This window comes from Nothobranchius furzeri, chromosome 5, assembly GCF_043380555.1.
Source record: "Nothobranchius furzeri strain GRZ-AD chromosome 5, NfurGRZ-RIMD1, whole genome shotgun sequence".
Taxonomy (NCBI): domain Eukaryota; kingdom Metazoa; phylum Chordata; class Actinopteri; order Cyprinodontiformes; family Nothobranchiidae; genus Nothobranchius; species Nothobranchius furzeri.
Genome location: NC_091745.1, coordinates 15,686,155 through 15,830,333, shown reverse-complemented (window position 1 = coordinate 15,830,333; position 144,179 = coordinate 15,686,155). Strand labels below are relative to the sequence as shown.

The 144,179-nt window shown below is 43.9% G+C and overlaps 1 protein-coding gene across 2 annotated transcripts; it reads right to left on the bottom strand.

Moving 5' to 3' along the window:
• Positions 1–59,037: 59,037 nt before the first annotated feature.
• Positions 59,038–123,813, bottom strand: LOC107395456 (SH3 and cysteine-rich domain-containing protein 2). 2 transcript variants are annotated; one of them, XM_054738081.2, is made up of 11 exons: positions 123,246–123,813; positions 92,977–93,325; positions 82,168–82,262; positions 76,213–76,297; positions 72,085–72,200; positions 69,619–69,688; positions 69,357–69,466; positions 69,189–69,277; positions 64,871–64,922; positions 63,519–63,656; positions 59,038–60,737 (listed from the first exon to the last, which is right to left on the bottom strand). In XM_054738081.2, exons 1-11 carry the CDS (start codon positions 123,330–123,332, stop codon positions 60,639–60,641), a joined length of 1,290 nt encoding a protein of 429 aa, XP_054594056.1. In that variant the 5' UTR covers positions 123,333–123,813; the 3' UTR covers positions 59,038–60,638. The 2 variants fall into 2 exon arrangements, with proteins under 2 accessions (XP_054594056.1, XP_054594057.1); XM_054738082.2 differs by lacking the exons at positions 69,619–69,688; positions 72,085–72,200.
• Between the last annotated feature and the right edge of the window lie 20,366 nt (positions 123,814–144,179).

Here is a 144,179-nt window from a genome sequence, read left to right as displayed (position 1 = left end):
TATTTCAGAAAATTGGCCACGCCCACCGGATGTTCACGTCAGATTTTTTGGGGGGCCAGACTAGGATCACTCACAAGAAGTTTCGTGACGACATCTTTAGAAATAAAGAAATGGGAGGCAAACGTAAGGCCACGGCGGTACGCCTTACTTCGCCGCGCCGCCACAGCCCCGCCCTCTGCCGAAAACTCCCATAAAGTGACGCCAAGCAACCCCCACTTGCCTTGAATTACCAGCTCCAAATTTGTGGTGATTAAGTGAAATGGGGCAATTTGGGATCTTTCACAGTAAAACTTGACCTTTTTGGTCCTGAGGGGGCGGGGCTTGTGTGATGTCATCAACCGACCATTCAATTTACTTTGTGGGTCGATGACAAATGACCACAGAAAGTTTGGTAACTCTATTCCATTCAATTATGAAGTTATAGCAATTTAAATTTTTTTGGCGAGTTGTCAAACTTTGAGGCCTGGCTCCGCCCCTTCAACATATACGAAAACTCAGAATCCTTATCTCATTTTGTTCGCCCATCCCTTCTGAGCAATTTTACACAATTTTTGAGACGATCGTGCGAAAAATGATCGAGCAATCCAATCAGAGACGGACCCTAAAAACGGCAAAAACGGCAAAAAATTGCCATTTCAACCCAAAATGGCCGACTTCCTGTTTGATATTGACCATGGTTGCAAGAGACTTTTCTGTGCGGACTGTTGAGTACTACAAGTGTACCAAATTTCATAACTGTACGATAAACTAAGCTTTATGGAGAGGGTTTTTTTTCACATTGTAGGGGGCGCTGTTCAGCCATTTTCTTTGCGATTTTTTTGGGACCTTTAAAATATCAAATTTTTCACCAGGCCTGACAAGTGTGCAAAATATTGTGAGTTTTGGGGTATGTTAAGGTCCCCAAAAAGCTGTTCAAAGGGGGCACGGAATAACAAAAAATAATAATAATCAGAGCAAAAACAAGAGGCCTTCGCAGCGCTTTCGCTGCTCGGGCCTAATTAAAGCTGCAAGCAGCGTCGTTCGGCCCTCGCAGTGAAGCTGCTCGTCCTCCGTCCGTACCCCCTCCGCTCCATCCCCGACGCTCTCCAAACCCAGCTCCGCGCCCCTTCCTGGCCGGCAGCCCGGGACACCAGGGCACGTCCGCAGAACAGAAACGTCCACCAGAACAGAATTCGCCATGGCATCAAAGCCCCTCCCTTTCTGAAAAGCTATCAGATCTGAATGGTCATTACAGCATCATGAAGACAGTGCATGACCTTAGTGTCATGTTGACTAAATTAGAGGGGACAAATATGGGCAGTTCACCATAAAACAATAGACTTCCTGTAGTCAGGGGGCGGGGCTTAGGTGATGTCAGCTGTCCACATTGTCACTGTCTTCAGATGTGGTCAGTGATCACACAGACAAAAGTATGAAATTGATCTGATCATGCACATGGGAGTTGTTAAGTCAAATAAGGTAATGGCGACTGGTCAAAGTTTGAGGCTTAGCCACGCCCACACCTTTATACTTATTTAAAATCCGACGGTTGAATTTTTTCATCTATGTCTTAAGAGTATATAGCAGATGTTTGAAGGTGATCGGTGGAAAGGGCGAGGAGATATCATTCTCCTAATAACGTGTGCGAAAACCACTAAATTGAGTACTTGGACCAAAATGGCCGACCTCCTGTGCGACATTGCGCTTGGCTCCAAGAGACTTTTTTGTAGGTCCTGATACACTACATTAGTGTGCCAAATTTTGTGAACCTCAGTCAAAGCATGGCTTGGGGCTGACTGTTTTAATGGTCCTAGGGGGCGCTGTTTCAGAAAATAGGCCACGCCCACAAACTTCAGCTGTCCAATTCTATTAGGGGTCAGAGTAGGATCACTCATCAGAACTTGTGTGGCGATGTCACAATGACTGAAGAAATGAGAGACAAACGTATTTCCATGTCGTGATGGCGAATTTTGCCATGCTCCCAAAGCCCCGCCTTTATTCGAAACCTGCCAGTACTATAGACCAAGTGACCTCAACTTGTCTGCTGCTATTTGCCACTGTTTGGTGGTGATTGGTTAAAAGGAGTCCAATAGGGAGCTGTGAAAATAAGAGTGGCGTGGCGACAGGTCAAAGTTTGAGGCTTAGCCACGCCCACACCTTTATACTTATTTAAAATCCGACGGTTGAATTTTTTCATCTATGTCTTAAGAGTATATAGCAGAAGTATGAAGGCGATTGGTGAAAAGGGCGACGGAGCATCACTCTCCAAACAACGTGTGCGAAAACCACTAAATCGCGCACTTGGACCAAAATGGCCGACTTCCTGTGCGACATTGCACTTGGCTCCAAGAGACTTTTTTGTAGGTCCTGAGACACCACATTAGTGTATCAAATTTCGTAATCCTCAGTCAAAGCATGGCTTGGGGCTGTCAGTTTTAATGGTCCTAGAGGGCGCTATTTCAGAAAATAGACCACGCCCACCAGAATTTCACATCAGATCTTTTGGGGGGCCAGACTAGGATCACTCACAAGAAGTTTCGTGGCGATATCTCTAGAAATGACGAAATGGGAGGCAAACGTAAGTCCACGTCGGTACGCCTGACTTCGCCGCGCTGCCACAGCCCCGCCTTCTGCAGAAAACTCACATAAAGTGACGCCAAGCAACCCCAACTTATCTTCAGTTACCTGCTACAAATTTGGGGTGATTATTGGAAAGGGCGAATTTTGGAAAATTTCCCAGTAAAACTTGACCTTTTAAGTCCTGAGGGGGCGGGGCTTATGTGAAATCATCAATCGACCATTCATTTGTCTTCGGAGGGCGATGACAATTGTCCACAGAACATTTCTTTAACTGTAATTCTTTCATTTATGAAATTATAGCAATTTGAATTTTTTTGGCGAGTGCTCGAACTTTGAGGCCTGGCCCCGCCCCTTCAGTATTTACAAAAAGTCAATTTTATTGTCTCATTTGAATCGTCCATCGCTTCTGTTCGATCTCGCACAATTTTTGAGACGATGGTGCGAAAAATGACCAAACTGTTCAACCAAATATAGACCCTAGAAATGGCCAAAACGGGGTCAAAATGGCCACTTTACTCCAAAATGGCCGACTTCCTGTTTGATATTGACCATGGTTGCAAGAGACTTTTCTGTGCGGACTGTTGAGTACTACAAGTATACCAAATTTCATAACTGTATGATAAACTAAGCTTTATGGAGAGGGGTATTTTTCACTTTCTAGGGGGCGCTGTTCAGTCACTTTTTGACGAACTTTCACATCGCCAGTGAAATACGTAAATTTCACGCACTTTCTATATTGGGCCAGAATTTGGTGACTTTTTGGATATGCTAAGACCCCCTAAAGGCCATTCAAAGACGCGGAAGAAAAAAGAATAATAATTAAAGCTGCAAGCAGCGTCGTTCGGCCCTCGCAGCTCCGCGCCGCTCCGGCCTGGCCGGCAGCCCGGGGCACCAGGGCACGTCCGCGGAACAGAAACGTCGACCACCCTGACACCAGAAACCGCAAATGGCCTCCTAGTCCGCACCGCACCCTGACTCAGCATCCCCTTTGAGCTCACCATTAAATTGAATTGTAAGGTCATGGCGTCATGCCAGAATTCGCCATGGCATGAAAGCCCCTCCCTATCTGGAAAGCTATCAGATCTGAATGGTCATCACAACATCATGAAGACAGGGCATGTCCTTAGTATCATGTTGACTAAATTAGAGGGGACAAATATGGGCATTTCCCCATAAAACAATAGACTTCCTATTATCAGGGGGCGGGGCTTAGGTGATGTCAGCTGTCCACAATGACGTTGCCTTGAGATGTGGTCAGTGATCACACAGACAAAGTTTGATATAGTTCTGATTGTGCACATGGGAGTTATTAAGTCAAGTAATGTAATGGCGAAAGGTCAAAGTTTGAGGCTTAGCCACGCCCACACCTTTATACTTATTTAAAATCCGACGGTTGAATTTTTTCCACTATATCTTAAGATTATCTAGCAGAAGTTACAAGGCGATTGCTGAAAAGGGCGATGGAGCATCACTCTCCAAACAACGTGTGCGAAAACCACTAAATCGAGTACTTGGACCAAAATGGCCGACTTCCTGTGCGACTTTGCACTTGGCTCCAAGAGACTTTTTTGTAGGTCCTGAGACACCACATTGGTGTACCAAATTTCGTAATCCTCAGTCAAAGCATGGCTTGGGGCTGACAGTTTTAATGGACCTAGGGGGCGCTAATTCAAAAAATAGGCCACGCCCACAAACTTAAGCTGACCATTTCTATTGGGGGTCAGACTAGGATCACCCACAACAAATTTCGAGGTGATATCACGATAAAAGAAGAAATGAGAGGCAAACGTATTTCCATGGCGTGATGGCGAATTTCGCCATGCTCCCAAAGCCCCGCCTTTTTTCAAAACCTTCCAGTACTGGAGACCAAGTGACCTCAACTTGTCTGCTGCTATTTACCAGAGATTCCTGGTGATTGGGTAAAAGGCGTCCAATAGGGAGCTGTGAAAAAAAGAGTGGTGTGGTGAAAGGTCAAAGTTTGAGGCTTAGCCACGCCCACACCTTTTTACTTATTTAAAATCCGACGGTTGAATTTTTTCCTCTATGTCTTAAGAGCATATAGGAGAAGTTTGAAGGCGATTGGTGAAAAGGGCGACGGAGCATCACTCTCCAAACAACGTGTGTGAAAACCACTAAATCGCGCACTTGGACCAAAATGGCCGACTTCCTGTGCGACTTTGCACTTGGCTTCAAGAGACTTTTTTGTAGGTCCTGAGAGACCACATTAGTGTACCAAATTTCGTAATCCTCAGTCAAAGCATGGCTTGGGGCTGACAGTTTTAATGGTCCTAGGGGGCGCTATTTCAGAAAATAGGCCACGCCCACCGGATGTTCACATCAGATCTTTTGGGGGGGCGGACTAGGATCACTCACAATAAGTTTCGTGGCGATATCTTTAGAAATGACGAAATGGGAGGCAAACGTAAGGCCTCGGCGGTACGCCTGACTTCGCCGCGCCGCCACAGCCCCGCCCTCTGCCGAAAACTCCCATAAAGTGACGCAAAGCAACCCCCACTTGTCTTGAGTTACCAGCTATAAATTTGTGGTGATTGAGTGAAATGGGGCCATTTGGGACCTTTCAAAGTAAAACTTGACCTTTTTGGTCCTGAGGGGGCGGGGCTTCTGTGATGTCATCATCCGACCATTCAATTTACTTTGTGGGTGGATGACAAATGACCACACAAAGTTTGGTAACTCTATTCCATAAAGATATGAAGTTATAGCAATTTAAATTTTTTTGGCGAGTAGTCAAACTTCGAGGCCTGGCCCCGCCCCTTCAGTATTTACGAAAAGTCAATTTTATTGTCTCATTTTGTTGGCCCATCTCTTCTGAGCAATTTTACACCAGTTTTGAGACGATCGTGCGAAAATTGATTGAGCAATCCAATCAGAGATGTACCCTAAAAACGGCCAAAACGCCAAAAAATCGCCATTTAAACCCAAAATGGCCGACTTCCTGTTTGATATTGACCATGCTTGCAAGAGACTTTTCTGTGCGGACTGCTGAGTACTACAAGTGTACCAAATTTCATAACTGTACGATAAACTAAGCTTTATGGAGAGGGGTTTTTTTCACTTTGTAGGGGGCGCTGTTCAGCCATTTTCTGTGCGATTTTTTTGGGACCTTTAAAATATCAAATTTTTCACCAGGCCTGACAAGTATGCAAAATATTGTGAGTTTTGGGGTATGTTAAGGTCCCCAAAAAGCCGTTCAAAGCGGACACGGAATAATAAAAAATAATAAACAGAGCAAAAACAAGAGGCCTTCGCAGCGCTTTCGCTGCTCGGGCCTAATAATTAAAGCTGCAAGCAGCGTCGTTCGGCCCTCGCAGCTCCGCGCCGCTCCGGTCTGGACGGCAGCCCGGGGCACCAGTGCACGTCTGACAGAACAGAAACGTCAACCACCCCGACACCAGAAACCGCGAATGGCCTCCTAGTCTGCACCTCACCCTGACTCAGCATCCCCTCTGAGCTCACCATTAAATTGAATATTAAGATTACGGCGTTACGCCAGAATTCGCCATGGCATCAAAGCCCCTCCCTTTCTGGAAAGCTATCAGATCTGAATGGTCATTACAGCATCATGAAGACAGTGCATGACCTTAGGGTCATGTTGACTAAATTAGAGGGGACAAATATGGGCATTTCAGCATAAAAAATAAATTGCTGTAGTCAGGGGGCGGGGCTTAGGTGATGTCAGCTGTCCACATTGTCATTGTTTACAGATATGGTCAATGATCACACAGACAAAGTTCGAAAAAGATCTGATCATGCACATGGGAGTTATTAAGTCAAGTAAAGTAATGGCGAAAGGTCAACGTTTGAGGCTTAGCCACGCCCACACCTTTCAACTTTTGAAAAATCCGACGGTTGAATTTTTTCCCCTATGTCTTAAGAGTGTATTGCAGAAGTTTGAAGGTGATTGGTGAAAAGGGCGACGGAGCATCACTCTCCAAACAATGTGTGCGAAAACCACTAAATCACGTACTTGCACCAAAATGGCCGACTTCCTGTGCGACTTTACGCTTGGCTCCAAGAGACTTTTTTGTAGGTCCTGAGACCCCACATTAGTGTACCAAATTTCGTAATCCTCAGTCAAAGCATGGCTTGGGGCTGAAAGTTTTAATGGCTCTAGGGGGCGCTATTTAAGAATATAGGCCACGCCCACAAACTTCAGCTGTCTATTTCTCTTGGAGCTCAGACTAGGATCACTCACCAGAAGTTTCGTAGCAATATCACGATAACTGAAGAAATGAGACAAACGTATTTCCATGGCGTGATGGCGATTTTCGCCATGGTCCCAAAGCCCCGCCTTTTTTCAAAACCTGTCAGTACTGGAGACCAAGTAACCTCAACTTGTCTACTGCTGTTTGCCACAGAATCCTGGTGATTGGGTAAAAGGAGTCCAGTAGGGAGCTGTGAAAAAAAGAGTAGCGTGGCGACAGGTCAAAGTTTGAGGCTTAGCCACGCCCACACCTTTCAACTTTTGAAAAATCCGACGGTTAAATTTTTTCCCCTATGTCTTAAGGGTATATAGCAGAAGTTTGAAGGAGATTGGTGAAAAGGGCGACGGAGCATCACTCTCCAAACAACGTGTGCGAAAACCACTAAATCGCGTACTTGATCCAAAATGGCCGACTTCCTGTGCGACTTTGAACTTGACTCCAAGAGACTTTTTTGTAGGTCCTGAGACACCACATTAGTGTACCAAATTTCGTAATCCTCAGTCAAAGCATGGCTTGGGGCTAATAGTTTAAATGGTCCTAGGGGGCGCTATTTCAAAACATAGGCCACGCCCACAAAATTCAGCTGTCTATTTCTCTTGGAGCTCAGACTAGGATCACTCACCAGAAGTTTCGTAGCAATATCACGATAACTGAAGAAATGAGAGACAAACGTATTTCCATGGCGTGATGGCGATTTTCGCCATGGTCCCAAAGCCCCGCCTTTTTTCAAAACCTGCCAGTACTGGAGACCAAGTAACCTCAACTTGTCTACTGCTGTTTGCCACAGAATCCTGGTGATTGGGTAAAAGGAGTCCAGTAGGGAGCTGTGAAAAAAAGAGTAGCGTGGCGACAGGTCAAAGTTTGAGGCTTAGCCACGCCCACACCTTTCAACTTTTGAAAAATCCGACGGTTGAATTTTTTCCCCTATGTCTTAAGGGTATATAGCAGAAGTTTGAAGGAGATTGGTGAAAAGGGCGACGGAGCATCACTCTCCAAACAACGTGTGCGAAAACCACTAAATCGCGTACTTGATCCAAAATGGCCGACTTCCTGTGCGACTTTGAACTTGACTCCAAGAGACTTTTTTGTAGGTCCTGAGACACCACATTAGTGTACCAAATTTCGTAATCCTCAGTCAAAGCATGGCTTGGGGCTAATAGTTTTAATGGTCCTAGGGGGCGCTATTTCAGAAAATAGGCCACGCCCACCAGATGTTCACATCAGATCTTTTGGGGGGCCGGACTAGGATCACTCACAAGAAGTTTCGTGACGATATCTTTGGAAATGACGAAATGGGAGGCAAACGTAAGGCCAAGGCGGTACGCCTGAATTCGCCGCGCCACCACAGCCCCGCCCTCTGCCGAAAACTTCCATAAAGTGACGCCAAGCAACCCCCACTTGTCTTGAGTTACCAGCTACAAATTTGTGGTGATTAAGTGAAATGGGGCAATTTGGGACCTTTCACAGTAAAACTTGATCTTTTTGGTCCTGAGGGGGCGGGGCTTGTGTGATGTCATCATCCGACCTTTCAATTTACTTTGTGGGTGGATGACGAATGACCACAGAAAGTTTGGTAACTCTATTCCATTCAGTTATGAAGTTATAGCAATTTAAATATTTTTGGCGAGTAGTCAAACTTCGAGGCCTGGCTCCGCCCCTTCAACATATACGAAAACTCAGAATCCTTATCTCATTTTGTTCGCCCATCCCTTCTGAGCAATTTTACACAATTTTTGAGACGATCGTGCGAAAAATGATCGAGCAATCCAATCAGAAACGGACCCTAAAAACGGCAAAAACGGCAAAAAATCGCCATTTCAACCCAAAATGGCCGACTTCCTGTTTGATATTGACCATGGTTGCAAGAGACTTTTCTGTGCGGACTGTTGAGTACTACAAGTGTACCAAATTTCATAACTGTACGATAAACTAAGCTTTATGGAGAGGGGTTTTTTTCACTTTGTAGGGGGCGCTGTTCAGCCATTTTCTTTGCGATTTTTTTGGGACCTTTAAAATATCAAATTTTTCACCAGGCCTGACAAGTGTGCAAAATATTGTGAGTTTTGGGGTATGTTAAGGTCCCCAAAAAGCTGTTCAAAGGGGGCACGGAATAACAAAAAATAATAATAATCAGAGCAAAAACAAGAGGCCTTCGCAGCGCTTTCGCTGCTCGGGCCTAATAATAATTAAAGCTGCAAGCAGCGTCGTTCGGCCCTCGCAGCTCCGCACCGCTCCGGCCTGCCCGGCAGCCCGGGACACCAGGGCACGTCCGCGGAACAGAAACGTCGACCACCCCGACACCAGAAACCGCTAACGGTCACCACGTCCGCACCTCACCCTGACTCAGCATCCCCTCTGAGCCCACCATTGTCTCACCACTAAGGCATACCATCTATCTTTACCTCACTGGTGGTGTGATGACAGTGACCCAATTTTATGCTATTCTGACCACGTTTGTTAAAGTTATCGAAGGTTAAAGTTCACTAGGGGGCGCTGTGAGCAACTACAGAAAAGTCCCATTGAGGTCAGCTTTGGTTGACATAGATGGTTTTCTGTTTTCTTGCCATAAATCAGACGTTGTGTGTGTTATCTAAAGCCAGTGAGCTGAAAGGGGCGGAGCTACAGGGGTTTGAACCAACAACCACATCAATGTGTTTGGTGCAGTCACGTGATATCACAAGCCAAGTATAATGCCATTCTGACTTTGTCTTTAGAAGTTAATAAAGTTTGAACCCATCTAGGGGAGGCTGTGACCATTTACAACTAAATGCCATAGAGGTCATCTTTGATCATCAATGATGGTTTTCTGTTAATTTGGCATCAATCAAACGTTGCATGGGTCATCTAGAGACAAAAAGCTGTAAGTGGGCGGTGTTAAAGTGAATTGAACAAGTGAGCACATGCAATGTGTTGATTGCAGTTGTGTGATGACTCTCACCAAGTTTGATATAGGTTGGAGCTTTTTTGCAGAAGTTACAAAGGTTTTTTGAATCTAGGGGGCACTGTCCAAAATTTAGGAAATATTCCATGAAGAAGTTTGTAGGTTGATAACAGTCATTTGTGTGCAGTTTGGTGTGAATTGCATCATGTGAATTGCATCATGCATGTGTTATTCAGGGCCTAATATCTGTCAGGGGCGGAGCTAAAGTGATATGAACCAATTACTACAGGATTGTGTTGGGTGCCTTTGTGTGATGACACATAGGAAGTTTGGTGCAGTTAGGACCTCGTCTGTAGGAGTTATTACTGTTTTAAAGGTATGTAGGGGGCGCTGTGGTGATATCATACAACATTCACCAACCGTTTTTGCTTCGTTGGCTAAAGGGCATGATTGTTCATTGCCATGTTCAGTCTCGGACAGATCGGAGGCTGTTTGTGGAAGTTGCAGTCAAACGTACGGTCACGGCGTCACGCTAGAATTCGCCATGGCATCAAAGCCCCTCCCTATCTGAAAAGCTATCAGATCTGAATGGTCATTACAGCATCATGAAGACAGTGCATGACCTTAGTGTCATGTTGACTAAATTGGAGGTGACAAATATGGGCATTTCAGCATAAAACAATAGACTTCCTGTATTCAGGGGGCGGGGCTTAGGTGATGTCAGCTTTCCACATTGTCATTGTCTTGAGATGTGGTCAGTGATCACACAGACAAAGTTTGATATAGATCTGATCATGCACATGGGAGTTATTAAGTCAAGTAATGTAATGGCGAAAGGTCAAACTTTGAGGCTTAGCCACGCCCACACCTTTATACTTATTTAAAATCCGACGGTTGAATTTTTTCCTCTATGTCTTAAGAGTATATAGCAGAAGTTTGAAGGCGATTGGTGAAAAGGGCGACGGAGCATCACTCTCCAAACAACGTGTGCGAAAACCACTAAATCGAGTACTCGGACCAAAATGGCCGACTTCCTGTGCGACTTTGCACTTGGCTCCAAGAGACTTTTTTGTAGATCCTGAGACACCACATTAGTGTACCAAATTTCGTAATCCTCATTCAAAGCATGGCTTGGGGCTGAAAGTTTTAGTGGTCCTAGGGGGCGCTATTTAAAAAAATAGGCCACGCCCACAAAAGTCAGCTGTGTATTTCTATCGGGGGTCCGACTACGATCATTCACAACAAATTTCGAGGTGATATAACGATAAATGGAGAAATGAGAGACAAACGTATTTCCATGGCGTGATGGCGAATTTCACCATGCTACCAAAGCCCCGTCTTCTTTCAAAACCTGCCAGTACTGGAGACCAAGTGACCTCAACTAGTCTGCTGCTATTTGCCAGAGATTCCTGGTGATTGAGTGAAAGGAGTCCCATAGGGAGCTGTGAAAAAAAGAGTGGCGTGGCGAAAGGTCAAAGTTTGAGGCTTAGCCACGCCCACACCTTTATACTTATTTAAAATCCGACGGTTGAATTTTTTCCTCTATGTCTTAAGAGTATATAGCAGAAGCTCGAAGGCGATTGGTGAAAAGGGCGACGGAGCATCACTCTCCAAACAACGTGTGTGAAAACCACTAAATCGCGCACTTGGACCAAAATGGCCGACTTCCTGTGCGACTTTGCACTTGGCTCCAAGAGACTTTTTTGTAGGTCCTGAGACACCACATTAGTGTACCAAATTTCGTAATCCTCAGTCAAAGCATGGCTTGGGGCTGACAGTTTTAATGGTCCTAGGGGGCGCTAATACAGAAAATAGGCCACGCCCACAAACTTAAGCTGACCTTTTCTATTGGGGGTCAGACTAGGATCACTCACAACAATGGTCGAGGTGATATCACGATAAATGAAGAAATGAGAGGCAAACGTATTTCCATGGCGTGATGGCGAATTTCGCCATGCTCCCAAAGCCCCGCCTTTTTGCAAAACCTTCCAGTACTGGAGACCAAGTGACCTCAACTTGCCTGCTGCTATTTACCAGAGATTCCTGGTGATTGGGTAAAAGGAGTCCAATAAGGAGCTGTGAAAAAAAGAGTGGCGTGGCGAAAGGTCAAAGTTTGAGGCTTAGCCACGCCCACACCTTTATACTTATTTAAAATCCGACGGTTGAATTTTTTCCTCTATGTCTTAAGACTATATAGCAGAAGTTTGAAAGTGATTGGTGAAAAGGGCGACGGAGTATCACTCTCCAAACAACGTGTGTGAAAACCACTAAATCGCGCACTTGGACCAAAATGGCCGACTTCCTGTGCGACTTTGCACTTGGCTTCAAGAGACTTTTTTGTAGGTCCTGAGACACCACATTAGTGTACCAAATTTCGTAATCCTCAGTCAAAGCATGGCTTGGGGCTGACAGTTTTAATGGTCCTAGGGGGCGCTATTTCAGAAAATAGGCCACGCCCACCAGATGTTCACATCAGATCTTTTGGGGGGCCGGACTAGGATCACTCACAAGAAGTTTCGTGACGATATCTTTGGAAATGACGAAATGGGAGGCAAACGTAAGGCCAAGGCGGTACGCCTGAATTCGCCGCGCCGCCACAGCCCCGCCCTCTGCCGAAAACTCCCATAAAGTGACGCCAAGCAACCCCCACTTGTCTTGAGTTACCAGCTACAAATTTGTGGTGATTAAGTGAAATGGGGCAATTTGGGACCTTTCACAGTAAAACTTGATCTTTTTGGTCCTGAGGGGGCGGGGCTTGTGTGATGTCATCATCCGACCTTTCAATTTACTTTGTGGGTGGATGACGAATGACCACAGAAAGTTTGGTAACTCTATTCCATTCAGTTATGAAGTTATAGCAATTTAAATATTTTTGGCGAGTAGTCAAACTTCGAGGCCTGGCTCCGCCCCTTCAACATATACGAAAACTCAGAATCCTTATCTCATTTTGTTCGCCCATCCCTTCTGAGCAATTTTACACAATTTTTGAGACGATCGTGCGAAAAATGATCGAGCAATCCAATCAGAAACGGACCCTAAAAACGGCAAAAACGGCAAAAAATCGCCATTTCAACCCAAAATGGCCGACTTCCTGTTTGATATTGACCATGGTTGCAAGAGACTTTTCTGTGCGGACTGTTGAGTACTACAAGTGTACCAAATTTCATAACTGTACGATAAACTAAGCTTTATGGAGAGGGTTTTTTTTCACTTTGTAGGGGGCGCTGTTCAGCCATTTTCTTTGCGATTTTTTTGGGACCTTTAAAATATCAAATTTTTCACCAGGCCTGACAAGTGTGCAAAATATTGTGAGTTTTGGGGTATGTTAAGGTCCCCAAAAAGCTGTTCAAAGGGGGCACGGAATAACAAAAAATAATAATAATCAGAGCAAAAACAAGAGGCCTTCGCAGCGCTTTCGCTGCTCGGGCCTAATAATAAGAAGAAACGGAGCAGATACAATAGGCCTTCGCAGCTTCACTGCTCGGGCCTAATTAAAGCTGCAAGCAGCGTCGTTCGGCCCTCGCAGCTCCGCGCCGCTCCGGCCTGGCCGGCAGCCCGGGGCACCAGGCTACGTCTGCGAAACAGAAACGTCAACCACCCCGACACCAGAAACTGTTAACGGTCACCTCATCCGCACCTCACCCTGACACAGCATCCCCTTTGAGCCCACCATTATATTACACGTCTCACCACTAGGGCATACTCTATCTTTACCACACTGGTGGTGTGATGACAGAGACAAACTTTAATGCTTTTCTGACCAGGTTTTTTAAGTTATTGTAGGTTAAATTTATCTAGAGGGTGTTGTGACCAACCACAGAAAAATCCCGTTGAGGTCAGCTTTGGTTGACAAAGATGGTTTTCTGTTATTTTGACATCAATCAGACACTGTGTGTTCTTTCTAGAACCAGTGAGCTGAAAGGGGCAGAGCTACAGGGATTAAAACCAACAACCACATCAATGTGTTTGGTGCAGTCACGTGATATCACAAGCCAAGTATATTGCCATTCTGACTTTGTCTTTAGAAGTTAATAAAGTTTGAACCTATCTTGGGGTGCTGTGACCATTTACAACTAAATCCCATAGAGGTATCTTTGCTCATCAAAGATGGTTTGGCATCAATCAATTGTTGCATGTGTCATCTAGAGACAAAAGGCTGTAAGTGGGCAGAGTTAAAGTGATTTGAACAAGTGAGCACATACATGTGTTGATTGCAGTTGTGTGATGACTCCCATCAAGTTTAATATAGTTTGGAGCTTTTTTACAGAAGTAACAAAGGTTTTATCGTATCTAGGGGGTGCTGTTCCAAATTTAGGAAATATTCCATGAAGAAGTTTGTAGGTTGATAACAGTCATTTGTGTGCCGTTTGGTGTGAATTGCATCATGCATGTGTTATTAAGGGCCTAATATCTGTCAAGGGGCGGAGCTAAAGCTATATCCACCAATTACCACATGATTGTGTTGGGTTCCTTTGTGTGATGACATATGGCAAGTTTGATGCAATTACGACCTCTTCTGTAGGAGTTGTTACAGTTTTAAAGGTATGTAGGGGGCGCTGTGGTGATATTACACAACATTCTCCAACTGTTTGTGCCTCGTTGGCTAAAGGGCATGATTGTTCATTGCCATGTTCAGTCTCGGGCAGATCGGAGGCTGTTTGTGGAAGTTACAGTCAAACGTAAGGTCATGGCGTCACGCCAGAATTCGCCATGGCATCAAAGTCCCTCCCTATCTAGAAAGCTATCAGATCTGAATGGTCATTACAACATCATGAAGACAGTGCATGACCTTAGTGTCATGTTGACTAAATTAAAGGGGACAAATATGGGCATTTCACCATAAACCAATAGACTTCCAATAGTCAGGGGGCGGGGCTTAGGTGATGTCAGCTGTCCACATTATCATTGTCTTCAGATGTGGTCAGTGATCACACAGACAACGTTTGATATACGATCTGATCATGCACATGGGAGTTAAGTCAGGTAATGTAATGGCGAAAGGTCAAAGTTTGAGGCTTAGCCACGCCCACACCTTGATACTTATTTAAAATCCGACGGTTGAATTTTTTCCCCTTTGTCTTAAGAGTACATAGCAGATGTTTGAAGGTGATCGGTGAAAAGGGCGACGGGGCATCAAGGTCCAAACAACATGTGCGAAAACCAACTAAATCAAGTACTTGGACCAAAATGGCCGACCTCCTGAACGACTTTGCACTTGGCTCCAAGAGACTTTTTTGTAGGTCCTGAGACACTACATTAGTGTACCAAATTTCGTGATCCTCAGTTAAAGCTTGGCTTGGGGCTGACAGTTTTAATGGTCCCAGGGGGCGCTATTTCAGAAAATAGGCCACGCCCACAAACTTCAACTGTCCAGTTCTATTGGGGGTCAGACTCGGATCACTCACCAGACATTTTGTGGCGATGTCACGATAATTGAAGAAATGAGAGGCAAACGTATAGCCATGGCGTGATGGCGAATTTCGCCATGCTCCCAAAGCCCCGCCTTTTCTCAAAACCTTCCAGTACTGGAGACCAAGTGACCTCAACTTGTCTGCTGCTATTTACCAGAGATTCCTGGTGATTGGGTAAAATGGGTCCAATAGGGAGCTGTGAAAAAAAGAGTGGCGTGGCGAAAGGTCAAAATTTGAGGCTTAGCCACGCCCACACCTTTATACTTATTTAAAATCCGACGGTTGAATTTTTTCCTCTATGTCTTAAGAGTATATAGCAGACGTCTGAAGGCGATTGGTGAAAAGGGCGACGGAGCATCACTCTCCAAACAACGTGTGTGAAAACCACTAAATCGAGTACTTGGACCAAAATGGCCGACTTCCTGTGCGACTTTGCACTTGGCTCCAAGAGACTTTTTTGTAGGTCCTGAGACACCACATTAGTGTACCAAATTTCGTAATCCTCAGTCAAAGCATGGCTTGGGTCTGACAGTTTTAATGGTCCTAGGGGGCGCTAATACAGAAAATAGGCCACGCCCACAAACTTAAGCTGACCTTTTCTATTGGGGGTCAGACTAGGATCACTCACAACAATGGTCGAGGTGATATCACGATAAATGAAGAAATGAGAGGCAAACGTATTTCCATGGCGTGATGGCGAATTTCGCCATGCTCCCAAAGCCCCGCCTTTTTTCAAAACCTTCCAGTACTGGAGACCAAGTGACCTCAACTTGCCTGCTGCTATTTACCAGAGATTCCTGGTGATTGGGTAAAAGGAGTCCAATAAGGAGCTGTGAAAAAAAGAGTGGCGTGGCGAAAGGTCAAAGTTTGAGGCTTAGCCACGCCCACACCTTTATACTTATTTAAAATCCGACGGTTGAATTTTTTCCTCTATGTCTTAAGACTATATAGCAGAAGTTTGAAAGTGATTGGTGAAAAGGGCGACGGAGTATCACTCTCCAAACAACGTGTGTGAAAACCACTAAATCGCGCACTTGGACCAAAATGGCCGACTTCCTGTGCGACTTTGCACTTGGCTCCAAGAGACTTTTTTGTAGGTCCTGAGACACCACATTAGTGTACCAAATTTCGTAATCCTCAGTCAAAGCATGGCTTGGGGCTGACAGTTTTAATGGTCCTAGGGGGCGCTATTTCAGAAAATAGGCCACGCCCACCAGATGTTCACATCAGATCTTTTGGGGGGCCGGACTAGGATCACTCACAAGAAGTTTCGTGACGATATCTTTGGAAATGACGAAATGGGAGGCAAACGTAAGGCCACGGCGGTACGCCTGAATTCGCCGCGCCGCCACAGCCCCGCCCTCTGCCGAAAACTCCCATAAAGTGACGCCAAGCAACCCCCACTTGTCTTGAGTTACCAGCTACAAATTTGTGGTGATTAAGTGAAATGGGGCAATTTGGGACCTTTCACAGTAAAACTTGATCTTTTTGGTCCTGAGGGGGCGGGGCTTGTGTGATGTCATCATCCGACCATTCAATTTACTTTGTGGGTGGATGACGAATGACCACAGAAAGTTTGGTAACTCTATTCCATTCAGTTATGAAGTTATAGCAATTTAAATATTTTTGGCGAGCAGTCAAACTTCGAGGCCTGGCCCCGCCCCTTCAACATATACGAAAACTCAGAATTCTCATCTCATTTTGTTCGCCCATCCCTTCTTAGCAATTTTACACAATTTTTGAGACGATCGTGCGAAAAATGATCGAGCAATCCAATCAGGAACGGACCCTAAAAACGGCAAAAACTGCAAAAAATCGCCATTTCAACCCAAAATGGCCGACTTCCTGTTTGATATTGACCATGGTTGCAAGAGACTTTTCTGTGCGGACTGTTGAGTACTACAAGTGTACCAAATTTCATAACTGTACGATAAACTAAGCTTTAAGGAGAGGGGTTTTTTTCACTTTCTAGGGGGCGCTGTTCAGCCGTTTTCTTTGCGATTTTTTTGGGACCTTTAAAATATCAAATTTTTCACCAGGCCTGACAAGTGTGCAAAATATTGTGAGTTTTGGGGTATGTTAAGGTCCCCAAAAAGCCGTTCAAAGCGGACACGGAATAATAAAAAATAATAAACAGAGCAAAAACAAGAGGCCTTCGCAGCGCTTTCGCTGCTCGGGCCTAATAATAATCAGAGCAAAAACAAGAGGCCTTCGCAGCGCTTTCGCTGCTCGGGCCTAATAAGCCTGCATATTTTGCCATAGAAAATATTTTAATTGGTTACAAAGATGTGTTTTCCATATCAAATGTGCTAAAGCTTTACAGATGATTATTTTAATTGTGTGCAGGTGAGTCTAGGGAAACTGGAAAAAGTGTGAAAGGGAGTGCTGAGTCATTTCATTTTAAAGGTTTGAAAATCTCAGAACAGCTGTTTGAACAGAATGTAGATTGTTATATTGTTAGAGAATGTGTTGTAAAGAACAATGTTGGAGATGTGCACTGATGTTCAAATAAACCTACATTGTAAAGCAACTCTTTCTTGCTTTACAAGAAAGAGTTGCTCTTTCTTGTAAAGCAACTCAACTCTTTCAACTCTTTCTTGCTTTACAATTACAAGGCTTTACCGAGTAGTGTGCTTTTGTAGACTATACATATAAAGTTCTAACATGATTTTAATAATAATTCGTTAAGTGGGCCGGTCTGGGGTCTGAAACTCCAGGGCTGAAAATGTGTCCCACTCCGGCCCTGAATATAATGATGTGTGGAGACTCACCTCAAGAGGTCTTTGTTACTGAAAATGTAACACATGATGACATTCCTCTGCAAGCAATTGAGTGTGATACTGCTCATTTTGGTCACAGTGTTCAACACCAGAATGACTCAGACTGGTCAGTTTAACACTGTGCCATTACAGCCAAATAGCATCCTGAGTGACCATTGCTATCAAGTCACAGAGTCTCCCAAATTGCTTAAAAGGAGAGTTCTGTCAGCAAATGAAAAGGTACGTGTAGTTCAGAAAAAGGTTAGATTGCAATCCCAGAAGACAAGGCGATTGAAGGCAAGAATTTCATCTTTGATAAGTGTCACCAAAATTCTTCAGAAGAAACTTCTGTAACCCGGGTTAAAAAAGATGCATAAATAGTAAAAGATAAGTAAAGTCTAAGAAAATAAATATCAAAGAGTAAAATTCATTTGTTCAATTTTCTTGTATATTAAAAAGATCAAAGTTCATGTCAAATGGGTAAAAACATGTTTGCATTGTTTAAAATAAGTTATCTTTCTTTTATTGTGAATTGCTTGTGAGAACTGTAATTTCCTACGGTGATATGGTCTGTGAAGGTAACACAGCGTGGAGAAGAAGAAAAAAAGAGGGAAGAGAAAGAGAGAGCGCGAGGAGAGATGGTGGTGGTGCGTGAGTTACACGGAGTATCCTGAGCAGTTAGCTTGTTTTTATGTACTAGTAATAAGTGTGTTTTGACTTTTTGAAAAGATAAGTCACGGTGTCGGTAAGCTAGTGACATAACATGTGAAGTTTCAGCGTGAGTCTGCTGGACTGTGTGTTTGTTTACTGCGGCCGTGCACGCATTGAGTTACCCCCAAATTCCACTACCTCCGCTCCGCTCCGCTCCGGTCCGCCCCCGCCTTCCGCAGCCGCTCGCTTCCGAACTCAATTTTTACTGGTACCCGCTCTACAACGGCTCCGCTCCGGTGCGGAGACCTGAGGGGGGCAAACAAGCATGCGCGGGATTTTCGAGATCTTGCGATACAGTCCGAGCAATAAACGCGGAAGTTAGATCCAAACACCGGTTGTGTGGGAGAAGCATCGGAAATGAGCTGTTTAATCTGCCCATCATTGTGTTGAGAGATCAGCAGTGTTTGGATCAACAAAGTGTGACTACTTTGATAGTGGCAACTGTATTTATGGCTTATTTTTGTGCATTTAAACTTCAGCCGCCATTGATAGTTGTTAAAAGTTGTTAAACCTGTGCATATGAAACAAAAAACGCCTTTTGTTTAGCGATTTATTGTGAAAAACGGAAGATGTGCTTGCTCCTTTTCCTGTTGGGCCGTTGTGATTTCTGTCCATTTACTGCGGAGGTGCTCCGGCGTCCGGCAAAAATAGGATCGATTCTATTTTTGCCGGACGCCGGAACAGAGGGCGCCGCACGGCGCCGCACTGCCGGAGCACGGCCGCAGTAGTGGAATTGCTCTGATTGACTAGAACGGGACCGATTTTGCTCCGGCGTTCGTGTCGGAGCGGAGCGCAGCGGAGCGGAGGTAGTGGAATTTGGGGGTTAAAGTGAGGCTAACACAGTCATTCGCTAATAAGGACTACTGTAGACTGCCGTTTCGCTAAAGTTGTGGAACTTAAACAAGCTGCAGAGAATCGTTACCGAACTGGATAGCGACAGACAGACCCCAGATAGTCACTCTGAGTGCCCGCGTCACTCTGAGTACCTCTGGCAACGTGGGAAGCTAAAAGCAAGTAGCTTGTGGAGCACGTGGAGATCACGGACCTTCCTCATCTTTGGCTACTGCGTTCAGAGCGGAGTGCTTTTGAAGGAGCTGAAGACAACCTGTTGCCTGGATTAATATGGTGGGAATTGCACGTTTCACAAGGTACTGAGTTTATTTATTTATTTTTGCTCGTTGAGTGAAGAACTTCCGGTTTGGAGATCGTTTTGGATTTATACTGGAGCAATACAGGCCTGCAACGTAGGGTTTATCTCTGCTGGCTTTAAGTTTAGTTTGGGACTATAATTGTTTTATCACTGGTGGTTTATACTGTGTCGGTGGGGATTCTGTGTACACTGGGTTAATTGCTGTGGGTGTTTTGCTTTGCCTGAATACTGAAACCTGCCATTTTATTATTTTATTGTTTTCATTGTTTGGTAAATTAAAGGAGGGTTACATTGCTCTACTTTACATGGTGTATGATATGATTTACTGCACTGTAGACACTAGTGTTCATTTTCGCGTGTAGAGCCACTGTTAAGGAATAAGCTTCATTGATCCCAGAAACAAAAGAGAAGTTAATTTAAGAATATCGTACGAGAGTACACTAAAAAAAGAACCCAAAGCCCATTTATTTAATGGTATTGAGTAAATGAGGGCTACACTTCTAATATCAACTGAATGTGTCTCTCTTCTTGATGGTTTGGATGGTGTTCCAAAAGAGTTGTTTCAGAAAATAAATCAGAAGAAAATATCATCTTTTTCTGAAAACTTGAAGCAATTTGCAACTACACTGCATTTTTACCCTCCTAAGGCGTATGACTATGCTAGAGAACTCAACTGTCCACCTTTGGCTAAATGGCAACATTTTTCCAGTCTGGCTAAAGGTCTGTTTAGTGTGTCTCATAATCATGACAGTTATGTCATATTGAACAACAGTTATATTTGATTCTAATTTTAATGATTCTGTTTCAGGTGGAATTGCTGTGTGATTCCTGTGTCCTGTGGCCCATGACCTGTGTCAGCCCGGTTCTGGATGTGGCCTTGCTGAGTTCTTTGTAGCAAGGTGCTCGGCTGTCTGGGAGGTGGTCTGAGTTGGTTCTGTGCTCTGTGGTGGCTGCTGGTTTCCTGGTGCTTGGGGCGGTTCCAGAGTGCACCTGATCCTTGGAGGTCTCACACCACATCCCAGCACACACACACGAACACATGCTTGTTGATGCTTGTTGATCATGGTTTACATGTTTATAGTTTTTCATCCCACGTTTTCTTGATGATTCTTAGAAATGTTTCTTTACAGGTGCAGCAGCTGGTTGCTGTTTTTTATGTTGGTTTCTTAGTTGTTTTTATTTTCCTCTCGTATTTACTTGTTTGTCCTCTATCAACCCTCTTTATTCCAGAGTGGTTCAGCATTTACATGCTAATGTGGCGATACATAACCCAAACCAATATTACAATAACATAAACTCATACACTAAACGCTCCTCTTGATAGAGAAAATCTGTTCAGCACATTCTGACAGACAGACCACCATTCGTCTGTCATGTTGCTGTACAGGACATTTTTAGAGTTTTTCTTTTTAAAGATAAATGGTATTACATTTAAAGAGCAATACTTTCACATTATAATTTTCCCAAACTTTCTGTATACCTGTATTTTGTTGTTTTTCTATAAAGAATGAGAAATTATTTAAGTTTATGGGTTTTTTTGCACACAAATAAATATCTGTAAAAAATATCTACAAATATCTACAAAACTAATATTTACATAACAAGTATGATTGGGTTTTGCAATATGGCAGCCTCTAAGGTCTATTTTAGTAAGATTTTTAAACCAAGTAAAGTTAGTAAAGAACACATTTCAATTGGCTGCTAAGAAACTGTTGGACTTAAAATGGGCCTGTTGTAGAAACAACTTGGCAACAACGACTCTTCCCTCTTTTTTTGTCTTAATCAAAGAAATTCCAGTGATTGAGAAAAAAAATATTTTTTTACATCACATTTTATAAAATAACTGGACACAAAGTGTCGGGACATTAAACAAAAAAAGGTGTATAATAAAAGGGGCCCAGAGAGCTGCAGAGTGAATGGAACATTGGGTTGTGAAGAAAGAACAGAGCTGTCAACAGTGTTATGCTATAGATAGATTACATCAGCAACACATTAGCCATAACAGTCAGGGATATGTTTATGCTGTTTGCCTGAAAATAAATCTGTCCTAAAGGCAAAATTCAAAAGCAGCGAGACTCCCTCCTGGAAGTCTTTCACTCCTTTTGGAGCTGGCCATTAAGACAATCGGTAATATTAGTTAAAAATATATCATTTCCCCTATTTGTGAAACAAGCTTTGTCTGACAAAAATGTCCCTGGACTGTCATGTCTGATGTGAGAATGCATAACAACGGCACCATTTAAGCTAGAAATAAGTGTAGCCATAACACTGTTAACAAACCTCCTGGCCTTCTCAATTTTAGCAGGTTTTAAACCTGCCCTCCATCTACTCCTTTGGGTGATGGATGACATGATGATCATCATGTGAGGGTGTAGAAGGTGAAGCCGGTGCAGGTCTTCCTTCATCATGTTGACCAGCTTCACACTGCTGACCACCCCCATGTCATTGCCGCCACAGTGGATGAGAAGGACAACAGGAGCTGCTCTTCCTCGCAGGGAGTGGAAAAAGAAGGGGAGAAGGCCTTTCCACCTCAGTCCGCCCCAACCGAACCAGGAGACACGGACGTCAGGGAGGCCAAGGATGTCTCCGAGGGTCTCTGCAGCTCTCTGGGCACCACGCCTCATGTAGCTGTCTCCAATGATCCAAATGGCTATGGAGAAAAAAATAACAGGTTTGTCATAATTGTTTAAAGTACAAAACCATACATGAAGTGGTCAAGACAGGTACTTGGAACTTACACTTGCTGCTTTGTGTAGCTGATGTTGGAGACACACAGGCTGCCATGGTGACCTTTTAACAGATCTAAGAAAAAAATGTAATAAAAGAATGAAACTTAAAAACTCCCAGACGTCATTTCATGATTGCTAATCAGCTATGGCTGATTTATTGTTTGGATCACAGTGAGTTACACTAATTCTAATATATTTTTATTTCTATTACACATACATACTTTTTAACTGTTATTTTCACATGACTGTTATCGGGCTGTCTTGTTCTGGTTCTCATGATAATTCCGTTTCTTCCAGTAAGTTATCTTGTGCTTACTTCATCTGTATAATGTCTCTTTACTTTTGGTGAATTGTTCTGAGTCCAGAATAAAGGCTAGTTGCAAGATACAAACAAGGATTAAGTTTTAGAAATACATGAAATGTATTTAGCCTGCTAATTTATCTCAAATACTAATAACTACCGTATTTTCCGGACTATACGTTGCACTTTTTTTCATAGTCTGGCCGGTCCTGCGACTTATACTCCGGAGCGACTTATATACCAAATTATGTAGGCTATACCTCGCTGCTGCAGCACGGCTCTGGACCAGGAATGAGCTCCCCTGCCCCGCTGGGAATAAAACACACAGCCATCACCTGCTGGAGCCTTTGGCACACCGTTACGCACCTGAGCCGGCCCAGGAGTGAGCTCCCTTGACCCGCAGGGCGCAGGGAACAACAAACACACAGCCATCACCTGCTGGAGCCTTTGGCACACCTTTACGCACCTGAGCCGGCCCAGAAGTGAGCTCCCTTGACCCGCAGGGCGCAGGGAACAACAAACACACAGCCATCACCTGCTGGAGACTGTGGTGCGCAGCTGCGGGCTGGATCCGACCCAAGTTTCAGCTCACCTGCCCCGCAGGGATTAAAAACACACAGCCATCACCTGCCGGAGTCTGTTGCGCGCTGTTGCGCACCTGATCCGGCCCAGGTTTCAGCTCCTCCACCCCGCCATCACCTGCTGCAGCCTGTGGCGCGCTACTGCGGGCCGGCTCTGACCCAGGAATGAGCTCCCCTGTCCTGCTGGGAGGGTTTCAAACACAGCCATCCTCTACTGGAGACCGTGGCGCGCTGCTGGCCCGCATTGTTTATTCTGATATTGTTACTGGTACTTGTCTTGCAATGTGAAACGCTTGGTCCCAGATTTTGTAAGAAAAATTATAAAATTTCCCCCAAAATGTGACTTATATATGTTGTTTTCTTCTTCATTATACATTTTATGGCTGGAGCGACTTATTGTCTGGAATATATATATATATATATATATATATATATATATATATCGATGGTTCCAGCTCATAGAGCAGCACTCTGCCCTCAGTAACAACACCTCTGGCTGCCAAGTGCTGGAGAGAAACAAGAGAGTGAAGTAAGGCTCAGTGGGGAGGCTGAAGCTCATGTTTCTTTAATGAAGCATATCATCCAGTGTGTGTGTGTGTGTGTGTGTGTGTGTGTGTGTGTGTGTGTGTGTGTGTGTGTGTGTGTGTCTACAGGGTCACAGTTGGCTTTAATTAGAGGGAGATTGTGGTGAACAAATGTGGGGCAATCACTGATTCAGAGGAGCACCCATGCCTCTAATCAGCATTGATCAGGTGCAGAGCAGAAGACTGAGTCAGTAGCTGGTTTGAAGCATCACTCATCATTACAGACCGAATGCTGAATCAAAGTCAGATCGACGCCCCCGATATTACTTTATACTGAGGGACAGTAGCTACCCACCTCCCCCTTTCTGTGTCAGTCACTTCCAATCATCATATGTGTAATGACTCCTGACTTTTGTCTGGTCTCATCTATCCATCCACCCGTCTGTTCAGTCCCAACTAACAGATTCTTCATGGTTTTCTTCTTTAAATTAATAAATGTAAGTGCACTGTGGTTAAATCTTTGTTGAACTGTACTTTAAGCTAACATTTTCCATCAGGCTTTTAAAAAATGGATTCTGTGATTATTCAGAAATTCTGACTAATTAATATTTTTCTTCTTTCAGTTTTGATATGGAGGAACTTTCTTTCTCTTCCTTTTAGTTAATGCCAGCTGAGCTGAGTTCCATGTTGTTTTGTTATGCTTTTGTTTCGTTACTCATCAGTGTGACTGGTAGTCACCGGCTGTCATGTTTTTGGGTCATTAGTCAGGCTTTTGGGGCTTAGGTTAGTGATCTGAGTCAGACCTGACCTGGTGTGGGGGTCATCCATCCATCCATCCATCCATCCATCCATCCATCCATCCATCCATGTTCCAGTTCAGGGTAGTGGGTTATGAGGTTCCCAAAATATTTGTCAATGTCTTTGTCTAGCTCAGTGGTTCCCAAACTTATTTAGCCGCGCACCCCCTTCTATGTCCCGACCATGTTGACGCACCCCCCAGCCCCACATCAGGGCATGGCTATATATATATATCCTGTATATATATATATATATATATATATATATATATATATATATATATATATATATATATATATATATATATATATATATATATATATATATATGTATAATCAGACGTCACGCTAAACCAGGGGTCAGCAACCTGTTCCCATCAAAGAGCCATTATTACCCATTTCCCACAGTAAAGAAAACACCGCAGCAGCCGCGGCGTTGTGGGCAGGGCCTACCCTCAGACAGCAGAGCGCTGCTCACAACAGGTGACAGCAGCCGGTACCAGTCGCTCGTGTACGTCAAAGTTATCTTTCATAAGACGATAATCAATAAAACGATTGATATAAAGTGGATCCAGAAGCTGTAGCCCGTCTCTGCCTACAATATTTTGATATTTTTCACCCTGTTGGTGGTTTTACTGAGCAGGTGCCACTTTTGTCATACGTTTCTTTTTAAAACATGTTTAGACTGTTCAGAATACAAATCCAGGCTCTGTCACGTTTGATTGTTGTAATTAAACTTTGTGGGTGGGGAAGGTCAGAAAAGCATCCGATTAATTTGTTTTTCCCTCATTTACAGTGACGGAGATAACGGCGCAGTGCACCTGGCTCTGGTGTTGATCAAGTTAAATTATATCTCTTTGTAACAATTTTGACAAGAAAACAAAACAGTTAAAAGCAGGGCTTGTGTTGACCGGACAGTTCCCGTATTTCACCGTTTATTTTGACAGAGAAAGAATAGAAAGAATGACCTGACACATGCAGACGAACTGACACTTTATTCGTTTCGCAAATCGCAGATGTAGCTAAATCACTCAAGAAAAGATTTCCTTCTGAACATCTGAGCTGGACACCGCTGAGCGCAGCTCGCTGTCAGCGCGTACATAAGGTGCACAGCGAGCTGAAGAAGTGGAGAGGGGCTTGGAGCACGTCGCAGAACCAGAGCGCATGCGGGAAGATTCCTCCGACTGAAGCGAGAGTTTTCCAAACCCGGTCTCTCAGAGAGACTTGTCACTTAGAAAATGTTCCCTGATGATGAAACTTTGGGTGAATAGTGCTTGTTCCTGTCTCTAATGTGGCATCTGAGGAAAGTCCCAGAATCTCACATTGTCTTCAGCTCAGACAGCGCAGATATGATTATGCACAAGCGTGACGCGTCAACCCGGTCACACAGTAGACCGGGTTGGAACTGTTCAGGTTTACGCAGACAATCTTTACATTTAGAATTAGCTTACAGATGTAAATTTAATGCAGTAAAATATAAAGCATTTTATTTAAATATCCATTCATTATTTTACAAGCACACAGAGCCGCATCAGATGGATGGAAGAGCCGCATGCAGCTCCAGAGCCGCGGATTGCCGACCCCTGAGCTAGGGCATGTGCGGAGGACACACACACGCGCGCGCGCGCACACACACACACACACACACACACACATACACACACACACACACACACACACACACACACACACACACACAAGCAAAATATACTTGTTTTCAATTACGTTTATTGGGCCCACTTACATTTTCTTAGGCCCACCCACAAATGAGTTTCTGGCTACGCTAATGGTGACTTTTGACAGACTTCTCTGAGCTCCGCAGCCATTACAGTTTTCACCTCGCGCACCCCCTAGCGGCAGCTCGCACACCCCCAGGGGTGCGCGCACCACACTTTTGGGAATCCCTGAGTTAAACAAATGTCTAGCTCATTCGTTCACTGCATAACTGAGTTAACGTTTGGGGAAATCTTTTTAAATGGCACCAGTGTGACTGTGTTCACTAATAGCTTTTTACTTCTACATTGTGCATAGAAATGAGTAACATCATGTCATAAAATTTTATGTACCGTAATTCCTCTAATATTGGCCTGTATTCAATTTACGGCCGGGTGTCATATTTTGGCCGGTGTCGGAGTCGGCGGAGGTGAATAATGGCCGGTATTTTATTGTGGCCAGGTGGAATGTGGTAACAAGCAAGTACCACGAGGGGGGGGGGTTGTGTAATCCGTCTCACTTTTGATTTGCCAGTGACAGACCGCGATTTGGCAGGTGCGGAGACGAAGAGGAGGCGAAAATTTGATATCAAGTTCAAAGAGAACGTGCTGATTATGCTGCAGAACACTCTGGGGAGCAGTAGCAGGGGTTGTATCTTATCGCTTATCCGGGTCCGGGTCGCGGGGGCAGCATCCCAACTAGGGAGCTCCAGGCCGTCCTCTCCCCGGCCTTGTCCACCAGCTCCTCCGGCAGGACCCCAAGGCGTTCCCGGACCAGATTGGAGATGTAAACTCTCCAACGTGTCCTGGGTCGACCCGGGGGCCTTCTGCCGGCAGGACATGCCCGAAACACCTCCCCGGGGAGGCGTCCAGGAGGCATCCTGACCAGATGCCCAAACCACCTCAACTGGCTCCTTTCGATCCGGAGGAGCAGCGGTTCTACTCCGAGTCCCTCCCGAATGTCCGAGCTCCTCACCCTATCTCTAAGGCTGAGCCCGGCCACCCTACGGAGGAAACTCATTTCGGCCGCTTGTATCCGCGATCTCGTTCTTTCGGTCATTACCCAAAGCTCATGACCATAGGTGAGGATTGGGATGTAGATCGACCGATAAATCGAGAGCCTGGCTTTCTGGCTCAGCTCCCTCTTCCCTCCAGCGAATCTACCGACCCCCCCCCCCTGCGCGCTTCAGGTGTATGATGTCATCAACGACTAGTCGAAGTCGACTCGATTTTCATTACTTGACTGTCGACTTTAAAATAAATTAAGTCATGCAACCCCTACTAGTGACTAGTTCATACAACCCCTGCTACTGCTCCCCAGAGTGTTCTGCAGCATAAGCAGCACGTTCTCTTTGAACTTGATATCAAATTTTCGCCTCCTCTTCGTCTCCGCACAGTTAAAGTTACCCTCGCGGTCTATCACTGGCAAATCAAAAGTGAGACGGATGACACAACCGCCCCCCGTACTTGCTTGTTACCACATTCCACCCGGCCACAATAAAAAAACGGCCATTATTCACCTCCGCCGACTCTGACACCGGCCAAAATATGATACCCGGCAGTTAATTAAATACAGGCTAATATTAGAGGATTTACGGTAGTATGACTTTAAAGCCTATGTCGGTGTAGACACCAAACACCATTATGTGTCGGCACAAGGGCCGACTCCGTATAAGCGGATGAAAATGGATGGATGGATGGATGGATGGATGGACGGATGGATGGATGGATGGATGGATGGATGGATGTGTAACGTGATGAAGGAGTTGTTTCCACCAAGGTTATTTAACTTCTAAACTGTTTACTTTCCAGCAAGAGAAGAAAGAAGATAAAAAATACTCTTTTCTTTTATTAAATCAAAGAACTCTATTTTTAATAAAGCTAATCAAAACAACTGTTAGTCAATAATACAATATGACTGATCTGTGAAATCAACCATGTTCTCAATGAACCCAAAAAAACTCATTAATATCAAAGCTGAATGTTTTTGGAAGTAGTTTTTAGTTTTAGCTATTTTAGGGGGATATCTGTGCAGGTGACTATTACTGTGCATAATTTTTAGGCAACTTAACAAAAAACAAATATATACCCATTTCAATTATTTATTTTTACCAGTGAAACCAATATAACATCTCCACATTCCCAAATAAACATTTCTGACATTCAAAAACAATACAAAAACAAATCAGCCACCAATATAGCCACCTTTCTATGCAAGGACACTCAACAGCCTGCCATCCATGGATTCTGTCAGTGTTTTGATCTGTTCACCATCAACATTGTGTGCAGCAGCAACCACAGCCTCCCAGACACTGTTCAGAGAGGTGTACTGTTTTCCCTCCTTGTAAATCTCACATTTGATGATGGACCACAGGTTCTCAATGGGGTTCAGATCAGGTGAACAAGGAGGCCATGTCATTAGTTTTTCTTCTTTTATACCCTTTCGTGCCAGCCACGCTGTGGAGTACTTGGACGCGTGTGATGGAGCATTGTCCTGCATGAACATCATGTTTTTCTTGAAGGATGCAGACTTCTTCCTGTACCACTGCTTGAAGAAGGTGTCTTCCATAGGACTGGGAGTTGAGCTTGACTCCATCCTAAACCCGAAAGGCCCCACAAGCTCATCTTTAATGATACCAGCCCAAACCAGTACTCCACCTCCACCTTGCTGGCGTCTGAGTGGGACTGGAGCTCTCTGCCCTTTACCATTCCAGCCACGGGTCCATCCATCTGGCCCATCAAGACTCACTCTCATTTCATCAGTCCATAAAACCTTAGAAAAACCAGTCGAGATATTTCTTGGCCCAGTCTTGACGTTTCAGCTTGTGTGTCTTGTTCAGTGGTGGTCGTCTTTCAGCCTTTCTTACCTTGGCCATGTCTCTGAGTATTGCACACTGTGTGCTTTTGGGCACTCCAGTGATGTTGCAGCTCTGAAATATGGCCAAACTGGTGGCAAGTGGCATCTTGGCAGCTGCACGCTTGACTTAACTCAGTTCATGGGCAGTTATTTTGTGCCTTGGTTTGTCCACACGCTTCTTGCGACCCTGTTGACTATTTTGAATGAAACGCTTGATTGTTCGATGATCACGCTTCAGAAGCTTTGTGATTTTAAGACTGCTGCATCCCTCTGCAAGATATCTCACTATTTTTGACTTTTCTGAGCCTGTCAAGTCCTTCTTTTGACCCATTTTGCCAAAGGAAAGGAAGTTGCCTAATAATTATGCACACCTGATATAGGGTGTTGATGTCATTAGACCACACCCCTTCTCATTACAGAGATGCACATCACCTAATAAACTTAATTGGTAGTAGGCTTTCGAGCCTATACAGTTGGAGTAAGACAACATGCATGAAGAGGATGATGTGGACAAAATACTCATTTGCCTAATTATTCTGCACTCCCTGTAATGGTCTAAGTTGAGAGACTGAAAATGACCGAATAGTTTTCAGACGAGGCCGAGGCTCAGACTGAGGCCTTTCCCTGGAGCTAGCTCTGTGGTCATGTGGGTCTGATGCTCATTAATTATACAGAATTTTAGGCTTTTAATACACTTAAACAGAAGAGTGAGAAAAAAAATTCACCCCCTCAGAGTTGTCATGAGTGTAAACTAGATCATTTAATCAAAAACATGTTTTGGAACCAGGCTGTAAACATGTTTATTTCTGCTGTGAAACTGGTATTTTTAACATGGGAGTCAATGAGGATTTGCTCCCTTCTCACACCAGCCCCTAGTGGATGAGGGTGGAATTGTAATTTATATCATTTCCAGGTTTGCTTCAATTTTTTACCCGCATTGTGGGGGCTTGGTTTGACCGCATCCCTCGGGGGCCCTGTGGGGGTTAGGTCCCTGTATGACCGGTGTCAGAGCTTGTTCCGCATTGCCAGCAGTAAGTCGGGCTCGTACCCAGTGAGAGTTGGACTCCGCCAAGGCTGCCCTTTGTCACCGATTCTGTTCATAACCTTCATGGACAGGATTTCTAGGTGCAGCCAAGGTGTGGAGGGCATCCGTTTTGGTGGCCTGAGGATCAGGTCTCTGCTTTTAGCAGATGATGTGGTCCTGTAGGCTTCATCAGAACGTGAACTTCAGCTTTCGCTGGAGCGGTTCGCAGCCGAGTGTGAAGCAGCTGGGACGAGAATCAGCTCCTCTAAATCTGAGACCATGGTCCTGATTCGGAAAAGGGTAGAATGCCTTCTCCGGGTCAGGGATGAGGTCCTGCCCCAAGTGGAGGAGTTTAAGTATCTTGGGATCGTGTTCACGAGTGAGGGAAAACTGGAGCGTGAGGTCGATAGGTGGATTGGTGCTGCATCTGCAGTGATGCGGGTGTTGTACCGATCTGTGGTGGTGAAGAGAGAGCTGAGTCAGAAGGCGAAGCTCTTGATTTACCGGTCGATCTACGTTCCTGCCCTCACCTATGGTCATGAGTTTTGGGTAGTGACCGAAAGAACGAGATCGCGGATACAAGCGGTCGAAATTATTTTTCTCTGCAGAGTGGCTGGGCTCTCCCTTAGAGATAGGGTGAGAAGCTCGGTCATCCGGGAGGGGCTCGGAGTAGACCTGCTGCTCCTCCACATCAAGAGGAGCCAGTAGAGGTGGCTCGGGCATCTGGTCAGGATGCCTCCTGGACGCCTCCCTGGTGAGGTTTTCCGGGCACGTCCAACCGGGAGGAGACCTAAAGGTAGACCCAGGACACGGTGGAGGGACTATCTCTCACCTGGCCAGGGAACACCTTGGGATTCCCCCGGAGGAGCTGGCCCAAGTGGCTGGGGAGAGGGAAGTCTGGGCCTCTCGCCTTAGGCTACTGCCCCCCGCAACCCGACTCCAGATAAGCGGATGAAATGGATGGATGGATGTTTATTTACTCAGTCTAATATTTCTTCATTTAAATAAATTTGATTAATCTAAGTTTTTAATTATTTTGTTTTCTGCAGCAAAACTACTGCCCAATTTTTAACCAGCCCCTTTCACTTTAGCTTAGCATAAAACACAGTAAGTGAATGGATCCATAGCAATGTGAGTAAAAACGTCCTCAAAATCATTCAGTAGTGATCCCAATTCTGCTTGGTGACCTAAATAGTCAAACTGACTGCAACTGAAAAATATTATTTATGACAAAGCACAGCTGTAAGCCTCTGCTGAAAGTTGCAAGCCAGCCTTGAAGACACCTGCTTCTGGAACTTTTATTTTTTTACATGTGGATTTAGTTTTGCCTGTTTGTTGTTGAGTACGAGAGGAGTTTGGTAAGCCCATGGAGGAAGATCTTCATACAGCTTTGAGAAGATTCTAGTCCACCATCCGGCATTTCAGGTGAAAGCCCTGTAGTAAAGACGCTGTGCTGCTGACCTCGACTTGGATCAGCGGAGTACTTCGATGATTTATGTAATCCAACCGACACAAAAAAATGGTTTTAAACTAATTTGTTTTCCAAATTTGCCATTTCAGCTTTAAAGCCCCACCGTGTGAAAATCTTAAATTCCTTAGCGCCAGGCTGTTCAGAGTAGGTATTGCATCTCTAGTAGCCCACATGCATCAAAAAGGCAATGTGAAAACACCACACACCAGCTTTCAAACTTCTTCAAGTTTTATTTACACTTTCTGCTGATTCCTGCAGTCAGCATCTCAGGCATTAGGGATTAGAAAAGTTCTCTTTCCGTGTCCTGTGAATATACGTAGAACGGATCTGATCAGTCATTTGCAGCTGCTGCCGTCTTGCTCCAGTGCTGCCGCTTCTGCCGTGTCTGTCGTGTTTGCCACGTCACTCGTTCCTGTCCCCCGCGGCTGTGCACGCACCACCTCAGTTATAAACTACTTTCAGGTTTTAATCCAGCGATCTCATGTAGTTAAAGCAGGGCAAGCAACGCAACGGGGAGCAGCAAAATGTCCCTAAGCCTGTGAGGCTGGAGAAAATCGGCACCATTCTTACAATGTTTAGAGGGAGAAGGTCCTCTGGGACCATCGCCGGAACTGGATGTGGAGCATCCTCTGGGACCACCACCGGACGTGGGTGCGTGGTATTGGAGGGTTCTGGGGAAGGTGTCCATCCCTCACAGCAGGTCAGACCGTCTGCGATGACATCCTTAAGTGTGGACCCATAAACACTCCGGACATCAAGGTAATAATTACCAAGGGCTGGAACCGTTATCAATTCCGGATGGGTGGAAAAGAGGGTATTTAACTTTTCAGCCGTCCGCAGTCTTAAGTGGGGGCAGGATGGTATGGTAAAGATTTCTCATATAGCGTCCTCGACCGTCTTTATCATCATCTGAACATACTCCTCAGTTAGGGGCGGCCTAGAAGCAAAACATGAGGTGTCGTCTGGGGAACCCGCCGACACCAGCACGGGAGAAGGATCGACCTTCTTAGCAGCTCCAGAAGACCTCCAGGACCGCCGCTGACGTCACCTGACAGGAGGGGGTTGAGACTGGAGCGGCGTGATGACAGGAGGCACTTGAGGCTGGAGCGGCGTAGCTGCTAAACCTTGGATCTGGGAAGGCAGTGAATTCGCAGAAGGTTTCCGGGGCTGCCACGGTCGCGTTGTCCGGGACCCGCTGCGCAAGACGGTCGCTGCAGGCCTGGACGGAGGGGTGGAACCTCTGCGCGGCTGTGGCCTGATTGCCAGACGTGTTCCCCAGAACGGTGACTCCTGTTCCTTTTCTAGCTCCATAAACTCAAGGAGCGTGAGATACTCCATGACAGGTCAGAATGAATGTTAGCTGAACTCCTAAGCAAGTACTGTGTCGGCGTCGGGTCTATGTTGTGGCCAGATTATTCTGTCACGACCAGAACTTGGAAGACCCGTGATGACACCAAACACAGTAAAAAGTTCAATAAAAAGTCTTTATCAGATGTGACGTTACCGCAGAGGGCGAGGCAGGAGACAGAGTCGGAGAGGAGGCGATGGTCAAAACCAGATGGGGACGAGCAGGTACAGGGAATAGGCTGGAGACGTAGAAGACAGGTGAGGGTCGTGGTGGCGGGCAGAGTTCAAGGCAGGGGTCAGGCGTGAAAATGAGATCCGGAGGCTGTGATCAGGCAAGGTGAAAGGCTGGAAGATTTACTGGCAAAGAGCGTTCAATAATCTGGCACTGGTTGGAGAGCAGGCTGGGAGTTAAATAGCAGAGGGAGCAGGTGTGTGGGATGAGCCGATGACAGGGACAGGTGAGATGAATGAAGTGGCTGAAGGCTTGATGAGGTGGCGCAGAGGCAGAGGAGGGTGAAAGACTGGGAGTCATGACAAGATTGGAGTTTTACTCTCCCTGGAAGAGCTGGCACAAGTGGCTGGAGAGAATGAAGTCTGGACCTCTCTGCTTAGGCTGCTGTCTCAGCGCCCCGACACCGGATGAGTGGACCAAAAAACAAACGTTTTTTGTTTCTATTTGTGAATTTTTTAAGGGTTTTTATACATTTTTTTTACCCTTTAAGTGTTTTTTTCTGTTTACTTTTTGTTTTCTATGTAAAAAAACGCAGCCGATTGTGGAGTCACTGACTTGTTACAGAGACTTTACAGCGATCTTCATACTAAGCAAGCATAGCGTAGTCTGGCCTGCCAGACTCCTCCTCTGTTTAATTCTGCACAGAGGAAGGGTCTGGAAACTCTCCTATTCAAATAACCCCACTCCCTGAGAATTCTAACCGAGCCAATCAGCGCTGAGCAGCGTGCGTCACACACCACAACGCTGAGTTAGTCTTAAACATGGCGACTGAAGCGGAGTTCGCTGCAGCTCTTTTCTCTGTTTTAAATGACTGGAACATGTCGTTAAAACCACAACAAGTAGAAGCGCTAAAAGCCTTTCTTCTAAAAATACAACACATTCTCACACCCTGAGCCATTTTGGACTATAGCTAAAAAACTAACGTCGCAGACGTCACACACGGCGACGCTCAGTTTCTCACAAACAACGAAGACAGCGGCGGAGTTCGCTGCGGCTGTTTTCTCTGTTCTAAATGACTCGAATGTCTTTAAAACCACAACAAGCAGAAGCGCTAAAGGCCTTCCTTCTAAAAATACAACACATTCTCACACCCTAAGCGTCGAAAATTGACGCGGCGTGACCAAGCGTTTGTTTCTGGCGCGTTGGCAGCCCCTGTCCCTATGACACCTTAACCCAGTATGTCAGTGTAAAATTTCCGTTAAGACGAGCAGGGGCCCCCAACATGTCGGAAACAAACACTTGGTCACACCGCGTCATTTTTCGACGCCTCGGGTGTGAGAATGTGTTGAAAAATACGATGTTTGCGTCGCTGCCAGATGCCTTTTTTTTTTTTTACTACAGCTGATAAACTACAGCGTTGCGCGGTACAGTCGGCATTTCTGTCCTTTTTCTGATTGGTTATTTTTGAGCAGGCTAGTCCCGCCTCTCGTGTGCCTCTCTGCCTTTAAGTAACCAGACAGACGATGCTCAGCACTGATTGGCTCAGTAAAAACTCTCACGGGGTGGGGTTGTTAGAATAGGAGAGTTTCCAGACCCTTTCTCTGTGCAGAATTAAACAGAGGAGGAGTCTGGCAGACCAGGCTAAGCATAGAGACAGCGAAGAGGAAAACTCCCCTTTAACCTGGCTCACCATGAGCAGCCGTCTGCCACAGAAGACAGATTAGACATACAAAAAATAAACTAATGAACTACTAGAAGTCATTTCTAAATCAAAAAACTAAAAACATTGCTAGCACACACCCAGAGACATCACTAATTAACCTAACGTGTGTGTGGGGGGAACCGGAGCGCCCGGAGTAAACCCACGCATACGTGAAGGAGAGCAAGCTAGCTTCACGCAGAAAGGTTGCTGCTGGACTTGAACCAGAAACCTTGCTGCGAGACTACGTGCCAACAATTAGCCGTCATGTAGCCCCGTTTTTTGTCTACTTAATTTTTGTCTGGGTGTGTGTGTGTTTGACCTAAACATGCGGGGGAACCTGAGCACCAGGAGAGAACTAACCCATACATAAAGGAGATTTCTAATTTAAGACTAGAAGGGACCTGCTACCTGGCACAATAAATTATTTTTTGTACATTTTGAGTAACATTTGTGGGGGTGTACGCTGCCGATCGAGCCACATTAATAATTCATTAACTAACTACATAAATAAAAAACACGTGGGGTGATCACCCCAAAATCCTGATTTGCCACACGTCCCACGGCTGAGCCAGTCGTTGTCATGTAACATTTGTGGGGTTGCATGCTGCTGGTCGAGCTGCATTAATAACTCAGTATTTAACTAAATAAATAAATCATGAAATTGACTGAGCCGGTCGTTTTGATGTAACGTTTGTGCCTGTAGTCAGGTCCCTTAAATATGCTAAAGCTAATATGTCCCATGTCTTATTTATGACTTGTTTTTGTGTTTTCGTAAACACGCTGGAGTCATAAACTTCTTAAAACGCCTCCACTTAGAAATTTTCTCCAGGCGTGTGACAGTTTGTGGAGCATCTTCTAGGTAGCTGAGGTCGTCATCGAGTGAAGTGTCATCTGTGTGGAGACACCTGATGGCTTCTGGCGTTTCTGCGCAGATTTCAGCAGGAGAACAAACTTCTGTTTCCGTCTGACAGCTGGAGTCGGGATTTTCTGAATCTTGTTCCAGTCCCAACATCAGATCGGTCCCCACAGACGTCTCAGGACAGGGTTGAAACTCACAGCTTAGATGATGAAGTTGCTGGTTGAGGATTTCTAAATCTGTTTCATGTTTCTCCTTAGCCTGTATCTGATCCAGCTGAAGGTTAACAATTATGGATTGGAGGTTTGTCTCTGTTTCCTGCATTGTTCTCAGCTTGGAGACGAGCTCTTCGTTTAGTCTGGCTGTCTCCTTACTTTGGACCAGCTCGGACTCTAAACTCTGTCTAATCTCCGTCTCTTTCCCAAGCTGCTCTTCTAGTTTTTGCAGATCTCGAATAAAAGTCATTTCTGAACTGACTTTCTCAGAGTTGCTTTTTTCCATCAAACCTCTGAGTTCAGAGTTCCTGTCTGTCAAATCCTGGATCTCCTGCTTCAGATCTGAATTCTCGGTGATCAGAACTCTGGTTTTGTCTAGTTCTGCTTCACAGTCATGTCTCAGCTGCTGTTCCTTGTCAAATTTAGATGTTAGTTCCTCGCAGAGAAGGGTTTTTCTCTCCAGCTGATGTGTGACACCTGCCAACTTCTCTTTGTGGACGGTGGCTTGGTTCTGCTGCTCTTGTAATTTGTTTAGCAGAGTTTCACACAAAGCGTCCTTCTCTTGAAGCTGGATTTGTAAATCTTTTATAGCTTTTTGACAGGTTTCAGTTTGAAGCTGGTAATGATCCCCTCCTTGTTTCAGCAGATCAATTTCCATCTTTAATTTGTTGGCTGACTCTTCGTTCTGCCTTCTCTCCTGTTCTAACAGGAGTCTGTTCTCTGATTCCTGGCTAAAACGCTTTTGCAGATCTGCAAACAAGACGTCTTTTTCTTCAAGCTGTTCCTTCAAAGTCTGGATAGATTCTTCCTGGGTTTCTGTTGTACTTTGGTAGAAATCCAGACCTTGTTCTAGGTGATTAATTTCTGTTTTGAAGGACTTGCGTTCATTTTCCGCTGCTTTTCTTCTTTCCTTCTCAGCACTGAACAATTCATCCATGATTGACAACTGAGACTCCAAATCTTTTATCTTCATCTTGAGAAAAGCTATGTTTTTTTGTTGATTACAGCCAGAATTTTTCTGCTGGACTTTCCCAGATGGAGTCATTCGCTGTTGATGAAACATTATTTCAGACTTTTGTTGGTTGTCTGTCAGTCTCAGAATAAATTCTTGCGTTGCACAAAGAGATTCTTGCGTGTCGGAGAGAAGATCGAGAATGATGCGTGTCTCACCAGTGGCTCGTCACTAATGAGTTGAGCTGTGTCTGTGGAACCTAAGAGGATGTGATGATGCAGTGATGTCATAAAGTAGTCATGTGATCGGGTAGTAGTAGTGACTTCCCTTTCCTCTCCCTTTACCTTTTTTTCTCCTTTTTTTCCTTTTTTTCCTTTTATCTTTGTTCTTTTTGTGCGGTGTGCTGTTACTTCTCTAAGCATTTTGATTTACCATGGCAACATTATTAACAACAAACATCTCAAATGTTTTCATGCTGATTGCATGAAAGTCTCAAATTGCATAATTAATAAATTAATTTGTATAAAAATAATTAATTTTCATGAAGTATGTTCAAAAGGCAGCGTGCAACCCCACACACGTTACATCAAAACGACCGGCTCGGCTGTGGGAAGTGTGGTATATCACGATTTTTGAGTCATCACCCAAATGTCACCTGAACGCCATGGTTTTATGTGTAACCACCCTATTGTCACACCAAATTTGGGTCATCAGCACAATACAACGATTTGGGGGTCATCACTTTCATGGTTACTATCTTTTGCCAGCAGTTTTTAATTATTTCAAAAATTTTCTAGATTATTTATTTCTCCTTAAAGCTAACAATTTAGACACATCGTTAGAGGTATCCATGTTTTTCTATTTTATTTATTAAAATGAATTCTTTTATTTAGTTTGGTAATTTTTAATAGATTGTTTTTATATGTTTATTTCCGTGCCTCCATTGTTGAGGCGGCCGGCCGGAGCTGTGGTCGCAGGATCATCGGTGCCTGTCGCTGTGGCAACCCCCGAACCCACTGGTGGACACCGGCGGTTAGGGATGCTGTCAAGCTGAAGAAAGAGTCCTATCAGGTCTTTTGGCCTATGGGACTCCAGAGGCAGCTGACGAGTACCAGCAGTCCAAGCGGAACGTGGCTCGGGTGGTCGCTGAGGCAAAAACCCTGGCATGGGAGGAGTTCGGAGAGACCATGGCGCAAGACTTCCGTACGGCTTCGAGGAGATTCTCATCCACCATCCGGCACCTCAGGGGGGGAAAGCAGTGCGCTACCAACACTATCTATAGTGGGGACGGTGTGCTGCTGATCTCTACTCAGGACATTGTGGATCAGTGTGCACAATACTTCTAAGACCTCCTCAATCCCACCGACACGTCTTCCAGTGAGGAAGCAGAGTCTGGGGACTTTGGGTTGGCCTCTCAAATCTCTGGTGCTGAGGTCACTGAGGTGGTTAAAAAGCTCCTCTGTGGCAAGGCTCCAAGGGCGGATGAGATCCGCCCGGAGTTCCTTAAGGCTCTGGATGTTGTGGGGCTGTGTTGGCTGACGCGGCTCTGCAATATCGCGTGGACATCGGGGGCAGTCCCACTGGACTGGCAGACCGGGGTGGTGGTTCCCTTATTTAAAAAGGGGGACCGCAGGGTGTGTTCCAACTACAGAGGGATCACACTCCTGAGCCTTCCTGGTAAGGTCTATTCAGGGGTTCTGGAGAGGTGGGTCCGTCAGATTGTTGAAACTCAGATTCAGGAGGAGCAATGCGGTTTTCATCCTGGCCGTGGATTACTATACCAGCTTTAAACCCTTAGGGGGATCCTGGAGGGTGCGTGGGAATTTGCCAAACCAGTCTACATGTGTTTTGTGGATTTGGAGAAGGCGTTTGACCGCGTCCCTCTGGGGGCCCTGTGGGGGGTACTCTGGGAGTATGGGGTACCAGGCCCTCTGATACAGGCTGTTAGGTCCCTGTATGACCGGTGTCAGAGCTTGGTCCGCATTGCCGGCAGTAAGTCGGGCTCATACCCAGTGAGAGTTGGACTCCGCCAAGGCTGCCCCTTGCCACAGATTCTGTTCATAACCTTCATGGACAGGATTTCTAGGTGCAGCCAAGGTGTGGAGGGCATCTGTTTTAGTGGCCTGAGGATCAGGTCTATGCTTTTTGCAGATGATTTGGTCCTGTTGGCATCATCAGAACATGATTTTTAGCTTTCGCTGGAGTGGTTCACAGCCGAGTGTGAAGCAGCTGGGATGAAAATCAGCTCCTCTAAATCTGAGACCATGGTCTTTATTCGGAAAAGGGTAGAATGCCTTCTCAGGGTCAAGGATGAGGTCCTGCCCCAAGTGGAGTAGTTTAAGTATCTCAGGGTCTTGTTCACGAGTGAGGGAAAACTGGAGCGTGAGATCGATAGGTGGATTGGTGCTGCATCTGCAGTGATGCGGGCGTTGTACCGGTCTGTGGTGGTGAAGAGAGAGCTGAGTCAGAAGTCGAAGATCTCGATTTACCGGTCGATCTACGTTCCTACCCTCACCTATGGTCATGAGCTAGGGGTAGTGACCGAAAGAACAAGATCGCGGATACAAGCGGCCGAAATGAGTTTTCTCCGAAGAGTGGCTGGACTCTCCCTTAGAGATAGGGTGAGAAGCTCGGTCATCCTGGAGGGGCTCGGAGTAGACCCGCTGCTCCTCCACATTGAGAGGAGCCAGTTGAGGTGGCTCGGGCATCTGGTCAGGATGCCTCCTGGACGCCTCCCTGGTGAGGTTTTCCACGCATGTCCAACCAGGAGGAGACCTAAAGGTAGACCCACTGGGTCTACCTTTACGCCCAAATTTTCAAATATCCGTCAAAAATGACAGAGACCGCAAGCTTGTGATTGGTCAGGACGCAGCTTCCTGTATATTCGTCACCAGCACTGTTGTAGCTCCGTTAGATATTTAGCAGCAGACCCAGAACAGATTGAAGAACACATCGCGGAAAAAGTCTGAAAATGTGAACATTTATTCACCCGTGAGTGAAGGAGTACAAAATACGAAGTAAACCTGGACGGAAATGACGGAAAATATGGGTTCAGAGGTGGCAACCTCATGAAGAGGTGGATGAAGGACACATTTGTACGTGTTATAAAGTCTCTGAAATATATAAACACATTAGTAGATACACTATCGAGGACCGGATACACTAGCGTTATGGTGGCAGGATACCACAGAACAGCGCTACGCCCTCTGTTGTCCGGGCGGGGAATTGCTTTGCAATGCTTCGCTACTTGAACCTGTCCGACACTCTGTGCACGTCTCTTCGTTGCAGAGCTCAGAAAGAAGTATAAATCAGGCTTAAGTTGTCACCTCATAACTGGAGGGTTGTAGACTCGAACCCTGTCTGTTGGAGTTGTGTCCTTGGGCAAGACACTTAAGCCGCCTTCCTGGTGGTAGTCGGAGGGGCCAGAGGTACTTGTGCCCGGCAGCCTCACCTCTGTCAGTGTGCTCCAGGGAAGCTGTGGCTATATTGTAGCTCACCACCACCAGAGTGTGAATGTGTGTGTGCTTGGGTGAATGAATATGTGTTGTAAAGCACCTTGGGGGGTTGTAGAACCCTAGAAGACTCAATATCAATTCAGGCCATTTACCATTTCTTTACTTTTTTGTACTGTCTGAAAACTCAAAAACTCCACAGAAGGACTTTGAGTGAAACTCCGACATACCTATTTTGTGTTTTATGTTGGAATGCCAATAGATTCCTGTTTTATAGAATGCAATACAGCAAAAAAACTTATTTGAAGTACACATCACATATGTTTTGCTCTTGCAACCCTATCTGCAACAACTTGATGCATGTGTTTCATCCACCATCTCCAAGATATCGAGTTGAGTCAAATACAGGCCCGGGCCTGTATTAGAGGATTTACGGTAATTTGTTTTATTATATTAAGTTATGGTCTTTTAAAGTATTATCACTCATTTAGTATTTGTTTTAGCCTAATGGCATCAGATAAGCTAACGAAACATCCAGACAACAAGTATGAGGTAACATGAAACAGCATAGTCAGACAACATCAGGCAACAACACAGCCGGACAACAGGCTAACAGCAGAACAAGACAACTTCACGTAACAGCATCCATACAAAAGATAAAGACTACATCACGTGTCGACTGGTTATAACAAGAGAATAACAGCAGGACAACAAATTTTAAAGACAAAATGACAACAACATATTTTTGGCACGTTCGGAAGCCCCATTTCAATCCTGACATGACCATCTGTACTATAGATCTTTGTTAAGATTTTGGTATTACACCCCCTGTACGGTGTCCATTTTAGGACATCTTTAGGTTTAAGGAAATCTTCTGAGTCATTTCTCAATTCCCAAATACACAAGTACATCAAATGAGAATGAGGAAGAAACGCAGTTGATCCGAGGCACTCTGAGGATTACTTTTATTAAGCAAGAAACAGCAAGAAAGAGCCGGCTCTTGCCCTGCATCGCCATGCCGCCACACCGTGGCGGCAGTATTACACTGATTTGCTAGTATGATGTGTCTTCTAGAAAGGGCTCATGACTAAAACTAAGATGATCGCCAAAAACAATCTGTTACATCATGTCAACAAGTGCTGCTTAAGAAATTTACCAGAAATAAAAAGAAGTTTATTTGTCATCAAAACAGTTGTTTAGGCCCAAACAGGTTTTATTTTAATGGTGGGTTAACTACTTAGCATTTTCCAGTATTATGAACTGCCTGAAAAAACAAATAACAAATACAAACAGCAAGTTTAACAGGTTATACTTAATTATCTACAATAACAGACAATTTTGCTTTTATTTATTTCTACTTTGATATTTGTATTCCTGATATAAAAGCATTAAAGTTAAGAGCTTTCTCATCTGCTGTTCGATGTATAATGGTTTGTGGCACAATGCATTATGGGAAAGCTTGCTGTCCCAAGTCTGCAGAGTGAAGCATTGATGTGTCCTTGATACAATGATTGGAGCAAGTACACATCCGGTAGCGTACTTGCTATGGTACGCACTCAGGCATGATACTTGTGTCAGTGCGTACACAAGTTCAGACAAGTATGCATTCTAAAAATGTCAAGCGTCAGGTTTTAGAAAAGGAGCTGTCTGACAAAATAACACCAGTTTTAAATTAAAATGTAATTAGATTTAAAAATGTACTAAGGGGGAAGGTTTCTTGGAAATTATTTCAAATGCATTACATTTGGACCAACTGGAAAACAGCAATCAAACAAACAAAGCCACCAGCAAATGTTTCATAAGACCCCCCCCCCCCTGTCATATTTTTACTTTCATACTTTAGATGCACTTTAACCTAAATTCTGGTTTCTGGAATAATTGGATATGAAGTTTCAGACTTAAAGAAAAATGATTTAGTTTAATTAAGAAGGAGCTTATTGTCATGTTGAAGATAATTGTTTATTTCAGGGATATTTGGTTTAGAGCCGTAGATAGGTGTATCATCAGCATAGAGACTGAGGAGTTTGTGAGATTGTTACCAGTAATTGCTCAAATAGATGCATTCTCAACTGTAAGTGCTGTTGGCTCCAGTGAAAGCAAAATTGGCCAACACATCAAGGAAGGTGCCGATGTTTCTCTCACAAACCTAGAGTAAAAATGACCAGTGGTCTAATCTTCCTCTGATGGCTCTCTGATGCTTTGATTCAAAGCTTTCCGTAATTCCTTGTTTATTCTCACATGGAGCTGAAAAGTAAAAGGCACAATTTTTTTTGTTGTGAAGCAAAGATGAAAACACATTCAGAGGTTTTGCTAAAGCCATCATGGATTTGGTTCCTTGTGAGATTTGTTGGTTTTCGGCAGTTTTTGGCACAAACACACACACATATCACAACCCAGCCTCAAGCTTTATGCGAGAATTATTTCATCAGTAATAGATAACCTTAAGTAGGTAAATTATAAAAAGATAAAAAATATATAAAAATAAGATAAGAAAGCAAAAAGGCCTAAAGATAAATTAGAAGAGATAAGATGGTTAGGGTAAATGTGTGTCCTGGGGCCGACCGGGAGGTGTAGGATAGAGCTGAGGAAAATAATAAAATAAAAAAATCCCTTTTCCCCATTTTTTATTACAATATTTTCAAACATTTTTTAATTTTCAATTTTTGTTCTTGTGAAGCGCCTTTATCTTTCTATTTTTATCTTGAGAGGTGCTTTATATATTAAAAAAAAAAGAGTCTTCTTCTGTAAAACATCCAACAAGTCCGTGTCATGATGTGAGGGTGGAGATGGCGGACCAAGTGTGGTGGAGGGTTCAGGAGGCAGGAAAGCAGGCACGGATGAAAAAATAAAAATGGTTTAACGGTGGAACGGGAGAGACGGGACAAAATACGCATGAACAAACAACAATGATCCGACGAAGACAGCAACAAGGAGGGAGGTATGAATACACAGGGAAATCAGGAACACATGGGCATGTTAATGAGGGACAGGTGAGAACAATAAGGTTAATCAAGACAGGAGAAACACAGTCAGGGAGGCCGGGGCGGATCATAACAGTCCGTTATAATATAATACGATGTAATCAATAGAAAATCTAAGCTAAGGTGAAACCTCCACTGAGGTCGTGGTTGTTAGCCATCTGCCTGACCCTAAATCTGCAGGAACAAAACCTTTTATCTAAGTGTCTCATATTCCTGCTTCCAGGTTTTTTTCCTCATCTGATCAAAGGGTTGATTTTAGAAGCTCATAAACACCCGATTGGGACAGGAGCTGCAGTTTGGTCACATAGAAATGTATTGTGCTCTTAAATGAAAAATGTGAACCTTAAATAGATTATGCTTTGCAAAACGTATAACTTTACATTCATAAATATAAAAAAACAGATTCACTGTTTTCTAAAATCTTGTTTATTAAATAAATCAACATCTTTTTTTACACTGAAATCTTGGTAAATTACTATGAAAAACATTTAGAACTGTTAATAGTCTTACTGAGGTATTTTGAGCATGTTCCTGTCTGACTGAAACTACTTGGGGAATTCTGATGTCACTGTTTGCTCGGAGCTTTGTGGATGAAAGATGACAGAAAGGGAACACAATGTTCCGTTCATCAGCTGCTGCTCTGTCTCCTCTCCATTGATGTTCCCCACGCCGTTCACCTGAACCCAGGGCTCTGAGGCTGTTAGTCCTGACGCTTGCTGGGAGGCACCTTCAAAGGTCAGAGGATGGCGTAATAACAGCAGGGAACATTCTGAATAATGATACTGGACAGTTATTATACAGGAGCACAAACAAGGCCTGCGGGATCCGCGTTGATTCAGCTGAAATGATTCCAGGCCGAATTTCAGAAATGAGCACATTAGCACCGGGCTGGAGTGATTTCCCTGTTTACTACCTTAGAAAGGAGACTTCACGGCCAAAATGATCCTGGGTGTCCAAGTAAAACCTGCCTTTATTAACAGGCTAATTCACTGTCAGAAGCCTCCTCACATCCTCAGATTTTCACCATAATTCATTCATGGGAGGCATGAGGGGCCAGAGCCCTCTAAAATAACTTTAATCAGAAGAAATGTCCGACAAAGACGCTGTAGCAGAGAGAAAGAGAAGGCAGAGACTGATGGAAGAGGTAAGAGAGTGGTCACTGAAAGATGCTGGCCACTGCTCTGTGGCTGTAAAACGGGAGGAAGCATGGAGGGAAGGAGCGCTACAGAGGCAGATCATGCCCGTAAAGGATTAAATGAGATGGTTGGAGGAGGAAAAGAAAGATGGGACCGCTCAACACTCTCCCACACTGGCAAAGTTTCATCAGCTCAAGAGGACTTGCTGTGCTCTGAGTCACAGCAGATGGGTAGTTCTGTCAAGAGTTGATGGAGGTGTGCAGCGGCCATGCTCAGTGATAAAAATCCACTTTATCCAGATGCTATTGATTGTTTCACATGCTGGTGTGAAGAAAAGGCACCTGAAAATCAAACAGACGAGCCAAAATAATCTCATTGTTGATCTACTGAAGGGAGAAAAGCTGAGCGAGTCCAGATGCTGGTGATTCCTCACGGGACCAGAACCCGCCCCAAAATACGATGGAATTGTTATGTTTTTGTTAATAATAATAATAATAATAATAATAATTATTATTCTAACAGTGGGCTGCAAATGGCGGCCCGCGGGCCACGTCCGGCCCGCGAGCCCTCTCTTTGTGGCCCCCAAACCCCGCGCGCACCCCCTACCCCCACCCCTGACGGCCGACCGGGAGGTGTAGGATAGAGCTGAGGAAAATAATCAAATAATCAATGCATGAGATGCGGGCATAAAAGATTTTGCATCATAGAAGAGAACCATAATCAGTTATAGTGGAATGTGGTTGTGTTATTTTAACGGCGGCACCAGCGCAGCATCCACATCTGTCAGAGCGGTGTTCTCCACATTTACCGGGTAGGAAACTTTGATCTGCCTTTATGTGGTACTGCAGGGCTGAGCGCTGGAGTTATAACCTGAGACAGAACCCGAATCGAATCAGCCCGACCGGTTCTGTTGGATTTGGGTCGTAAATTATGTTAATTGAGCGCATTGTCGCGCGGTGCGCTCCGCTCGCTCGATCAGCGACTGAGACAGAGAGAGAGAGGGAGATTGTCTGCTTACACAAGAGAGAGGATCGGAGGACGCTCCTCCAAACACGCCTTATTATTTTCATAATTTCATTATTGTTTCTCCTGGAAGCACTCAGTCAGACCGAGTGCTGTGATGTCGGGAGATCCGGTCTTGGGGAGGGGGCGGGGAGAGTGACGGCGGCTGCAGCGTGATCGTCTTTTATTTAGGGACATGGAAAAGATAAAGGAGAGAGAAATAGAAGATAGAAGTTCTTGTTCCACTTTATTCTTTTGTTTCATGACGATAAACTGATGTTATATTCAGCTTAAAGAGAAACTGGGAGGAAGCTTTGGTTCATTTTAAGTTACAGGAGGTCTTGTCTCCTATCTGCTCCTCCAGAGACAGCATGGACATGAGGGTTACATGGTGAGGGTCACACAGGACAGGTTAGTGCAGTCACACAGCCGAGCTGGAGGGGGACAGGTGTTGTCCTGCTTTATATTACAAGCTTGTTTGTTATGTGCAATACAGTCAGCAATCCAAACAGCAGCAAAACATACTTAAATGCAAGTAAGTACTAAGACAAACTAGTACAGTGTACTGAAAGTTTTGCTTGCAGTTTACTAAAGCTTAAACAAATTTCCAAGTACTTTGTACTAGTAGTTTGACTTAGAGAAAAAAGTTCATTTTACTTGAAAGTATTAGTAGCTCCATCACATAATTACCTAGTCTCGTGTACTTATTATTTTAAGTGCAATCGGTTTGCATGCTTTTTTCAAGTAAGCTAAACTAATCAGATTTAACAGTGCAGATTTATGTAATAGATTACTGTTGCTGAGGGCTTATTGTTTACAGTTACCCATCAATCATAAATAGAAAATAGTCTTGTGCTCCTGGAAAAATAGTCTTGTGCTTTATAAAAATAAGCTTCAACAAACTAGAACTGCTTATTTTTCAGCATTAATTGAGGAGAATAAGCATAATCCTAAATTTCTTTTCACTACAGTTGCTAAATTTACACAGAATCATAGCTCTGAACCATCTATTCCCTTAGCCCTCAGCAGCAATGACTTCATGGGATTTTTTACAAGTAAAATTAATTCTATTAGAAACAAAATCTTTAGCATCCTCCCTAATGTGATTTCTTCTTCCTCAGTAAGTGAGGCAGCTTCAGAGGTGACTGTAGAACCTCATCTGTGCTTGAACCGTTTTGATCCAGTTGAGCTTTCAGAGTTATCAAAAATATTAGCTTCATCTAAATGTCATGTTCCTGGGCAGAGGTGAGTCACACCTTCTCCTCTCACCAGACTCTGAGCTAATTCTCCACAGGTGAGGAGCAGGGGGAGCAGCAGCTGCAGGAGATTTCCCCAATCAGGGACGCGGGTTCAAAAGGAGGATGGAGACACATCACTTTGCCGGATGATTGCACCAGTTTAGGTAGCACCAGCCACTCGACTCTGAACTTTGATCTTGTTAATTTGTGTTTTGACTCGCCTTCGACTAGTGGATTTATGACCTTGGATTGTATTTTGGATTTGGAATTGGATTATCCCTTACGCCTGTTTTTGTCTCGCTCAGGATCATCTCATCATCTACTCACCCTCGCTGTCTTCGTTTTCTGGAACATACTCATCACGTCCCATCCTCCTCCGCCGTTCCTGTTTGGCTTTCCCTCTGCTACCTCACCCCTCCTGGATCTCTCATCCTCTGCCCAGCGTCCTCCCCGGCTTCCCCTCCTCTACTGATTAACCTGAGCACCTCAGAGACTCGAGCCGTGTTGCTCATCCCACAGGACTTCCCTGTGCGGTTTCAGTTCCCGTTTTTATAATAAAGACATTTTACTTTACTGCTTTGGACTATGTGTGCTGATTCTGCATGTCTTGGGTTATACACTTACCTCGAGCCATGACAGAATCATCCGGCCACACATCTAATCCAGCGGAGTCAGCACTCGCGGATCTGGCTACCCGGATGTCCCAACAAGAGCAGACACTTCCCGTCCTCATGGAGCAGCTGAATATCACCAACCAACGTTATCAACGTTTGGAGACCGTCCTGCAGCAGCTTCAGGAGCAGCTCTCCTCTACAGCCTCGGGTTCCGTCCCCGCTCCAGTGACAGCCGCCGCTCCGGCGTTCGGAACAGAACCACACGCACACGCCTCGGGAGGTGTGGTTTCACCTGGACCGGAGGCGCTCGGCTCTCCGGAAATCACCCATTTCCGTTCGGCTCCTCCTCGGCAATGTCCGACCTTCTCCGGTGAATTCGAGGATTGCTTTGGGTTTCTGCTACAGTGCCGCCTAGCGTTTGAAGACTCCCCGAGGTCTTTTCCTACTGACTCAATGAAGATCTCGTTTATTGTTGGACTACTTAGAGGCAAGGCGCTTCGGTGGGCGGAGGCTAAGAGCAGAAATCCTAATTTCCTGTCTGGTTCTTACCCAGACTTTCTGGAGGATTTTAAACTGACTTTTTGCAGTTCAGAGACCACCACTGACATCAGAAAAAGACTGTTGCACCTCTCGCAGGGAAGAAGGTCAGTGGCTGACATGTCTCTGGAGTTTAGGACCTTGGCTGTAATGACATCATGGGGAGACGATGCCCTTAAAGCAGCATTCATCGAAGCGCTGAATGATCGGGTAAGGAACCAGCTGGCTCTGTGCCCCGAGCCATCAACCCTGGACGGACTGATCTCATTATGCATCTCTATCGACAAGAGACACAGGGAGCTTCAGAAGACACCATTCAGGGATCTGTCACCACCTGTAGCACATCGTCCATCCCATAGGTCTCCTCCTCTGGACTCACCCGAGGAGCCCATGCAGGTGGGACGTACCCACCTTACTCCAGAGGAGCGCCAACATCGTTACAGTAAAGGGTTGTGCCTTTACTGTGGAAAACCAGGACACATGGTGCACACTTGCCCTGCGGCGTCAAAAGGGCGTGCCCACCAGTAGTTCCGGGAGTTCTGGTGGGCAGTCATTCAGGTAAAGAGACCTCCCGTTTTCTTATTGACTGTGCTTTGACTGTTAACAGTCGTCGCCACCGGACGACTGCTCTAGTAGACTCAGGATGTGAACAGTCTTTGGTGGACCCTCAACTGGTGCGGGATTGGGGACTGTCTACTGTTCCACTGCCGGAACCTTTAACAGTGTCCTCCCTGGATGGGAGGCCCCTGGCCACAATCACCCACCGGACCCAACCACTCCAGCTCCAGGTCTCAGGTAACCACACGGAGATGATCTCATTATTTGTGTTTCCCTCCCCGCAGAACCAAGTAGTTCTAGGCCATTCCTGGCTTAGGGTACACAACCCGTGTTTGGACTGGAGATCAAGCCGTGTGGAGACCTGGAGTCCGGAGTGTCATCTTACCTGCCTGACCTCTGCTTCCTCTGGATCCAAGGACTCTAAAAGGACTCTTGTGGAGCCGCCCGATCTCACCCAGGTACCAAGTGAGTACCATGACTTGCAGCAAGTGTTCAGTAGAGATCAAGCAGCCACGTTGCCACCTCACTGTCCATTTGACATTGGAATAGACCTGTTGCCAGGAGCTCCGCTCCCAACCAGCCGCCTCTACAGTCTGTCCAAACCTGAACAGGACAGTATGAGGAAATACATTACAGAGGCCCTGGCCAATGGCATAATCAGGCCATACACCTCGCCTCTGGGAGCTGGGTTTTTCTTCGTGGCCAAGAAGGACGGGTCGCGTCGCCCTTGTATTGATTACAGGGGTTTAAATCAAATAACGGTGAAGGACAAGTACCCGCTCCCTCTACTCTCATCAACCTTTGAACCTGTGCAAGATGCCACTGTTTTTACGCGGTTGGATCTCCGCAATGCATATCACCTGGTCAGAGTCCGCCAAGGTGACGAATGGAAGACAGCTTTTAAGACACCCCTGGGGCACTTTGAATATTTGGTGATGCCCTTTGGCCTCACTAATGCTCCAGCTGTGTTTCAGAGACTCGTGAACTCAGTGTTGGGGGACTACATTAATGACTTTGTATCTGTATATCTTGATGATATTTAGATTTTTTCTAGGTCCATTGATCAACACCAGAAACATGTTCGGATGGTACTCCAACGGCTGTTGGAGAACAGACTATTTGTAAAAGCCGAGAAATGTGAATTTCATGTTTCAGTAGTTAAGTTTCTTGGTTTTGTTTTAGAAAGTGGACGGCTGAGGGCGGACCCAGACAAGGTCCAAGCAGTGACTGAGTGGCCTACCCCTGCCACCAGGAAACAACTGCAGCGGTTTCTTGGCTTTGCAAACTTTTACAGACGGTTTATCCGCAATTACAGCCAGACCGCAGCCCCTCTGACAGCTCTAACCTCTGTTGTTAAGCCCTTTTCCTGGTCTCCAGAAGCCGAAGCTGCATTTAGGACTCTGAAGAGGAGGTTCACCGAGGCCCCAGTCCTCTCCAGACCAGACCCCAAGCAGCAGTTCACTGTGGAGGTGGACGCCTCTGACACCGGGGTTGGCGCAGTCCTCTCTCAGGTATCCCCAGAAGACCACAAACTTCATCTGTGTGCCTTCTTCTCACGGCGCTTGACACCCACCGAGAGCAGGTATGACGTGGGGGACAGGGAGTTACTGGCAGTAAAACTGGCTTTGGAGGAGTGGAGACATTGGCTGGAGGGGGCTGAACTACCATTTATCATTTGGACTGATCATAAAAACCTGATCTATCTCAAGGAGGCAAAGAGACTGAACCCTCGACAGTATAGGTGGTCTTTGTTCTTCTCCCGCTTTAACTTTGTTTTGTCCTATAGACCAGGATCAAAGAACACAAAGCCTGACGCTCTGTCTCGCCAGCACTCCTCTGAAGATGAGACGGCTCCTAGCACCATCTTGCCTGCCTCCTGCATCGTTGCTGGAGTAACATGGCCCATAAGAGACCAGGTCCTGGAGGGCCTTAAGGTGGATCCTGGCCCAGGTAACGGACCCTCCAACAGACTGTTTGTTCCCCAGGCACTACGAGGAAAGGTTATTCACTGGGCTCACACTGGGAGGTTCTCAATCCACCCTGGAGTAGGACGTACTGTGGCTCTGATCAGGCGATCTTTCTGGTGGCCCTCCCTCTACAGAGACGTGAAGGAGTATGTGTCGGCCTGCCACGTCTGTGCCCAACAAAAAGGTACCAATCAGTCTCCAGCAGGCCTACTCTGTTCCCTACCAGTGCCGTCCCGTCCTTGGTCCCATATTGCCTTGGACTTTGTTTGTGGGTTGCCACCTTCGCATGGTTTTAGTGTCATTTTAACTGTTGTGGACAGGTTCTCCAAAGCCTGTCATCTGGTGCCGTTAAAGGCTCTCCCTACATCTGCCGTCACGGCCCAGCTTTTAATTAAACATGTCTTTCGTCTGCATGGGATCCCAACAGAGATCCTCTCTGACCGAGGCCCCCAGTTCGTGTCTCGTGTCTGGAGGGAGTTTGCCACCGCCTTGGGAGCCCAGGTGGCTCTGACCTCGGGGTTTCATCCGCAGACCAACGGACAATGCGAGTGGATGAACCAAGAGTTGGGTGCCATGCTTCGCTGCGTCTGCGCCACCAACCCATCCACCTGGAGTGAGCATTTGGCTTGGGTCGAATATGCCCATAATAGCCATGTCTCCTCCGCCACAGGTCAGTCTCCCTTCGAGTCCTCCCTCGGACATCAGCCCTCTCTGTTCCCCCTTCATACAGATGCCACCATCACCACTCCTCAGTTCCTTCGTCGGGCCCGCCGCTCTTGGATCACCACGAGGTCGGCTCTTCAGCGGACCGCGGAAAGGAATCAGCGACTGGCTGACCGACACGTCGTCCTGCTCCCACCTACTCTCCCGGTCAAATGGTCTGGTTGTCGTCCAAGGATGTCCCGCTGAAGGCGACCACCAGGAAGTTCTCTCCTAGGTTCCTTGGTCCCTTCAAGGTCGCGGCGGTCCCTAGTCCGACGACCGTGCGGTTGGAACTCCCGTCGTCTCTTCGGATCCATCCTGTGTTCCATGTCTCCCTGATCAAACCCGTCGTTTCCAGCCCTCTGTGCCCGGTTCCGGCTCCGCCTCCTCCTGCTCAGCTCTACAAAGGGGGGCTGGTATACAAGGTGCGGCGCATCCTCGACTCTCGCCCCCGTGGTCGGGGTCTTCAATATTTGGTGGACTGGGAGGGGTACGGCCCGGAGGAACGCTCCTGGATTCCCCGGTCCAACATCGAGGACCCCTCTCTCATCTCGGACTTCGAGGCCTCCAGATCCGGTGCTAGGACGCCGGGGGGCGTCCGTTGAGGGGGGGCACTGTCATGTTCCTGGGCAGAGGTGAGTCACACCTTCTCCTCTCACCAGACTCTGAGCTAATTCTCCACAGGTGAGGAGCAGGGGGAGCAGCAGCTGCAGGAGATTTCCCCAATCAGGGACGCGGGTTCAAAAGGAGGATGGAGACACATCACTTTGCCGGATGATTGCACCAGTTTAGGTAGCACCAGCCACTCGACTCTGAACTTTGATCTTGTTAATTTGTGTTTTGACTCGCCTTCGACTAGTGGATTTATGACCTTGGATTGTATTTTGGATTTGGAATTGGATTATCCCTTACGCCTGTTTTTGTCTCGCTCAGGATCATCTCATCATCTACTCACCCTCGCTGTCTTCGTTTTCTGGAACATACTCATCACGTCCCATCCTCCTCCGCCGTTCCTGTTTGGCTTTCCCTCTGCTACCTCACCCCTCCTGGATCTCTCATCCTCTGCCCAGCGTCCTCCCCGGCTTCCCCTCCTCTACTGATTAACCTGAGCACCTCAGAGACTCGAGCCGTGTTGCTCATCCCACAGGACTTCCCTGTGCGGTTTCAGTTCCCGTTTTTATAATAAAGACATTTTACTTTACTGCTTTGGACTACGTGTGCTGATTCTGCATGTCTTGGGTTAGACACTTACCTCGAGCCATGACACTAAACCTTCCATTTGCATTTTGGATCCAATCCCAACCAAATTATTTAAAGATGCATTTCCTTTGGTTACTGCCCCCATTCCAGATACAATCAATCTATCCTTAGTAAATGGGTATGTACCACAAGATTTTAAGGTTGCTGTAATCAAACCTTCACTTAAGAAGCCTTCTCTGGATCCAGATGACCCAATGAATTATAGACCAATATCTAACCTTCCATTTTTATCCAAAGTCCTGGAGAAAATAGTGGCCATCCAAGTATGTCAGCATTTAAACACTAATGATCTGTTTGAGGAATTTCAGTCTGGTTTTAGAGAGTATCACAGCACTGAAACTGCATTAGTGAGAGTTACAAATGATATTCTCATGGCCTCAGATAAGAATCTTGTGTCTGTTCTAGTCTTGTTAGATGTCAGTCCTGCCTTTGACACAGTTGATCACAATGTTCTTTTAGAAAGACTTGAACATGTTGTAGGGATCAAAGGAACAGTGTTAGGCTGGTTTAAATCCTACCTGTCTGACAGATTTCATTTTGTAAACATACATGACAAATCTTCTTCATACTCCAGGGTTACTTGCGGAGTACCACAGGGTTCAGTGCTTGGACCAATTCTTTTTACTATATATATGCTCCCAATTGGTAAAATCATTAGACAGCATGGGATAAACTTCCACTGTTATGCTGACGATACTCAGCTATATTTATCCATTAACCCTGATGAACCTAATCGGTTGGGTACATTACAGGCTTGTCTTGAGGACATAAAAAATTGGATGACTCTAAACTTTTTGCTTTTAAATCAAGACAAGACGGAAGTTCTCATCTTTGGACCAGAAATCCAGAAAAGGAAATTGCTTAGCCAATCGCCTGACCTGAATGGCATTACATTAATCTCCGCGAACAAAGCAAGGAACCTTGGTGTTATCTTTGACCAGGACATGCCATTCAAATCCCAGGTTTCACAAGTTTGTAGGATTTCCTTTTTCCACCATCGGAATATTGCTAAGATTAGAAGCATCCTTTCCAGGAGTGATGCTGAAAAACTAGTTCATGCATTTATTCATCAAGACTGGATTACTGTAATTCATTACTCTCAGGAAGTCCACAGAATGTAGTTAAAAGTCTTCAGCTTGTCCAAAATGCTGCAGCTAGAGTTCTGATGAGAATTAAAAAGAGAGATCATATCTCTCCTGTCTTAGCTTCCCTACATTGGCTACCTGTTAAATTCAGAATAGATTTTAAGATCCTTCTTCTCACATATAAAGCTCTTAATAATCAAGGTCCATCATACATTAGGAATCTGATTGCTCCATATGTTCCTAACCGAGCACTTCGCTCTCAGACTGCAGGTCTACTGGTGGTTCCAAGAATATCTAAAATTAGGATGGGAGGCAGATCTTTTAGTTATCAGGCTCCTCTCCTGTGGAACCAGCTCCCAGCCTTAGTCCGTGAGGCTAACACTTTGTCTATTTTTAAGAATAGCCTTAAAACATTTTTATTTGATAGGGCCTATGGTTAAAATCTGATGTAAGCCTAAATCTGGACAAGTGGGGGAGTACAGGGAGGTGGAGTGTACAGTCGGTAAAGACGGTTCTCCCTTGCCCTGCCTCCAACATGCCTACATCTAAATAGGATAGGTTATCCAGAGTTATCTCTGTAGTTATGCTGCTATAGGCTAAGACTCTCCTGATAATAACTTTTTGTTTTCATTGACTTTTGATGTGCTAATACTAGTTTATCCATTTAATTATAGATCCACTAGGATAAATACAATAAAGTTTTTCTCTCACCAAATAGAATATTTACTAAGACATCACAATATAACTTTAGACACATTACTTGTCTTTGTGTGTGTGGGTGTGTGTGTGTTTGTGTTTGTGTTTGTGTTTGTGTCTGTGTCTGTGTCTGTGTCTGTCTGTGTGTGTGTGTGTCTGTGTGTGTGTGTGTGTGTGTCTGTGTCTTTGTCTGCCTGCTCTGTCTTCTCGATCCCCAGTGAGTCGTGGAGGATGGCTGCTTATACTGAGCCAGGATTCTCTGGAGGTTTCTTCCTGTTAAAAGGGAGTTTTCCTCTCCACGTTCGCTGCATGCTTGCTTAGTATGAGGATTGCTGTATAGTCACTGACACTAGTCAGTGACTTGATGCAATTTGCTGGGTTCCTTATATAGGAAACATTATTTCTGATTGGCTTAATGAACTGTGAATTGGAATGTTTATTATGTGAAGTGCATTGAGACAACTCTTGTCGTGATTTGGCGCTATATAAATAAACTTGAATTGAATTGAATTGAAAGACTGCTGGAGGATACACTGACCACTTCTCACACTCTACTGCTTTCTTCTACAGTCTGCTCTTTAACTGTACTATTTTGTCCAATTTCAGCTGTTAACTTTATTTTCTCTGTAAGTGTTTTTCTCCCCAGAAGATGCGACATTGACGTTCTGCTGAGCTGTGGTGGCCTCATGGAGGGGGCCATCGACAAGCACACTGCTGCTAACCACTTAAACATTCTCTCTCTCCTGATAATAACTTTTTGGTTTCCTTTACCTTTGATGTGCTAATACTAGTTTATCCGTTTAATTATAGACCCACTAGGATAAATATAATAAAGTTTATCTTTCACCAAATAGAATATTTACTAAGACATCACAATGAAACTGTAGACACATTACTTGTCCGTGTGTGTGTGTGTGTGTGTGTGTGTGTGTGTGTGTGTGTGTGTGTGTGTGTGTGTGTGTGCGTGCGTGCGTGCGTGCGTGCGTGCGTGTGTGTGTGTGTGTGTGTGTGTGTGTGTGTGTCTGTGTGTGTGTGTGTGTCTGCTCTGTCTTCTCGATCCCCAGTGAGTCGTGGAGGATGGCTGCTTATACTGAGCCAGGATTCTCTGGAGGTTTCTTCCTGTTAAAAGGGAGTTTTCCTCTCCACTGTCGCTTTATGCTTGCTTGGTATGAGGATTGCTGTAAAGTCACTGACACCAGTCAGTGACTTGATGCAATTTGCTGGGTTCCTTATATAGGAAACATTATTTCTGATTGGCTTAATGAACTGACCTGAATTGGAATTTTTATTATGTGAAGTGCCTTGAGACGACTCTTGTCGTGATTTGGCGCTATATAAATAAACTTGAATTGAATGGATCAAAGGCTGAGTTTAAACTACCTCAGCTTTTTGCATTGGTTATATTCAATGAGAAAAAGAGCAGTTTCTTCATGAGCCCTCGTTTCTTTATTAATATTGTGATGAATGAACTGTTGTTTGGAGCTGGACAAATCTGTTACGGATAACTCTTTTATTTTTAATTTCATTAAAACGTGTTTGCACATCAGAATTATCCTGCATCGTCTTTAAAGAGCAAGTCACCCCCAAATCAACATTTTTTTGCTAATAAACCATATGGATGAGTGTCTAATCGTGCTGCAGACACGTGTAGTCCATAATTTGGCACTTTAGTGCATTTCAGTTCAAATTTAAATATTCTGAGTGTTGCGCTGTCATCAGGTAAAAACTCTGCACTGCCTTTGTATTTAAATCTGCCATCACTATTGGCTAACAGGTACTCTATGATGTTAGCTGGTACATGATGATGTCACAATGTTGTTGTGAGCCTGTGTGTGTGTATTTGTTAGTGGCTCCGTCCTCTCGGTCTGCCAGGCAACAGCATTTGTTGCATTTTTCATGCAGGAAGTGGTAGGAAGTAAGACTCTGGTAGGGGGTGACTTGCCCTTTAAGTAAAGCGTTTCCTTCTTGACTGTCAGACTAACAAGTTAGTTTAACTTTTAATTTTTGTTTCTAAATGAGATTTTCTTAATTTATGTTCTAACAGTTGTTATGCCATGAGAACAGTAGTTGTGTGTGCTGCCAGACTGTAGAAATAAGATGGACAAACCCTCTGCGCCATTACACGTACGTTTCTGAAGAGCTGAATTGAAGCACAATGGGCGGCTTCCACAACTGCCATCTTGGCCGCGACACATGTCTCGTCACTCGCAGAAATTACACAAATGGAGCTAAGAGCGGGACGGCGAGGGTGGGGGCAGATGATTGACAGGTTGATCAAAATCTGATGTAGCTTCAGTCTACGTGCTAAGCTGCCAACTTCTGCAATATTCCAGGTGTAAGAGCATGTGTGAGGGGGGAGTGTGTTGTCCATGAGAGAAGGGGGGGGGGGGGGGGGTATTGAACCAAGCTAACCAACGTTAGCGGAGGTCGGTGGGTGCTTTCAGCCAGAAAACCAAGGTTGTGTGACTCTGCTTTCTAGGCTGTAACACTTTTAACATGAGGTCAAAGAAGAGGTCATCTTGGAGCACACAGTTAATCCTAATGGCTCACTGGCTACCTGTCAATGAAAATGACACACTCTTAATTATTCATAATTTCAAGCTTTAATTACATCTAAACAGATGAGTTACAAAATACCCCCCCCCAAGTTGCCATGGTGATAAACTTGACCTATTAAACCTTAAATGATTTTTGTACAAGGCTGTACACATGTTTATTTCTGCTGTGAAGTTGGCATTTTAAACATGGAAGTCAGTTGTTTTGACTTCTAAAAGATCTTACGATTTTAATCTGTTAATGTTTTGATGTTGTGCATCTATTAGGCACCTTAAATATGAAAACAGATCTGATCATTCAGTTTTTATTTCCTTATTGCTATAAAGGAGTTTCTGTGTTCCTAACTCACATGCGAAGGTCTTCAATGGATCCTCCAGTCCTCCCTCGGTTCAGATCATGCATAGAATGCTTCTTCACATTTTATTTTGGACAATCACCATGTTAAGAATCATCATTCTGTTTTTGCTTAAACTTGATATTGTTTCAAACAGGATTAGACAACTCCCCTCCCTTAGGGCCAGTATCCATCATGTTTAGTTGTCTCTCTGCTCCAACACACCTGATTTAAATTTTAAATATGATTTAAATCAGCAGGTAATTAACAGGCTTTTGCAGAGCTGAGCCACTGAACTGGTGATTAGTGTGTTGGAGGAGGGAAACAACTAAAACATGCTGGATATTGGCCCTCAGGGAAGGAGGTTTTCTACCCCTGCTCTAAGGAGTTGACCTTTCGCTGGCCTCGCCCCCAAAATGGCCATTGTCCAATCACACACCATAGCAACTTCTACTGTGTGAGGAGGTCAGACAACTTCAAGCAAGATGGATAGCGTTGTGCCCATGGCGTCTGTAAGTCAGACAGTCGACACCCAGAGATTGTGTGGAGGAGTTGAGTTCCATTCATTCCCAAAGCTGAAAACAACATGAGCAGTGCCTGATGTAAGGCTGTCAAAATTTGCCTAAAAACGATAGGCAAATAGATAAATGTGAATGTTGATAAGCATGTAATCTTGTTACATTTTTATGTTACTGTAAACAAGTTAAAAGATGATGACGCTCATGTACAAAACATGTGTACAGACACACAAGTTAGCTTGTGACTGGTAAGCATTATTAGCTTCGATAGTAGTCGTGTCTCCTTTGTTACGTATTTTTATATTTTGAATATATAACTTCACTGCATTCTGTAACCCTTTTTGTCTCGTTCTGGATGATATTGCGAAAGAATTGCTCCATAAGATGTCGCTGACACAAATCTACTTCTTTCCATCGTGGCAGTCTGTTAATGCTTTGTCCACGTGTTTGTCAGACTTAGCAACAGTAACTAAGGGGGGTGGTGCTCGGCGAAAGGCTAATTCAGCTAATATTTCAAGTTCAGCTACAACAGCTCAGCTTTTAGGCAGATTCATTCAGCTCTCAGCATTCAAACAGCATTTCTGCTAAGAAATGTAATTCATTTATATCTAGTCAGTCTTTGATGGACTTGTTACATGTACAGTAGAGTATATACCACTTCTCAACATGTTGGATAGACATCAACTGCTTCTGTACAACATATATGTATATATTAAATTTATTTTATTTTATTATTTTTTATGTGGCATTAAGTGTTAGGGAATGACACTTTTGTTTTCCTTTATATATGCAAAATCTCACTCCCAGCTGTTCTGGAAATTTTGTAATTTCCCAAATTTGAGTAGCAATAAAAATAAATGATGTGGTTTTCCTCTCCCTCTCCTTCCTGCAGCTCTGTGTGTTATAAGACAAGCAGGCCTTAATTACTCTCCCCCCAGCAGTGCCATTATGTTCTATTTATATGTCAGCTGTCTTGAGCATCAGTCTGGCATTCCTCTGTGCACAGCGGTGAGCGTTAGTGGATGGAGGATTGTGCTTTATGCATGGCCGCCACCAAAACAAGCCAAAGACGCAGCCTCAATTAACACAGCAGCAGCAGAAAAACACCAGAAGCTCTGCCTTCTGTTATGCAGACAAACATGATCAACAAGTATTTTATTGTGATTGTTTTTTTTTCCCTGAAAAACATTTTATAAAGACTTTTTATTGAGGTAAGTTGCCAGCCATTGATTATTGACATGAAACAGCAGTCTGAAATTTAGAAACCTGGTATGATGAGACAAAACGCTGGATGCTGTGTAAGATAACAGGGTGCTGAAATAAATCCTCCCTTTTCTCTCTGATCGTTTTGTGTTGTTATCTACAAACAGACACATGCTATCTGCTCATTACATGAGCAGCTTTATGGTGAAGCTGCACCTAAAGATATCAAAAGAGAAAAGAAATCACAAAGAGTCGGGTAAATTACAATAAAGTTCTTTTCATTTATTTCTTTTTTTTTCCACAAGAAGAGATGATTGTTACACTTTTTAATGTGACGTTTAGAAGAAAAGAAAAAAAGATAAATTTTACCTAAATCTGCCAAAACCAAACCAGCAAAATACCTAAATTATATAATAATTCATCATCCTATTGTTGTGTTCAATGCTTTAAGCCATTTTTACTTTCTCCCACATGCAAAATATGTGCATGAGTCATAAATGTCTAAGATGTCCAGCTGGCATTCAAGCAGAAATGTGTTTATGCCACAGCTGACCAGTCACATCGATATCAAGAGGACAACAGAGGCCAAAGTGGAAGATGGAAGGCTGACATTTGATCAATGAACAACTTGTACACCCATGGGTACGCCATCGCCTCAACGCAGACTGACTCATAACGGTTCAACGCTCGCCTCATTCGTCTCACTGCGCCGGCTCCTCCTCCAGACCGTCAGCGAAACCTGTAATCCTCACTATGGCCAGAAAGGTCCTCAGCATGTTGTAGCTTTTTAGTTTTTCTGTTAGGCACACTGGCTGCAGTTTATTTCCTGCTGTTGCGAGCTGTAGAGAACATGTTGAAATGCCGGGCAGCACTAGCGGAGCCTGCTGTGGCTCTTAAGCAAGTCTCAGCAGACTCCGACCTCTGTGCACAGCGAGCGCCGTCGTGTGAAAACAGAACAGCTTCTTCCACTTGTAACTTTCACACTTATTGACACTTTTCTTGTTCCAGCTCTGAAGTTCTGAAACTACATTTCCTGAAGAAACTCTTTCTGTTTTCTTACGCTTGTTCTAAAACAGCAACATGAAAAGATTCAAAAAACTCAACAAACACAGAATTATTCATGAGCTACTAAAATGTCATTTGAGTAAGTATTTGGGTAAATCTTAATCTATCAAGTGTTTTAGGGCTTCAAACTGAACAGATGAAGCATTTTCTGTAAAGCAGATTAGAGCGTAGATTCCCAGATTGGCAGTTTTTCCTTTGCAAAGCGTTTTTATTATTATTCCTGCAGTCTTTAATTGGTAGAAGGATTTAAAAGTCTGATGCAGACGTTAAGGAAGTTTTTACATTTCTTTCATCTCGTTCTGCAGACTCTCGGAGTGGCAGTATAGCTTTCCATAGATGGCAGTAGATGTTCTTGGCAGGAATCTCTTGATACAAAGCGTTACAAGAAGCTGATATTCCCCAGAGTAAAGAAAAGTCCCTAAGTGAGCAGATAGAGATGAGACACACTGAGTGGGAAGAAGCAAGAAAAGGACACTGACACAAGCATGATGTTCCCAGGATTCAGCCTCCTCCCACGTTTTTGATGGAGAAAACTAAATCTGATGCAAACACACGACAGCACACTGACTCGTGCTCCCTTTGTCTAAACGTAAACTTTTGCGTTTAAAAACGGAGAACTGGGATGACAGGACACTGGAATAAGACTTTCAGTGAGACACGCGGTGTTCATCAGAGGTGGCCTTGCACGAATGTTTGTTTTCTGTTTGGTTTCAGAAGCTGAGGCTGTCTCTTCTCCAGAAAGCAGGAAAAGGTTTAGTGGTGATAATTTGGATCTGGGTGTGGAAGCAGGATCAGGTTCAGATCTCCTCGATGGAGTCCGCTGGGACCAGGCCTCTCTTCTTTCCGCTGCTTAGCTTCAGAAACATCTCGCCATCTTCTTGCTTCCCGACACAAATCTAGTAACAGAAGATGAAAAATTAACTCATTATAAGATGTTTTTCCCGTCTAAATAGTCTGTCTAGATTTGATTCACTAAAAAAAGAAATAAGCTGGGAAAAATTTTTGCCAGAAAGGAAAGCACTTGGGACTCACATTCAAATAAAAAGAATGAGAAATTATTGTGCTGCTAAGATTTTACAATATTGGCTCCTTGTTCTTCTTCCGGCTCTTGGAGAGTCCAGACGCTTTTTTCCTCCTCTCCTCCCTATCTTATCCCAAGGCTCTTTGTCTGTCTCTGGGTGTACGGCGCTTCTGCATTGTTTCTGGAAACTGGAAATTATTAAAAATGGACCTGGTCAGCTGGTCACTCAACGCGATTGACAAAATTTTTTCAACGATGAGAACGGGAGAAGGGGCTCCCGGATGCCCCTCTGGGACAGATCCAGTTGGGTATATCATGGACTCCTGGAAACAGTGGAACCTGATCTGCCTCTCCCAGCTGTCTGTAGAGGATTCTGAAGACGTGTGGATATCCGTGGTGTTGGTGTAAGGTTTCCTGCTTTTTGGCCTGGGAGGTTATCTGGCTTACGGGAAAATTAACGAGCTGTCAAGGAATATTGGCTTACTCCCGGAGCTCAGAGATGGATTGCACCACACTGTGAATGCACAAACTCATATAATTGTCGAGATGAGTCGTAAGCTTGGAACTTGGGCTGAGATTCATGCGTTGGCATAAAAGATGGATGCCATCAAGGAGAAAGTTGACATATCAGCACGGACTGGGATAGATTAATTACGCCATTATTGGATTTTGAGAGGTGGAGGACCAAAGAAACTTTAAGACAGAGTGGAAATTATCTCTGTCTGGCCCCAAAACAAGTTTTGGTGCCCTTGAGCCTGTGAGGCTGAAGCGATAACTCCCCCTCAGAAGAAATGTGGAATGCTGCTGTCACCATGGCAACTCTGTCTCCCTATCCCAGTCTGGGCGGGACTGTGACCGGTGATGGCCGTTGAATAGTTTCCAGGAGTCACTGTGCCCTCTAAACCCAACGACCTCCCACCCCTGTCCAAACGGAGGTGATGAGCGCTGCTTATTGCGGCTGCATGCACTGACATGTGGAGAGCCCCCAACCCTACCTCCCCACCTAGTGGACACTTATGTTGCGTTATGTCTAAAGTCTGTTGCATTTCTGTCTGAGGTGTTTTTTTGCAGAGCAAAGCTGCCCTCCCTGTTGAGGGTAACTCTTAAGTGCCTTTTTTTCCTCCGCCTGACCCAATCCTCGTGTAAACCCTCGGATCTCTACTAAGGTAGCACGACTCGGGTTGCGAATGACCACAGTCGCCAATTCTTGTCATGTGTCTATGCCTATGTATGCCATGTTCTGTGTCCCCTTGGTCCCCAGCCCCCTCCTGTTCTTCCTCAGGTTCTCATCATGTGTCTTCTTGTGTTCCCCAGCTCCCTCTAGGCTTCCCTCATGTCTCCTCCTAATCACTCCCTCATAGTTCGTGGTTAGTTTTAGTCCTCCTAACCCCGCTAGTCATTAGTTGTTTATCTTTTTGCCCTTAGTCTTTAAGTTTAGTTATTTAGCGCTTTTGAGATTATGGTTTATCTTCCCCTCTGCTTTAGTTCTTCCCCCATTTTGTTATATGAATGCACCTGTCTTCCCTCCAGACCTCACTCCTCACACCTGTCACCTGTTCCCCTGATTGCCTCCCTCTTTGTGAAAAGCCTGTCTTGTCCCTCAGTGTTTGTTGGTTCGTTGTCATATTGTCTACGTTGTTCGTTCCCCTCTCGAGTATTTCCAAAGTCTATGCTCATGTGTGAGTTTTGTTTGTTTTTCGAGTCTTCAGTTTGTTTTTGAAAGTTAATCTTATTTTTGTGCCGTGGATTTGTGCACATCCTCCTTGATAAAGGAATTGTTTTCTTTAAAACCTCTCCTGCCTTGAGTCGTTCTGGGATTTCTGCATTTTGGTTCCAACCTCCAACTCTAAACGTGACAATGTATGTCTGATCTCAGAATTGTGTGTGCTGAAACTTTAATTCCCTCTGGGATTAATAAAGTATCTTTGAATTTGAATTGAATTTTGAAATAGATTAATCCAAATGTTTGCTGAATGACTTATTATTGTTGGCTGTAAATTCCAAACACATTTACAAAAGTTTGACACATTTATGTAGCTTTCTCATTGACATTATTTGCTTTTAACTCATTCACTGCCAGCCAGCCGTTTCCTGATCACTAACGGCCTTCGCTGCCAGCGTTTCTCACCGTTTTAACTGTTTTTATAAGAGTCACAGAACGTTGCGCGCTAGCATGATGTCGACACCAAAACAACCAAAACAAAGCGGAGACTCACCTCTTACATCAGGAAGAATCCGCGTGTTTCGAGCGTTATCCGTTCTTTCATAATCCGTTGTTGAATTGTGATCGGCAGAAGCTTTTCTGGTTCGCGCCTCACTTTTTTTTACAGCAGCGGCCCAAAACGATCTCCTAACACATGGATATTCTGCTTCCTGATCACGTGACGTGTGACGTATGCGGATGAAGATCGACTTTAGAGTTGAGATGTTTGTTCTCTAAGCGCGGGGGCTCGTTTCGATGCTCAAACAGTAAAAAATTGCAAATGGCGACTTTAGTCGTCATTGGCAGTGAATGAGTTAACATTAGGATTAATGTAAAAAATCCATGACACAGAAGTTAAAGGAATGGCATATTTAAGATAAATAGATTTAAGCATATCTGAATAAATGCAGGTCCAAACCGCAGCTGATACTAGCCAACACTAGTTTTCTGTACCTGGGATTCCCTCACTGCCATGTGTCCTTTGTCCCGGTTGCCAGGAAACCCCTGGATGACTCGCCAAACCCGCTCTCCGGGTCGGACTCTTTGCACAAAGTTGGAAGGAAAAAATCCAACTCTGTCACCACTTTTACCCTGGAGAGCAGAGCAGAAAAAACACTGTTTAGTTTTATTTATTCTAAAAGTCAAAATTTAAATATTTAGTGTGAAGACTTTAAAATGAATATTTAGCTAAGGTACAAATTCTGATTGCCGAGAGAAAAGAAATGGTTTAACAGAATGTTATATGTTACAAGATGTTATATCTGGATGTGCTCAGAGAGAACCAAATTATCTGATAATTTATCTCTGGAGGAACTCACACAAACCTACCATCAAAACAACTTAGAGATGTTTTAAAAGGTCTCCCTGCTTTTACATTTTTGGCAGTGTGAAGTTGCATGGTTGTACAAAACAGAACTATTTAGGAGTGATGGTGGCTCTTTTACTTAATTTATGCTTTCCAGATAGGCTGTCATCATCTATTTATTTATTCATGAGGGAGAATCAAGGAGGCACATTATTTATTCATCAGTCAAAATTGTGCTGAATGCATTGATGAATCATTGAAGCTGCAGGGTTATGTGTGAATTTGCTTTCCATAAAAAAAGAAGAAAAGAACAAAAGCCCAAAAGATGCCATCCCATTTCTGTTGCTGTAAACTGGTGATGAGTTTTGTGCGACTATTTCACCGTTGGCCACCAGCTGCCTCAGGTGTAGCCATGTTTACTGACGTGATTCACAAACTATACACATTAGTGATGAACAGATGAGTCACAGATCATACGTCACTTAAAGATTTATTGGTGTGGACATGCAGATTGATACTATTAAAAATCTGCTGCCTCACGTAAGATTACGTAAGTTTTTACCTGCATTGAATACCAGGCCTGTGGATAAGGCACACCCAGACTTATGTCTGGATGCATCCTGTCTGGGACTGAAACATGCACAAATGCACAATCACTCCCTCGTGGACATTTATTTCCATCGAGAGTAAGTGAAGCTCATTACAGACTCAATAAACACCTTGTTGAAGTTGAAACACCAGTCACGTTCGTTGTGCTGAATTCTTTTGGTAATTTTCAGAGGAAATGGTGTTCTATTCCTGTAAGGGGCAGCCTGCATGTTTATGAAATACAAAGCAGGTGTTTGGCACAAAAGTGTCAATTTAAGCACTTGAATTGGCAGATTTGCAAACTAGATGCACACCTTTTAGGACAATCAAGATGACACAATAACTGGCATACACAGCGACAAGTTCACACATACACACACACTCAGAGGCTTGCTAATGATCTATTACCCACCTTCCACCACTCCTCATTAGAGTCGTCTGTGACCTGCACCCGATCGCCCGGACTAAAGGAAATACAACAGGAGAAAGGATTTTTAAAATGATGCACACATGGGGAAGGTGAATGAGGTGGAGAAGAAAAGAGGACGAGGAGATGAAAGTGGCGGGGAGATGAGGTGATGGGTGCAGGAAAGAGAGAAAAGAGAGCAGAGAACAAGCACAAAAGATGACATTATCTAGCTAAGCACAAAAAGCTGTAGCTCACATGGTTACAAAGCTGTGGCAGTAAAACGTGAACGAGTCTTGGTGTGTTTTTGCAGGAGACAAAGCAGCTGACAGTAGAATGTCTACACCATAACCTTTAACGGTGGGGATTGGTCTTCAGTTGACCCCACCCAGCCTCCATTCTGACCAAGTAACAAGACTTTTGAACACACACACACACACACACACACACACACACACACACACACACACACACACACACACACACACACACACACACACACACACACACACACACACACACACACACACACACACACACACACAAACATTGAGCAGGGGAATGGCACACACACACACACAAACACCAACTGGGGCACGACACGCATACACACACACACCGAGCTGGGGACAAAGAGGCTGGAGCTACAGAACGTGAAGGAAGACCTGGAGGGCTGGGGATGAATGAATGACACAGGACCTGGGAGGAATTGACTTTAAAGGGCTACAAACATAACACACATAATTGAGACGCAGACAAAGGACACATGAGGGCGCTATGAGACACAGAAGGGAATCTAGAGAGGATGGAGAACATCAGGAGACACATGAAGGAAGAGGCAGATGCAGACCATGACAGCATGAACCATAAACGCTGCAAGTTGTGAAGCGCGTTCCATCCGCGAGCCGCATCACCAAGCGGAAAGTAAATGCGTCAAGCATAAACCAAGTTTTAGGCTCCCTAAAATGAATCATAAAGGGAAGTGAGCAAGGAGTGTGCAGCAGAGTGGGGAGCGGGTGCTGGGAATGTCCTGGTTTAGAAGATGCTCTGAAGAGCTGGGTCTTCAGGAGTTTCCGTTCTTGCAGGGCTTGGTAGGTCATTCCACATCTGTGGATTGACACATGAAAAGAGTCTGGATTGTCCTGAGCGTGGTGTAGGCACTGCTAGCTGACGATCCTTTGATGACCAGAGCGGCCGAGCCGAGACGTAAGCCTTTGCAAGAGGATTCAGGTAGATGGGAGCTGTACCATCCAGGGCTTTGTATGCTAGTGTTAGCTATTTGAATTTGAATCGTGCAGCTAACGGTAGCCAAAGGGGCTCAGTGAACAGAGGAGGGACATGTGCTCTTTTAGGCTGATTAACCATAACCAAGTGGGTTCTATTCCTAACCTTAACCCTAACTAAAAGTTAATTCATACCAGAGCTCTAAAAACAAGTTTTGGGGGTTTTCCTTTGTGGGGACCAGCCATATGTCCCCACAAGGTCAAAAGGTCCCCACATTGCAGGATAAACCCAAGAAATTGTCCCCAGAAGGTAGTCTAAGGAGCTTTGAAAGAAAAGCGTCTGGACTTCTTTGAGTTGCTTGAAGACGTTTCACCTCTCATCCGAGAGGCTTCTTCAGTTCTAAGGTCAAATGGTGGAGTCCCAGATTCAAACCCAGTGGGAGTTTCCCCCGAAGAGGGAACAAAAGACCCCCTGATGATCTTCTACGTAAACACATTAGCCTTGTGGGCGACTAGACTACAATGACCTGGATGGCTGAGAACCTTCACAGACATATCCCCAGAAGGTAATGAATACATGGTTCACTCACACACACACACACACACACACACACACACACACACACACACACACACACAAGCACGCACGCACGCACGCACGCACGCACGCACACACACACACACACACACACACACACACATACGCACACACACACACGCGCACACACACACACACACGCACACACACACACACACACACACACGCACACGCACACGCACGCACACACACACACACACACACACACACACACACACACACACACACACACACACACACACACACACACACAGCGCCCACTGTCCCAAAAACAAGAGGACAAATGTCCCAGTTGCTTGAAAGTCTTTTGGTTGTCCTACACGAGCACAGCTTAAACACACAGTAGCAGCTCAGAAATTTACAGCAGTTTTACTTTGGTGGCTGCTAATAAGTTTCTAATTTAGTTTATATCTTTGGACACATTTTGCAGACTATTTTTCTTTTGGAGTTCTCTGCATGCAGCTATAGGTATGTGTCTAACAGTGGGATTGACCTACTTTAACTGATGACTGTGGGAACAGCAGATCTGCCTAATGGCAGTAAAATATGCTTTTATACTCTTCCAAAGTTGGGTGGTTGATCTAATTTTACTTGCAATTTACATATTGTTGTCATGGTTATTTTGACCCACATACTCTGCAGTAGTTCCTATCTATATAGGCCGGATCCAGGACATTGCATTGGGAAAATCTGTTTTTAGGCTGATTACTGACACCTCTTTAAGGATGTTAAGTTTAAAATCTCCAGTCAAGCCTGATTTGTTCTTTATGTCTGCATAACATGCATTAGGATGTGAGAATGACACTAATCAGCACAACTTTGCTGCCTCAGTTGTTATGATGGCAGTTCATTTAAACTCCAGGGTAGACTATCCAGAAGCAGCAGGACCTTTTCTAGCTGTGGGCACCACCAGAGTAGAACGTATTCAAGAATGGCAACAAGCAGTTGTTTAGTCCATTGTTGGGTCGTAGAGTCAAGAAGGACAGCAAAGGAATCACCTCCCTCCAACAAAGACATTCGGCTAAAGGTTGGGAATCCGACTCCCGTCTGGATAAATGACAGTGTCCTGCCAACAGTGAAACAACTGAGATACTTATGTGTGGAGTTGTTTCTGTACTCACAGTTTTGCTTCAGAACAGCCTTGAGAAGAGAATGGTCCCTAAACGCCCTCCCAGAGGAACTCCTCACAACCATCTGAGATCAGTGCGATGATAACAATATCGGAGCTTCATTCCACGAGCCTAACGTAAAAATTAAGTGGCTCAGGAAGAAAAACATACATTTTGGATCCCTTTCACGGAAACTCCCTTTTATCCTATTGACAACTTGCGGTTCAGCATCAGTCAGCATCTTAACCAGACATCAGCTGGCAGCATGCCAGCATGGAAGAGAAGTGTCAACACTTTAAACATTGACCCTTAGCATCAACTTAATGTAATTATCAATTAAAGCCTTAAAAATGTAGGAAGTGCTTGTTAATATACTTCAGTAACCATAAGAACAGGGTTAGATGATAAATGACCTGTACTTGTGCACCACCTTTCTGAGTCAGAGGACTCCAAAGCTTTACACTGCAGTGAATCATTAATCCATGCACACACACATTTGCACCCTGGTGGTGATGAGCTATAGTGTAGCCACAGCTGCCCAGGCAGAGGCAAGGCTGCAACACAATCTATGCCAGTGGTCCCTCCGACCACCACCAGCAGGCAAGGAGGATGAAGTGTCTTGCCCAAGGATACAACAACTGACAGGGGCCTGAGTTTGAACTGGCAACCCACTGGTCACATGACAACCTCCTAACCCCTAAGCCGCTGTTGCACCCCACAAACATCTGATCAAAAGATTGAAACAAACTGAAACATCAAACTAATATGTGTGTCATTCTCAGAACCTTTGGTCAGAATCGTAGATTTACTAGTTTCATGTATGTCAGCAGAAACTGATGTCCAAATGGACCTCTCCAGTCCTGGAAGAATTTACTTCTCATTATTTCCCATACGTACAACGACCCTCTCAAAGCCAGAGCACGGGTAGCTCCTAAGAGTCCCAACCAACTACCTACGTTATCTACACACCATCAGAAATACCCTCGCACCACAATGTCTGCCCTTCATCTACAGAGCTTCTACTTTGATATTTTACTTTGTTTCCTGAGACTGTCTCTTCCATTTGCTCAACGCCACGCCACTTCCCTTTATATCACTCTCTCTCTCCTTTCATCTCTCAGTTGTTCATTGTCTTCATCCTCTCTCCTGCTAGGAGCAAAGCTCAGCCACTGCTTCTATATGGGAACAGTGATGGGATCTGGGTTTATAATTAGTTGTCCTCAAGGGCGCCCCGGCACCGTCCTCTACAGATGGCAGGAACGTTTCATCCTACATGAACAACCGCCAGGGCAAATCGCAGGGGAGGACCAAACGCACAGTAAAGCAATGTGCAGATACACACAGACACACACACATGCATCTCTTGCATACGTGTGTGTCTGACTTTTACTCACTGTAGTTCCAGGTCGTTCTGCTCCTGAGGCAGAAACTTGTAGAGTGCTACGTAGGTGTGGATAGAGTGGACTTCAATGCGTTTGGACACCTGGACACGGGAAGATAGTGAGACAAAAACACACATCCCAGAATTAAAACAACAAAGAGTGGCTTTTACAGAGTGGTACCTTTACACCACTGTCTTCTGCAGGAACCTGAGCCTGCTCACTGCTCAGGTCGTCCTCTTTCTCCATCTCACTCTCTGGAACAGGAGGATCTGGGAGGACTGCAAGATCCTCTATAAATGTGACATAAAGAAAGGCCTTTACAGTCATGTAATTAGCACATTTTTACAAGCAGCCACATTAAATCTCTCACACAGCCAGTCGTGCACGTGTAAACACAGCAGAAACGACACAAACGTGCAGGCAGACACACAGCAGTGTTTACCCCCCGTCTCCTGAGTTATCTCCTCCTCCATGCTGCTCTGTCTCAGCTGACTCTCCTCAACTCCCTCCCCCTCAGAGAAGGAAATAGAGGATACAATAAAATGTTAGCAGCAGGCTGTCAAAAGTGGTCTTATTTATTTATTTTTTTACTCAATTGATGTTTGACTAGTTGTGTCAGAACAAGAGAAAGTTTCACTGTAATTTCTTTAAACTCACACCTAAAAGCATGCCAAACCATTTTAAAGTTAAGAAGTTTAAGTAAACGTTTGTAAGAAAACGGTCAAGATAAATACAGATTTGGCTGTTAATCTGTCAATTGTACTGATATTGTTCTAAATGTATATGTGATAGTGGCTGAATATTTGGGATCTGTTTTAATGTTGTCAAGAGTTGCTAATACATTTTATCAATAAAGACCCCAGAATAGAGGGTGGGCCAGGTGCCCATGTGATCTTGACGGCGCAACTCATGGGGGGAATCCAGTGCTGCTAGTCCTGCTGGATCTCACTGCAGCTTTTAAACTGTGGACCGTGAAGTGCTGCTCCATCGTTTTGAGCACTATGTGGGGGTTTCTGGTCCGGCCCTGAGCTGGTTTAGATCGTATCTAAATGGCTGGTTAGTGTGAGGATGGGCGGTTTCTCTTCTGCCTTCTCACATCTGCCTTGGGGGTACCCCAGGGTTCAATATTGGGACCCCTGTTGTTTTCAATTTACATTCTTTCGCTGGGTGACATTGTGCGGAAGTATGGAATTGGTTTCCACCTGTACGCTGATGAATGCCAGTTATACCTATCCTTGGATTGTACTGGAGACCGTACAATCCATACATAAAAGCAATTTATGGATTGTGTGACTGAAGCCAAGGCATGGATGGTTGAGAACTTCTAGTTTCTCAATGAAAATAATACTGAGGCTGTGTTGTTTGGACCAGTTGGTCACTTTGACTCTTCTAATGTGGACTGTGCTGAATTCAATTGTTATCCGAGTGCTTCTCAATCTCAATCAGTCAATCTTGGAGTGAGGATTTACAATGCTTTCTGTTTCAATGCTCATGTCAGTGCTGTGGTATCGTCCTCTTTTTATCATCTGAGGCGTTTGGCTAAAGCGAAGTCATTTTTGACTCGACGGGATCTTGAGACTGTTGTTCATGCCTTCATCACCTCACGCCTTGACTACTGTAACTCTGTCTTATTTGGTGTAAGTCAGGGTACTGTAGCTCGCCTACAGCTTGTTCAGAACGCTGCAGCGAGATTTTTGGAAGGCAAGAGAAAGAATAAACACACCACTCCAATTCTGGCAGCTCAGCACGGCTACCTGTCAGTGTCAGAGTTCATTTTAAACTTCTCTTAATGGTGTTCAAGGCAATGAATGAGTCGACCCCTGCCTATTTGTCAGAGGTGTTGCAGCCACGCGTTCCTGGTCGGGTACTTCGTTCTGCACCAACTACTGCTACTGCAATAACTTACTCGGTTCCCAAAGCTCGGCTGGACAAGAGGGGATAGGACGTTCTCGGTAGTGGGTCCGAGATTAAGGAATGCCCTTCCCTTAACCGTTAGGCTTTTAACTCTGGGTTAGCTGTTGCTGACATTGATACATGCTCTTATTGTGTTATGTTTATAATGTTGGTTTTTAGTTGTCCCTGCTGGTTTTATTTTGATTGTACAGCACTTTGGTGGCATGTTTCATGCCTGTAAGGTGCTTAAAGGTTGATTTGATCCGATTTGACCTCTATTACCCAATCAGTGTTTGTTTCTGACCACAACTCCTCATCCGGACTATAGAACTGAAGAGGCTTCTTGGACAAGAGGTGAAAATCTTCAGGTCCTGCTGTTTCCAGCTAAACTCTCCAGATTATCATACCCTGGACTGGACAGTGTTCATTTTGTTGATGAAATATTTCAGTTTATTATTATTATTTTTTTGTGACTAATGACTTGCGAACAAAGACTAGGTGTAGTTGACGTTTCCTTTACAGAGGTTGGACATTAGTGCATTAGAAGAAAAATGCATGTTTTAATCTGTCAAAATTGATTTTTATTTTTTATCCACTAAATCATGACTTCAATTAAAAATAATTTTAGTTAAAAAACTAAAAGTAAATGAAAAATTCTTGTCAAAATTAACACTGGCCTTGGATGACTGAGCATCTACGTATCCCATCCTTTAACTATCGCTAAATAATAAAGGTTTCACAAACTGGTTTGAAAAGTCTAGTTTATGAACTAAAACTGAGCAAAGATGGTATAAATTTTGTGGAATTGCCCTTTAGCCAAACAGTCTTTTCCCTGAAACTGGCTGCAATAGTCTGACAGCTGCTTTTCTAATACCTGATTTTGTTCTAACGGCCTTTGTTTCCTGATAGCTGATGCATTTTAGCTTAAGTCAGACATGTAAGTGTATGTTGTCTAAAATATGAGACACACACTGAACTGTCCTCTACTCGCACTCGCAGGGTCATCACGTCATACCAAACTGCGTGTTGGTGATTCTGATAAACTGCCAAAACTGGAACGGCTCATCTGTGCCAAGGACGTCCCGTAGCGCAAGGCAGCATAGACAGGGTCTACACGCTTCCGTACAGCCTCTGAAACCACACACACACACACACACACACACACACACACACACACACACACACACACACACACACACACACACACGTTTGAATAAAATAACACGTAAAATATTAATTGACTCCAAGTGTTTGCTGCAGACACGCTGCAATTAGGACATGCTGAGATAACACAGAACTTCAGAACCATTGTGCCTGTGCAAATCTGGTGGAACCGGTCTAAATATAACCGTAGTGGAGCATCCAGTCCTGATCCTAAGCAACCCACTTTAGATCTGTGCGGGTGCGGCAGCCAAAAGTTTAAATCACATCAAGACAATAACTCTGCAACTCTGAGTCCAACAGGAGCTGCTGTTCGATTAAAGGAGAATATAAAATGAAACTTAAAATATGGAAATCCTGTCGAAGTCTTCATGTCTGGAGTTCATGGAGACTGCAGCGCCGTGGCAGAATTCCTGAAATTAGGACGTTAATTCTCTGCTCCTCTTTCCATCCTGCTCAACACAAGCTGGATGTAGGGCCGAGGTGTGTGTGTGTGTGTGTGTGTGTGTGTGTGTGTGTGTGTGTGTGTGTGTGTGTGTGTGTGTGTGTGTGTGTGTGTGTGTGAGATTTGCAGTTGGTTCTGATGTGCTCTAAATTCAACGGGAATCTTACACACTTAAGTTCTGACACCAGAGTGGAGTATTTAGACACACTTTGGTTCTCTGTCTTATTTGTCTCCTTTACAAAGTGTACAGCTTTTAGATTTTGTTTTCAAAGTCAAACTGTGCATGTTTCACTAAAGGGTCGGTCCTTTTGGTTATGGCACCATTCAGACTCGCTCTCTTTCCACGAATATTCTCACCTTCACCCAGCTTGTTCTTGTATAAACAGAGAAATTAATTTCTAATTGCAGCAAATCAGCTTTTATTACTTTGAGATTACATCTTAGAACATCAACTGTCCTGTTGCAGCAATTAGACTCCTCCCTCATAAAGGAGATGCAACATCAACACAAGAATTCACTCCAAAGGCTAATTCAGACTGTGTTATAGCAGCTGTGAGGAAATGCATCATTTAACATGAAAATGGAGTCAACTGGTGGCGCCTGGGTCACATGCGACTATGATTATTGCATCTGGCTTATGAATTATTGAATTATTGGTTTAAAAATCCACAACCTGTTAGATGATTTTGTTTCAGCCATAAGCATCTCTAGCCAGTTTTGGGGGGTGCTGACCCCAACTGAATCCCAGCACCCCTAAAAGCTATTGCAGGAGGGACCCCACCCCTTTGTGCTCCCAAAGCAACCGATGGGACACTGCGCTCCGACACATTGCCAACATAATATCACAATACAAAAGGGCTAGAGCATAATCTTTATGGAATTGTAAAAAATTCATACATAATTCAGGGTTTCCCTCAGAAAATGAGTGAAGTCTGGCGGATTCGGCCATCTGGGGGGGGGGGGGGGGGGGGGGGGATAGTTAAATACTGCTATAGGGCTTGTGATCACACTTGAGTACACATAGCATTATGGGATGTGTGCGGCCATGTTGGAAGGCTGACGAGTGTAAGCACACGTGAAACAAATGATACTGTCGCAGAGAAGAAGCGGATTTGGGTGAAAGAAAGTGTTTAACATTATAAAATCCCAAAAAAAGGGTGCGGGATGGACTGAGATAGGTTATATAAAAACGTCAGGGACCAGTATGTGGACAAAATCAGAGTTAACAATGGTTTTTATCCACATGAAAGACCCAAGACTGGAGCACTGATGGCATATTGTTGCCGCTGCAGTTCAGCGTAACAGACATTTTCAGCTTTCATGTTTGTGGTTTGAGTGGATTTAAACATCCAGATGAGAGGTAAATGTTTTATTTATGTTTATGTTTATGTATTTAGCAGACGCTTTTGTCCAAAGCGACTTACAAGTGATAATCGGCATATTGCCCTTGAGGCTAACAACAACAATAACAACAACAACATTGACATCAGTCATGGAGAGTAGGGAACAAGGAGTGGACAGTAGAGAGAGGGGACGGGTGCAGGCAAGGTGCTAGTTAAGAAGATGCTCTCTGAAGAGCAGGGTCTTCAGGAGTTTCTTGAAAATTTGCTGTTTTTTCTAGTAAAACTGTCAAAATTGTCATCCTACAGAAGAAGTGTAGCAAGAAAAGATGTGTTGTGTGTCAGCGCACCCGCACTAGCTCACCGGTATGTGAGTGTAGCCTCTGTGTGTGTGTGTGTGTGTGTGTCTGTGTGTGTGTGTGTGCTTGTCGTGGTTATACCTCTAAGCAGGAATACGGTGAAAAGATAGCTTGTGTTCCACCTTTATTCCCCTGGCAATCACGTGTGTCACCCCACAACTCAGCAATGATTTACTAGAGTTGTGTAATATAACTGATCAAGTGAATAATAGGTTAATTTAAGCTGCAATAATGAGACTGAGCGTACTGTTTACAGTAGTAAGAAGTAAGGAATCACACGCCTCCAACAGGGCGGACGCGTCAGTGATGACGTCACGATCACAAGCCCTATAGTAGTTGTTTGGCTAAGCTAATGGGGTCAAATGTTAGCCTGAAGCTAACAACATTAGCATGGATAAGCTGAGCTGTGAGCAAAAGCAGATCAGCATCCGGGGGCGTAGCAGTGGAAATAAAATAACATTAAATTATAGAGAGGGATTTTTTTTTTGCCCTTTCAAAGGGTGTTTTGTTCAATGTTTAAAGTTTCAAGAACAGCCTGTAACCATAACAACAGAGTCCCTCATCACTGGTGAGCTGATGGCTAGTGAATAAAATTGGTTATTTTTCTTAAACTCACCAGCTCGGTGGCCTAGTGGTATGAGTGTCCACTCTGAGACTGGATGATCGTGGGTTCAGATCCATGGCTGGGTCATACCAAAGACTTTAAAATGGGACCCAATGCTTCCCTGCTTGACACTCAGCATTAGGGGTTAGATTGGGGGTTAAACCACCGAATAGTTCCTGAGCGCGGCCGTGGCTGCAGCTGACCGCTCCCCCAGGAGTTAGGTCAACTGTGGAGAGCAAATTTCACCAGCGTGTGACAACTAATGGGACTTTAACCTTTAAATCTATTAAGAAACTTGACCATAACTGTCTGATTGTAAAATGGTTCAATTTCAAACCAAAATGGAGAGAGATGAAACACGTTAAAATATTTCTAACGGTAACTAATATAAATGTGGCCAACTGCCTGCGTAAAGAATCCCCACCATTCCACTTGAGCTGTTTAATGAGAACACTTTAATTAAGAGGACACTGTGTGACTGGGACTCGGCGGGATGCAACCTCAACAGACCCTGCAGAGTCTCGGGTGCTGACTGTGATGATGGCTAATTTTGTTCTGATGGATGAGCACAACAAGGAAGTGACAACATAAGCTAACCCTCAGCAGGCTACTTCTTGAGAGATGAAGCAGTGTTTCATCTCCATCGGTAACACAAGCCACCATCTACAGACGGTGAACAACTTCAGGCCAAGAATATTTTTTTTATTTTGTACTAGCTTTATTTGACAGACATAGCAATTCAGAGTGTGTTTGGAAGTGAGTGGGGAGGATTTTCTGTGAAAGATGACTGCGGCTCAGGAGAGAGCTGGCTATTGCTCACCTTCGTCATAAATTACAGCGCATTTCTGTGTTTATGGAGATGTTCGACATGCAAACTGCAGAGCCTGACATTAAACTTCTCTCCAGCGCAAATCATAAACAGAGATTAAAAAACATAAACATCAGGGCTTATAAATATTTATGCACACACTTTCAGGGTGCAGACTGTCCACCGAGGAGCTGGATTAGTTTTCCTCTTTATCAGTGGTGGTATTTTTTATTTATTTTTTTGGTCTTTTTTCCACTTGGTGCTCCACATTTGTCAGATGAGAGCAAGGCAGTTTTGTTACGGTACACACACACACACAAATCTAAAGATAAACCAAATCGCTAGACAGAGCAACGTCACAAAACAAAAGCACAAACAAACCAGCTCTAACACACACACACACGTGAGCACTTGGCGAGAGCTCACCTTGGCTTGGCTGAACTTCCTTTACGACAGCCAATTGGTCATTGACGAGCATCGGCGAGCTGAAGTTTCGCTTGAACGCTCCAGACTAATAGAAGAAAGCAGAAAGCAGAAAGCAGAATGACTTTTTCAGCTTCCATTACTTCCTGAATATAGACTCGGCCCGTAGGAAAATGGCCCGGACTGTGTAGTGGTTCCAGGACTTAAATGGAGTCGTATGAAAATGACTGAATCAGAAACACATTGAGTCACAAAGACATGCATGCACACAGTGGCACCTGCTGCAGGAAGAGAGCTTGTTTCTGCCACAGTGGTTCAACCGAACCACTTCCATATGTGCACACGGCTCACACAGGCATGATCCAAAGTCTCTGTGTCTCCATGTCTGCAATTTCACACTGAATTAAGCTCCATAAATGTTTCAGCTTGTCTACACTTGTAGATCAGCTTCTCTTTTTGTCACGTCAAGGAGAGGAATCAAAGGTACCGAGTGACACCTTTAATTCCAGATGAGATTGTCAGATTCTGTAGGGTGATCATGTTACACCTTTTACTGCCCTTTTCAATCTCCTACATCTCCCTCTGCGTTGGTGCAAAGCTGTCAGGCTGCACCGAGCTGCCTTAGCACCCTGCTCTTAAAATGTCTCCTGGTTGCTCTGAGCAGCCTCCTGCTGCATGCTAATGTCCCCCCCCCCCCCCCCCCCCCCCCGCAGCAGAGGATAAACAGAAAACACTCAAATCAGTTCCAGTTTGAAGAAAAATTTTGCAGGTTCCTCGTAATATTTAAATGTGTGAGTGTGTACTTTTAATAAAACATCCAGTCAATTTCTTGGGGCTGAATTGTAAATTTTATGTAAATTATTTCAAGGGATGGTAGAACCAACCTTCACACACATAAATGAAAGACTTCTTGGTCCTTTCCACATAACTTCTTCCAAACTTTGTCAGATCATTTTCAGTCCTAAACTCCTGTGAGATGCACAAAGTTATGGAGAAAAATAAGCCCAACTTTGGAGCACCTGAGTTAGATTACAAAAACAGGTAATTTTTTCACATGTCAGTTCCTGAGGGATTACTTTTGGTGTTAACTTATGGAGATATTTGAATTACACTGAGGAAGAGTCGCTTTAATAGCCCGGTCTTCTTTTGGTTTGTCCCTTCAGGGGACACCACAGCGATTCATCCGTCTATTTAGTCCCATCTTCTGCATCCTCTATACCCTTTCACCCCATCCATAAATCTCCTTTTTGGTCTTCCTCTAGGTCTCCTGTGGGGTGGCTCCAACTCAGAATCCTTCCACCTATGTAATCATTGTCTCTCCTGTGGACATGTCCAAACCATCTCAGTCTGTCCTCTCCGACTTTATCCCCAGAACATCTAACATCAGCTGTCTCTCTGAAGGACTTATTCCTGACCCTATCCATGCTTGTCACTCCCAAAGAGAACCTCAACATCTTGAGCTCTACAACCTCCAGCGCTGCCTCCTGTCTTTCTCGTGGACGCTGTCTCTAAACCAGACAACATGGTCTCACCTTCTGCACCTGTCCTTTCATTCCTGCTGAAAGCTTTTATCACACATCACACCCAAAACTTTTCTCCACCCAACCTGCTTCTTCACCTCTTTTCCACTCTGCTGCTGTGGACAGTAGACCTTAGGTACTTAACGTCCTCTACCGTCTTTACTTCTACTCCCTGTAACATCACCGTTCCACTTGTGTCCTTCTCATTTCCACACGTGTTCAGACTTGCTGTGACTAATCTTCATTCCTCTCTTTGCCAGCACACATCTCCATCTCTCTAGCTTCTCCTCTACCTGCACCCTGCTCTCACTGCAGATCACAATGTCATCTGCAAACATCACAATTCATGGAGACTCCCGTCCAACATCCCGTCAGTTTGTCCATCACCACAGCAAACAACACGCAGTCCCACCCCCACCATGACCTCCTCTGTCACTCCTGCAGCACACCTCACTGCTGTCTCACACCTCTCTGCTGTCTCACAGCTCTCATATATGTTCTAATGATAATAGAAATATGAACATCTGGATGTAATATCTTCCTTTAGTGCAGACGCCCAATTGGGCAAAAATCTTTAAGTTGAAAGCATCTGCATGCCCCAACCATAAAACATTCTTCTGAGCCAAATACCTCAATAGATTTGAGGATTCATTAGATTCAATATTTAATTGTCCAGATGTAAAGCAGGTCCATAGTTGAACTGAACAGATGACTTTCTTTGAACAGTAGTGTCCTCCTCAGTCGTCATCCATTTAATCCACTTTGGCTCAAACAGTCTTTGTTGTCATAGATGGAGCTGCTTCTGTTCTGGCGACGGCTCTAGAGCTGGCTGGATAAAGGAGGACATCCTGAGCTTCCTCTTCAAAAGACTCAACAACAAAGAGTTTTTATTGAGATGATTCTTTAGATCCACTCTAAGTCATAAGATCCTTCCTTCCCACAGCAGGACCCAGCTCTTCCAAGAACCTTTAGCAATAAGCTACTGCAACTTCTAATTTTTCTTTGAGATTCATCTAGTAAAGCAATTCTGAACTGAACTGGCTTTGCAATCAGTTTTTTTGTATCAACATCCAGGAAGCTTGTCTACAGTCCAGTGGACCTTAAACTTCGGAGTAATCTATAACTGTTTTTAGAGAAAAATGAAGAAACGTGCAGATTACCTTCTAGCCACTCAACAAAAATATAAAGGCAACACCTTTGTTTCTGCTCCGATTTTTCATGAGATGGACTTAAAGATATAAAATTCATTCCAGATACACAATATTACCATTTCTCTCAAACATTGTTCACAAATCAGTTTAAATGTGTGATAGTGAGCACTTCTGCTTTGCTGAGATAATCCATCCCATCTCACAGGTGTGCCACATCAAGATGCTGATCTGACATCATGAGCAGTGCACAGATGTACCTTATAATGCCCACAATAAAAGGCCACCCTGGAACGTGCAGTTTTTTCTCACAGAAAAATGCCACAGATGCCACAAGCACTGAGGGAGCGTGCAATTGGCATGCTGACAGCAGGAATGTCAACCAGATCTGTTGCTTGTGCATTGAATGTTCATTTCTCCACCATAAGCTGTCTCCAAAGGCGGTTCAGAGAATATGGCAGTACATCCAACCGGCCTCACAACCACAGACGACGTGTAACCACACCAGCCCAGGACCTCCACATCCAGCAGGTTCACCTCCAAGATTGTCTGAGACCAGCCACTCAGACAGCTGCTGAAACAATTGGTTTGCATAACCAAACAATTTCTGCACAAACTGTCAGAAACCGTCTCAGGGAAGATCAACTGCATGCTCGTCGTCCTCATCGGGGTCTTGACCTGACTCCAGCTCGTCGCCGTAACAGACTTAAGTGGGCAAATGCTCACATTTGATGGCGTCTGGCACATTGGAGAGGTGTTCTCTTCACGGATGAATCTCGATTTACATTGTTCAGGGCAGATGGCAGACAGCGTGTGTGGCATCGTGTGGGTGAGCGCTTTGCCGATGTCAATGTTGTGAATCGAGTGGCCCATGGTGGTGGTGGGATTATGGTATGGGCAGGCATCTATTATGGACGAAGAACACAGGTGCATTTTATTGATGGCATTTTGAATGCACAGAGATGCCTTGATGAGAGCCTGAGGCCCATTGTTGTGCCGTACATCCATGAACATCACCTAATGTTTCAGCAAGATAATGCACAGCCCCATGTTGCAAGGATCTGTACACAATTCTTGAAAATGTCCCAGTTCTTGCATGGCCAGCATACTCACCGGACATGTCACCCGTTGATCATGTTTGAGATGTGCTTGACTGGCGTATACGACAACGTGTACCAGTTCCCACTAATATCCAACAACTTCGCACAGCCATTGAAGAGGAGTGGACCAACATTCCACAGGCCACATTTGACAGTCTGATAAAGTCTATGCAAAGATGTGTTGCGCTGCATGAGGCAAATGGTGGTCACACCAGATACTGACCGGTTCTGGGTCCCCAGACCCCCAATAAAGCAAAAAACTGCACATTCCAGGGTGGCCTTTTATTGTGGGCAGTATAAGGTACACCTGTACTCATGATGTCAGATCAAATCAATCAAATCAAATCAAAGTTACTTTATTAATCCCAGAGGGAAATTAGAGTTTCAGTACACACAATTCAGAGATCAGACATACATGGGCAAGACACATGACAAGAATTGGTGACTGTGGTCATTCGCAACCCTGAGCCGCGCTACCTTAATAGGGATCAGAGGGGTTTACATGAGGGTTGGTTCAGGTGGAGGGGGAAAAAAGGCACTTCAGAGTTACCCTCCCTCCAGGAGGGCAGCTTTGCTCTGCAAAAAACACCTCAAACATATATGCAACAGACTTCAGACAACACAACATAAGTGTCCACTAGGTGGGGTGGTGGGTTGGGACTATCCCCACTTCAGTTCCTGCAGCCACGATAAGCAGCGCATGTCACCTCAGTGTGGATGGGGGAGGAGCATTGAGGGTTGGAGGGTTGCAGTGATCCTGGAATGTGTCAGCGGCCTTCCCGCAGTCCCGCCCAGGCTGGGAAAGGAGACAGAGTTGAGTTGCCATAGCGACGGCCCATTCCACATATCTTCTGAGGGGGGAGTTTTCGTTGGAGCCTTGCAGGCTCAAAGACGCCAGATTCCGATTAGAAATAGTTTTGGGGCCAGACAGAGATCATTTCCTCTCTGTCTTACAGTTTGTTGGTCCTCAACCTCTCAAAATCCCAATAATGGACATTAATCTGTCCCAATCCGTGCTGATTCGTCCACTCTATCCTTGATCTTTTGTGCCAATGAATGAATCTCCGCCAATGTCCCAAGCTTACGATTCATTTCGACAATAATGTGAGTCTGTGACTTCACAGCACGGTGCAAACCATCTCTGACCTCCGGGATCAAGCCAATATTCCTCGACAGCTCCAAGGCCGATCAGCAGGAAACCTGACACCAACACCACGAATATCCACACGTCTTCAGAGTCCTCCACAGACAGCTGAGATAGACACATCAAGTTCAGCTGTTTCCAGGAGTCCATGATGTGTCCAACTGGGTCTGTCCCAGAGGGGCATCCGGGAGCCCCTTCTCCCATTCTCATCGTTGAAAAAAATTTATCAATCACGTTGTGTGACCACCTGACGAGATCCATTTTAGAGAATTTCAGTTTCCAGTTTCCAGAAAAAATGCAGAAGCAGCCGTGCACCCAGCACACAGAGACAGACAAAGGCCTTGAGGATAAGATATGGAAGAGAGGAGGAAAACAGCATCTGCACCCTCCAAGAGCTGGAAGAAGATCAGCATCTTGATGTGGCACACCTGTGAGGTGGGATGGATTATCTCAGCAAAGCACAGGTGCCCACTATCACACATTTAGACTGATCTGTGAACAATGTTTGAGAGAGATGGTGATATTGTGTATCTGGAAAGAATTTTAGATCTTTAAGTCCATCTCGTGAAAAATCGGAGCAGAAACAAAGTTGTTGTGTTTATATTTTTGTTGAGTGTAATAAACATGCTTGTCAATCATTGTCTTTTTAACCTCCCAAGACAACTCTATCCTCAGCTTCCTGTCACCCACATAGAGTGTGGTACACACCCTGACACCAATCAACTCTGTGACTACTTTACTTTTCAACGGACAAACTAATTACCAGACTATTGTGATTTTTTAGTTTATGTCCCCATGGTCACGTCAGGCTTTTCATTTGTTGTTTTTAATTCATGTATTTAGCAAAAGCAAAGGTTTATTCGTTTAATTGAATTGATTGTCAACAATTTTTTTTTACTTTATTAAAACTTTAGTCAGTTTCAACCTTTTTCAGTGACTGTCTTGAGTTTTTCTTCCTTTAACAGAGTTTTGCCCGTGTCTGTCACATGTTGATGGAGTAAATGAAGATATTCTGGATGGTGGGAGAAGCCGGTGTGTACGCGTACCTTGCCATGGCACTGCTGCTGCGATAGTTCTGAGGTGCACCACAGGTGGGCAGCCATCTTGCAAGTTTTACACCGCAGAGCTTGTTTGGAGTTTCCTGCAGAGCGAGACAGAGGCGGCAAAATGAGGGCAGCGAACAGACGTCAGAGAAAACAAGAAAAAACATAAAGACAACAAAAAGGCCGCAGCAGGCTGCACGGAGAGCATTCACAGAAACCAATGTGGTCTTCAGATCAAAGCAGGTAATCCAGATCTGTCGCAGTTCTAACAGGCTGATGGAGCAGATGTGGCAGGAGCTGACAGCTTCATAATCAACAGCCCCTCTTAAAAAAACTAATAAGATTGGAACCAGCTTGCGATATTTCAGTCACAACTGATTTGGCAGTGATTCATCAAGCTTGTTTGTTTTCAATTTGAAGTGTTGAAATGATAAAATCCTCTTCAGCATCCAGATGTTTTCTCCTAATTACTTTTGTGATGAGATAACTACTATTTATTGTGTGAAGAGGACGGAACCCTGTTTATCGTCTGAACTGAAGAAAACTGATTTGGGAATTTGTCGTGGCTGTGACTACCATCAACAAGCCTCTTATGTAGTAGGAAAAAATCAGCAGGCTTGAAAAAAAGATTTATTTTTACCTTTAAGAGGAAAATTGATTCCACTTAATCAGCTTAACTAGAAGAGAGAGGCCAGATTTTATTTTATGAGTAGAACCAGAGCAAGGCAATGCATTACATAAATAAAACCAACAACGCAAGCAAAACAACAGCACAGACGCAAACACAAGGGAGCAGCTCGGGGACTGTAATCAGTCACACTGACAGAAAGCAGATCTAGCAGAAATACTGGTAGTTATTAGCTCACACAAGCGGTAAATTGGGGATAAATGTAGTTCTGAACTAGATCTGCTCTGAAGGAATGAAGCAAAGTTTTCGGCAAATGGGATTTAAATGAAGCAAGAACAATCAAATCAAATTCAAAGACACGTTATTAATCCCAGAGGGAAATTAGAGTTTCAGTACACACAATTCAGAGATCAGACAGACATACATGGGCAAGACACATGACAAGAATTGGTGACTGTGGTCATTCGCAACCCTGAGTCGCGCTACCTTAATAGAGATCAGAGGGTTACATGAGGATTGGTTCAGGTGGAGGGAAAAAAAGGCACTTCAGAGTTACCCTCCACAGGGAGGGCAGCTTTGCTCGAAAAAAAAAAAGCACCTCAGACAGACTGATATGCAACAGACTTCAGACAACACAACATAAGTGTCCACTAGGTGGGGTGGTGGGTTGGGACTATCCCCACTTCAGTTCCTGCAGCCACGATAGAAGCAGCGCATGTCACCTAGAGCTGAGGAAAATAATCAAATAATCGATGCATCGGGATGCGGACATAAACGATTCTGCATCGTAGAAGAGTACGCCATAATCGATTATAGTGGAATGTAGTTTTGTTTTTTTAACGGCGGCACCAGCGCAGATCCAAATCTGTCAGAGTGAGCCTCCTCCACATTTAACAAGTGGTTCTGCCTTAATGTGGTACTGCAGGGCTGAGCGCTTGAGTTGTAACCTGAGACCGAACTGGAACCGAATCAGCCCGATCGGTTCTGTTGGATTTGGGCCGTGAATTATGTTAATTGAGCGGGTTGTCACGTGGCGCGCTCCGCTCGCTCGATCAGCAACTGAGGGGGGGTGGGGGACTGCTCACACGAGAGGATCGGAGGACGCTCCTCCAAACCGATGCTCCAAACACGCATTATTATTTTCATAATTTAATTATTATTTCTCCTGGAAGCGCTCAGTCAGACTGCTTGTTGTAATGTAGGGAGATTCGGTCTTGGGGTGGGGGCGGGGTGGGGGCGGGGTCAATGACGGCGGCCGCAGCGTGATCGTCTGTCTTTTATTTTAGGGACACGGAGAAATTAAAAGGAGAGAGAAATAGAAGAAAGAAGTTCTTGTTCCACTTTATTATTTTGTTTCATGATGATAAACTGATGTTAAATTCATCTTAAATAGAAACTGGGAGGAAGCTTTGGTTCATTTTAGGTTACAGGAGATCTTGTCTCCTATGCTCCTCTAGAGAAAGCATGGACATGAGAGTTACATGGCGAGAGTCCCACAGGACAGGTTAGTGGAAAGGTTTGTAGTTAGCTGGTTAGTGAAGGAGATCCATCAGCTGGGTAATTTAATCCTAATCCAGCCCACAGCCTTCTGCTGGTGTTATTATCAGAAAGAATAAAACACACATCTTAAATATTATTGGAAGTGTAGAATTTGTTTTATGTTTTATTATTTTCTGCATCAAACAGAACTTGATTCATTCTCCAACATTTCAGAAATGAACCACTGGGTTCAAATAAAATAACAAACTAAGTCAAACATTTCATTTGGTGTTATTTCTGAGACCCTTCAACTGCGGCATAAATATCTGACTCTAGAGCTGCTCAGAGACATTAAATACTTATATATGAACCCATTATTGTATCTGATTATTACATTATGTTGTGTCCTGTGGGTTTTCAATTCTTTTTTAGATTTTGTGAGATTTTGTAAAGCGTGTTTTCTCAGCCTGAGGCGTGGTGTTGAAAGAGGAAACAGATATTTTGCTTTGTTAAATCTTCTTAAATGTTTAAAATGTTTTGTCCTAACCTGTTGTGAATGGAGAGCTTTTGAGGGCTGGCAGGTTGTATCAATTACGTTTTTAATAAACAAAAAAAGCAATTATCTGACATCTTCTATTTATCGATGAAAACAAATCAATATGAAATAATCGTGATGCATCGTGATGCATCGGGATATCGAATCGAATTGAATCGTTGACCCAATAATCGTAATCGAATCGAATCGGGAGACAAGTGAAGATTCCCACCTCTAATGTCACCTCAGTGTGGATAGGAGGAGGAGCATTGAGGGTTGGAGGGTTGCAGTGACCCTGGAACGTTTAAGCGGCCTTCCTGCAGTCCCGCCCAGGCTGGGAAAGGAGACAGAGTTGAGTTGCCATGGCGACAGCACATTCCACATATCTTCTGAGGGGGGCGTTTTCGTTGGAGCCTTGCAGGCTCAAGGGCGCCAGATTCCGATTAGAAATTGTTTTGTGGCCAGACAGAGATCATTTCCTCTCTGTCTTACAGTTTGTTGGTCCTCAACCTCTCAAAATCCCAATAATGGACATTAATCTATCCCAATCCGTGCTGATTCGTCCACTCTATCCTTGATGGCATCCATCTTTTGTGCCAGTAATGAATCTCGGCCAAAGTCCCAAGCTTACGATTCATCTCGGCAATAATGTGAGTCTGTGAATTCACAGCACGGTGCAAACCATCTCTGAGCTCCGGGATCAGGCCAATATTCCTCGACAGCTCGTTAATTTTCCGGTAAGCCAGGACGCCTCCAAGGCCGATCAGCAGGAAACCTGACACCAACACCACGAATATCCACACATCTTCAGAGTCCTCCACAGACAGTTGAGATAAACACATCAAGTTCCATTGTTTCCAGGAGTCCATGATGTGTCCAACTGGGTCTGTCCCAGAGGGGCATCCGGGAGCCCCTTCTCCCATCTCATTGTTGAAAAAATTGTATCAACCGCGTTGAGTGACCAACTGATGAGGTCTATTTTAGTGAATTTCAGTTTCCAGTTTCCAGAAAAAATGCAGAAGCAGCCGTGCACCCAGCACACAGACAGACAAAGGCCTTGAGGATAAGATATGGAGGAGAGGAGGGAAAAAGCGTCTGCCCCCTCAAAGAGCAGGAAGAAGCAGACAGCGAGGCAAGAACATTTTTAACAAGAATATGTTCATGTTCTCTCTAGTCCAGGGGTATTCAGTTCTGGGCCTGCGGGACGGCATCCAGCACGTTTTAGTTTTAACCCTGCTTCAACACACCTGATTACCATCAGCAGGTGATTAACAAGCTTCTGCAGAGCCTGATGAGCTGCTGCTCAGGTGATTTAACCACTGAATCAAGTGTGTTGGAGCAGAGAAACCACTAAAACATGCTGGATACCGGTAGCCTGGCCTGCCAGACTCCTCTGTTTAACTCTGCACAGAGAAAGGGTCTGGGAACTCTCCTATTCAAATGCCCCCACCCCTGGGAATTCTAACCGAGCCAATCAGCGCTGAGTAGCGTACATCACACAACACAATGCCGAGTTAGTCATAAACATGGTGGAGTTCGCTGCAGCTCTTTCCTCTGTTCTAAATGACTTGGACATGTGATTAAAACAACAAGTAGAAGCGCTAAAAGCCTTTCTTCTAAAGAGAGATATTTGTGCCGTCACCAGACGCCAGTTTTGACTGCAGCTAAAAATCTACAGAGTTGCGGACAGCGACGATCAGTTTCTCATAAACAACGAAGACAGCGGCGGAGTTCGCTGTGGCTCTTTCCTCTGTTCTAAATGACTTGAATGTCTTTAAAACCACAACAAGTAGAAGCGCTAAAAGCATTTCTTCTAAAAAAAATAGATGATTGTACCATATCCAGACGCCTTTTTTTTTACTGCAGCTAAAAAAAGTCGCGCAGTAAAGTCGGCATTTCCATCTTTTTTCTGATTGGTTATTTTTGAGCTAGCTAGTCCCGCCCCTCAAGTGCCTCTCTGCCTGTGAGTAACCATACTAGTTCTCTGTGCAGAATTAAACAGAGGACCAGTCTGGCAGGCCAGACTGGGATACCGGCCCTCCAGGCCCGGAACTGAATACCACTGCTCTACACCTTATATGTCCTAAGAGCATTTTTTTGTGCAGACAGGTGTATTTTTGTGGTTAGTTTTGGATTTGCTACTGCAATGAATATATTTTTGGGGAGAATGTGTATTTTGGGGGGAAATATAAAAAATAATTAAAAAATTTCCCCAACTCCATTTAATGCAACACTGACATCATTTTTTAGCGTTAGCACCCTCAGTGCATTTTTTGCGCCATTGACTACCATGGATATTATTTTCTAGTAAGCCTAAGTATTCATATTTTTTATTATTCTGTCTAGGTTCCCAAGGCAGTTGCAGACTCAATTTTGAGTTTTTTATGTTTTCCACTAGATTGCACTTTTTTCTTATGCATACCGGGGAAATAACTAATGCTGCATTCAAATAAAATAAATTCAATGAAAATATTTTTATGATCATGTATGACACCCCAATGTGTTGAAAATTTGCTCATAAAATAAATCATCTTGACATAACACACAAAAAATATTTATAGTTTTTCATTTGTTTGCATTTCTGCTTATGATCATGCACCTGGCAATAAAAGGGGAAATAAATGGGTTAAATCTCAGGAACGCACAAATATGTTATTATATTTTGTGAGGACCGAAGCCAAGGACAAAATTCATGTAAAAAATTTGGGAGTTATGAAATATTACATAAGGAAGTATTGTGTCTGCATTTTTTGCGCACTAAAGTTAAAATCGTGACTTTTTTAGAAAACATGAAATTACACCAAAACTATAAAGTGAGCAAAAAATATTTTTATGCCTATTTGTGACACTCCAAGGCTGTGACAGTTTAAACCCCAAAAAAGTAATCTGAACATAAAACACAAAAAATTAATATATTTTTTTTCTTCATATTTTCACAATTCTAGTATCGATCATAAACCTGGCAATAAAGGGGTTAAATCTCAGAAACACACACATTGTTTATTATCTTTTGTTAGGGCTGAAGATAAGGATGAAATTCATGTAAAAAAATTGGGACATATGAAATATTATATAATATTTCTATAGGACGTTTTGTATGTGCATTTCTTTGTGCTCAAACACCAGAAACGTTAGAAAATTAAAAAGTAATATAAGGGCTAGTCTAACCAGGGGCGGCGTTAGGCCCGGCTACTTGGGCTAAAGCCCCGAATGTTTTATGAAAAGACCATAGAAGTCATTTTAACCGGGGACGCCGGGGACATGTCCCCGGCAAAATTTGTGATTGGCAGCTGTGTCGCCCCCACTTTAAAAAATGCCTGCTGATGAGGATTTTTGTTTTACCAGCTCAGATCTTATCCAGGGGTCGGCAACCTGTTCCCATCAAAGAGCCATTATTACCCGTTTCCCAAAGTAAAGAAAACACTGGGAGCCACAGCGTTGTGGGCGGGGCCTACCCTCACAGCAGAGCGCTGCTCACAACCAGGTGACAGCAGCCGGTACCGGTCGCTCGCATGGGCGTCGCACCCGTGGGGGATTCAACACCCACACTTTTCATTCTGTTTTGCTCACCTCCACACCAGTCTGGTTTCTTTACGTCACACTCACTCTGTTTGCCTCACCTCCTTCTTCACCTCCACTTCTGACAGCCGATGTCGGGTTTCCAGGAGAGCAGGAGAGGGAGGGACGGAAGAGCTCGACTGAATTCATAATTTTACATCTTGACATTAGCTGTACAAAGTCTGAGTTTGATAAAGTGAAGAACAACAATTTGCAGAGGTTTATAACAGGCGCGGCGCCAGGTTTTCATTTTTGGGTGGGCCACGGTAATTTTGGACGGACCTTAATAAGCAGTGACTTAGTGAAGCAGGCAGGTCGCGCTAGAAAATTTAGTTTAAAAAGATGTCATAAATGTGTTCCCCGTCATTTTTATTTATAAAATATGAAGTAAAAACTCCCAATTTAATTTTCATTCATTTGTCATTAATATGTAGTCTACACCCGTGCGTTAAGTGGACCATCTTCCAGTAAAAGCAAAGCTTCCAGCCCATCTCTCCAAATGCGTAAAATGTGCATGAGCCGCTAGTTAGGCGCGTCGCGCGCACCATTAGCTATGTCATCCCAGACAAGAGCAGAGCAAACAGAAAGAATAGAGGATAATTGTGTCTGGATGTGGATGGAGATTACATTTTACAGCAGCCTGATCATCATTTAAATACGTAAACCATCACCTGTCTTCTAGTCCATGCTATCAGCATTATTTTAATTGGTGTGTGTGTGTGTGTGTGTGTGTGTGTGTGTGTGTGTGTTTTCCACTTCAAACACTGGTCTAACCAACCAGACCAGCGTGTCCAGTAACATATTAATGTTACAATTAAACAGTTTCACCTCATGTAGACTAGGAACGTTTCACCTGCCGTGGCCCGACCGCTTCTGCTCCACATGAACTTTGTGCGTAATCAAATGTCTCTACAGGAGCTTTCTGAGCTGAAGAGGCGATTCTGCCTCAGACTGGATGCGTCATGCGTCTCCATATTAGAGACGGGAACAAGCGCTGTTCAGCCAAAGTTTCATAATTTCATAAAAAGAAATTTTTCCAAGTGACACGTCCCTCAGAGAGACCGGGTTTCCAGACCGCTTCAGTGGGAGGAAATCATTGCATGCACCGTGGTTCTGCACTGCGCTGCGAACCCCTCTACAGATCTTCAGCCCACTGCCCACCGTGGGCGCTCCGAGCCGCGCTGAAAACAGTGTCCAGTATAAAGCTCTGATGTTCTGATGGGAATCAAGTTACCTCCGCGATGTGCGTTAACGATTAAAATGTCAGCTCATCCATGCGCATCAGTGTGCGTCGGGGTAATTCTTTCAAAACAACCAACATCCTTGAGTTTATCCGTCAATATGTGGCAAGGTGGAGAAACGAGGACCCGGGAGGGATTCGATCCCCAGACTCCCGGGTGAGAGTCATACGCTCTAACCAGTCAGCCAAAGAGACATCCCCTTGGCCAAGTAGCCAGGGCGCATGATCTATCGGGACACTGTGACAGGACACTCACACTGCCACACCTGATTATGAAACTTTGGCTGAATAGCGCTTGTTCCTGTCTCCAATGTGGCGACGCATCCAGGAACCTGTCTGAGGAGAAGCCCAGAATCTGACATCCTCCAGCTCAGGAAGGTCAGATATGATTACGCACAAGCGTGACGCGTCAACCCGGTCTCACAGTAAGACCGGGTTGGACCTGTTCAGGTTTACGCAGACAATCTTTACATTTAGAATTGGCATACAGATGTAAAATTAATGCAGTAAAATATAAAGCATTTCATTTAAATATCCATTCATTATTTTACAAGCACACAGAGCCGCATCAGATGGATGGAAGAGCCGCATGCGGCTCCAGAGCCGCCGACCCCTGTGCTAGCCTACTTTATTGTCCCCAGCAATTTTTAAACCCCACTCAAGTGTATGGTTATTGTCCCCAGCAATTCTGAAAACAAACTGACGCCCTTGGAAAAGACTAGTGCGTGTCACGTGAGTGTGTGTGTGCGCGTGCACGTGTTAATCCCCGGATCTTCTTCAGTCCTAAATCCGCCCCGAGTCTAACTACAAATACTCTCAGCAAACTCACTTTCTGCTGCAGTGATGAACAAGAAGACTGACATCGTTCTCTCATCAGCTAAAAGAGCTTGAGTGGTGCAGGGTACGAATCAATCATTTAAATAATACAATAAAAAATCAACGGCTCTATTTCACCACAAACATTAAGGCTGAAAAAATGTATATATATATATATATATATATATATATATATATATATATATATATATATGCTTATACCAGATTTTTTTAAATTCAATTTAATTTTAATTTAACGTGTGGATGTGATAATTCAATGAAATTATCATACAGATAGTAAAAACTTAAACCAAAACAGGAAATTGATGTTAACCTTTGACCTCATTTTCCACCTGTGAGCGAGTGAAAGGTCGAGCTAGTGGTAAAATGGATCGGGTTTTGTTGCCCACATTTCCACGGGTTCAGTCAGAAACGAATGAATCTTTGGAAGTGAACTCAGACCCACAAAAACCTACGGATCTGGATGAAGAGAGTCAACCCTCAACCGCCGCAGCAGTCTAGGGTTTTGCCGCTGGAAATGCTAACGCTAACTTTAGCTAACCTTGCAACACTATAGATGGCTTCCTGTGTGGCTGTATGTGTTTATGATTTCATGGAAAAGTCAGCGATTGTTCATATGTTTATGATGTGTATTAATGATTGTTTCAGGTGTTGTTGAGGTGTTGTGCATGCATGTGTATCTGCTGTTGAAGGTGTTTTAGAGAACAATAGGTACGCATGACCACTTCCTTCATAGCACCCTCAATAAAAAGACTAGCTCCTTCATAGCACCTGTAGAAAAACATGTCTGGAGCCGCCACTGCACCCAGCCCCTATCACCCCCAGAATATTCCACTTGCAACTTCAGACTGGTGGGCTGCTCTGTTGGGACTTAGAAAAAATTCAGCTGACATACCTGACTAACCCTTCGATCAGCCGTTTGCATAAGACACACCATGGCAGGAAATCGGTGTTACATCGCCATCATGGCGTGTCCTATGGAAGTGGCATGGCGATGTGGGAATATTGAGGCACTCGTTCCGCCAAGCTTGATAGAAACATTCCTGCAATGCCAGACTCGTGAATGAAGATCACCTACACACAAGAGGGCGATGTCATGATTGCGTGTGGATTGTCCACCAAGCCCCAGCTGGCAACAATATGTAAAATGCAAGTAAACACGGCGAGACGGCAAACTGGAACGATGCAGAGATCTGAGAACATCTGGTCGTTGGAGCTGAAGAACATCACCAGACAGTTCACGGGGAATGTGAAGGACAGCCACCTTTTATAGCAACTTGTGAAAAATCTTGAGGGTGGCTTTAATCGGGATAAAAAACAAGTTACGTCTAAGCTAAAGGAAAGTCAATGACAGTGAGTCGACAGCGTGGAGATCGCCCCCCATACCCCGTTAATCAGTGTTGCATTAACCCTTTGATGCATAATGGTCACTACAGTGGACAGGTACTCAAAATTGTTATTTATTTATTTATTTATTTATTTATTGCAATTAAGCACAGCATTTGAAGACTTTATTGCATTTGAGCCCCTCCTCCATTTGGACTTCAGTAAATCAAGCCAACATATTTCATGTTCAGAACGCACGCTGTCCACTGAGGTGGACATGTAATAAATTATTTGTAAATTATTAAATGTTACAAAAAATATTTGTTGAAAATTTTTCCATTCACTGCAGTGGCGCAGTGGTTAGAGCTGTTGCCTTGCAGTAAGAAGGTCCTGGGTTCGCTTCCTGGCCTGGGATCTTTCTGCATGGAGTTAGCATGTTCTCCCTGTACATGCGTGGGTTCTCTACGGGTGCTCCGGCTTCCTCCCACAGTCCAAAAACATGACTGTTAGGTTGATTGGTCTGTCTAAATTGTCCTTAGGTGTGAGTGTGTGTGCATGATTGTTTGTCCTGTGTGTCTCTGTGTTGCCCTGCGACGGACTGGCACTTTGTCCAGGGTGTACCCCGCCTGATTGCCTGTTGACTGCTGGAGATGGGCACCAGCCCCCCCGCGACCCTACGTGGACAAAGTGGGTTCAGACACTGGATGGATGTTTCATTCACATTTAAAGATGATTTAAAAATTTTTTTTTAATTATGGTTGAAGATTTCATAATTCATGCATCATAGGGTTAATGCCACAATGTGTAATCTTGGCTGACCACTTATGAACGACCAAAGGCTCCCTGATGGCGCCTGCGCTACAGTCAGGCTACCTCTTCAGCCTCTAGCTAGCTAAATAGTTGGTGCTTCAATATTGAGATGAAACTTAAATATTTAGATTGGATTCTAAAATCTTGGATGCATCCCACTTTTCTATATGAAGATTTTACTTTAAATATTTAAGCTTAAACATTAACTTGAAATATTTTCTTATATAAAAGTGAGAAAGTGACAAACATCCCATTTTCAGTGTTTGGAGGAGCTAATTGCAGCAAAATGTATGATGCTTTACTTTAAGACTGGCACCCACCGATGGCCGTTGTTTCTTCTTCACCAGGTTGAAAAACATGTTAGTTTGCTTCACTGAAGGAAAAAGAAAAGCACCTTACCCACGATCATGTGCTTGCAGTGCTGGCAGTTGGTGGGCTTTCTAAAGACGTGGTCCTGGAAACAGTGGTTAATCTGGATTTGGGCCGGTTTGGCAGGCAGCAATGGGGAGAGGCTGAATGATGGTGAGTGGGAGGCGATGGAGGGGTTTGGGCTGAGGGACGGCGAGATGGATGGCGAACGCTCACTGACGAGAGGGGATCCAGGTGGGATGGGGGGAGATGGAGGAGGTGGGTCAGTGATGAAGTCCGGGGGCAGTCGGGCGTCGCTGTAGGACCTCTGAAAAAAGTTCTCCATGCTTTTACTGCGCATCATCGTCTTGAAGGATAGCGAGCGTTTTAGTCTCTGGAGCTGCACACACGGACAGAAAAGAGGGAGGAGAATAAACACAAAATAAAGTAATAAATGCTCAATGCCCCAGGACAGCACAAGCAATATCCCAACATCCATAAACAAACACTCAGCTGAGCGCCAGAGCAGGGAGAAGGGCAGCAACGCTACCTCATAAGGAAATAACATGTTAGGAGCCAAGCTCCGTTCAGTCAGTGGAGCAGGCTTCTTCATGCTCAACCTGCTGCTGTGTGTTTGACCCGTTACACAAGGCCAACAGCTGCTGTTCAACCATGAGTCCTGCTGCAGATGTCTCTGGTTCTGGTCATTTTGATCCAATACAGCTAGTTTAAGCAGTCCTATGAGTAACGTGTTCTTCAGCTTCTGGCCATTTCAATAAAGATGTGTTTAACTCATGATCCTTAACTCAGGTTTTATGATGAAATGTATTTTTTTAACTGTAAAAACATTTTGAATCATCTGTATTTATATTTTGTTTCCAAAGCCAGACTCTGCTGCTCTTCTTTCTTACTTTCTAAAGGCTTTTAATTCATTTTTAAACACTTTTAGTCCATGCAGTCCTTCAGCATTGTATAAGCATCGTAATTCCTACCATGACTTATTCAGGCATACAAAGAATGAACCACAGGGTTAACACAGAAATGAAAAAAACAAACAAACAAAAAAAAAAATATATATATATAACAGACAACTTAGCATCCATCCCATTGGATCTTTGGACATTTTGTTATAGCAGTCAGTCACAAAGACTTTTAGTTAGAGCTATAAAAGTTACTAAACACAGTTTGTAAACTGCAGAAAATACAGACTTTTTTCCATGTTTCTTAAAAGACACTATTTATTTGCTGTGGAAAGCTTTTTATGCTTGTTTTCTTTTGCCCTCCACTCTCCTCACACACCTGTCGTGATCAGGTACATGGACCAGTCAGAAACTGAGTGAAAATGCCAACTAGCCCGAGATCGGGGCGGGGCTAAATGTGGGCGGGATCAAACGTTTATAGGTGGGCGGAGACAGCTATTTGACTCCTGCTCCTCTCTAATGGAACCGGGAAACCGCTGTGCTGTGTGTGTGCTATGCTGTAGCTGGGACTGCCAAAATGGAGGTAAGCTGGGATTTTTCTTTCTCTGTTTTAACAATATCGAGGACTAATGTTGGGCGAACGTTTTATAAACTTGGAAATAAAAGGGTTTTTCTTTTCCATTATGAGTTTTAGATAATACATATAGCCTATTTTGCATAAGCAGGGTGACTTACTTTTGAGGAGAAATGTTTACAGGGGTTCCCGCGGAGTCTTAAAAGCATTGAATTTATGAATTTGAAGTAATACCTTTAAAAGACTGGAGAAACCCTTCAATTTTGGCATCTGGGTCTTAAAATTTGTGTTGAATGTAAGTTTTCTGTACTGCATTTTTCTTCTGAAGTTCATCAAAATATACCAAAAACAAGTGATGACAGAAGATAAGCATTAGTATTAATAAAGGCTATTTTTAGACATTTATTTCAGTTTTGTGTCTTTACTGTTTGCACTGTTGCTTTTATACAATAGAAATACTGCAAGAAATAAATTAGGGTAATAAAATTAACAATAAAAAAACCTTCTTAAAATTAAACTAAAATATAGGCAACAAAAATTATTGTTAAGGTTCTAATGTCAAACCAGATAGATCCGGTTATATTTTTAACCATTTGTTTAAAAATATAACCGATCTTCTACCAAGTGCCCACTCAGTGTTTAGTCAAAATATATTGGTAAAGTTGTATAGATAAATAAATGAAAACTAGTTCAATAATTTTATTTTATTTTATTTATTTATTTTTATTTTGCTGATAGTGCCATAAAATAGGTGTTAATTTTCTATGTGGCTTTAGAAAGATCTTAAACAGACTTAAATTTAAGTTGAAGAAACCTGTAGGAACACTTTTATAGCTTTGGGGAGACATGTTGTGTGGTCATGATTATTTTTGGGTGGAAAATATTTTTTACAGGGGGAAATATGTTAGTTTTTTAAGCTTTTAATGTTCGTATCTGAGTTCTACACCTGATGGGCTTTATTATTATGGTTAGAGTGCTAATCTGATATGTGTAATTATATAAACCTTGACTTAAAGCTCCTTTATCAAGTTTTAGAACAATATTAATATCTGGCACGATCTACTGTTGAGGGAGAAATACTATACATTATATAAGGAAAATATGTTAGTTTTGTTTTTTAATCGTTGTTACATGCTGAATATAGAATAAGGAAACAATGGTGTAAAGCCAATTTTCCTAACTAGCAACTAATTAGTAAATGATGTGACTTAAGCAGACTTAAAAACGTGCCGTTCATAACATAATAATTAGAGGAGTGTTTTTCAACCCTGGTCCTCAAGGCACACTGCCCTGCATGTTTTTGGAGTTTTGTGATATAGCAGACCGTATTGAGATGATTGCAGTGAAGCAAAAGCTTGTTCATCAGCCATCAATTGAAATCAGCTGTGCTGAAGCAGGGAAAATTAATTACAGATTAATTACAGATCATACATAATTAATGTAAAATATGTTTTTAATCTCATGACAATTTACCTTTTTGAAGAATTTAGTCTGCATTCTTGGGTGTCTCACACAATGTCTCACCACCCCGCCTCAAACCCTGGCGTGTTTTAAGAAGTATCAGCACTATTTAAGTCTCTGGTCCTCTTAATGTAGCTGATATAACTGAGTGTACAACAAATTTACTTGAGTCTGTCTGTACTGTTTTACACTCACTTGGGAAATGACTATTAAAATAAAGGCAGCATTGATAAAATTAACTATTAAAATGGTTTTGACCGGTTCAAAGAATAGTCTATCAAATGCTTGAACCTTTTATATAGGTACCAAAAGTATATCTAAAAGACGCAAATACCTATGTGCTGTAAATACACATACCAAATACAAATACACAAACGTAGGAAAAAGAATAGAAATATCAGAACAGGTTGGATCAAAAATGGCGCCTGTTTCATTTAACTTCATTATCTGCCCTTTCTTTAAAATTATCATGACATCCAGCAAACAAGTAATTTGATTACAAATGTTATGCTTTACATGGGTTTTTAGGGCTTTTTAATCCTTAACTCGGGGGGCTACTGCGGCTTCCTGGTTCCATTGAAGAGGAGCAGGAGTCGTTGTCTCCGCCCACCTGTAAACGTTTGATCCCGCCCACATTTAGCCCCGCCCCGATCTCCAGGAGGCAGCCAGGGGCTACTCGAAAATGCAGCCAAGTCCAGAGAGGACCACTTAAAAAAAATGTGTTGTTTGTTTGTTTGTTTGTTATGCACTTGTAGCAGATGCACCTGCCTGGCATTGATAGGCTTGATGAATGTACGTTTCCAGACATTTCTCTGCAGCTTTGCATCCATATGATGATGTTAGGCAGCCATTTGTTACACTGACATGACGTTTCATTGTGTGGGGGTTCAATGGTGCTGCAGAGAAATAATAGCACAACTCAGACAGGCACACAGGCAGGACAGATAATCAGCGATCCACAGCCTCTCTGCACATGCTCTGTCTGTCTGCCTGCCCACCCTCGTTTCAAACATAATCACTTAACAGGGGCATGTTGTTTACAGCTCAGCGTGTCTGGCAATGAGATATGAAGACAGTTTGTCTATTTAAGAGTACGAGTCTCTGTGTGAGGGACACATGGAGGCAGAGGCAGAAAAATAAAAGCGTGTGAGTACATTTGCACACTCCATATGCTTCCTGCATAACTTGGTTTGTGAAATTTGACTCTATTAGATTACACTGATGAATGCACGGGATGCTGTGAGCTGTCTGAGTCCTGCTGGAGTCCTGGTCATGTTCTCTTGTTGTTTTCTGATGAAAATATCTAACTTCTTAAGCATTTAATCCAAGCTGAATATATCTTGGATCAGATTCCCCCCCCCCCCCCCCCTCTGGCAAAAGGTTCTGAACTCCTCATAGATGGTTAACTATCACAAAAAACCTGTCAGCTGGGCATTCAAGTATGAGGCCTCAAACACCAAGTTAAATGATAAAAGCTATAAACTAGCCGCATTTAGTAGTATAACAGCAACACATGTTGGTCCTGGTGATAATAAAAATGGGTTGTGGTCTGCAGGACTGAAGGTTGCAGGTTCCAATCCAGGCTTCAGGTTCTCACATGTTCTCTGCATGTGTGGTTTTTCTCTGGTGCTTTGGTTTCCTCCCACAGACCAAAAAGCATGAATGTCAGGTGTTTGGTGACTCTAATATGTCCCTGTGTGTGTGTGTGTGTGTGTGTGTGTGTGTGTGTGTGTGTGTGTGTGTGTGTGTGTGTGTGTGTGTGTGTGTGTGTGTCTGAAGGACTGACGGCATGTCCAGGATGTCACCTGTATCTTAATTTGGATTACCTTAAAGCCATACTTTGCAACTTTTTCATATTTTTTAAATACTTTTCTTGAGCCAGTATGTGCTAAAATGACCTTTTACAGGGATGATCAACTGTCACTCTGGCCAGAGTACCACATTTGCAACTTCAGAGTGCCATTCCAATCCCTGTTGAATTTAGTAAAGTGGAGCTGACTGGTGTTGCAGTCTACTTCCAGCACATTTCCATGTTTTAGATCATTAACACCACTATGTTTAATTTAGTGATGAACCACACCTGTAGACACTGATGAAGACTGGGGAGACATTTCAGCTGTTAGATTAAGGTGTTACATAGATGATACAACTTTTTATTATTCAGGAGATAATGTCTAGCAGAAGACAGAAGTGATACAAACAGAGATGAAAAAAATTAAACTATGGTTAAATGGGAACAAACTATCATTAAACAGGGATAAATCATGTTTTATGATATTTAGTAATACATATTCAAATGATGAAATTTTATAAATATAGATGAGATTAATATTAAAAGAGTTAAAGAAGTCAAGAAAAAATGTCTTGGAAACTGCATATAAACAGTGTCAAAACTAAAATATCTAAAACTATTGCACTGTTACATAGAGCAAGATGGTTACTTGATAATAATTCCCTATATTTGTCATATAACTCACTGATCATGCCGTACCTGAACTACTGCATTGAAATCTGGGGAACAACATATAAAACACACAAATTCCATTTACATCTTACAGAAAACTGCAATAAGAATACTCACAAGGAGCAACTACAGAGATCCGTCCAACCCATTATTTATAAAATTAAAAACACTAAAATTCTATGATCTGTTGGACTACAAAATTTAAAATTTATGTATAATGCAAACAAAGGGAACATACCTGCAGGTTTTATCAAAAGATTTACAAAAAGACATAGTAAATATGATTTAAAAGGACATTAATTATTTAATATACCTAGACATAGGATACTCATAAAGGAACATTGTGTGTCCATATATGGCGGGGGTCGGCAACCCGCGGCTCTGGAGCCGCATGCGGCTCTTCCATCCATCTGATGCGGCTCTCTGTGCTTGTAAAATAATGAATGGATGTTTAAATAAAATGCTTTATATTTTACTGCATTAATTTTATACCTGTAAGCCAATTCTAAAAGTAAAGATTGTCTGCGTAAACCTGAACAGATCCAACCCGGTCTGACTGTGAGATCGGGTTGACGCGTCACGCTTGTGCGTAATCATAGGAGCTTTATGAGCTGAAGAGGATGTGAGATTCTGGGATTCTCCTCAGACAGGCTCCTGGATGCGTCGCCACACTGGAGACAGGAACAAGCACTATTCAGCCAAAGTTTCATAATCAGGGAACATTTTCTAAGTGACAAGTCTCGCTTCAGTCGGAGGAATCTTCCCGCATGCGCTCTGGTTCTGTGACGCGTTCCAAGCCCCTCTCCACAGCTTCAGCTCGCTGTGTACCGTACGTACGCGCTGACAGCGAGCTGCGCTGAGCAATGTCCAGCTCAGATGTTCAGATGGGAATCTTTTCTTGAGTGATTTAGCTACATCTGCGATGTGCGTAGAATAAAATGTCAGTTCATCTGCATGCGTCGGGGTAATTCTTTCTATTCTTTCTCCGTCAAAATAAACGGTCAAATACGGGAACTGTCCGGTCAACACAAGCCCTGCTTTTAACTGTTCTGTTTTCTTGTGAAAATTGTTACAAAGAGATATAATTTAACTTGATTAACACCAGAGCCAGGCGCACTGCGCCGTTATCTCCGTCACTGTAAATGAGGGAAAAACAAAATGATCGGATCCTTTTCTGACCTTCCCCACCTACAAAGTTTAATTACAACAATCCAACGTGACAGAGCCTGGATTTGTATTCTGAACAGTCTAAACATGTTTTAAAAAGAAACGTATGACAAAAGTGGCACCTGCTCAGTAAAACCACCAACAGGGTGAAAAATATCAAAATATTGTAGGCAGAGACGGGCTACAACTTCTGGATCCACTTTATATAAATCATTTCATTGATTATCGTCTTATGAAAGATAACTTTGACGTACACGAGCGACCAGTACCGGCTGCTGTCACCTGTTGTGACTGGTTAAAGCAGCTCTCTGCTGTCTGAGGGTAGGCCCCGCCCACAACGCCGCAGCTGCTGTGGCTCCCAGTCTTTACTGTAGGAAACGGGTAATAATGGCTCTTTGATGGGAACAGGTTGCCGACCCCTGATATATGGAGATAAAATGTGGAATAAATTAAATACTGAAATCGAGAATGCAAAAACAATATTGACTTTCAAAAAAGAGATAAAAAATGAAATGATTAACTTATATATATATATATATATATATATATATATATATATATATATATATGTATATATATATATATATATATATATCTGTTACATAAATGCGTGAGGGGAGGGGGGTGAAAGAAAAAGGGGAAAAAGGGAACAAGAATGTGTACATATGTGTATATATGTGTATATATGTAGGTATACATGTGTATATATGTAGGTATATATGTGTATATATGTAGGTATATATGTGTATATATTTGTATATATGTAGGTATATATGTGTATATATGTGTATATATGTAGGTATATACCGGGGTATGTGTATATATGTGTATATATGTAGGTATATATGTGTATATATGTAGGCATATATGTGTATATATGTTGGTATATATGTGTGTACATGTAGGTATATATATATATATATATATATATATATATATATATATATATATGTGTGTGTGTGTGTGTATATGTGTTTATATGTAGGTATATATGTGTATATATGTTGGTATATATGTGTATATATGTTGGTATATATGTGTGTATATGTAGGTATATATATATATATATGTATATATATATATATATATATATATATATATATATATATATATATATATGTGTGTGTGTGTGTGTGTGTGTGTGTGTGTATATATGTAGGTATATATGTGTATATATGTAGGTATATATGTGTATATATGTGTATATATGTAGGTAATTATGTGTATATATGTGTATATATGTAGGTATGTCAGACTCGAAGACTGGGTTCGGGAGTAAGAGCGTTTATTATACAGACTGTTGGCTGAAAGCGGTGCTGGAAAGGCTGACGGATGAGGTCTGAGGAGGAAAGGTGGAGGTTTAGCTGTAGTAGCTTTGGAAATACTCTGATCATGGATCACGGTGGAACGATGACTGAGTGAAGAGCTGGTGTAGCGTCTTCCATATATAGACATGGATTGACGCAGGTGAAACGTGGAGGGAATCCCCGCGAGGGGCATGCTGGGTAATGTGGTCCAAGACGGAAGCCGGTCAGCTGGGAGAGCCCGGCCTGGGGGCTTGGACTCTGACAGGACCCCCCGGTCCGGGGACGGCTCCAGAAGTCCCCGGGCTACCTCGGTGGGCCCAGAAGTCCGAGATGAGGGCAGGGTCCAAGATGGAGCGGGCCGGCTCCCAGGAGCTTTCCTCTGGGCCGTAGTCCGCCCAATCTACGAGGTACTGCCAGCCCCGACCCCGGCGGCGAGCGTCCAGAATGCGCCGGACTGTGTAGATGGGCTCACCGTCGAGGAAGCGGGCCGGCGGAGGTGCTGAAGCCTGAGGTGGCAGGAGGGGGGATTCCACGTAAGGCTTGAGCCGGGAGGTGTGGAAGGTAGGATGGACGCGAAGGCTTGTAGGCAGCCGCAGCCGGTACGTGACCGGGTTGATGACCTCCTGCACAGGGTAAGGCCCGAGGAACCGGGGAGCGAGCTTCCTGGAACCGGCGCGGACCAGGAGGCCTGCCGTGGACACCCAGACCTTGTCCCCTGGAGCATAGGAGGGACCCGGGCGGTGCCTGCGGAGGTGTTGGTGTGAGTAACGGGCGTTGGCCCGGGTGATGGAGGCCCGCGCCTTGATCCATGCGTTCTTGCAGCGCCTCACCAGGGATTGAGCGGCTGGCACCGCGACTTCGGGTTTCTGGTGGGCGAAGACTGGGGGCTGGTAGCCATAGCAGACCTCGAAAGGGGACATCTGAGTGGCCGAGGAGGTGTGGAGATTATGAGACAGCTCTGCCCAGAGGAGGTACTTAGGCCACTGCGAGGGCTAGGCCGAGACAAAGCAGCGGAGGTACCGGCCCAACTGTTGGTTCGCCCGCTCCGATTGACCGTTGGTCTGTGGGTGGTAGCCCGAAGACAGGCTGACAGAAGCTCCCACTAGATGGCAGAAGGCTTTCCAGAAACGGGCCGTGAACTGGGGACCACGATCTGAGACCACGTCGACCGGGAACCCGTGGAGACGCACCACATTCTCCAGAAACAGTTCTGCAGTGCGTCGGGCCGAGGGAAGGCCCGGGAGGGCGATGAAGTGAACAGCTTTGGAGAACTGGTCAGTGACCGTTAGGATGGTGTCGAGGTCGTTGACCGGCGGGAGACCTGTGACAAAGTCCAGCCCCACATGGGACCAGGGGCGGCTGGGCACCGAAAGAGGTCTGAGGGTGCCAACCAGAGCCTGGGTGGATGCCTTAGAGCGGGCGCAGACGTCACAGGCGCTCGTGAATTCCTTAACGTCCCTCTCCATACGTGGCCACCAGAGAGCCCGTTTCAAGAACTTGAGAGTCCGAAAGAAGCCCGCGTGACCAGACAGGCGCGATGAGTGGGCCCAGGCCAACGCCTCACTGCGACAGGATGCGGGGACGTAGAGCCGACTGGCGGGGGTCTCTGGCGGCGCTGGGTCATCCCGGAGGGCAATTTGGATGGCCTCCTCCAACGGCCACCCAAGGTGGGCCACGAAACGGTGCTCCGGGAGGATGGGCGCCGGCTCGGACGTGGGCGCTGAATGTGTGAACTGGCGGGAGAGGGCGTCCGCCTTCTGGTTTTTAGTCCCGGGGCGATAGGCGAGATGGAACTCGTAGGGTTCGAAGAAGAGGGCCCAGCGAGCCTGGCGAGGATTTAGCTACTTGGCAGACCGGATGTGGGTTAGGTTCTGGTGGTCAGTCCAGATGGTGAACGGCTGAGTGGTGCCCAGAAGCCACTGCCTCCATTCCTCCAATGCCCATTTTATGGCCAGCAGCTCGCGATCCTCTACGCCGTACTTCTGCTGGGTGGTGGAAAACTTCCTGGAGAAGTAGGCGCAGGGATGTAGCCTGTCATCTGGGCCGCCTTGGGACAGGATGGCGCCGGCGCCAACATCCGAAGCGTCGACCTCGACCACAAAAGGGACTGCCTGATCCGGATGGCGCAGGATAGGAGCCGATGTGAAACGAGCGACTAGGTAGTGGAAGGCCCGAACGGCATCTGGGGTGAGCCGGAACGGTTGACCAGGAGGGCTCGGTCGGGTGAGAGAGGTGAGAGGCGCCACAATGGTGCTAAAGTCTTTGATAAATCGACGGTAAAAGTTGCAGAAACCCAGAAAACTCTGCAGTTGCTTCAGGCTGGTTGGTAGGGGCCAGTCCTTCACCGCCTGGACTTTCTGAGGGTCCATAGTTAGACCTTGATCCGAAATCAGGTAGCCCAGGAATGAAACGGACCGCTGGTGGAAGGATTACTTCTCGGGCTTACAGAACAGGTTGTTGTCCAGGAGCCGGGTCAGGACAGCGCGAACATGGTGGTGGTGTTCGGCCTCTGACTTGGAGTAGATCAGAATGTCATTCAGGTAGGCAAACACCCACCGTCCCAACATGTCACGGAGGACATCATTGATGAAGCGTTGGAAAACGGCGGGGCTATTGCACAGTCCGAAGGGCATGACCTGGTACTCCCAGTGACCGGTGGGGGTGATGAACGCCGTCTTCCAATCATCTCCAGCTTTGATACGGACCAGGTTGTAGGCGCTCCGGAGGTCCAGCTTGGTGAAAATCCGCGCCTGGTCTTGTGCCTTGGTCTGCCTGAGTGTTCGTGGCAACCGGGTCTGGGGGTTTAAGATTTTGGCATCTGCCTGTTAGATCCCGGTGGCTGCCTGGTGGGGTCTGGGTCCCTGGGCTCTGCTGGGTCCCCGGCGGGGGTGGTCGCCCCTGGGTCCCGGGTCGCTGGGTCCCGGGCTCGGCCGGCTAGGGGGTGGGAGGCTGCGGGCGGGCCTGTGGGCTTGCCGCTGATATCTCCAGGGACTCTGCCGGCTGCTGGTTGTGGCCCCCCGGGGCGATCCTCTGTGCCTCTCGGGGGGGGGGGGGGGGGGGGGGCAGAGGCCTTCCTGGTTGCAGTCTCCTTGGGGTTCCTGCATTCTGGGGCAGCGCCTGGATCTCTGGGACTTGGAGCTCCCCCCGTCTCCTGCGCATCTTTGGGGGGCGGATCTGTGGTCCCTCACACTCTCTGTTGGGCGCTCCTATAGAAAAACCTTAAATAAACAAGCACGTGTACACACACAGGTGCTCACATGGTGCTCTCAAAAGTATGGGCTTGGGCACGTTAAACACAGGTCTTAAGACTATGGTGGGCACTTAATGCGTTGTGATTTATTATCGTGATTCTTCAGTTAAGCAATATTGATTATATATATATATTTTTTCTTTTCATCAAGTTGACGCAGTGATAGGTAGATCTTGTTGTATTGTTGTTGTGTCCCTTTTTTTGTGTCCCTTTGTTTTTTTTTGTCTTTTTTTTCTGCAGGTCTAGAAGCAGACTCTTGTTCATTTTTGTTTATTTTTGTGGACCCCCCCCCCCCTCTCTCTCCCCACCTTTTCTTTTCCTTTCTCTTTCACCTCTGTCTCCGTGTCTGGTCGGAATTACAAAGCATTCAACAACAATAACAATAAAGTTTTAAGTATCAGGCGTGACATTAAAAGCAAACGCTTTGATGCTCCACTTGAGAATAAATCTGTAAGGCTTGTCACCAGCATTCAGACATCAATTCTGCTTGCTTCACAGCCAGACAGGACACGTAAAAAAAAAAAAAAAAGAAAAAAAAAAAAAGAAAATCCGCGCCTGGGAGATGGCATCCAGGGCGGACGTGAGGAGCGGCAGAGGATGGCGATCTCTGACTGTGATCTTGTTCAGTCCTCTTTAATCTATACAGGGGCGGAGATCACCCTCCTTTTTCCTCACAAAGAAGAAGCCTGCGGCACCTGGGGACGACGAGGGTCGGATGAAACCCTGCTGGAGGGCCTGGTCAATATATTCCTCCATGGCTCTGGACTCGGTGGGAGAGAGAGAAAAAAGGCGCCCCCGGGGTGGACTGGTTCCTGGTTGTAGCTTGATTTCCATGTCGTACGGGCGGTGAGGCGGCAGTGTGGTGGCGCGCCGCTTGTCGAACACCGCAGCCAGGTCCCGGTAGGGCAGTGGCAGATTGGGCGGTGTTGGGCCAGGGTCACCGGCCGGGCAGTCTGGCATGGATGGAGGAGGAGAGAGGTGGGCCTGGCACTGGGTCCCCCATTCCAAAAGGCGGCCCTGGGACCAGGAAATCCGGGGGTAATGGAGACGGAGCCAGGGAAATCCCAGGATTAGAGGAGAGGAGGGAGCACATATGATCAGGAACTGGAGGGTCTCTCTTTGGCCTTGGACAATCATCTGGAGTGGCTGGGTTCAGTTTTGGACCGGATAGGGTTGGAGGGGCCTACCGTCCACCGAGGTCACTGGCACAACTCTCTCCAAGGGGGTCATGGGAATCTGTAGGCGCTTAGCCAGATCCATGTCCATAAAATTGTCAGCGGCCCCCGAGTCCACCAGCGCGTGCATCTGGAGTGAGGCCTCACCATGAAGGAGGGTAACATAAAGAAGGAGTCGATTTGAAGAGGCGGGGGCTGAAGGTGACCCAGGCTGAGCGACCCCGATACTCAGTGGGTTCCTTCGTTTCCCAAACGTAATGGACAGTTCAGGCGTCTGTGGTGGGAGGAGCCACAATAGGCACAGAGACCCTCGTGCCACCGTCGCTGTCTCTCCTCTGGAGGAAGGTGGCCTAATTGCATGGGCTCATCAGTAGAAGCGGGTCCGGGAGCAGGCGTGGGGGAACGAGGAAGAGGTCCAGGCGCCCTGGATGGGCGAGTGAAGGGCTTGGGCCGAACCAGAACCCGCTGATCCATGCGCAACGCCAGATCCACCACTTCATCCAGGTTCTGGGGCAGCTCCTTTCCCGCCATCTCATCCCGGATGTAGGTTGCCAGTCCCTCCAAGAAGACGGCTCGAAGGGCAGAGTCATCCCACCGCAGCTTGGCGGAGATGGTGCGGAACTCCGACGCATAAGCGCACACAGAGCGCTCCTTCTGGCAGAGTTTTAGGAGTCGTGCCTCTGCCCCCATTTCGCTGCTGGGTGGAACAAACGTCTTTCTGAGGGCAGCCACGAATGCAGTGTAGTCATTGCAGTCCGGTGATTTGGAATTATAGAGCGCAGCGGCCCACTCTGCAGCGCGTCCGGTGAGTAGGGAGGTGAGCTGTGCCACTCGAGAACGTGCAGTGGGAAAGCGTCCTGGGTGGCACTCAAACTGCATCTCGAGGGTAGCGAGCAGACCGTCTGGGCTCCCCGTCTCTCCATTCCACTTCTCCGGGAGACTGAAGTGTGGCTCTCCCGTCGATGGAGTGAGGGCTTGCAGGTGGAGAGCATGAACCTGCTGCTGGAGTGCCGTGACGGCAGTAGACAACTGCATGGAGAGATCGGTCTGGGAGTTCAGTCTGGTGTTAAGCCGGTCGACCTGGGCGTGGAGCTGAACGTTCTCGTTCACCAGTTGCTCCATCTTTCTCTTCACCTGCTCGAACTCCGCTGGATTAATGGACTCAGTCATCCTGTCAGACTCGAAGACTGGGTTCGGGAGTAAGAGCGTTTATTATACAGACTGTTGGCTGAAAGCGGTGCTGGAAAGGCTGACGGATGAGGTCTGAGGAGGAAAGGTGGAGGTTTAGCTGTAGTAGCTTTGGAAATACTCTGATCATGGATCACGGTGGAACGATGACTGAGTGAAGAGCCGGTGTAGCGTCTTCCATATATAGACATGGATTGACGCAGGTGAAACGTGGAGGGAATCCCCGCGAGGGGCATGCTGGGTAATGTGGTCCAAGACGGAAGCCGGTCAGCTGGGAGAGCCCGGCCTGGGGGCTTGGACTCTGACAAGGTATATATGTGTATATATGTGTAAAGTATATATGTAGGTATATATGTGTATATATGTGTATATATGTAAGTATATATGTAGGTATATATGTGTATAACTTTGTGCTTCTTTCTGTGTAACTTGTTTTCTCTCTTTTTTTCAATTCATGGGTTGAGGTTGTGTCGGCCAACCAGTCCAGAAACTATATTGTTCGTTTTTTTTAAGAATCATATGATTGTTTCCTTTGTATTAATGTTATTTTAGTAAAAAGGGGCAGATAACATACGTTTTTCTTCTTTCTGTCCCCTTTTTCATTTAGGCTTTTAGCAGTTTAATTTTGTATTTTTATTTTAATGTCAATAAATGAAAATAAAGTTGGAAAAAAATAGAAGAATGCACAGCCAGGAGATAAGTTTCACTTTTCCTTTCACTAACAGACACCAGGAGTGCTAAAAGCAAGCCAAAAACTGCCTAGTATCCCTGTAAGTTTATCACAGTTCAGCCACCCATACATCATTTTAATTACCCAACAATTAAAAGAAATAGCTTCATGCATTTACTTTTCTTCATACAGAAAGCTGATAAGTAAGACTTGCAGCAGCGCCTGAGCCGGTCTCCTAATCAGAGCGATCAAGTGGTGGCATAACGGCTGCGGCTGCAGCACACGTCTCAATTACTGTCAGTGTGTGGCTCTAAAAAGCCTCCCCAATAGCTGTCGCTTGAGCATTAGCTGAGACCACCATCCTACTGAGTCAAAGCCAGTGTGACCTTACACTCGATGGGAGGCAGCAGGAGTACTCATGCATCAACATGTGGATTTCTGTGACAAGTGAGATGGTGATAAGTGGGAAGAGTCAGAGTCACAAACGAAGCCTGCACTCTTATGCCTGAAACCTAATAATACATCTTCAAGATTATGTCAGATTAACCATAATGGTCATGCTTAGTGCAAGTAGCTGACAACAAAAAGTACTGAAATAAATAAATGCAGTCATCTCATGTGAGAATAAAAATCCTTTCACTTTAAAACACTTTTATAATGACTGCATTAAACAACGTGTTTGTATTGCAGTCTGAGTCAAAGGGAGGTGGCCGGAGATTCCATCAAGTGTTTGTGACAGAAACGATGAATCCCATTTCTCCTGGCGCCTGCTTTTGGAGCGATGACATGAAAAAGTAAACCCGGAAAATGTTTCATGACACAAAAACATTTTTATTATCTAATTTGATTAACATCATTGTTGATTATGCTTTACCCTTTAAGTAGACAATGTGTAGTTTTAACCATTAATCTCTGGAAATATCCATGGAAATGTTGTTGAAAATGAATTAATTATGGCTTTGTAACATATAACCATAAAAAGCCGGTCTAAAATACATGAAAACAAGTCTGGGGTGTTTCTCAATGTCAAGGGACCTGGCCACACAAGGCGATGTCTTGCGAGGCCAGGCGCCTTACTTACGAGGACACTGTCCTTCCTTGGTCCAATTAAATGGTTAAATGGAACAGACTTGCATCACATGACCGTGGCTTCCACGGCTGTCATCACGTGACACGGGTGACAAAGTTATATTTTATACATATTATTTTCAATGTAAATATATAGCGAGCCTTTTACTTTTTAAATTGTGTATATATTTGTAAAATTAAAAATATAAGTGAGCTACTACCTGCTAGCCACCGAAGCTGCAACTAATAAGCAACTAACCAACCATAGATAACTTCTTTGGATCTAAAAAAAAACATTTTAAATTAGTTGAATTATTTTCAAACTTGAAATTTTTACCCGAAGTAGCTGCTGACTTCGGATCCGCTGTCCATTTGAAAATACCGCGATGTATTGTGGGTAATTTTTGACCAAGACTAGGCTACAAGACACCTCCCGTGTATCCTTGCTCAGCTAGCTAAACGGCTAACAAACGGAGAACACACCTCAGTAGAACATGAACATTAGAACACGTCTTGGCGGCTCCTGATGACGTATCTCCTAGGCAACCGGGGCGAGGTCAAGACATCAAGGCGAGGTTCCTTGGCATTGAGAAACACCACAAGTCTCAGGGTGATGCCATGTTTCCTTCCAAGGGAGCCCGTGAGGACAAAATGCATGTACTGATTTGTAACAAACAGTTACAAATCTTTCACCATTCATAAATGTTTTACACATTCACCCCTTCACTTGTTGCCAGGGATGAAAGGGAGTCTGATATTCTTGTCATTTTGCTGAAGTTTGCACTCCCCCGGGGTTTTTGACCCTAATGGCCCTCCGTTAGTAAGGTCTTACTTGAACACAAAAATGCAGCTTGCTTGCAATGGTTTAGGTATGTACTGCCCCCTATAGGAGGCCTAAGGCACTTCCACATCACGGGTCCCCGGGAGAACGAAAAAATGAATGCAAGTCAACGGGGCTAAAAACGCTATTTTCCAATCCGCTTTGCCTTACGCCCTGGATCATACATGTGTTGTACTGCAATTTAAATGAGAAGTAATGATGGGTGTTTTGACCACGTCAGTCACGTACTTTGAGATTTATTAGCTTGTAAAAGTTTGTAATTAGCATGACTACAAACTAGAAATCGGCACGTCGCATATGTGACGTCACCACATGATCTCCTCTCCTCAAAGTAGCAGCTACTTACCACATGACCAGGTTCTTTCCTCCCGTGGGAAGTTTGCTGAACTTACAGCCCTTTTCCCTCAGTTGTCTCCGTATCTGGTTTGATGACGTCGTTTTCGTGAAGCGCATTTGTAGGGTTAGGTATGCATAAAATTGCCAATTCATCCAAATACTGTCACAAACAAGCACTGTAAAATCTAGTTTGGTGGATTTTGATTGTCACTAGACCCCCTAGTGTCCGTTATTAATTCTCTGTTGTTAAATTGAAAATGAAACTTATCTTCTCGCTGAGCGTTCATCTTTTTAACACCTTAATCTAACAGATGACATGTTTCCCAGTCTTCATTAGTGTCTACAGGAGTGATTCATCACTAAATTAAACAGATCAGCTGTGTTAATGATCTAAAACATGCAGGAAATGTGCTGGAAGCAGACTGCAGCGCCAGGTATGTCAGCTCCACTTTTTTCAAGTACAACAGGTGGCAGCCCACCACTCTGAAGTTGAAAGTGTGATATTCTGGTCACAGAGGGTGTGTTTGTGTGTGTGTGTGTGTGTGTGTGGGTGGGGGTGGGGGGGGGGAGTCTGAGTGACATTACATCAACCCTGTAAAGAGTTATCTTAGCTTTTACTACCTCAAGAAAAGTTGAAAAATATGAAAAAGTTGCATAGCATGGCTTTAAATCCTAAAAAATACTCTCATGCAGGATCCAAATATGAGTTTTAACTGCAAATGCACGTAATCTTAACTCATTATCTGTGAAAATTTCTGAGCTACAGTCATTTATTAGCCTGAAAACACAATAATAATAAAAGCCGTTTATGAGTCCTCCAGCTGTTCCTCCTGGATTTAAAGACAAAGTATTCACACACCTCCCCCCAAAATTAAATCTAGTCACCAGTGCCTCTTAACATTTTTTTTTATTCATGATGTCATGCTACATTCAAGACACTTCCAAGACTCTGCTCTGCTAACAACACCAACCTCACAGCTGTGGAGCATTTCTCCACCCATCTCACCACATCTGTGCTCTCCCAATTTTCTGAGAGACAAAAATCAGAGTTTCACACAGAGATGGGGGCTTGAGCAGCTGTGAATCAATAGGAAGACTTTTAACTTGCTCAGAAATGTTTGTCTTTTAAGGAAGGACTGAGGTTTTTCTGGGATGCTCTGTTCACAAGTCACAACTGGACAATAAAGTCATGATGTCACTGGGAAGGAGATGACTAATACGGCTTGTTTCTGCAATAAAACTCAAACAGAAAACTGTTCAGATGAAGATTCGGTTATGCCTTTAAAACCAGACGTTGCGCTTTCCGTTTTTGAACGCGGTGATTGGGTTTAAGAAAATAACTATAAGTTACGTCATTTAAAAACAATAATAGATGTTCGTCTTTTTCTCCCACCAGTCCTTAACTGTGACTTTCCCTCTTCGCTGTCAGCATCAGAGGGAGAAATGCTCCAGAGTAAAGAAAAGAAAAGACTCACTAAAAAGGATTTACTCCTGCAGCTAATCCAATTACAAATGCCACTAAGTTCAACCCTCTGTTTAGTCAAAGAGCACATTATGTAGACTGAAACCGGCTGCAGTCTGACGCTGGCTACGTGTGGACGTCTCAGCGCCCCACCTTGTTCTAAATGAGGAGACTTCAGCAGTAACTGGGCTGTAGACGAGCTGCGAAGCACGCTGATTCTAGGTCAGCGGTTGACACCTTCACTTTGATGCCTCGGTTGTTTTTATTTGAATGAATTCATAAGGTAGAGTACACAATAAATGAAATCTCCAGAAAGCCCTCAGAGAGAGAAAGAGAATGTGGATCAGTTGCTATTATGCGTGGCCAGCTGGATGGCAGATTCCTGATAGGAGTGTGAAATAAGAAGCACATAATCACAGGCTGCTTCCAGTGTTCTTCTGTCACACATGGCTGTAGACACACAGTCAGTCACACTTATTCACACTGAACCACACACTCCCTCTGTCTCCAGGACGGATTAAAGGAGGAGAGACTCCCGTCAGAGTGTAAAATGAAGATTGTCTAACACAGAGACATGACTCAAGTCATTTGGTCAAATCCTGATATAACCGATAATCTCTCTTAAGATCTTGTGTCATTTGGAGTATTGGGTGTGAATGCCTCTCAGCTCCTGACACGTGAAATTGTAGCTCCACATCTGTAGTAGCCCGTTTTGAACTGGCCATATTCTTCCTGAATCAGGTTGATTCCAAAAGTTCAGCTTCTGTAGACTTACATCACCTGATGAGACTCTACAACCATACAGATCTGCAATAGTCACTTTACCTTCTTGTATGTTTGCACCAATTCCTAATAATGTAAATGCTCTCACTTAGCAAAACACAATTCTGATTCTGATTTTTCCCGACACGGCACGCATATTGTCATTAGCAAAAGCTCCCTGACGCGTCTACAGGTGGTTCAGAATGTCTGTGCTCATCTTCTGACCCAGTCCGACAAACACACTCACATCACCCCGCTTCTCTTCCAGCTTCACTGGCTGCCAGTCAACTTCAGGGTTCATTTCAAGATCCTGGCTCTGGTTTTTTGGACCTTAAGCCCGGGCCACGCTGTGAGATATTCAGCCGTACTAAACAAATTCCTCGTTGTGAACAGAATCATGTCCAGAAACAGTGAACGTGAGGGTGGTTTGCAAGTTTGTGGCTGTCACCGGCTCCGCGACAGCTATTTGAGCACTCCATGGTCAGCCACCAACAGTCTACAAGCACTGCTTAAAAACCTACAGCTTCTGTCTGCAGCCGACCAATGAAAATACATCGTTGAAATGCCGCAGCAGCAAGACTCCGCCTCTCTGAGTTTCAGTTTCAACTAATGTTTAAAATGCAAATTACAAATAAAACACAAAAACATGAGATCCCTTTGCTCTTGTTGGAAATCTCATATTGAACGATAAGGACGGGTTCAGTAGCGTTTTGTTGCCTGGGGACAGAGGGAGGCTGCACAAGACAGCAGGTGTGAAAAAGGAGCGATGATGATGAGCTGTCACAGGGAGAGATTGATGGTAAAGCTTTGGATAGGAGCGATTGGGACTGATTGTTACTTCTCTGTAGGTTAATGGGCTTTTATGTTTAAAGGAGGATGAGAAGTATGAACGTCCAGCAGACAGCTCAGCTGTCCAGTTTGAAGATGGAAAAAGGAGACTCACAGCGTGAGTCTGAGGCCAAAGGAAAGGTTTTGAAAATGGTGTAGCGGATCAGTCCTTCCTCTGTGAAGAAGATGAGCTGGATCATGAGCTGACTCCAAAAAGAAAAGTCAATGGTGGCACTTTTTTCCTTTGTTCAGCTTTATTGTTTTGGTTAGCTGTCTGCTTTTTGTGACATTATTTGGGCGTGCACTTGTGATGTAATGTGTCCTGCTGGAGCTAAACGTCGTACAGTCTGGCTCACTGAAATCTTGCGCCGTACAGTGTGCCACTGTTCAGGAGTTCTCACTGTTTGACATGAGCAGTCTTGTGTGACAGCTGAAAAACACAGTGTGGTCCTGGCCTTACATGGACAAGCGCCATCATACATTGGTGATCTTCTTACACCCCCAGTAGGTCCCTGAGGTCCAGTGACCAAAGCCTACTGGTTGTGCAGCACCAGGCTAAAGACCAAAGGTGACAGATCATTTGCTGCTGTGGCCCCCAGACTCTGGACCTCTCTCCCCCTGAGCCTGAGATCAGTGGACTCAGTGGTCTCCTTTAAAAACAATGCCTGTTCAAGATGCTTTAACATGACAATATCAGTTTGTGTTATTGTTACAGGTATATTTTAAGCACATTTTCTAAAATGTTTAATCATTTGGTGCTCTTGTGGGAACCGGTGTGAAAGCACTTTAAAAAATACACAAGTGTTTGGAAAATTATAATTAATCAGCCTTTGTGTCCCAAATTAGTAAAAATCTAAACGTCATTTTTTTTGCAGGCAGAATACAACTCTACCAATTCCAGATGAGGGTGGTGTACATCAGTGACCTTCTGAGAGTTTCATTAAGCATCTGCATGCCCACTTTTAGCCCTTCACCAGCAGCTGATAACATCTTTTCAGCTCTTGAGTCTAATATCGTGGCTCACACCTTTCTTTATGACATGACATTAAAAACCGCCTCACTGCTGAAGGTGTTCTCATTAATTAGTAAAGACCTTGGCCCACTTTAGCAGCAGCAACAGGATCAGAGAGCTTTCATTTCATCACAGCAGATTTATTCTTCACTAATTTACAGCAAACCGTTTTTCTGGCTTAACCTTAACCTGCTCCCTGTGATCACGCAACAGTTTGGTTGATGCTGATGCTGAATAAAAACGAGCAGAAAGTCAAGATGCGTCGGATGCAGAGTGAAAAACGTACTCTTATAAAACAGTAATATCACGTTTCAGGGCTCTTTTACTCACAGAACACTCGCCCTCTTCAGCCGAGGTGAGTGCTAACAAGATGTGAAGAGGACTTAAAAGAGTGCAGGTTTTCAAAGGGGCGTTTGATTCTGATAAAAAATGGCGGTCACCTGTGGTTATATCGTTAACAACACTTCACTGAAACAACAGTTCACACAACAGTATCAGTGTTTAACCATAAAGGATGTGTTTTCCATGAAGGAGTCAGTTTCTTATGTTTCCATTCCCATTTCTTTAAAGTGAGACTATCATCATGTTTGTGGCGTCTCTCAGAGCTATCAGGCCTTTATCCTCCCTGCACAAAACAACATTCTCCACCATTTTGTACTTTCAACTAATTAACTCAATTAGAATGTCTTACTTTGTGAAGTGCCTGACACGCCTCTTGTTGTGATTTGGTGCTATATTAGCTGAATATCTGTATATATATATATATATATACATATATATATATATATACATATATATATATATATATATATATATATATATATATATATATATATATATATATATATATATATATATATATATATATAGGGCTGTCGCGATTGAGGAATTCCCCCTGCGGTGAGTCAGGGCAGCTCAATATTGCGATATGCGATATTATTGCACCCCATTTTTATTTATGTACTTAGCAAATTTGTTTGTTAATTACTAAGCTCATGGCAATATTTTCTTTGAAACATTGTGCTTACACATTTAAAAAATGTTAGAAAAAAATACATGGCCATTTTTAACACTTTATTGAATGCAGATCAAAGGGCAGTAACGGCATTCTCTGACTGAACTTAAAAACAACATTCAGGAGGTTTAACTTTGAAATGCAAATTTGGCTGCAACATCTAACAGAAATAAAAAAAAGTGCCCTACTATCTCCTCGATCAGCGCGGACTTTACCTCTCAGCATGCGCTGTCGCGAGATTTAATCAAGTGCGGTAATTGCGGTGGCACGTCATGCAGCGCGGTGGGTTTCTTAATATTGCGATATATTGTTCTTGCGATTATTGCGACAGCCCTATATATATATATACTCGACAAAAATATAAATGCTACACCTTTGTTTCTAATCCAATTTTTAATGAGATGGACTTAAAGATCTAAAATTCATTCCAGATACACAATATTACCATTTATCTCAAACATTGTTCACAAATCAGTCTAAATGTGTGATAGTGAGCACTTCTGCTTTGCTGAGGTAATCCATCCTACCTCACAGGTGTGCCACATCAAGATGCTGATCTGACATCATGAGTAGTGCACAGGTGTACCTTAGACTGCCCACAATAAAAGGCCACCCTGGAATGTGCAGTTTTATCTCACAGCAAAATGCCACAGATGCCACAAGCATTGAGGGAGTGTGCAATTGGCATGCTGACAGCAGGAATGTCAACCAGATCTGTTGCCCGTGCATTGAATGTTCATTTCTCCACCATAAGCTGTCTCCAAAGGCATGTCGGAGAATATGTCAGAACATCCAACCTGCCTCACAACCGCAGACGACGTGTAACCACACCAGCCCAGGACCTCCACATCCAGCAGGTTCACCTCAAAGATCGTCTGAGACCAGCCACTCAGACAGCTGCTGAAACAATTGGTTTGCATAACCAAACAATTTCTGCACAAACTGTCAGAAACCGCCTCAGGGAAGATCAACTGCATGCTCGTCGTCCTCATCGGGGTCTTGACCTGACTCCAGCTCGTCATCGTAACAGACAGGTGTTGCGTTTATATTTTTGTTGAGTGTGTGTGTGTATACATACATATATATATATATATATATATATATATATATATATATATATATATATATATATATATATATATAACTGAATTGAATTTAAACAAATATGAGATTTTCAGTTGATCAAATAAAAATTTCCAATTTGATTTCAGCTCCACGATAAATCATCAAACTGTGAAAATTTGTGTTGAAATGAACTGGTCCCACTTTGCCAGCATGCTCTCTGTACAAAAAACACTGAAGGTTAAACTTTTGTGTTTTAAAACGTCATTTAAAGGATGGTGATCAAATACACAAGCAGATCATATCACTCGCCAATTAGAGGTGAAACTTGAAAAAATTAGAATATGGTGTTCCAAAACATTTATATCAGTAAATGAATTTAAATGGTGAAACTATGACATAGACTCATTACACATAAAGCCAGATATTTCAGCCTTTATTTGTTATAATTGTGATGATTATTGCTTACAGCTTAATGGAAACCCCACACTCAAAATCTCAGAAAACTAGAACGTTGTGAACATGTTCAACATTCTAGACTCGGAGTGTCAAACTCCAATCGGCTAATGAATCCAGAAAACCTTCAAAGGGTTCCTGGGCCTTTAGATGGTCTCTCAGTCTAAGCTGAATCACTGAAATAATAGAACTTTTGCACAATATTGAAATTTCTTTAGTTTTTAGTTAGGACCCCCACTTGTACTGTTTCATTTAAGGTTTAACATTCGTTTTGGACAACCAGCCTTTATTACCGGCTCTTCTCTGCTTTAATGGCAGTGATGTCTGTGTGCACCTCCATGTGACAAAGCCTTGGTGCAGACTAGGAACAATTGTACTGTTTCTTCGTTTGGGCAGGAAAATTCTTAGGGGGAAAATCTCCAGAGGGCCATTGTGTGTGTGTGTGTGTGTGTGTGTGTGTTGGGGGAGTGGGGGGGGGGGGGGGGGGGGGTCCAGATTTAGCAGTTAGGATTTCAATGTTCTTAGGGGTTATAACCATAAACACATTTGTTTAATGTTTAATTACAATATGCACTGTAGTGTAATGACAAGTGTTCAGAATCTGGCTCAAGTTCCTAACCTCCACACTGTACACTATAGTAGCACATAAAGGCTTGCTTTGAAAAATACCCATGAGTTAATTAACTGTTTCAGCTTTCATTTAAATCCACATTCTTTCACCAAAGCTGAGCTGTCTGTGATCCACCAGATTCATGTAAAAAGTACCTGTGGTGTCACAGTAGAACTGCTCTTGACAAAGTCCGAGAGAAACAATGGGACCAATAGCCAACAAAACTGTGCTGAAAATGCAGCACTGCTATTTAAACTAACTACAAATGATCCAGTTTTATCAAGCTTGATACTAACCAAGTGTAAACAGTAGGTTATCCACCTGTGTTCACTATTCAGCATGCTGCTCACTGGTTGGATGGAACTTATTTCCCATCTTGCAATACACTTTTTATGTAGAAAATTAAAGTAAATAAATTCATTAAATGTTGAAAATGTATCCAACTAAATACATTTCTGTTTTGCTCACAGTTAAAGTATCACTAAGGAAATGAAATGACATGTAATAAACAAAGATTGGGTGGCAGGAACATATGGTCAGCTATACATACTGGTGGGGACATGTCCCTGGCTAAAATGACACATATGGAGTCAGGGAGTATGGGTCGTGGACAGAATGGACACCTTTTCACCGTCTCACTGCTGTGACTCTGAATTCAAGGTTTGTCTGCCCCTCCCTCATGCAATTGCCTGCGTTGCCTGCCTTGCCTGTCGTATGCGACGCCTCTGCACCAGCCGTGTCACTAGCCCATTTCAGCCCCAGATTTTTTTTGTCTTTTGTTTTCACTCATTAGCCACAGGCTTGCTCGCCACTCTCTCACTCACTCACTCACTCACTCACTCACTCACTCACTCACTCACTCACAGCAAGCTGGGCTTGCTACCGTGGTGACTCACACATCCCCTCTCCACATTTTAATTGAAATGTCTGACGTGATCAGGCTTTTCAAATCCTAGATTTTTACCATCTATCTATCATCTATCTATCATCTATCCATCCATCTATCCATCCATCTATCCATCCATCTATCCATCCATCTATCCATCTATCCATCCATCCATCCATCCATCCATCCATCTATCATCATATAATCGACTATGAATAATACCGTGCCTAAAAGATAACACTTTTGTTTTTGGCTAAAGTAAAACATCACTCGTGGTCTGGGCTAAGCCCAGGTGTTCCTTAAATGCTGGAGACGCCCCTGCTCTGCACTAAAAATGTGGCTTCTCACGGATTCTAAAGTGTGTTTCTCTGAAGATTTCATGAATAATTCCTACTAATCAATTGCAGATACATCCCAGAATACTCTTTAGAAAGATTCTTCTGAACTTGTTAGCTCAATCAAAGTTAATTGCACTCATCCTAATTTAAATTTAAAATGTTATGTTTATTTACAAGCATGAGTATCCCCACAAGCTGTAAAATATAACACAACATTCAAGGGCTGCGTAGCAATAATTCCTGTTTTATGTCCTGGCAAACAACACAATTCATTCCTCCAACATTAAATACATAGAAGGTAATAATGTTCTACAGCGGTCATCATAAAATCAAAATACCTGCGTCCAGATGTTTCTGGAAAAGTCAAATGTTTGTTTAAATCCACCCAGGAGAAGATCTAATTCAGATTCTGGAGCTCCAGAGAGGAGCCATCTTTTCTGCTGAGAATGGCAGCCATGTTTCATCATTCTCTGTGTGTGTGTGTTAAAAAGATTGGGACAAGCACTCCAAAGTGGACGCACGGATAATTTGTGGTCTTGTCATCATTCAGTGGACTGATCAAGCAGAAATGTAAAGCTGGTTTTCTTGTTTGGGCTCATAAATCTTACTTGTGTCATCTAACAAAAAGCATCAAATGTTCTGAAACATCCCCAAAGAGCACCAGAGCTGAGAAGGTTTCATTTCGTCTTTCACAAGCCTTTGACCCGTCCTTGATTTGTACTTTATTTTTTGCATATGTACCCATCTATGTACCCCTGGTAGATTTCTGACAGCATCTGTTACCAAAGTGAGTCACAGACTCTCGCTGCCAATCAAATTAAAACATCATCTGCATCTGATTAGAGTCCTCCAAGATTAACCCCTTTAGCAACGGACCTAATTAAGTATTTAAAATAGACATGGAGTTTCAGTCTCCTGGGACCACACCTGATCATACAGTGTTCATTTTAACAGTCTCTTTTTTATTTTTGGGGGGCTACAGTAAAAGAAAGTGCTTAATTCAAGCGAGGCATATTACGATTGAAGCGGATGGATGAGTTCCAGGATGTCACGTAGTTAAACCAGAGCAAAGCAGGTCCATGGGAATACAGATCAGCCCTGCCTCCAGCCGACACAGAACGGATCACCACAGAAGAAACGCTGGTGGCAGCAATGTCGACTTGACTTTTTTCAGAGAGGACATCAAATATTTAGTTGCAGCACAGAGGCAGTTGGCCCGTGAAGCACCTGGCTGTGCAGCGCAGAAGTGTCACTTTGTTCCAAACATGCAGCGTGCCTTGTTGGTGCGTGGGCAGCAAGAGGGGGCACGGGGTTGAGACGAAGGATTCACTCAAGGGAAGTTGTGGATGAAGCAGACTGATGAATTCAGCGTGCTGCTCCCACAGCTCCTGCACTGGAAGACTTTGTTTATACAGTCGAGTCAACAAATCAAATGGAATCACAAGGACACTCTGGAATAATTCACGCTGCAGGGAGGCAGCTCCAGTAAAGGGATCTGCTTCTGCAGATGCCATTTTGCTGCACAATAAAAGCTGGCAGGATCATAAATGAGAAAAAGATGCAATGTGCAAAAACGAAATGTCACAAAATCCCATTAAAATGATCATAATGAGAATGGTTTTACAAATTCTACTTCCAGCATCAGCTTTGGGATGATCTACGGTCAGACAAAGGGTTCAGGTTCTGATGCATGAACTGTATCAGAGAAGGAAAAATAATTTAGATCAAAAGAAACATTAAAGCTGCTGCCAGTGACTCATTAAGGTCGCCATGGCAACCACCAGTGGCTCTGAGCAAGTCACCCCCTACCAGAGTCTTACTTCACTCCCACTTCCTGTTTGAAAAAATGCACCACATGGGAAGCGTTGCCTGGCAGACCAAGAGGGCGGGGTCGCTAACAAATACAACCACAGAAACACAGGCTCAAAGCGACATTGTGACGTCATATGGCACCAGCTAACGTGTTTGCCAATAGCAATGGCAGACTTAAATTCAGTTCAGTTCTAGGCTAAGATGCACTAAAGTGCCAAATTATTGACTACACCTTTCTACAGTGCGATTAGACACTCATTTATATAGTTTATCAGCAAAAAAAAGTGATTTGGGGTGACTTGCTCGTTAAGGTCACAAAGATAGCGAAACAGACTAAACCGTAACCTTCAGACCAGCAGCTGGTGTGTGGAAATGAAAAGAACTTTGATGGTCACGCAGGTATTTTTATGTTAGTTAAAGTAGCTTTCTGGAGTTTAACCCTTTCAGACATTATGCATGATTTTTCAGAAATCCGTAAAAGGGATTGTCTCATGTACTGTGATATAATATAAGCTATACATCTTTTTTTTTTTTTGCTAAGCACGCCCCCTGCCCCGCAGAGCTCCATGCAATATGAAACTGAGCACCCACCAGAACTAATCAATAGCGTTAGATTACCGCTTACTTGCTTCAAATTTAAGGAATACCTCGACTGATGCAGAGTTGATGAACTTTTAACAGACAAGAAAGTCTCTAAAATATAAATAAATGAGAACACAACATGACATGAGAATAATACTCGTAAAATAATGTGTTTTAGCTGTTTGTCGGCTACAGAGGCACATTTATAAACAGAAACGTGAAGTCGCCATCTTAAACAAACGGATCAACAGATGTTTTGTGTGAAATGCTTGTCAGCCATTAGATGGTGCCATAGGATAAGAGAAATACAACAGAAAGAGACTTTAAGTTTAGAACAGCTCAAATTTTCTTCAAAGCGAGAAATTATAAACTGCCACTAAACATCCATCCATCCATTTTCACCCGCTTATCTGGAGTCGGGTCGCGGGGGCAGTAGCCTAAGGCGAGAGGCCCAGACTTCTCTCTCCCCAGCCACTTGGGCCAGCTCCTCCGGGGGAATCCCAAGGCGTTCCCTGGCCAGGTGAGAGACATAGTCCCTCCACCGTGTCCTGGGTCTACCTTTAGGTCTCCTCCCGGTTGGATGTGCCCAGAAAACCTCACCAGGGAGGCGTCCAGGAGGCATCCTGACCAGACGCCCGAGCCACCTCAACTGGCTCCTCTCGATGTGGAGGAGCAGCGGGTCTACTCCGAGCCCCTCCCTGATGACCGAGCTTCTCACCCTATCTCTAAGGGAGAGCCCAGCCAGAAAACTCATTTCAGCCGCTTGTCTCCGCGATCTCGTTCTTTCGGTCACTACCCAAAGCTCATGACCATAGGTGAGGGTAGGAACGTAGATCGACCGGTAAATCAAGAGCTTCGCCTTCTAACTCAGCTCTCTCTTCACCACGACAGACCGGTACAACACCTGTATCACTGCAGATGCAACACCAATCCGCCTATCGACCTCACACTCCAGTTTTCCCTCACATACTTAAACTCCTCCACTTGGGGCAGGACCTCATCCCTGACCCGGAGAAGGCATTCTACCCTTTACCGAATCAAGACCATGGTCTCAGATTTAGAGGAGCTGATTCTCATCCCAGCTGCTTCACACTCGGCTGCGAACCGCTCCAGTGAAAGCTGAAGATCACGTTCTGATGAAGCTAACAGGACCACATCATCTGCAGAAAGCAGAGACCTGATCCTCAGGCCACCAAAACGGATGCCCTCCACACCTTGGCTGCACCTAGAAATCCTGTCCATAAAGGTTATGAACAGAATCTGTGGCAATGGGCAGCCTTGGCGGAGTCCAACTCTCACTGGGAACGAGCCCGACTCACTGCCGGCAATGCGGACCAAGCTCTGACACCGGTCCTACAGGGACCTAACAGCCCGTATCAGAGGGCCTGGTACCCCATACTCCCGGAGTACCCCCCACTAGGGCCCCCTGAGAGACGCGGTCAAACGCCTTCTCCAAATCCACAAAACACATGTAGACTGGTTGGGCAAATTCCCACGCACCCTCCAAGATCCCCCTAAGGGTATTTAGCTGGTCCAGTAATCCACGGTCAGGACGAAAACCACATTGCTCCTCCTGAATCTGAGGTTCAACAATCCGACGGACCCTCCTCTCCAGAACCCCTGAATAGAAGGAAGGCTCAGGAGTGTGATCCCCCGGTAGTTGGAACACACCCTGCGGTCCCCCTTTTTAAATAAGGGAACCACCACCCCAGTCTGCTAGTCCAGTGGGACGGCCCCCGATGTCCACGCGATATTGCAGAGCCGCGTCAGCCAACACAGCCCCACCGCATCCAGAGCCTTAAGGAACTCCGGGTGGATCTCATCCACCCTTGGAGCCTTGCCACAGAGGAGCTTTTTAACCACCTCAGTGACCTCAGCACCAGAGATTTGAGAGGCCAACCCAAAGTCCCCAGACTCTGCTTCCTCACTGGAAGACGTGTCGGTGGGATTGAGGAGGTCTTCGAAGAATTCTGCCCACCGATCCACAATGTCCTGAGTAGAGGTCAGCAGCACACCGTCCCCACTATAGATAGTGTTGGTAGCGCACTGAAGTGAAGTGACCTGAGAGGTGGACATAAAAGTGTTCAGGGTTCATATTCTCATTTGTTGATGAGACAGGAGATGTGCATGTTACAAAATAAAATAAATATAATGAAATGTTTCTACAGTGTTTTGTGTCAGAGTGGCAATTAAAAAAGATCCTTCACTTCCTGTTTTGATAGAAAATATCTTACGGTGTTTCTATTGGTCTGCTGAAGACTGAGTGTAAACTCTCTGCATTGAGAGGATTTGAGACCAAACCAACAGCCGTGAGAGATGCAGCAGGTGGAAGAAGACCTCACCGCCTACCTGTTAGGGTTTCAACAGTTGTGGTTTTGTAATAACACATCAAGTTTGGTAATAAAACAATGGAAAATGTTTAAACTGCCATGTTAAATATATGTAAATAGTGCTAGTGTGTAAAAAAAAAGACATAAGATACAGAAACAGTTCAGTCATGTAAAGTGCAACTGCCTGTGACCCCTTTAAACTCCGAATGATGTCTACCTGATCTAAAGGGGGTGGGGCTTTCTCACCTGTTCTTAATCTTTTTCTTTAGTTTTTTTTTCCTTTAGCTTAATTCTGTCTAGACCTCTTATCAGAATCACAAGATTCGTCAGTGAAAACCTCACAATTCGAAGCGTAATTAAATTTGCATATATCCTTCAAGGCTCTTTGGCAGCTAAAACAAACTTTAATATGTTTCTGAACATCTGTGTGTGTGTAGGGGGGGGGGGGGACGACGACGACACGTATAGAGTCAGCGTGACATCAGCTCCTGCGTTACAGGCTACACCTAATGACGCAACCATCAGGATCCATTTGTGAAATAATCCTTCAATTACAGCTCAGGAAAAAAAAATCTGTGTTAGAGAGGCTAAAATGACCAAATAATTCAAAAGAAACTGAGGGAAACTCCTTATTTTCTTTGATTTTTTTATCTGCAACTTTGTAAACTTTACAGATAAACTCGATCCAGGTTCTGATTCTGATCCAAACAGCTGCAGGACTAAAGCCCGAACTGAGCCACTTGCCTTGGAGGTGACCGGCTGGATGGGGATGTTGCTCGCGGAGCGCTGGAGCTGCGGGTCGCCCTCCATCTCATTGTTCTCAGTCATCATCGCTACGGAGTCCGGAAAGGAATGCAGGACAAAAAAAATAATTATAAAAAAAAAATAACGGAACTTTTAAATCCTAAATCTGGGTCCAGTCGGCCGAAAGTCTCTGGCGTCAGCCATAAAAAAGGAGGATCAGTGCGCGCGTCTGCGACTCCTGTCAACAAATACGCACCGTTTGGTTTTAAAATTGATCAGGGTAACTTGCATATAAGATGTCTAACCTAAAATATTTTGATGCAAAACTCAAATTTCAGTTGAAGATGTCCTGCTGCTTGGACCGTCCTCTGGTGCGCACCGGAACGCTCCAATGTGGCACAATTCCGCCCTCCAGGTGCAACAGCGAGTCTAATCTGCGCAACGTCGTTATGTTCACGCACCAAAAAAATCACATATGCATGGATTCAACACGCGTTCGCTTCTAGCACGGTGAGTATTCAACGCGAACTCTACTCCTCACAACAAACGACTTGAATTTAAGCGCAATCCGAGGCACGCCTTTCTGTGCGTCTGAGGCGCACGATTGGGTGATTTTTAACAACTCAATCAGCATTCTCTATGATGGGCGGTCGGGTTATTTTTAATCACATAGACGTTTCAAACTGCTTATAATTTCACAAATAAGCTCCTTTAATCTGCATATTTTCTTAATTTTAATTAAAACACCTCCTCAACATGACCCAGAGGGGGTTTTGTGTCAAAACTGCTGCAGTTAATCATCCCATTACTGTTATTAAAAGCACCAGGCTAATGCAGAAGTTTAAAAGCTATTTTGAATAAAAATTTGGGCAGAAAACGCATTTTTATGTTGATTCTGAGTGGGGTTTCAGCACCTGCCAGCAGGAGTGAACAGGAACAACATTTGAAGGAGCTGCATTCATTTTATTGTGACTTCCGTATTTAAATGCCTGATGAAGGCTCGGGGTGCCTTGTTTAAAAGAGCTGAAAATTCACCCTAAAATAAGCTATCACGTTGAAATTTGATTACTTTAGCTTTCTGCCCTGCATTTTTTAACCAAAGCACGTCATCGAAGTTCACTTTGGGCGTGGGTGTGTATCAAAGAAAAGACCCATAAAGACAAAGAGGGAGCCTGAGTTATCACATTAATTATAAGTTGACTCAGAGGCAAAGCCCAGTGTGTTGCAGAGCGGCTGCTGAAAGGGAAACTCTCCAGAGAAATGAGGGGGACAATAAAACACAAAAGTCTCAAGTTTTCTGTGCATTTGATGCTAAAATAATCAGGAGAATAATATGTTCGTGATGAACACGTGACCTAATCCATCTGTGCAGAAACTCGGAGAACAGGGCCGAAAAGTTCCTTCCTTTCATCCTGCATGTGATAGCCCAGCTGACACGAACACTAAAAACAGGAGTGAGCACTGACCTGAGTGATTCAGAGACCGGGGAGAGGGACGAGAGGAACAAAGTGAGCCTCATGTGGTGGAAGACGGATCCCAGCCATGACAGCGGTCGTCATGGTGCAGCCTCAGGAGCAGAGATGCTGCTGCTCTCTCCTCTGGGATAAATAGATGCTGGTTGTTGGACTTTGCGTCCACCACAGACATGAAAATACACAGAAACTTGACTTTGCTCCTAGAAAACCCCAGAAGCTTCAGCTATTTGCTAATCATTTTTACATTTTCAAATGAACCATGATCTGTGAATGTTATTATCACACGGTTTCATTGCAGAAGGCCTTAGTAGAAAAAAATCCATGTAATTGGTTTTTGAATCTTTCTGTATCTTAACAGAGCCCAGTTTTGTGACCAAAATAAAAGGTTGAGCAACACAAGTGAGATCAGGATGAACATGAATCAGAAGGATTTGGTTTTATACCAAACTGACTGTTTTAAGGTGGTTCTGATAAGAAACACTAGGGCTGCTTGATATTAGGAAAACCTGCGATATTCAATAACAATTATTAATATTGCGATGACAATATTACTTGCAATAAATAAAAACTTAACTCAGGAACAAAACTAATCAAAAACAAAGAAGTAAAAAATTCATAAAAATGAGAAAAGCAAAAGATTGTCTTGTTCTGCCCCTGCCTTCCTGACTGTGTCCCTCTCCTGCCTCATTAGTCCCTATTGGTTTCACCTGCTCCTTGTTAGCCTGCCCATGTGTTCCTGATTTTCCCCAGTGTATTTATACCTCCCATCTCTATGTCCTGTGTCGGATCATTGTTGTATGTGCATGTATCGTTTTGTCCTGTCACTCCCGTGGTTATTAAACCCATTTTTACTTTATCCGTGCCTGCTCTTCTGCCTCCTGAACCGTCCACCACACTTGGCCCACCATCTCCACCCTCACAACATGACAGAATTATCTGACCAACCTGGAACTGTGGTGAGCACTTATACATCTCCCTGGAGGATTAATTTTTTACTTTTTCTCCTTTTAGCGGAAGGAGATTCGGACTCAAGGTGTTTGGCGCATCCTACCTGTTTTCCGCGGTGGTCGAACCATTGAGTGGGTTTCGACGCATCCAGTTTGTTCCTGTGGTGGTCAAACCCTTCTCCTCCCCTGCTTTCTGCCCCCATCCTGTTTTTTCTCATGGAAGCCACGGATCCTGGAGCTTTGAGGGAGTTACACCCCCTACGCACGCCATCATTCTCCAGGGTGGTAGGGCTGGTCTCCCCGCTCTTCTCCTGCTTCCCTGGACCCAAGCCTCTGCCTGAGACCCAGCGAATCGTGCTGTGCACCTGCTCAGACCGGTTGTCAAGTACCTGCCGCCGATCCTGGTTTCCTTGCGTCGCTCCTACAGATCATCCACTTCCTGGTCCACGCCTGCAGGGTCTATGCCTGCAGGTCCTTCACGCTGCAGTTCCTGCATGGGTCCTATGCCTGCTGCTGCAGTTCCTGCTGGGTCCCACGCCTGCTGCTGCAGTATGTTCCAGTCAAGTCTTCATGTTCCAGTCAAGTCGTCATGTTCCAGTCAAGTGTTTCCGTTCCAGTCAAGTGTTTCCGTTCCAGTCAAGTGTTTCCTGTCCAGTCAAGTCTTCGAGTCCCTGTGCCAGTCTTCGAGTCCCAGTCCAGGTCAAGTCCAAGTGTCCCGAGTCGAGTGTTTCCAGTCCTCCCGAGTCAAGTGTTCCATGCCTCCTGTGTTGTGTAGCCTTGTGGGCGTCTGGTATCCGCCCCTTAAGGGGGGGGGGGGGGGGGGTACTGTCATGTTCTGCCCCTTCCTTCCTGACTGTGTCCCTCTCCTGCCTCATTAGTCCCTATTGGTTTCACCTGCCCCTTGTTAGCCTGCCCATGTGTTCCTGATTTTCCCCAGTGTATTTATACCTCCCGTCTCTATGTCGGATCATTGTTGTATGTGCATGTATCGTTTTGTCCTGTCGCTCCCGTGGTTATTAAACCCATTTTTACCTTATCCGTGCCTGCTCTTCTGCCTCCTGAACCTTCCACCACACTTGGTCCACCATCTCCACCCTCACAACATGACAAAGATTTGAGGAAAGGGAAGAAAAATGAACAAGAAAAGGCTATCAGTGGATCCCGGGAAAAGTAGGATCAGCGGAAAGAGCAGAACAAAGCTAACTCAGGTGTTTGCTAACCATCAAAATTAAGGGCCGTCTGCCTCGGGGGCGGGCATCTGACCTATGAGAACCCACCCAATTGGCCAAATGGTTGAAGAGCTCTATTTGATTTGTTGAAAAACATCATGCTTCCACTTGATTGACAGAATGTGTTATGTGTAGCAAACATTAGAACTGACCATTCATTGGGATATTTATCTGTTCTAATCGATATGCATATTGTGTATGCAGATATCGCGATAACGATATATTTACGATATTTTGTGCAGCGCTAAGAAACACATTTTTATAATGACAGGAGATGTAGATGTTAACAATTCTATATTATATACTAAAAATGTGATATTAGTGAATGTTCAGGTTTTTTCCAGTTACTCTGGCCTAGTGAGAAACTGAGCTGAGTCAGATGGCTGCCGCTGAAACACATCAAACACAGAAGGATGACTGTTAATCGTGCAAAGATGGAACCGTCTGTCAGTCCTTAAGAGCTTTGTTTAATTCTAAACCATTCCACACAAATATAGTATTTCCAGTAAGATGCTTGTGACAACTGCCCTGCTGTCACACCTCAAGTGAATGGCAGTCTGGTAATGTTTCTTTTATTTAGAAAATGTGAGTGTTTTGTTTCTATGGATTGACTGTTTAGGTGGCTGTATGAAGTGCACACATTCAGTTACTTATCGGTTTTAGTCTGTAGGTGTTTATATGATTGTTTAATATGTTTTTCTTTGAGTTGCCAGTGGTCTTGGAGTTGGAGCAGCTGTAGCAGATCACTTTACTTGGCCTAATCAGCACCATTGGGTCATACAAGGGAGAACATTCCTGTATTTGTGTATTTAGTTCAGTGGCGGCTCCTGAAATGTTTTTCTGCAGGTGCTATGAAGGAGCCAGTCTTTTTATTGAGGGTGCTATGAAGGAAGTGGTCATGCGTACCTATTGTTCTCTAAAACACCTTCAACACTAGCAGATACACATGCGTGCACAACACCTCAACAACACCTGAAACAATCATTAATATACGTCATAAACATATGAACAATCGCTGACTTTTCCATGAAATCATAAACACATACAGCCACACGGAAAACCATCCATAGTGTTGCAAGGTTAGCTAACGTTAGTGTTAGCATTTCCTGCGGCAAAACCCTGGACTGCTGCGGCGGTTGAGGGTTGACTCTCTTCATCCAGATCAGTAGGTTTTTGTGGGTCTGAGATCACTTCCAAAGATTCATTCGTTTCTGACTGAACCCGTGGAAATGTGGGCAACAAAACCCGATCCATTTTACCACTAGCTCTACCTTTCACTCGTTCACAGGTGGAAAATGAGGTCAAAGGTTAACATCAATTTCCTGTTTTGGTTTAAGTTTTTACTATCTATATGATAATTTACTGATTATTTTTGTTGTGTATGCTAAATATTATCACATCCTCACACAACTCATAATTACCTTCTCTTTCAGTGAACAATTTTTGTATGTTTAGTGGACACCGGCGGTTCGGGATGCTGTCAAGCTGAAGAAAGAGTCCTATCAGGTCTTTTTGGCCTGTGGGACTCCAGAGGCAGCTGACGGGTACTGGCGGTCCATGTGGAATGTGGCTCGGGTGGTCGCCAAGGCAAAAACCCAGGCGTGGGAGGAGCTCAGTGAGACCATGGAGCAAGGCTTCCGTGCAGCTCTGAGGAGATTCTGGTCTATGGGGCTAGACCCGTGCCAAAACCCGTGCACGCGGGCTCCAAATCGCACGTGTGAACGGGACTTACGAGTGAAAATATACATGGCGAGAGGTCATTTGTGCACTGAGAGGGAGCAAAATGTGTCTGTGAGTGCACAAGGATGTGCACAAGTGACAAACCTGCGTGCGCACGTTGCCAACGAGCACACAGCAGAGGAAAACGTGAGCGCGCGGCAGCCTCTCTGCGTGCGCGGCAGCCTCTCTGCGCGCTCGGTTTCTGACTTCGCTCGCTCGGCTGTTAAGGGGTTTTGGCACTCTGGAGGCGTGGCCTGTGGCAGATCTTCTCTGTCCTCTGATTGGTTAGTTTTGCCCGCACTTTACCCTCTACCTCATTGGTCCATTGGCTTCCTGTCGGACCAAAATGATGGGAGCTATATAAAAAAATCTGATATTCAGTAGTTGTTGTCATAGCTCAGCTGGTAGAGCGGGTGACTCTGCCCCCGGAGGATCCAGGTTTGAGTCTGGGCAAGGAAAATAGAGTAGGTGTTATGCTATTTTTTCCTAATTCCTGTGATATTATTTTACACTTGTGACCGTTCAACTGTCTTAAACGTCCGAATGTTTGCTGGGCAGTGTTTTAAAAAGTGCACATAAGCTAGATGATTTTAACCATATAAAATTATATTTTTTGTGATACTGGAAAAATACATACTGAAATAAAACTACTGATTGAAAACTTTATGACTGTGGTTGTACAATATATGAGTCACTAATACACTGCAAACGCCCTTAGAGTGGGGCTTCCAGAGAGAGAGAGAGAGAGAGAGAGAATTTGTATTCTGTCAAAGTTGTAATTTTACTTCAGCCACTCTTGAGAGGAGACTCCAGGTAAATATAGACTTGTGGGTGTAGGTATGTTCAAGTTTAAAAAGTTCTTGCCTCATTAATGTATTGTTTATTTTTTTCAGCATTTAATTGACAAATTATCCTTTCAAATAATTAATTGATGAGTTACATAATTGTCCATTTAGAATTGTTGAATGGACTGAGTCAAGTTTGGTGCACTTTATATATTTATTTTATATTATGTGTGTCATTTTTGCGCATAATGTGTAGACAGTCCAGAAAAATACACGCCTTTGGGCACTTATTTTCCAAAAGGCCAAACTCTGTCTGCCCCTCTGGATCACACACAATCTCATCTAGTGTTGAACACATCTACAGCCATAGTGGAGTACTGCAAGCTAAGAGATGTCAGCTGCTGCTACCCAAGTGGTTTCATGATCCACCCTGATGCACCTTGGATGTTGCCTACAAAGCCTACTGTTTTTCTGCTTTCACTGGGTCTCTCCTGTGTGGTGGAGAGTCCTCACTGGCCCTTTTCTGTTCACTAACTTGCTTTAGTAAATCCTTACTTTGGTTAAATAAATCAGTTGTTGAACCCCCACTCCTCTGTTTGGTCTCCTTTCTTATTACAGCCCACCACTTCCAGTCTGGGTTGTAACAATCTGCAGACAGATTTCTGAGTATCTCCTCCTTTGGTACACAGATCCTCACTGAGCCATGTACTGTGAACAAATAGTTTCTCCATGATATTATCCAGCAAGGTCCCGTTTTTGTCAAAACAAGGGTGAGGTAATGAAAAAAATAGAAATATTTCATTAAATTAACATTTAAGTTATTTATATGCATCATTAAAATAAAATAAAACATGTTTTGAAATATAAAAAGTGCACCAAACTTGACTCAGTCCATTCAACAATTCTAAATGGACAATTATGTAACTCATCAATTATTCGAAAGGATAATTTGTCAATTAAATACTGAAAAAAATAAACAATACATTAATGAGGCAAGAACTTTTTAAACTTGAACACACCTACACCCACAAGTCTATTTTTACCTGGAGTCTCCTCTCAAGAGTGGCTGAAGTAATATTACAACTTTGACAGAATACAAATTCTCTCTCTCTCTCTCTCTCTCTCTCTCTCTCTCTCTCTCTCTCTCTCTCTCTCTCTCTCTCTCTCTCTCTCTCTCTCTCTCTCTCTCTCTCTCTCTCTCTCTCTCTCTCTCTGGAAGCCCCACTCTAAGGGCCTTTGCAGTTTATTAGTAACTCATATATTGTACAACCACAGTCATAAAGTTTTCAATCAGTAGTTTTATTTCAGTATGTATTTTTCCAGTATCACAAAAAATATAATTTTATATGGTTAAAACCATCTAGCTTATGTGCACTTTTTAAAACACTGCCCAGCAAACATTCGGACGTTTAAGACAGTTGAACGGTCACAAGTGTAAAATAATATCACAGGAATTAGGAAAAAATAGCATAACACCTACTCTATTTTCCTTGCCTGGACTCAAACCTGGATCCTCCGGGGGGAGAGTCACCCGCTCTACCAGCTGAGCTATGACAACAACTACTGAATATCAGATTTTTTTATATAGCTCCCATCATTTTGGTCCGACAGGATGCCAATGGGCCAATGAGGTAGAGGGTAAACTGCGGGCAAAACTAACCAATCAGAGGACAGAGAAGATCTGCCACAGGCCACGCCTCCAGAGTGCCAAAACCCCTTAACAGCCGAGCGAGCGGAGTCAGAAACCGAGCGCGCAGAGAGGCTGCTGGGCGCGCACGTTTTCCTCTGCTGTGTGCTCGTTGGCAACGTGCACACGCATGTGTGACACTTGTGCACATCCTTGTGCGCTCACAGACACAGTTTGCTCCCTCTCAGTGCACAAATGACCTCTCGCCATGTATATTTTCACTCGCGAGTCCCGTTCACACGCGCGATGTGAACCCGTGAATCCGCGTGCACGGGTTTTGGCACGGGTCTAGCCCCTCAGTTTACACCTAACATAAAATCCCTAGCAAGCATTCCAAACTTAAAATGTCGCTGTGAAGTCCATTTCCAATCAGTGTGACCATGAGGACATGTCTATAAGAGAGAAACTATTTAGAAAGAGTATAGAAAATCTGACTATAGAAATAACTGTCAGGTGTTATTGATATGTGGCCATTTGTTGAACCCCCTCGACAGAGAAATCAGCTTCTCTGTAATTAACACACACACACACACACACACACACACACACACACACACACACACACACACACACGCACACACACGCACACACACACACACACACATGCACACACACACACACACACACACACACACACACACACACACACACACACACACACACACACACACACACACACACACACACACACACACACACAAATAAATACACAGCTAACACATGATAATTGGTATGCCTTTTTCTATCCAACATTCTTACGCACATGCACCACTCAGTTTGTTTGCTGGGAACTTACCGATCCGACAGAGCATACCTTGTGCCACTGGTCCACACACAGGTTAGGGAAGCACTGGGAAACTAAGGAATGTACCCGCTCTTTCACATTCTCAGGAAGGGTCATTTTCCCGTTTGTGCCTACCCAGTTGCATTTCTTTACCCAGCTGTTATATGTCTGGAATGGCACAATACTCATGAAGACAGCGTACACGTCTGGGTGATGTTGTAAAAAGTCTCCTCTCTGTCCGACGGCAAAGTCCTCAAAGTAATGTCTGGTGTCGGAGTTGGGGTTGGTACTGGGTGGTCTTGGAGTGTAGATTCTTGTGCAGGTCTACGGGAGGGAGTGTCATGATCTGCCCTTGCCTTCCTGACTGTGTCTCTCTCCTGCCCTGATTGATCCTTATTGTCCTCACCTGCCCCTCGTTAACCTGCCCATGTGTTCCTGATTTCCCTGTGTATTTATACCTCCCTCCTTGTTCCAGTCTGCGTCGGATCATTGTTGCTGTTGCTTTTTGTGTTTGTGCTTGCCCGTTTTGTCCGTTCACCCCATTCTACAATTAAACCATTTTTATTTTTCATCCGTGCCTGCATTCCTGCCTCCGGAACCCTCCACCACACATGGTCCACCATCTCCACCCTCCACAACATGACAGGAAGAGGCTTGAGTGGGAGTCTCTGTCTGGTATGGAGAAGCTCAGATGGGAGTTGAAGTAAGCGTCAGCTTAAAATTTGTTTGCTTGCAAACTCTGGAATGACATGTTGTTGGCCACAGGGGACTGTGAAACAGGGTCCTCAGTAGATGTGTCTTCAAACAGTCACTTTTTGGCACAACAAGCTTTTGACGCAAGCGCCTGCTCCAGATCAGAAACCCTCTTGGTCATTCCCTCCAGCGCAGATGTCTGTGCTACCAGCATAGACTCTTGATTTTGTATTTTGGTCCCTTGGATCTGCAACAAATTCTGGAACCCTCCCAAAGTCACATTGCAGCCTGTTGTTCCTGCAGTAGGCGCAGCTGTGCTTGGATGGACCCTGCTCCTCGGAGCTCCTCTCTACCCCTGATGAGTCGTTAGCCTCTTTTGAGAGGGAGTCGTTGTGTTGATTAGATGCAGGAAGGTGTGACCTAGACTGAAACTGCTTAGGAATGAGATTCAAAGCTGCATTATAGGTACTGGAAAGGTGATATGTAAGCCCCCCTCCCCTATTTAAAGTTTGTCATATCTGACACATTTAAAAAGTAATAAAAAGTCTTATCACAGCTTTATAAAGTCTTAGCTTTTGAAATTATTTTTTTTCTGAACTAGCCGTCCAACAGTTTGTATCCCAAAAACATCGTAAAAGGGTGTGCATTTAATCATTTTTATTTTAAAAAACTAACAAGTTATTGTGGGTACATTAGTAATTTTCCTCTCAGAGCACCAGGGCGGGCGAGGTGAAAGTTCAAAACCACAATGTACGCTCTGGCGTTCCCGGTGCGTATCACGAACACACCGAAACGTTAAAAGTATCACTGATCACTGTAAATGGTTACACCTTGAAATGGCAGTGAGGTATTAAAAAATATTGAGAAGATCTTGAAAAAGTCTTGAAAAGGTATTAAATTTAACTTCAAGATTCCTGCATATACCCTGAAGAAGGGCAGTTGATTTTTGTTACTGCTTCCATAGTCAAGCAGAGGAGCCTACAGTAGCAAATATATATATATATATATATATGTCCTCTGTCCAACAACTTAGAATAAAATAAAGTGTGGATCAGCGTTTCATTCTATTTATAAGCCCAGTATCTATAAGACAAATCCAAAAAATCATGAGATTATTAAATAAAATCTTCTCTTAACCAAGATATCTGATCATAACGGAAGCATATTGTTTTCAGCTGAACAAAATAGTTCAGTAATTCAGAAAAATAGAGCTTTTGATTTTTTTCAGGATAATGCTATACGCTTCCGTAGATCATCATACGAAGAACAAATAAAAATAACGCCTATGTTTTCCTCCACCTGACAGTGCTCACTGGAACCTGTAGGACGTTTTCCCATTATCTTAAGTGTACTATTTAATTAAGGACCAACAAAGCCCTATTAACTATTGTTGGTTCTTTCCTAGTATAACCCATATATGGTATTGAAGTATTAACATTATCTATTATATCAAAAATAAATAATTTCTGCTGTCTTGAATGAGAGCCTTTCCGTGACAGTGTCAAAAACCAAACAGTGTAGTAAAGCGACATCTTGTGGTGACATCCTGCATTTGCATAATTTATGCAATTTAAACACACCCCCTGGGACCCTAGGCGTGTCCCTGTGTGATGGAACTGGCAGATAAGTGGCTGGTAACTGACTGGTCTTCGGCTGAAAGCCAGTTTACAGCCGGCAAAAAGTGTCAACTTTTTCATGATGTCATCTGTACAAACACACACACACACACACACACACACACACACACACACACACACACACACACACACACACACACACATACATACACGCACACACACACACACATATATATGCACACACACACATACATACATACATACACACACACACACACACACACACACACACACACACACACATACATACATACAGGCACGCACACACACGCACATATAGACACACACACACACACACGCACATATAGACACACACACACACACACACACACACACACACACACACACACCTATACACACAGATACATACACGCACGCAAGCACACACGCAAGCACACACACCTATACACACACACACACACACACACACAGATACATACACGCACGCAAACACGCACACACACACACACACACATACATACATACATACACGCACGCACACACACGCACACACACACATACATACATACATACATACACGCATGCACACACACACACACACACACATACATACATACACGCACGCACACACACGCACACACACACACACACACACACACACACATACATACACGCACACACGCACGCACGCACACACACACATACACACACATACATACACACATATACATACACGCACACACACACACATACATATGCACGCACGCACACACAAATGTAGCATCTTTTGTCTTCTTCAGTTGGTATAGGAGACATATAAATGTTTATTGATGTGTTTTTGGTGGGTTTATGTTTATGTTTATTCATTTAGCAGACACTTTTCTCCAAAGTGACTTACAATTTATAACCTATAGGGCTTGTTGTGATCTGTGGGGGAAACCGGAGTACCCGGAGGAAACCCACGCATGCATGGGGAGAAAACGCAACTCCACGCAGAAAGGTCGCAGCCGAGTTTCGAACCTGCAACCTTTGTGCTGCGAGTCAAAAGTGCTAACCACTGCGCCACCATGCAGCCAGGGGGTTTGTTTGTTGTAAACAGAGATCAGTGTCAGGTCAGGTGATCATGGGTGGGGATTTAACCTCATCTCCTGCACCTGCTCAGATAATATGGGGAATGGAGGAGTGGGTGAGCGGGTTGCTGCATATTTTTGTTGGCCGTCAGTTGATCGCTGTGATAATTGTTCTTTTTGATTTTGAGCACGCTGTTTCGAGTTAATTGGAGTTACTTTAATAAAGTTTTTGGAAACGCAAGTTTGGAATGGCAGCTGATGTTTGTAAAGAGCACGTCACGCGGCTCGACTCAGCCTCTCAAGCAGCTTTTAGTTTGACTCTGAAGTCGTGGAAATAGTTAGGATGGAAGTTCTAATCTTTGTCTTTTTTGCCCTCAAACAGTGTTAAGGATGGTTTTTAGAGCTCTGATTGGGTCGGTCATCACACACTGGTGATATTTGTTCTCCGCATTTGAGCCACCTCTGAGGGAGCAGTAAGCTGCAGACACGGCTGTGCGCGGGTTTAACCCTCCAGCTAAACCCCTTAATGCTGAGTGTCAAGCAGGGAGGCATTGTGCCCCATTTTTAAGTCTTTGGTATGACCCGACCGTGGATTTGAACCCACGATCTCCCAGTCTCAGGACACACAGACCACTAGGCCACTGAGCTGGTTAGATGAGTGATGCAGGTGTGGCTGTTCTGATGTTCCCAGTGTTAAACAGCCTCAATTACATCTTTATGACCTTGGAGTTCTGGACGGGTTCACTGACCCTTTCTGTGTTTGGTTACATCATGGCCTGGGATTTCCTGCACTCCTCTTTTATAACTGAACACCTGGAATAAACATTATTTGAATGTTTAGCTAAAACGGTGAAAGGAGCTTTTTTCTCTGAGGATCACAGCTGAGGAGCGTCAGTACGGAAATGTGCTGGCTGCAGCAATCATACAGAAAAACTGAGCTTTTCTGTTTCAAAGGGAATCTAAACCAGCCAGTATCAAGTCAAAAGCACAACAGATAAAGGGAAAATCCTTCCACAGGTTGTGTTGGGAGTGTTTGATTCATTCACCTGTGCATTCGTGTTTTTTTATGTTTGCAAAATCTTCATGGACCACGTCTGGATTCTAATGAAACTCTTCAAAACTAATGAATGGATGTTCATCCACGCGTGGCTGACTTTTGGAATTGAATACAAAAATGTCTGAGTCAGTTTTACAGACATTGAGCAGAAGTTTCCTTCACAACCCGAACTCCAAGTAAAGATATTTAAATGATTTAATATGGAGTTTTTGATTTGACTAAAACAGCTTTAACACCATCATTTGTCAATCCGTGGCTAATCCAATGTGTGTCAATCTTTAGATTTATTTAAGGCTCAGACTTGAAGAACTGATCTTTAGTGTAAAACACATGAAATGACTAATATGTAATAAAGATGAAAGCAGTCAGGTTTCCATCGTCTCTCCTGTCTGTCCTCGTGCTCCAGGTGTGTCAGTATGTTGTGTCCGTGAATGGACTGAACGTCCTCTGCCACGACTACCGGACCGTCAGTAACCTGATCCTGACTGGACCCAGGACAATAGTGATGGAGGTGATGGAGGAGCTGCAGGTTTGACTTGGAGAATGTGGGTTTATGGTTCTTGAACTGGATGGATGGACATGGACGACACGACTCCCTCTTTCCCAAGGGTGTCAGTTTGTTTTCAGAATTGCTGGGGACAATAAAGTAGGCTGGCACAGGGGTCGGCACTCCGCGGCTCTGGAGCCGCATGCGGCTCTTCCATCCATCTGATGCGGCTCTCTGTGCTTGTAAAATAATGAATGGATATTTAAATAAAATGCTTTTTATTTTACTGCATTAATTTTACATCTGTATGCTAATTCTAAATGTAAAGATTGTCTGCGTAAACCTGAACAGGCCAAACCCGGTCTTACTGTGAGACCGGGTTGACGCGTCACACTTGTGCGTAATCATATGCGCTTTCTGAGCTGAAGAGGATGTGAGATTCTGGGATTCTCCTCAGACGGCTCATGGATGCGTCGCCACATTGGAGACAGGAACAAGCGCTATTCAGCCAAAGTTTCATAATCAGGGAACATTTTCTAAGTGACAAGTCTCTCTGAGAGACAGGGTTTGGAAAACACTCGCTTCAGTGGAAGGAATCTAACCGCATGCGCTCTGGTTCTGCGACACGCTCCAAGCCCCTCTCCACTTCTTCAGCTCGCTGTGCACCTTATGTACGCGCTGACAGCGAGCTGCGCTGAGCAATGTCCAGCTCAGATGTTCAGATGGGAATCTTTTCTTGAGTGATTTAGCTACATCTGTGATTTAAGTGGAATAAAGTGTCAGTTCGTCTGCATGCGTCGGGGTAATTCTTTCTATTCTTTCTCCGTCAAAATAAACGGTCAAATACGGGAACTGTCCAGTCAACACAAGCCCTGCTTTTGACTGTTTTGTTTTCTTGTGAAAATTGTTACAAAGAGATATAATTTAACTTGATTAACACCAGAGCCAGGCGCACTGCGCTGTTGTCTCCGTCACTGTAAATGAGGGAAAAACTAAATGATCGGATCCTTTTCTGACCTTCCCCACCTACAAAGTTTAATTACAACAATCCAACGTGACAGAGCCTGGATTTGTATTCTGAACAGTCTAAACATGTTTTAAAAAGAATCGCGTGACAAAAGTGGCACCTGCTCAGTAAAACCACCAACAGGGTGAAAAATATCAAAATATTGTAGGCAGAGACGGGCTACAGCTTCTGGATCCACTTTATATCAATCGTTTTATTGATTATCGTCTTATGAAAGATAACTTTGACGTACACGAGCGACCAGGCGCGTTCCAAGCTTTTCAAAAGTGTGGGGGATGTTTTCTGTGCCTAAAATAAGTTCATGTTATTCATCTTGTTAGTTTAATTTCCATAATAGCGGAGCAGGTGCGAATTTTAGACGCGTCACGCATGTCTCCGTTTTAAACATGTTTAAACTGTTCAGAATACAAATCCAGGCTCTGTCTCGTTAGATTGGTGCGACTAAAGTTTGTACTGAATGAAACTTTACATTAAACCATGTTGAAAAGAAAAGGATCCGATTAAATCGTTTCCCCTCATTTACAGTCACGGAGTACAGCGCAGTACGCATGGCTCTGGGGTTAATCAGGTTTAGTTGTTTCTCTTTGCAACAATCTTCACAAGAAGGCAAAACAGTTAAATGGCAGGTTACATATATTTCCATTTGACTATTTTGACAGATAAACTCAAGGATGTTGGTTGTTTTGAAAGAATTACCCCGACGCACACTGATACGCATGGATGAGCTGACATTTTAATCGTTACGCACATCGCGGAGGTAACTAAATCAATCAAGAAATGATTCCCATCAGAACATCAGAGCTTTATACTGGACACTGTGTTCAGTGCGGCTCAGAGCGTCCACGGTGGACAGTGAGCTGACGATCTGTAGAGGGGTTCACAGCGCAGTGCAGAACTACAGCGATGCGGTAAGATTTCCTCCCACTGAAGCGGCCTGGAAACCCGGTCTCTCTGAGGGATGTGTCACTTGGAAAAATTTTCTTTTTATGAAATTTTGAAACTTTGGCTGAATAGCGCTTGTTCCCGTCTATAATATGGACATGCATGACGCATCCAGTCTGAGGCAGAATCGCCTCTTCAGCTCAGGCCCTGTCCACACGTAGCCGGGGATCTGCCAAAACGTAGATATTTTTCTACGTTTTGGTCTGTCATCCACACGAAAACGGAGTTTTTTAAAAACTCCGGCCAAAGTGAAGATCTGCGTTTTCTCCATTTTGGGTGTCTGCGTGTGGACAGACAATCAGAAAGCACTGTAGAGACATTTGATCACGTACAAAGTTTATGTGGAGCAGAAGCGGTCGGGCCACGGCAGGTGAAATGTTTCTAGCCTACATGAAGTGAAACTGTTTAATTGTAACATTAATGTGTTACTGGACACGCTGGTCTGGTTGGTTAGACCAGTGTTTGAAGTGGAAAACACACACACACACACACACACACACACACACACACACACACACACACACACACACACACACACACACACACACACACACACCAATTAAAATAATGCTGATAGCATGGACTAGAAGACAGGTGATGGTTTACGTATTTAAATGATGATCAGGCTGCTGTAAAATGTAATCTCCATCCACATCCAGACACAATTATCCTCTATTCAAATTGCACATTTATGCATTTGGAGAGATGGGCTGGAAGCTTTGCTTTTAATGGAAGATGGTCCACTTAACGCACGGGTGTAGACTAAATATTAATGACAAATGAATGAAAATTAAATTGGGAGTTTTTACTTCATATTTTAGAAATTAAAATGACGGGGGAAAACATTTATGACGTCTTTTTAAACAAAATTTTCTAGTGCGACCTGCCTGCTTCACTTAAGTCACTGCTTATTAAAGTCCGCCCAAAATTACCGTGGCCGTCCCAAAAATGAAAACCTGGCGCCGCGCCTGTTTGTTTCTCTGACAGACTATATGTGTCATTTCATAAAATGTAATGCCCCCATCCCCACTACACACACACACACACACAGCAATGTATTGATGAGAAAAAGATAGTAAAACAAAAAAAAAATACTTTTATATTTCCTGTGAATCACACGGGAATAATGTGAGAACCCAACCTGAGGTTAAAGGTGAGGTTTTGCTCAGAGGAAACCTACCTGAGACCTAACAAAGGAAGCCACAGACTCAGAATCACTGAACACTTTAATACATTTGAACGCTGAACCTTTGAGTTTATAATGACCTGAAACCCAACGTTCAGTCCCTGAAAGCAGAGAAAAGCTCCCGAAAAGTCTCGCCTCACATCGAGCAGAGCCATTTGTCCCTTTGGTTATGAACATCTAAACTATAAAATCTACAGCAGTACAACATGGACGATGGTGGTGGTCACATTCTTTACCGCCCCTGTGCTATTTACAGTTATAAGCTAAATATGATTTATTAATAGAAATCAGAATGAACGTGTGTGGTTGGCACCAGTCTGATCCACTGAACAGGAAATGATGCAACATTTGATCTGTTCAAGCTGATTTAGTCCTTATTAACACAAACAAGCAAAACACGTGTTTTCTAATAGAATTCAATTAACACAATTTAATTAAGTGTTTGGACTTTATTATTAGGATTTTTGCATTTCTTAAGTTTTCATGTGAAATGTCAAAAATCCCATTTTTGCATCAATAGATGAATAAATGTGTGATTCTTTACTTCATCTAAAATGTTTAAATCCAGTTCCTTAGTGGTGCAGCAGAATGTTTCAGTCTGATCATCAGATTTTCTGCTAAAAGCCTAGATTTGTGTTCAAGTTTTTTTTTTATTGTCTAAGAATATACATGAAGCCATAAAAATGATGCTAATCACTTAGCTTTTTTACTTGAGCCTGCTGAACACACATCTAGCTGTTCTGGGCTAACTTGGCACACAGCAGGAGCAGAATGATCTTTTTCCTCAGATAGATGCAAAAATACTAATGTACATCTTCCTGTAAAGTCCAGTAGAGGGCAGTGTGGGGCAGTAAATAAACCCAGGTGATGTTCTGCAGCCTTACTGGGGTAGAGGTCACTGCGTGTTTCCATGAAACATTCATGTGTTCAGTTTTATCGGTGACTTTATCCTCTCAGCTTTCTGATTCTGTGACCTGTTTTATCACGACCTCCATCCATCCATCCGTCCAGTTCAAGAACCATAAACCCACGTTCTCCAAGTCAAACCTGCAGCTCCTCCATCACCTCCATCACTATTGTCCTGGGTCCAGTCAGGATCAGGTCACTGACGGTCCGGTAGTCGTGGCAGAGGACGTTCAGTCCATTCACGGACACAACATACTGACACACCTGGAGACACGAGGACAGACAGGAGAGACGATGGAAACCTGACTGCTTTCATGTTTATTACATATTAGTCATTTCAAGTGTTTTACACTAAAGATCAGTTCTTCAAGTCTGAGCCTTAAATAAATCTAAAGATTGACACACATTGGATTAGCCACGGATTGACAAATGATGGTGTTAAAGCTGTTTTAGTCAAATCAAAGACTCCATATTAAATCATTTAAATATCTTTACTTGGAGTTCGGGTTGTGAAGGAAACTTCTGCTCAATGTCTGTAAAACTGACTCAGACATTTTTGTATTCAATTCCAAAAGTCAGCCACGCGTGGATGAACATCCATTCATTAGTTTTGAAGAGTTTCATTAGAATCCAGAAGTGGTCCATGAAGATTTTGCAAACATAAAAAAACACGAATGCACAGGTGAATGAATCAAACACTCCCAACACAACCTGTGGAAGGATTTTCCCTTTATCTGTTGTGCTTTTGACTTGATACTGGCTGGTTTAGATTCCCTTTGAAACAGAAAAGCTCAGTTTTTCTGTATGATTGCTGCAGCCAGCACATTTCCGTACTGATGCTCCTCAACTGTGATCCTCAGAGAAAAAAGCTCCTTTCACCGTTTTAGCTAAACATTCAAATAATGTTTATTCCAGGTGTTCAGTTATAAAAGAGGAGTGCAGGAAATCCCAGGCCATGATGTAACCAAACACAGAAAGGGTCAGTGAACCCGTCCAGAACTCCAAGGTCATAAAGATGTAATTGAGGCTGTTTAACACTGGGAACATCAGAACAGCCACACCTGCATCACTCATCTAACCAGCTCAGTGGCCTAGTGGTCTGTGTGTCCTGAGACTGGGAGATCGTGGGTTCAAATCCACGGTCGGGTCATACCAAAGACTTAAAAATGGGGCACAATGCCTCCCTGCTTGACACTCAGCATTAAGGGGTTTAGCTGGAGGGTTAAACCCGCGCACAGCCGTGTCTGCAGCTCACAGCTCCCTCAGAGGTGGCTCAAATGCGGAGAACAAATATCACCAGTGTGTGATGACCGACCCAATCAGAGCTCTAAAAATCATCCTTAACACTGTTTGAGGGCAAAAAAGACAAAGATTAGAACTTCCATCCCAACTATTTCCACGACTTCAGAGTCAAACTAAAAGCTGCTTGAGAGGCTGAGTCGGGCCGCGTGACGTGCTCTTTACAAACATCAGCTGCCATTCCAAACTTGCGTTTCCAAAAACTTTATTAAAGTAACTCCAATTAACTCGAAACAGCGTGCTCAAAATCAAAAAGAACAATTATCACAGCGATCACCCAGCTAACAGGGGACGTTCCCGTAACTTTCGCTAACATTCTTTAAAAGTTTTTTTAATGTTAGTACATAACGTTGTTAAAGTAATGTTTTCAAAATGTTCTTTGAACATTATTAATGTTGCTGTAACGTTGATAGAAAATGTTCTTAGAAGATTGTTATAAGAACGTTGTAACAACAGTATTTCTGCATGATGAAAGTTCTCATAACGGTGATAGAAAACATTTTTATAACCACGTTCTTTGAACGTGTATATAATGTTTTTGTGATTGATTAAAGTTCTCAAAATGCTGAAAGAAAACATTCCTAGAACCATGTTCTTGTAACGTCTTTACAACGTTATTTATGGTTGATGAAAGTTCTAACAATGTTTGTTAGAAAACATTCTTGAACCACCTTATTGGAACGTTTTAACAACGTTATTCATGACTGATGAAAGTTCTCATTATGTTGTTTGAAAACATTCATAGAACCACATACTGGGAACGTGTTCACAACATTATCTGTGATTGAAGAAAGTTCTCACAATGTTGCTGAAAAACATTTTTAGAACCACGTTCTTATAATGTCTTTACAACTTTATTCATGATTGATGAAAGTTCTCATAATGTTGTTAAAGAACATTTTTAGAACCACATTCTCGGAACATGGTAACAACGTTATTTATGATTGACTGATGTTTATTTTTAAAAACATTTAAATGTTCATTAAAACTTTAAAATCTTGATTAAAATGTTTAAATGTTCATTTTTTTAAAAACGTTAAAATGTTCATTAAAACATTAAAATGTTCATTAAAATGTTAAATTGTTCATTAAAACTTTAAAATAATCATTAAAATGTTTAAATGCTCATTAAAACGTTAAAATCTTCATTAAAATGTTTAAATGTTCATTTTTTAAAAACGTTAAAATGTTCATTAAACCATTAAAATGTTCATTAAAACGTTAAAATGTTCATTAAAACGTTAAAATCTTCATTTTAAAAAAACGTTAAAATGCTCATTAAAACGTTAAAATGTTCATTAAAACGTTTAAATGTACATTAAAAATGTTAACATGTTCATTAAAACGTTAAAATCTTCATTAAAAATGATTGAATCTTCATTGAAACGTTAAAATCTTCATTAAAACGTTTAAATGTTCATTAAAACATTTAAATGTTCATTAAAATGTTTAAATGTTCATTTTTTAAAACGTTTAAATGTTCATTAAAATGTTTAAATGTTCATTTTTTAAAATGTTCAAATGTTCATTAAAACGTTTAAAGGTCCATTAAAACGTTAAATTCTTCATTGAAATGTTTAAATGTTCATTAAAACGTTAAAATATTCATTTTTTAAATCGTTAAAATGTTCATTAAAACGTTAAAATGTTCATTAAAACGTTTAAATCTTCATTAAAACGTTAAAATGTTCATTTTTAAAAACGTTTAAATGTTCATTAAAACAAGCAGTCTCTTTCTGATATCATGTAGAAACAAGCAGTCTTCTTCTGATATCATGTAGAAACAAGCAGTCTTCTTCTGATATCATGTAGAAACAAGCAGTCTTCTTCTGATATCATGTAGAAACAAGCAGTCTTCTTCTGATATCATGTAGAAACAAGCAGTATCTTTCTGATATCATGTAGAAACAAGCAGTCTTCTTCTGATATCATGTAGAAACAAGCAGTCTCCTTCTGATATCATGTAGAAACAAGCAGTCTCTTATGGCAAGCCAAATGAGCATTTATTCTGATATCAGGATATCAGCCAGAATTGTCATGAAC

What these genes read in the sequence shown, in the direction of transcription:
- LOC107395456 (XM_054738081.2), bottom strand. Translation starts at nt 123,332, where the DNA reads ATGATGACTGAGAACAATGAGATGGAGGGCGACCCGCAGCTCCAGCGC. An exon ending in GATAACTCAGGAGACGGGGG is followed by an intron (nt 69,467 to 69,618) that starts GTAAACACTGCT and finishes TCACATTTATAG; the next exon opens with AGGATCTTGCAGTCCTCCCA. An exon ending in CAGAAGACAGTGGTGTAAAG is followed by an intron (nt 69,278 to 69,356) that starts GTACCACTCTGT and finishes TCCCGTGTCCAG; the next exon opens with GTGTCCAAACGCATTGAAGT.